This window comes from Neoarius graeffei, chromosome 3 (genome assembly GCF_027579695.1).
Source record: "Neoarius graeffei isolate fNeoGra1 chromosome 3, fNeoGra1.pri, whole genome shotgun sequence".
NCBI lineage: Eukaryota > Metazoa > Chordata > Actinopteri > Siluriformes > Ariidae > Neoarius > Neoarius graeffei.
Genome location: NC_083571.1, coordinates 23,932,630 through 24,054,525, shown reverse-complemented (window position 1 = coordinate 24,054,525; position 121,896 = coordinate 23,932,630). Strand labels below are relative to the sequence as shown.

The window sequence follows — 121,896 nt, the reverse complement described above, 5'->3', positions numbered from 1 at the left end:
ACTGATCATGTGGTGGTGTTTGTAGTAGGAGAATAGAGTCCATACAAAGTGGTGAACCGTTGCAGAGAATTCTGGCAAGTTGAGTTTGTGCTGAGAATTGACTGTCTAACCTGGCCATCCCATTATTAAAGGTCATAAGCAACGGTTTTAATTTTATGCACATTTGAAACTTTATATGTTAAAAAACCCTCTGGAATTTTCTTCTGGTCCCAAGAAATATTGTTAATAAGTGATAATTAAAATAAGTTAGCGCGGATCGCAGCAAATCTCTGTTCGGCTATTTTCGTGACCACTCGGCACGTAACATCATTTAAGCCAAACAAACCGCTTGAGTTGAGTCAACTTCCGTTTATTTGCATTGCCGTTCAGCTTGAGTGCAGACGTGCATTCAGGAATTTCCAAAGAAAAACCATGCCTTATTGTTGTGCAGTGAACTGTAACAACAGGACCGGTTCAGGAAGAAGTTTTTACCTATTACCAAGAGAGGAGAAGAGGCAGAGAGAGTGGATTGGCTTTTTCCGGAAGAGGAGGAGAGGCAGAGCAAGAGGATTGGCTTTTTCCGACAAAGGAGACGAGGCGGAGTGAGAGGGTTGGCTTTTTCCGAAAGAGGAGAAGAGGCAGAGCAAGAGGGTTGGATTTTTCCGAAAAAGTAGAAGAGGCAGAGCGAGTGGGTTGGCTTTTTCCGAAAAAGGAGAAGAGGGGGAGCGAGTGGGTTGGCTTTTTCCTAAAGAGGAGACAAGGCGGAGAGAGTGGATTGTGCGCGTGAAACAAAATCAAGCAGTCAAAGAAGAAATGGAGCAGCAACACTCAAGCAAAAAGGAGAAGATTGGAGGTAAACATTTTTACTTTTGCTTGCAATTGACAAGAAGAAGAAGAAGAAGAAGAGGAAGAAACCTTTATTTGTCACATGCACACTTCAATCACAGTGAAATTCATCATCTGCATTTAACCCATCTGAAGCAGTGAACACACGCACACACACCCAGAGCAGTGGGCAGCCACACTAGAGCGTCTGGGGAGCAGTCAGGGGTTAAGTACCTCGCTCAAGGGCACCTCAGCCCAAGGCCGCCCCACGTTAACCTAACTGCATGTCTTTGGACAAGTCAAGAATCCTGAGGGATCCTGTACAATCATTGTGGAAATGAGACAAAGGGATATTTCCTCGCTTAGAGTAGGCTATAAATAGTATAATGCCGCGGATGGCAGGCTAATGTGGCCTACCGGCGCACTGTCAAGTAATCATTACCTATATCCACTAGGGAGGGCAGTTTAATTATTCTTCAAAAGGGCTCTTATTTAGTATTACGACAAAAGTAGGAATTTATCATAACTACCAGGATAAATCGTTTGGGCGCGAGTCTTGTTGAGGTCCAGGGTCACCGCGATCAGAGTCGGCCGAGTCGCTGTCCGATTCCGAGGCTGCATGGTCAAACCAGTGAGCCACATTCACCGACTGCTTTGCAATGGCCATAGGTTCATATATATATGGTTTCACCTCTTGATATTCAATTTGGAGAGTTCTTACTTCAAAATCGCTATTGCTTTCAGACATTTTACACAACCTCTCATGACCAAAGTCCATACACGTGTGCTTGGTTCGCAAGTAAACACAGAACTGCTCCCAGTCTGTTTGGCTTAAATGATGTCACGACAACTGTCCCTTGGCGGTGAAAGTGGGCATAATTGAGATGTAAACAAACCTTCGGAAATTATATTGGTATATATATATATTCGGAAATTATAATGGTATATTTTAACCATTTTATTCAATTTTAGGGTGCAAATTAGACACTAAGAAGACTGAATTTGCTTTTTGGGTCATTCTTCTAGACAATAAAGTTGATATTCTATGTTTCACCTCCAACCATTGCCAAGACCTTTAAAGGTCTGGCTACATCCCTGTTCACAAGGTAATGTCACTGGGCGGCACGGTGGTGTAGTGGTTAGCACGGTCACCTCACAGCAACCGATTCTGGGTTCGAACCCAGCGGCCGGCGAGGGCCTTTCTGTGTGGAGTTTGCATGTTCTCCCCGTGTCTGCGTGAGTTTCCTCCGGGTGCTCCGGTTTCCCCCACAGTCCAAAGACATGTAATTAGGTTGACGTGGGGCGGCCTTGGGCTGAGGTGCCCTTGAGCAAGGTACCTGACCCCTGATTCCTCCCCGGGCGCTCTGGTGTGGCTCCCCACTGCTCTGAGTGTGTGTGTGTGTGTGTTCACTGCTTCAGATGGGTTAAATGCAGAGGATGAATTTCACTGTTTGAAGTGTGCATGTGGCGAATAAAGGTTTCTTTTTCTCTTTTTTTTCCATGACAGTAACTACTATGCACAATTGTATCATTTTATAAAGGGAATAAAGAACATGAACTGAAATAAACTACCTATTATACTCATCATCAGTGCGAATGTCGGTTAACATTACCTTACACTTATAGCTGTGTATTACTATTCTTGTTGTTGTTGTTTATTTGTTTGTTTATGAGCGGCATGATGGTGCAGTGGTTAGCACTGTCACTTCACAGCAAGAAGGTTCTAGGTTTGAACCTTGTGGAGTTGGTTCTCCCCATGGTTGTGTTTTGGTTTCCTCCACAGTCCAAAGACATGCAGATTAGGTCAACTGACTACTCTAAATTGCCCATAGGTGTGAATGTGAGTGTGAATGGTGCCTGTCTCTGTGTTAGCTCCATGATAGACTGGCAATCTGTCCAGGCTGTGCCCTACCTCTCATCCGAAGTTGGCTGGGATTGGCTCCAGCTTCCCCCATGACCCTGGTGGACTGGAGGATGGATTGTTTGTTTATATACTTTTAAAATATTAGACTTTTTTGTTTTTTGGCTATTTTTTTGTCTTTGTACCTTTTCGAATTTAATACTGTTTCCATCTGTTGGAGCATTATTGCTTTTGTCCACTAGAGAGCATGCCAATGCAAGCAAGCCAGCAAGCAAACTACAGAAATCCATCCATCCACAAAAGAGAACTACATTTCCTGCCTTACTGTACATCTGTCTGTGGTGAGAGAAATGACGATAAAGCCTATCTATCTATCTATCTATCTATCTATCTATCTATCTATCTATCTATCTATCTATCTATAACTGACAAGATCTGATAAATTGATACTTGATACACATAATGTAGTCAGTTAAATAAAATGCAACACATTATCTTTGTACCCTGTTTGAGAATTACACATCTGTCTACCAACTTCTTAAACTTCAGGCTATGTGACATGCTTATAAAGTTCTTCAGTGTCCTTACTTCACTGTGGTGAAATAATCTTCCCCATCCATTCAGAACATCTTGTGTCTCCATTCCTTCCACAGTATACTCAAGAACTTTCTTTTCATACAGTATCAGTATAAGGCTTCTTTGTGTACTTCAGCTCCAGTGTTTATTATTTTTTATGCACTTAGGTTTTGAATTCTCCAGCACTCCAGCTAGTGCTTTCAGTAAATTTAACCTTCACCTGCTTGCTTGCACATTCCCTCTGAATAAGAGTAAAGGATGTAAAAGAACAGGAACAGTAGTTGATTGCAAAAGTGAGCATATCTTAATTTAAAGTCATAATAATGTAATAATAGTAATCATAAAATAAATGTATTTTAACCCACAAGTGTTAGGTTTCACAGCAGCACGGTGGTGTAGTGGTTAGCACTGTTGCCTCACAGCAAGAAGGTCCTGGGTTTGAGCCCAGCGGCTGGTAAGGGCCTTTCTGTGTGGAGTTTGCATGTTCTCCCCGTGTACGCGTGGGTTTCCTCCGGGTGCTCCGGTTTCCCCCACAGTCCAAAGACATGCAGGTTAGGTTAATTGGTGGCTATAAATTGACCGGAGGTGTGAATGTGAATGGTTGTTTGTCTCTGTGTCAGCCCTGTGATAACCTGGCGACTTGTCCAGGGTGTACCCCGCCTCTTGCCCATAGTCAGCTGGGATAGGCTCCAGCTTGCCTGTGACCCTGTAGAACAGGATAAGTGGCTACAGATAATGGATGGATGTTAGGTTTCACAGATTGACAAACAGCATTTCTTAAGATCGGGAATAGGGGTGTGGAGCTTGAATTATATACATTATATGCAGAATTAATTAATAATTTCCTGCTCATGTTGATTTAAATCATCATAGTAGAGTATAGCTCTATTTCTATGCTCCAGTGATAATCACCTGGATACCTTTGTGTGTGTGTGTGTGTGTGTGTGTGTGTGTACATGGATCTCAACCATCCAACCTTCCAAGTCATGAAGTTTCGTACAATGATACCATGATATTTGCAATAAATACTAGTCACATTTCCCTTTATTCTTCTTGCCTCATGGACATATCAGTTCACATGTACACCATGTGGAGACATCCACATAGCAGTTGGTGACTATGGTTAGAGCTACAGGTGACTAGTCCTCGGAAACTAGCAATAGCCTCTTCTCACCTCATGCGGAGTGCATTTTTTTTTCTACACAACAGGCTTTTGCTTGTGATATGCTACAGGACCACTAGCCATCTCATGAATACTTGGATTAGAGACTTTCTAGTGGTAAGTCCATGGTAGGCCCAAGTGACTAGTGAGCTTGTGGCTACATACCTGGTTTGTCCTCGCCATACCATGCACTGTTTTCAGTTTAGTTGCATAACAATAATAAGAATAATAAGTTTAATATAATTCCAGGGTTACTTTCTAGGCAGGTTAATGACCTGGCAGACTTGGCTCAAATGAAGAGGTGAAACTATACAACTCAGAGGCTCATGACCTTCAACAAAGCCTTCCTTATAGCCCAATGACTGGTTATTCTGTCCTTGTCTCATTTGAGGAGCATAAGGATACTACATCTGCAGCCAGAGCTAGGAGTTTCTTCCAGTCTGACAATGGCCCAGAAATGACCATGAACAGCAAGGTCCAAATATGGGCCTGGGTTTGCCTCTGCTAGCTGAGAATGCACTTCATCTAGATGTGCTCTGCCCAGGTATTGATGACATTCTTGGAAGCACTTATGATATTGCATTATGTGCAGCATGCACTGGCAAGACTCTACATTAGCCATTTTACAGACATCACTAGAATCTACAGAAGTTACCCCCTCCTTGTGCCAAGTATAGTTAGCACAATTGATTTTGCCCGACATGTGTCAATCAATCCAGTGTAATCTGCCCTGACTTCCTGACTTTGATGTAGATTTAAGGTGGCTGAGCTGAGCGAGATAGCCAATATCAAATTATTGTCTCTGAAAACTGTTTCTTTGTTAGTGATTACTTCAGCAAAAAGAGTAGGAAAACTCCATACTCTGGTAAAAAGCTTGTCTTACATGTGTTGGTTAGTTTGTGCCTGAACCCTGATTTCTTGAAGATCATATGGCTTAGTTTTCTCAAACAATTGATTAAGCTTTCAACATTCTATAATGGTGAGCCTACAGAGTGTTTGTTGTTGATCTTCTGATCCTCAGAACAACTGTTCATCTGTCACAAAGGAAAAGTTCAGGCACTCCCTTGTCTACCGCCCACTGGATGGAAGACATGATCATGCCACAAGAAGCACCTCCCTCCATATGGGGATGACTTAGAGGCATGCTGCTCTGGGAAGCCTACTCTGCTGCTACCTTGGTGTCACTGGGCACTTTATCCAGGTTTTACAAGGGTAATATCACCCAACTCTGGACCTTGACTGACTTATCTTTGTGCCCCTTGTATTAACATTCTCACTGGTAGAGAGGAAGAGTGAGATAGTAGTGTTGTAGTCAAGACCACTGTAACACTTTCCTGTGGAGGCTGAATAACAGGCAGGTGGGATCAGGTTAATTTTTTGGGCTTTATTTAAAACCACAAATCAAAACAAAACATGCTTTTCAGCTGACTTAAATAAATTATTGTGTATCAATGCACTGTCGTGACTTCAGCCCGGGGAAGATGAAGACTCTCTGCTCCTCTCCCCCTTTAATCTGCTCCCTCTTACTGCACACAAACACACAGACACAGCACATTAATTCACAACATGTGCTTCCACTTTGCCACTCACCTTCCCCAGCTTCGCTCTTTATTCACAAACCAGCCCTTGACCAAGCCAGATACCCCCACTGCCCGACTCAGGCTGGGAAGTCGTCCGGCCTGTAGCTGACTCCCCTCCCTGCTGGGAGAAGTAGTTTGCTACCACCATCTGTGCCCCTGGCCTGTGGACCACCTTGAACTTAAAAAGCTGCAGAGCCAGATACCAACAGGTGATCCAGGCATTGGCATCCTTCATGTGATGGAGCCACTGGAGCGGGGCGTGATCCAAGCAGGGGGTGAAAGGGCGTCCCAGCAGGTAATAACAGAGAGTGAGGACCGCCCATTTGATGGCCAAGCATTCCTTCTTGATGGTGCTGTACTTCATCTCCTGCATGGAGAGCTTACGGCTGATGTGCAGCACGGGGCACTCCTCTCCCTCCAACATTTGGGACAAAATGGCCCCCAGCCCTCTGTCCAATGCATCAGTGTGCAACACAAAAGGGAGAGAGAAGTTAGGGGAGTATAAAAGTGCCCCCCCCCAACAGTGCAGCTTTTACCTGGTTAAAGGCCTGTTGGCACGGCTCCGTCCACTGGACTGGATCTGGTGCTCCCTTTTTAGTGAGGTCAGTCAACGGGCTGGTGTCGTCCAAAAAATTAGGCATGAACCGACTATAATAGCCAGTCAACCCCAGGAACTGCCTCAACCCCTTTTTGGTCTTAGGTCTTAGGCAGGCTGCAAGTCTTATCAATTTGGGGACACACCTGCCCATGGCCTAAGTGGAAGCCCAGATACCGTACTTCCACCCGCCCAATTACACACTTCTTTGGGTTTGCTGTGAGCCCCATGTGCCTCAGCAACCTCAGGACTGCCCTGAGATGTTGTAGATGCCGCTTCCAATCATTACTATAAATTATTATATCATCTAAGTAGGCCACCGCATACGCATTGTGGGGACGGAGAATTCGATCCATGAAATGCTGAAGCATTGCTGGGGCCCCAAACAGCCTGAAAGGTAGGGTGACAAATTGGTGTAAACTGAACAGAGTGGAAAAGGCCATTTTTTCACACGATAATGGAATCAAGAGGATCTGCCAATATCCCTTTGTTAAATCCAGTGTCGAGTAAAAGCAAGCCACGCCTAACTGATTGAGTGGTTCATCAATGTGAGGATTCGGATATGCATAAAATTTAGGGGGTGTCGTGGCTCAGGTGGATAAGGCGCCATACCATAAATCTGGGGACCCGGGTTCGATTCCGGCCCAAGGTCATTTCCTGATCCCTCCCTGTCTCTCTCTCCCGCTCATTTCCTGTCTCTACACTGTCCTATCCAATAAAGGTGAAAAAAGCCCCAAAAAATATCTTTAAAAAAAAAATTTAGACATCGCATTGATTTTTCTATAGTCTACACAGAACCAGACCGACCTATCGGTCTTGGAAACCAAGACCACCAGGCTGCTCCAGTCGCTGTGACTCCTCAATTACCCCCATCTTCAGCATGGCCTGGAGTTTGTCCCAAACTACATTTTTCTTATGTTCAGGGAGCCGATACAGGTGACTGGGGGAGTCTCAATGTGGTGTTCTATGAGGTCAATGTGGCCAGGGAAGGGCGAGAACACCGCAGAATTCCTCCTGCAACCTAATGACCTGTGCTCTCTGGGACAGTGAGAGGTGGTCTCCACAGGGGACCGGGGTGAATTGGGCTGCACTTTTTAGACTTACCTTTGGTCCCAGCTCTGCCTTCTCTGGAAGTACTGTCACCAGAGCCAGAGGAACCTCCTCTCTCCATGATTTCAGGAGATTGAGTTGGTAAATTTGATGTGTTGCCTCTATCTGGACATTTGATCTCATGGTTGACCTCCCCAATTTGTTGTGTGACCTCAAAGGGCCCTTGCCACTTGGCGAGTAATTTTGAACTTGAAGTGGGCAGTAATTGAGAACTTTATCTTCCGTTGCAAATTCCCTTAGCCGTGTCCCTCTGTTGTACAGGCGAGATTGACGTTCTTGGGCCTGTAGCAAATTCTTCTGGGTTATGTGACTCAGTGCGTGGAGTTTTGCTCTCAGGTCAAGAATGTATTGAATTTCATTTTTGCTTTGAGAAGGCCCCTCCTCCCAATTTTTTCTAATGATGTCTAAGGCACCACAGGGCTTATGCCCATATAACAATTAAAATGGGGAAAACCCAGTGGAGGCTTGTGGGACCTCACACACTGCAAACAACAGAGAGTCTAGCCACCTGTCCCAGTTTTTAGCATCCCCATGAATGAACTTATGAATCATATTTTTAAGTCTCATCTCATCTCATTATCTGTAGCCGCTTTATCCTGTTCTACAGGGTCACAGGCAAACTGGAGCCTATCCCAGCTGACTATGGGCAAAAGGCGGGGTACACCCTGGACAAGTCGCCAGGTCATCACAGGGCTGATACATAGACACAGACAACCATTCACACTCATATTCACACCTACGGTCAATTTAGAGTCACCAGTTAACCTAACCTGCATGTCTTTGGACTGTGGGGGAAACCGGAGCACCCGGAGGAAACCCACGCGGACATGGGGAGAACATGCAAACTCCACACAGAAAGGCCCTCGCCAGCCACGGGGCTCGAACCCGGACCTTCTTGCTGTGAGGCGACAGCGCTAACCACTACACCACCGTGCCGCCCCCATATTTTTAAGTGTTTGGTTAAATCGTTCGACCAGCCCATCTGTTTGCAGATAATAAACACTTGGATAAACACTAGTATGAATCAATTTAATCCCCAATAATTCATGCAATTTGCGCAGTGTGCATGACATAAAAGTAGTGCCTTGATCAGTCAGGATTTCCTTCAGAATCCCAACTAGGGAGATAACGTGAAAGGGTGCCTTCACAACACTGCGTGCTGAGATATTGCAGAGAGGTGCTGCTTCTGGATATCGTGTTGCATAATCCACTATAACTGACACGAAGCGATACCCGTGTGCAGATCGATCTAATGGCCCAATGAGATCCATGCCAAATTTTTGGAAGGGGATCTCAATTAATGGTAGTGGGCACAATGATGCTTTTGGTGTGGCCACTGGGTTCACCTGCTGACATTCACGACCTGCCGTACACCACCTGTGGACATCGGCACAAATCCCTGGCCAATAGAAACAGGTCATGAGATGATTTAGTGTTTTATCCTGCCCCAAATGCCCAGCCATAGGATTATGATGAGCCGTATGGAATAAAAGTTCCCTACCGCGCTTCAGGACCAGCAACTTTGTCATCTTTTCTTTTGTTTGAGTGTCCTGCGTCACTCGATATAGCCTATCCTTAATGATACAAAAGTACAGGAAGGCGCAACATTAGGCTGGAGGATTTGGCCATCAATTACTTTTGGTCAAAAGCGTGTCTCAGAGGCTGGTCATACACCTGCTCCAATGGGAAATCCCCTAAGGGATTCTCCATAGAGAGAGGAGGGCTCTCCTCACTCTTTATGTCATCATGACATGGAGTTGATGCGGACGGCCCTGGGACCGCCTCCCCAGCTAATGTCGCATCAGGATTCCCCCGTGACGTGTTACTGCAAGACCCATGCATTACTATGTGTTTAATTAAGGTTTTAAACCCTGGCCAATCTGTTCCCAAGATCAGTGGATTAGTGAGGCTCAGAGTAACTGCTGCCTCTACACTATGCTTTTCTCCCTGGAAATGAATGGTAATGGGCTTTAGCGGATATGTAGGTATATCACCATGCACACACTTAACCTCCAGCTCAATCAGGGGTGGCTTCTGGCGCATTGGGGATCCAGACCACTGCCCCCACCTCCATGATCTGGCACTGGTCCTGGAAGTGCCCAGGCTCCCCGCAGCAGCAGCACACTGTCCCAGGCCTCACCTCTGCACTGCTGGGGTGAGGAACACTCACCTGCAGAGAAGACACAGAAGCAGAGAAGACACAGAGGGGGAAGGGGAACCACAGCCTTGGGGACCTGGCTGTGGGGGAATCGGGCCCCCATTTCTGCAGTACAGGGAGGGGATGGGAGGGAGGGGAGGAACAAGGGGGGCACAGAATGAGAGAGAGAGAAGAAGAAGAAGAAGCTGGATGTCTGCCTGCCACTGGAACCGCTGCCAGATGGTCCTCTGCCAGCTCAATGGCCCAATCCAGTAATGCGAGGCAGTGACACTGGACCCATTCCACTGTCCCCCTTGGCAGCCAAGTGATTAAATTGCTTCAGCGCCACCACATCAATGCCTCCCTCGACATCGCAGTCCTCTGCCCTCAATCACCGCTGGCAGGCATCCCACAGCTGCTGGCCATAGGTGAAGGGCCGGCTAACATCCTCCAGTGTCAGTGCATGGAAGTGCTGCTGATGTTGTTCTGGGGAGTGTACGACTTGCTGGAGGATTGTGCACCTCAGGTCTGCATACACCAGCTGGTTCTCTACGGGCAGTCGCTGAGCCTCAAGGTGCACTTCACTGGTCAGGAGTGGTAACAGGCGGGCCACCCCCACCCCTGGGCCACCCACTCGCTGCTGGCCACCCCCATGCCTCTGCAGTTCACTTGAAGAGCTCCATGAAAGCCTCCGGGTCATCATGCGGCCCAATTTTTGTTAGGGTGATGTGGGGGAATCCCACGGACTCCAGGGCTGGTGCACCTGCTGGAGTGATGAGGTGCAGAAGCGCCTGGTGGTCTTCTTGCTGGGCCTGCAGTAGAACCTCTAAGTGCCACTCCTGCTCTGTCCTCATTGCGACCAATGCCTGGTGCTGGTTCTGTTGGATGGCAGTGAGGGCATGGACCAGCTCTTTAAATAGGGAGGATTCCATGGTGATGATTCTTTTTCAGCATCCCAGGTTTCAGCACCAGCGTAACACTTCCCTGATTACTGTGGATGTTGAATAACAAGCAGCCAGGATCAGGTTCACTTTTTGGATTTTATTTAAAACCACAACTTAAAACAAAACACACTTTTCAGCTGACTTAAATAAATGACTGTGTATCAATGCACCATTGTGACTTCAGCCCTGAGAAGATGAAGACTCTCTGCTCATCTCTCCCTTTTACCTGCTCCCTTTCACTGCACTCAAACACAGACACAGCACATTAATTCACAACAGGTGCTTCTACTTTGCCACTCACCTTCCCCAGCTTCGCTCTCCATTCACAAACTGGCCCTTGACTGCACCCCACCACCACAACCCCCTAAACCAGTGATGCGAGGCAGTCATGACCAAGAGCAAAGCGTATCGAGACCAAGACTTTGATGGGTTGAGATCAATTCAAGACCAAGACTAAGGCAGGGCAAAACTGAGTCAAGACCAGGACCAGACCAGTGTGTGTGAAGGAGGGTGGGGAGGGGTGACAGCCATTAACAGGATGAACATTTTCAAATTATCAGTGAGTCATGTTACTGGTCACATTTGACCAAGAAATTTTACATCCAATCACAGTTATGATGTTAACAATTAATCAGACAATGCACAGGCAATTTAATGTAATCCCCAAAGTTGTAGTCTTGACTGGTCTTGAAATAAAATCCCAAGTCCTCTATGTCTGAGACTGAGACAAGACCAAGTAAAAGTGAGGTCGATTCTGAGATGAGACCGAGACCTTCAAAAAGTAGTCTTGAGACCAAGACCAGTCTCAAGTACAACCCCGATTCCAAAAAAGTTGGGACAAAGTACAAATTGTAAATAAAAATGGAATGCAATAATTTACAAATCTCAAAAACTGATATTGTGTTCACAATAGAACATAGACAACATATCAAATGTCGAAAGTGAGATTTTGAAATTTCATGCCAAATATTGGCTCATTTGAAATTTCATGACAGCAACACATCTCAAAAAAGTTGGGACAGGGGCAATAAGAGGCTGGAAAAGTTAAAGGTACAGCAAAGGAACAGCTGGAGGACCAAATTGCAACTCATTAGGTCAACTGGCAATAGGTCATTAACATGACTGGGCATAAAAAGAGCATCTTGGAGTGGCAGCGGCTCTCAGAAGTAAAGATGGGAAGAGGATCACCAATCCCCCTAATTCTGCACCGACAAATAGTGGAGCAATATCAGAAAGGAGTTCGACAGTGTAAAACTGCAAAGAGTTTGAACATATCATCATCTACAGTGCATAATATCATCAAAAGATTCAGAGAATCTGGAAGAATCTCTGTGCGTAAGGGTCAAGGCCGGAAAACCATACTGGGTGCCCGTGATCTTCGGGCCCTTAGACGGCACTGCATCACATACAGGCATGCTTCTGTATTGGAAATCACAAAATGGGCTCAGGAATATTTCCAGAGAACATTATCTGTGAACACAATTCACCGTGCCATCCGCCGTTGCCAGCTAAAACTCTGTAGTTCAAAGAAGAAGCCGTATCTAAACATGATCCAGAAGTGCAGACGTCTTCTCTGGGCCAAGGCTCATTTAAAATGGACTGTGGCAAAGTGGAAAACTGTTCTGTGGTCAGACGAATCAAAATTTGAAGTTCTTTATGGAAATCAGGGACGCCGTGTCATTCGGACTAAAGAGGAGAAGGATGACCCAAGTTGTTATCAGCGCTCAGTTCAGAAGCCTGCATCTCTGATGGTATGGGGTTGCATTAGTGCGTGTGGCATGGGCAGCTTACACATCTGGAAAGACACCATCAATGCTGAAAGGTATATCCAGGTTCTAGAGCAACATATGCTCCCATCCAAACGACGTCTCTTTCAGGGAAGACCTTGCATTTTCCAACATGACAATGCCGAACCACATACTGCATCAATTACAGCATCATGGCTGCGTAGAAGAAGGGTCCAGGTACTGAACTGGCCAGCCTGCAGTCCAGATCTTTCACCCATAGAAAACATTTGGCACATCATAAAATGGAAGATATGACAAAAAAGACCTAAGACAGTTGACCAACTAGAATCCTACATTAGACAAGAATGGGTTAACATTCCTATCCCTAAACTTGAGCAACTTGTCTCCTCAGTCCCTAGACGTTTACAGACTGTTGTAAAGAGAAAAGGGGATGTCTCACAGTGGTAAACATGGCCTTGTCCCAACTTTTTTGAGATGTGTTGTTGTCATGAAACTTAAAATCACCCAATTTTTCTCTTTAAATGATACATTTTCTCACTTTAAACATTTGATATGTCATCTATGTTCTATTCTGAATAAAATATGGAATTTTGAAACTTCCACATCATTGCATTCCGTTTTTATTTACAATTTGTACTTTGTCCCAACTTTTTTGGAATTTGGGTTGTACTACAACACTATGAAATAGAACAGTCTTCCTTTACCTTTACATTTATTCATTTGGAAGATTTTAATCAACCAAAAACGCAAAACATTGTAGGTTGAGTGATGGAAATCACTTGAAGAACTTGGAGTAAACATTCATAACCTGAAAGACAAGATATTTACACTGGAGTTCTCTCCAGGTTGGCACTGGTTCTGAATTATGAGAAACCTTGCCGGTTATTTGGGGAACTACAGTAACATGTAATACCCTATGTCACAATTTGTTTTTGTTCCTGGCTAGTAAGTATTACTTCCTAATTGCTAATACTGGAAAAATATAGAAAATGGCTATTATTCCTGATAAACTTTGCTTTTGAGACCAGGACCTTGAGAAAACAGGTGAATTTGCATCTCTTCATTCATGTAAAATCAGAAAAAAACAGGTGAATTTCAAAAGATGTTTTTTGGTTGGTTGGTTGGTTGGTTGGTTGTTTTGTTTGTTTGTTTTTTACCTCAAAGAGGATTACAACAGTGTCAAGATATTGCTGGACACCTTGAAGTATGATAGAAATAGCTGTGAGGTCATCAGAGACTTTAAAAATGGTGGCCTTCCTGATGGATCTCCAAGTTTTTGTCTTTTGGGGCAGCAGGAACACCAAGGCACACTACCAAAGGCAGGACTGGCCACAGCAGACTTATTGGGCCTTATGAAACAATTTGTCACAGCTCTAGATAAGGAGTCAGCAGCTTTCAAGTACCTCCAAAAGTTCTTTCTTTGTCAGACCACGGATAAAGAAGATCTTGGAGTGCAAGGAAATCCCCAAGATGCTCACTTGGAAGTGGCTTGGAACAGCTTTTTTTTTTCCCCAGTAGTTCAGGGCTTCACACAGCTGTAGTTCTGCAGGATGTATCTCAAGGTTCATTTTCTTGATGCTTATCTTGATAAATTCAAGAAAAACATACTCAGAGGAGCAAGGTGAGCACTTCCTCCAGGATAAATACTGGACTTTGAACTCCTCAAACAAGAACAATATAACAAGAACATGATGGGAGAGTACATTTGGGGGCTGTGTCATGAAAATGATTTATAATATAATAGTAAATCTTGAAAACTCCTCACTTCTAAATGTTTTGTAGTCATTTTTGTATTAGTTTAATACAAATACATGTTAATAATAATAATAATAATAATAATAATAATACATTTTATTTATAGGCATCTTTCAGGACACTCAAGGTCACTGTACAAAGTCAATAATAAAAGCAATCAATAAAATGAAAAACATAACAATCAAAATAGTGCAAAACATAATAAAACAGAAATAAAGTGCAACGGTGGGGTCATTCCAGTCCCAGATTAAAGGGAATATGCTTGTCGGAAAAGGTGGGTTTTGAGGCAAGATTTGAAGGAGATGATGGAATCTGAGTGTTGTATGTCCTGTGGCAGGGAGTTCCAGAGGTGGGGGGCCAAGCGGCTGAAGGTTCTTAACCCCATGGTGGACAAGTGAGCAGGTGGAAGGGTGAGTTGGATGGAGGAGGAGGACCTGAGAGCACGGCTGGGTATGTTAGTGTGGAGGAGCTCAGTAAGGTACTGGGGGGCGAGGGTGTTGATGGCCTTAATGGTAAAAAGTAGGATTGTATAGATGATGCGAAATTTGATAGGAAGCCAATGGAGTTGCTGCAGGACAGGTGTGATATGACTGAAGGAGGGGGTTCTGGAAATAATTCTGGCGGCAGAGTTTTGAACCAGTTGCAGTTTATGGATGGACTTGTCAGGTAAACCAAAAAGAAGGGAGTTACAATAGTCAAGACTGGATGTAATCAGGGTGTGAACCAGGATAGCGGTACTGTTGGGTGTGAGGGACTTATGCAGGCATGAGATATAACGTAGATGGAAGTAAGCTGACCGAGTGACATTATTTATGTGGAATGGAATGATAGAGTACTATCAAGGATGACACCCAGACTCTTAACCTGGAGGGAGGGGGAAACTGAGGAGTTGTCAAAGGAAATGGAGAAACTGTTCATTTTTGAAAGGGTGGATTTAATACCAATGAGAAGGTCCTCAGTTTTATCACTGTTAAGTTTAAGGAAGTTATGGGAGAACCAGGATCTGAGTTCCTGTAGGCAATCTGAGAGGGAGGTGGGTGGGAGAGAGGAGGTGGGTTTGGTGGACAGGTAGAGCTGGGTGTCATCCACATAGCAATGGAACTAGATGTTAAATTTACAGAAAATACTGCCAAGAGGGAGGAGATAGATAATGAATAAAAAAGGTCCAAGCACAGAACCTTGGGGTACACCAGAAGACAGGAGGAATGGTTGGGATGTGAATGTTTTCAGTTGGACCAACTGAGTGTGGCCAGAGAGATATGATTTAAACCAGTCCAGGGGTGTGTCAGATAGTCCAATAGCGTCTAATCTGTCAATGAGGATGGTGTGGGAGATTGTGTCAAAGGCCACACTCAACTCGAGGAGGAGGATGAGACTGGTAAGGAGTCCAGTGTCAGCAGCCATGAGGAGGTCGTTAGTAATTTTGACAAGAGCTGTTTTTGACAAGAGCTGTCGGAGGAATTTTAGCCCATTTCTCCGTACAGAACAACTTCAACTCTGGGATGTTGGTGGGTTTCCTCACATGAACTGCTCACTTCAGGTCCTTCCACAACATTTCAATTGGATTAAGGTCAGGACTTTGATTTGGCCATTTGAAAACATTAACTTTATTCTTCTTTAACCATTCTTTGGTAGAACGACTTGTGTGCTTAGGGTCGTTGTCTTGCTGCATGACCCACCTTCTCTTGAGATTCAGTTCCTGGACAGATGTCCTGACATTTTCCTTTAGAATTCACTGGTCTAATTCAGAATTCATTGTTCCATCAATGATGGCAAGCTGTCCTGGCCCAGATGCAGCAAAACAGGCCCAAACCATGATACTACCACCACCATGTTTCACAGATGGGATAAGGTTCTTATGCTGGAATGCAGTGTTTTCCTTTCTCCAAACACAACACCTCATTTAAACCAAAAAGTTCTATTTTGGTCTCATCTAGCCACAAAACATTTTTCCAATAGTCAGCTTGTCCACGTAATCTTTGGCAAACTGCAGACGAGCAGCAATGTTCTTTTTGGAGAGCAGTGGCTTTCTCCTTGCAACCCTGCTATGCACACCATTGTTGTTCAGTGTTCTCCTGATGGTGGACTCATGAACATTAACATTAGCCAATGTGAGAGAGGCCTTTAGTTGCTTAGAAGTTACCCTGGGGTCCTTTGTGACCTCGCCAACTATTACACGCCTTGCTCTTGGAGTGATCTTTGTTGGTTGACCACTCCTGGGGAGGGTAACAATGGTCTTGAATTTCCTCCATTTGTACACAATCTGTCTGACTGTGGATTGGTGGAGTCCAAACTCTTTAGAGATGGTTTTGTAACCTTTTCCAGCCTGATGAGCATCAACAATGCTTGTTCTGAGGTCCTCAGAAATCTCCTTTGTTTGTGCCATGATACACTTCCACAAACGTGTTGTGAAGATCAGACTTTGATAGATCCCTGTTCTTTAAATAAAACAGGGTGCCCACTCACACCTGATTGTCATCCCATTGATTGAAAACACCTGACTCTAATTTCACCTTCAAATTAACTGCTAATCCTAGAGGTTCACATACTTTTGCCACTCCCAGATATGTAATATTGGATCATTTTCCTCAATAAATAAATGACCAAGTATAATTTTTTTTGACTCATTTGTTTAACTGGGTTCTCTTTATCTACTTTTAGGACTTGTGTGAAAATCTGTTGATGTTTTAGGCCATATTTATGCAGAAATATAGAAAATTCTAAAGGGTTCACAAACTTTCAAGCACCACTGTATTCTAACTCACTGGATGGCCTTTCCAAGAAAAAGTACCAAGCCTACAAAATAATGGAGGCTTATAATTTTTACGTCTCTGGCTGGGTGAGCACTTTGCAACTGAAAACACACTAACATATTTAGTTATAAAAGAGCACTCACTGGGTGAGGAGGCTGCAGTATTTGAGGTAGTGGGTTGACATGAATCTTGTTCAAATGACTCTGTGATCATTTGGGAAGATTCTTCAATAATTTTGCATTTCTTTCTGCACTCTGTAAGCCAAGCATTTTGAGCTACCGCTTTAGTACCAGCTTTGATTTTGTTGTGGCCCATATTTTGTGTTGGAGCCCAGTCTGGAGATGTAAAATTGTAGAGACCAACTGGTTTCCCTAATGGAAAGAAAAAGCAAAATAAAAACAGCATCATCAAAAATGATATACAGCTCTTTTTAAAATGAAATGATTTTCGAAGCCTTTGATTGTTGGATCACACACTCGATGATCATGGCTTTGTCACGTTTGACAGTGGCGAGTTTCTGCACAACCAGGCTATTAAAGCTAGACCCCCTTTTGATTTCATAAAATCAGTAAAATTTAGTTCCCTCTGAAATTTGGTCATTGTGATATATGTTTATTTCTGTAATATCTCACAACAAACAAACAGGCCATTCTGTGGCTGGAAAATTGTTTAATTTGAAGGGATCCCCTAGCAAATAATGTGCATGAAATTGCTTGCTTCAGGCAGTCAAGCAGACAGAGGGAGTCCAGTGTGTGCATGCGCAGGTTTACCTTCTTCTTTTCTTCTTCTTCTTCTTTTGGGTCTTATGGCAGCTGGCATCCAAAGTGTTGCATTACTGCCATCTACAGGTTTACCTTGACTGTGCACTGACAGTTACATCATTCTGTCGCTAAACGAACAGTTGATCACACTGAGGTGCTCGCTGACCGCCGATATTTATTAGTTTGGTCCTATGTTTCCTTCGCAACATAATGTCTTTTCTTCTCACTTTCCATTATTGTAGTCAGTCTTTCACGTTTCATTCGCACACTCATGTCCTCCATTTTTCTCTCCTGTCTCAAATTTGTAGCCCACAATGCCTTGTGCAAATGGGGAAAGCCCACCACATGATGCATGACGTAGTATCTTGAATTGGGTCATGATGAAGCAAGAAAAAATAGTGGAGAACTTAGGGCCATGTGGACCTAAATTCAGTAATTGTTCTATTAAAAAAAACAACTAATAAAATTGTAAGTCTGTGATTCGAATTCAGTAGCCTTCGGTCTACTAAACAAAAATAATTGGGTGTCAGGGAAAATTCTTTTTATGACCTAAACTTGCAAAATCTGAAAGGCGCTCTACATTTAAATGATCCAATATTTCTTAAATATTGCGATCTTTCATTAATAACTAGTTTGTAGCACTTACCATTGATAAAATGTTCACTGTAGACTTGTGTGGTTTTTGCCTTCTCATTGCTTAGATCAGCCCGGTTTATGTTGGACAGCCACTGACATCTACGATCCGTGGGCAGCTATCTTGTTTTTCCTCCTTGATTATTTATAATTGCTGGAATTCTAAAGAACTTGTAAGTCCCCTTGTCTCAAACAGAGTTGTGCCCGCATCCAATTACAGCACAAAGAGTAGGCATAGTGAAGAAACAAAAGGAATTCTTGAGCATAACAACCTCTCAAGCCTATCTTCTATAGTAAATGTGCGCCACATGAGTTTGTGTATATCCTCCATCATGGCCGACTTCCGGTTCAAAGCCTCATGCATAATTAGCTATGACGTCATGTGCAAACGAAGAATTGTTGTATGTAGAAAATCTCAGGAGATCATCAGTTTCTGAAATACTCACAGCCTGTCTGACCCTAACATCCATGCCACAGCTAAAGTTGCAGAGAACACACTTCTCCCATTCTGACGTTTGAACATTACTCTTGACCTCTACAGTCACTGGCCACTTTAATAGGAACTTGTTCTTGGTTCTAAGATTCCTGTTCTTGGCTGCAGGAGTGGAACCCAATGTCGTCTTCTGCTGTTGCATACTGAGATGCTTTTCTGCTCACCATAGTTATAAAGAGTGATTATATGAGTTACTATATCCTTCCTGGCAGCTTGAACCAATCTGGCCATTTTCCTCTGACCTCTCTTATCAACAAGGCATTTGTTTCCACCCACAGAACTGTCGCTCAGTCCGTGTTTTTTGTTTTTCTCACTATTCTGTGTAAACTCTAGAGACTGTTGTGTGTGAAAACCCCAGGAGATCAGCAGTTTCTGAAATACTCAAACCAGTCCATCTGGTGCAAACCAACACCCATACCATAGTGAAAGTCACACTGAAGAAGAAGAAGAAGCCTTTATTTGTCACATGCACACTCAAGCACAGTGAAATTTGTCCTCTGCATTTAACCCATTTAAAGCAGTGAACACACACATGCACACACAAGTGAGCAGTGAGCACACACACATACCCAGAGCAGTAGGCAGCTATGCTACAGTGCCCGGGGAGCAGTTGGGGGTTAGGTGCTTTGCTCAAGGGCACTTCAGCCCAAGGCCTCCCCATGTTAACCTAACCACAATTTTTCCTATTCTGATGTTTGAAGTGAACCTTAACTGAAGCTCTTGATTTGTATCTGCATGATTTGATGCATTGTGCTGCTGTCAAGGGATTGGCTGATTAGATACCTGCATAAAAGCAGGTGGCTGGGTGTTCCTAATAAAGTGACCAGTGAGTATGTATGGATGATTTTATGTTCCACATAATTGGCTGATTGGATAATTGCATGGAGGAGATGTTTCAAATAAAGTGGTCAGTGAATGTATAACTGTATACTGTGATGACAGTTATAATATTGTAAAAATAATTTTCCACACAGTTTTCTTCAGTGTTTTATTGTAATTTATCACTGATTTAAAGAATATTAAATAAGCAACTAAGGCCTTAGCCTGTTATCATATAACCAAACACAATTTATTGATGCAAATAGTTGAAAAGCATACAGAAAATACACACTTAATAGTAAATACAGATACAGTACCTGCAGGTATTTTACATTATGCGTTAAACAATTAAGTAATAAAGGAGGAAAAAAAATCTGCGGTTGCAGATTGTGCAGCAGTAAAAAACATCACAACACTCACAAAGTAGACAGTTTAAAGTCAAATTTTGGAAAGCCAAAACAAACATTACAGAACAGCTGAATCATTACAGAAAAGCTTAAAAATTCTGGTATGAAAGTAGTTAATAGCGCAGCTTATTTATAAAGCTTTCTTATGAAATGGGAATGCATGGTTCATGATTATCGTTTTCTTACATTGGTTCTTGTTTGTGATGATGGAGACTGAGAAAAATGCCATTAAAGCCATTGTAATAGTTTTACAAACTGGATGACATCATTTGTCATATAGGTCATAGCTCTCTCTCTCTGTCTCTCTCTCACTCACACACACACACTCGTAAACAAACAAATTCCTTCTCTCCATCCCCAGATGAGCATGCTCTCACATCCCTCACTCCATCCTTTCCTGTAGCGCTCCCGTTACTCCGTCCGCTGCATCACCACGGTGGTGGGCTCGCCGTCCCGGTTGCTGTTGCCGAGTGCCTGCGAGTTGGTGTAGTCATGGCGACCGTCGTCCCGGAGACCGCCAGCAGGGTCGTACTGCTCGTTCTCCAGCCTGGTGATCAGACGCTCGTCCACATCTCCCAACTCGGCTCCCATCAGAGAGGGCTCCCCCACCACCATCACATCCTACACAGAGACAAGCAGACAGACAGACAGAGAGAGAAAGAAAAAGAGAAAGAACATTTGTTGAACATCCTGTCAGAGGGAAACTGAAATGATTTTCTATACTGTACTTACATAAAGTATGTGGGCACAGGAGCAGTCATTACATAGTCTCAGTGTGCGGTGTGCATGAATATATTTCTGCATTCTCAGACTGGGATGTGTGTAAAATACCATATTATATGATTAGGCTTTAGGAAAGATACTTTTCATGGAATTGAATTTAATAGAATTTGGAGAGAGACAGAGAGAAAAAAGGGAGGGGGAGGGAGAGAGAGAGAGAGAGAGAGAGAGATGTATAGTGAGGGGGAGGGAAGCACAGAAAAGAGATATCCAGAAACAAAGAAGGAGGCAGAGAAAAATGGAGAAAAGAGTGACTAAGAGAAAGTTTGCTAAACATCCTAACAATGAAACATTCTTAAGCAGTGAAAAAATAAACCGTGTCATCCCAACTCTGACCTTGAATCACATATTTAAGAAGTCTATTACTCAATTCTTGCAGAATTAAGCAGTCATATCCAGCTCTCACTGATTTCGGTCATCAGTGTCAAGATGTAGGTATTTTAACCAAATCCTTTGGGTATAAGAAACTGCAATGTAAGTATGCAGCAAATACTGTAATACCTGTAATGCACCAAGGAACAGATCAGATATTCCACGAATTCAGTTTTGTCCTACACATATTTATTTACGTATGCCACTGATTAATGTGCTCTTGCCAAATACCATTAGGCGACTATTATAGTACCAGTCATTATACAGTGTCTGTGTGCACCAGAGCTGGCAAATGACTTTCAAAAATTGCATTTTAATATTATTATAATATAATATATTCGATTATTATAATTTGATAAACATACTTTTGCTGTAGCTACTGTGTTTGAGTCATGTATTGTATCGACCATGGAAGGTGGGCACTGTTGCCATTTTTGAGCAAAGAAACTGAGGAAATGTTATTTATTTTTATTTAATAATGAGCCTTCCTTCTCCGACACACAGTCATGTATAACATATAGAATGACTTCCATATATTATACCCCGTTTTCAATTTTTTACTTTATATTTTACCCTATTTCATTCTAGCGCCTTTTGAAAATATGTGGATAGAATTTTAACTTTTTGAGAAATCAGAAATATTTCATTGGAAAGCAAATGTGTTATTTAAAAACCTAGGATCAAATAACACAAACATCATGTGTTTACTCAGACCACTAATCCTAAACCGAGGATTTTAGGCAACTAAACTAACCTATTCAATCCTCACCATTGAAATGTAGAGTTTTAAAAATATATTTTTGCTTATCCATAAATATTATGACCATTTTAATTGTATTTGAAAAGTGAAATTTTTTACTTTACTAACACCAAGCCCCATAAGGAAGCTCAGAATCTTCAACTACTGAAACAACCTTTAAAAAAATGCCTTTGTGTGAATATATGTCCGTGTCTCTCGGTGTTCTTTATGTAGAAATGTATTTCCATATGCGTGTATTAGAAGAGATGTAAAATGCCATTTCGAATTATTTTATTTGATAAATGGACAAATGCAGAGGAATACAAAATAATGTAATAACGTAGCTCGGTATGGTCATTCCAATAATGCTGCTCTCAATTGAATTAGAGAGAGAGAGGGAGAGAGAGAGGGGCGATAAAGGAGGGGGTGGATGAGAGAGACAGGGGGAGGGAGGTACAGAGAGACAGGGAGAGACGAAAAGAGAGACAGGTAGAGGCAGGGGATGGGTGGGAGACAGGGAAATAAAAAAAGAGAGGAAGCGAAATCAAGATTAGAAACACAGTATTGAATACGACTGCAAGCAAAACTTGTACCATTTCCAATTGAAACACAAGTCACATGCCAGACAAATGGATTAGCAATGTAGATCTAAAGTTTGAATGTGAAGGATGAGAATGAACAAATAAACAGGTTCATGCATAGACTGTTTCTCTCTCTCTCACACACACACACACACACACACACATTCTTGTCTACAGATGCTATCTCTTTGCTCCTTAATTATCCCATTCAGACAAAGCATACCTCCAACATGTTTGCCAATTAAGCTTTTTCGCATTGCTAATTAGATCGTTAAGGCAGCACATGCTGTGCGATAGCCATCTGCACATGTCACTCACCTACCTAAGCTCCGCCTCCAGCCACCCGCCACCCCTCGATTCACTGGCGACGCGTTTGGGCTGGGGACCAGAGACGGACAGCACTAATTATCATCAAATCAATTATGACTAAATGCTATCAATTACAAATACATCAATTAAACGGGTTAAATACAGCAAGAACAATTACAACTTTTGTAAATATCAATCTTTCAGAATCAAATCAATAGTTCACTTGCATCATTATTAATAGGTAAAAACTTCACAATAATTGTTATCAGTTAGGCTAAACTATCTATCTAGAAAACAGTTTATCCTCATTTCTTAAAACACATTCACACAGACACACAAACACACACAGATTATTCAGTCTTGATTGCTAGCATGTTGTTATGAGTAGTTTGCATCACTGTATCACTATGTGTGCATGTTTTGTACATGTGTATGGACATACTGTACCTGCGTGGGCAGACTGAAGCTGTTGGCTGGGCTGCGTTTCTTGCTGTTTCCTGCGCTGCTATTGGATGCGCTGCCAGCCGAGTTTCGCCTTCTTCTTCTCTTCGCTGTTGGTTTGGCTGCTTCCGCTGTCAATCAATGAAGGGAAAGGTGTAAGGCATAAATATACAACACCAAAATACAGTATACACTTATCACTGCACAAGAACAATGTATGAAAACAGGACCTGCCTATATCTTCACACTGTCAAAATAACTGTGACAGTGAAAGAATTACATTATGCTTTGAGAAACTGCTAGAATACACCAATATTTTGAACCTCCTCTCTATGTACTGCATCTGGAGCATGTGTGGTTACCACTGACAAGAATTTTCATTTCCCTGTTTTGAGAAAATAATGGCCAACCTGTAATGAAAGTCTAAATGTAGTTGGGATGGCAGTTATATAAATTTACGAGAAACAGCTTTATCAATAAAAGGGCATTGATAAAGTTGTAAAAACTCACCTTTCAGAAATGGGACTATTGTTTTAGAGGGAGCAATCTGTGCTTATAAGGTAGCAGTGGAGTTGTGTGGATCTGATTGCGTATGGATGCCACAAAAAAATGTCTAAGGCAATGTTGAAGGAGAACACGGATACAGGGAGAACATGTGAAATTCCACACAGGCAGGAAGCCAAACCCAAGGCCGAACTGCAGACCCTGCACCCATAAGTTAGTGTCCTACCCCCTGCGTCACTGTGTTGCTCCAAGTGTAATGGCTGTTGTTTTAAATTCTTGTTATCTAGTTCCATGTTTTAAACATTTATTGTCACCATTTAATGACTGCCCTTTATGCATTTCATTCTGCATGTGTTACAGAAGTCAACAGTTTTTCAAATGTATTCACAGCACAAGTGGAATTCTCAACATTTCTTCAAAATCTTTACTTGTATCAGTTTACAGCATCAGTGTTATATTTTACTACTATACTGCACTGCTATATGGAAGGAGGAATGTGATCAATGAATGGAAGGTTTGTATGGATGAATTTATGGATGGAAAAATGGGCAAATTGGTTGGATGGATGGCTGATTGGCAGCTGGATATGGAGTATAGATGAGTGACTGGATGGTGGGACAGATGGATGAAATCCATGGCTCAATGGATGGATGTATTGATGGGAGGATAGATGGATGGATGGATGGATGGATGGAAAGAAAGATGGATAAATTGGTTGGTTGGAATCTATGGGTGGATGGATGGATGGATGGAAAAATGGACAAATTGGTTGGGTGGAATCGATGGATGGATGGATGATTGTTTGGCAGATGTATATGGAGTATACAGTGCCTTGCAAAAGTATTCATCCCCCTTGGTGTTTGTCCTGCTTTGTTGCATTACAAGCTGTAATTAAAATGGATTTTTGGAGGGTTAGCATCATTTGATTTACACAACATGCCTACCACTTTAAAGGTACAAATTGTTTTTATATTGTGACACAAGCAATAATTAAGATGAAAAAACAGAAATCTGGAATGTGCATAGGTATTCACCCCCTTTCGTATGAAACCTCTAAATAAGAGCTGGTCCAAACAATTCACTTCATAAGTCATATAATTATCTGACTAAGATCCACCTATGTGCAATCAAAGTGTCACATGATCTGTCACATGATGTCTGTATAAATCAGCTTGTTCTGGAAGGACCCTGACTCTGCAACACTACTAAGCAAGCAACATGAAAACCAAGGAGCACTCCAAAGAGGTCAGAGACAAAGTTGTAGAGAAGTATAGATCACGGGTGGATGATAAAAAAATATCTCAAACTTTGAATATCCCAGGGAGCACCATTAAATCCATTATAGCAAAATGGAAAGAATATGGCACCACAACAAACCTGACAACAGAAGGCCACTCACCAAAACTCACAGACTGGGCAAGGAGGGCATTAATCAGAGATGCAACAAAGACACCAAAGATAACACTGAAGGAGCTGCAAAGATCCACAGCGGAGAGGGGAGTATCTGTCCATAGGACCACTTTAAGCCATACACTCCACAGAGTGGGGCTTTATGGAAGAGTGGCCAGAAAACAGCCATTGCTTAAAGACAAAAATAAGAAAACATGTCTGAGGTTGCCCAACAGCATGTGGCAAACTCCTCAAACACATGGAAGAAGATTCTCTGGTCAGATGAGACTAAAATTGAACTTTTTGGCCATCATGGGAAACGCCATGTATGGTGCAAACCCAACACTTCCTATCACCCTGAGAACCCCATTCCTGCAGTGAAGCATGGTGGCGGCAGCATCATGCTTTTTCATATGCACAGACAGGAAAGCTGGTCAGGACTGAAGGAAAGATGGATGGCACTAAATACAGGGTAATTCTAGAGGAAAACCTGTTTGAGTCAGCCAGAGGTTTGAGACTGGGACAAAGGTTCACATTCCAGCAGGCCAATGACCCTAAACATTCTGCTAAAGCTATACTGGAGTGGTTTAAAGGGAAGCATTTAAATGCCTTGGAATGGCCTAGTCAAAGCCCAGACCTCAATCCAATTGAGAATCTGTGGCATAACTTGAAGATTGCTGAATGCTAACGCAACCCATCTAACTTGAAGGAGTTGGAGCAGTTTTGCCTTGAGGAATGGGCAAAAATCCCAGTGGCTAGATGTGCTCAGCTAATAGAGACATACCCCAAAATATTTGCAGCTGTAATTGCAGCAAAAGGTGGTTCTACAAAGTATTGACTTTGGGGAGTGAACACCTATGCACATTCCAGATTTCTGTTTTTTCATCTTAATTATTGTTTGTGTCACAATAAAAAACAATTTGCACCTTTAAAGTTGTAGGCGGGGCGGCACGGTGGTGTAGTGGTTAGCGCTGTCGCCTCACAGCAAGAAGGTCCGGGTTCGAGCCCCGTGGCCGGCGAGGGCCTTTCTGTGCGGAGTTTGCATGTTCTCCCCGTGTCCGCGTGGGTTTCCTCCGGGTGCTCCGGTTTCCCCCACAGTCCAAAGACATGCAGGTTAGGTTAACTGGTGACTCTAAATTGACCGTAGGTGTGAATGTGAGTGTGAATGGTTGTCTGTGTCTATGTGTCAGCCCTGTGATGACCTGGCGACTTGTCCAGGGTGTACCCCGCCTTTCGCCCGTAGTCAGCTGGGATAGGCTCCAGCTTGCCTGCGACCCTGTAGAACAGGATAAAGCGGCTAGAGATAATGAGATGAGATGAGAAGTTGTAGGCATGTTGTGTAAATCAAATAGTGCTAACCCCCCAAAAATCCATTTTAATTCCAGCTTGTAATCTGACAAAACAGGACAAACACCAAGGGAGATGAATGCTTTTGCAAGACACTGTAGATGAATGACTGGATGGTTGGACAGAAGGATGGAATCCATGGGTCGATGGATGAATGTATTGATTGGATGGATGGATGGATGGATGGATGGATGGACAAATTGGTTGGATGGAATCTATGGATGGACGGATGATTGATTGATTGATTGGCAGATGGATATGGGGTATAGATGAGTGACTGGATGGTTGGACAGAAGGATGGAATCCATGGGTCGATGGATAGATGTATTGATTGGAAGGTAAATGGATGGATGGATAGATGGATGGATAGAAAGATGGATGAATTGATTGGATGGATGGATGGATGGATGGATGGATGGATGGATGACTGATTGAAGGGTGGATGGATGGATGATTGATTGGCAGATGGATATGGGGTACAGATGAGTGACTGGATGGTTGGATAGAAGAATGGAATCCATGGGTCGATGGATGGATGTATTAATTGGAAGGTAAATGGTTGGATGGAATCTATGGATGGATGGATGACTGGCAGATGGATATGGAGAACAGATGAGTGACTGGATGGTTGGACAGAAGGATGGAATCCATGGGTCGATGGATGGATATATTGATTGGAGGGTAGATGGATGGATGGAAAGATGTATAAATTGGTTGGATGGAATCTATGGATGGATGGTTGGGCAGATGAATGGAATTCATGAGTCGATGGATGGATATATTGATTGGATGGTGGATGGATGGATGAGTACTTACATTTTTTGGAACTTGACTGAAAAATTTCTGTTTTAAAGTTGGGTGAAGGTCCGACTAAAATAAAAAGAATTTTTATTCAGTTACAAACTATTAACTATTATCTTTCTCACAAACACAAGATAACATATATTACAAAAAGCAAAGATTTCAGTCCTAATAACACCAGAGACACATGCAAAACTGTCTCACACACACATACACGCAGACAGAAAGATAACATGCTGAGTTTTATTTTCTTTTTCTTGCCTATTATTGAGAAGAAAGTGGGAGAGTGTTTAAAAAGCAGTAAAATAGTACAGAAATAATGATCCCACGGTCACAAGGCTCATTAATTAGGCAGGACGTGTTATTGCAGAATTTCACAATACCCCTGACAATCTGTACTCTGGACTTTGAAGTGTTAATCATGATTGGGAAACATGTTTACAGTGAATGAAACCATAAATTTCATGATCTTATTTACCTCTATAAGAACAAAGTAAAAGGAATAAAGGCTTGTGGGGGAAAAGAGTAAAAAAAAAACAATGGATCTTTTTGTTATTATTCTCTACAGATAGATGGGCGGGGCACGAAAATAGTTTGGGCAAAAATGAGGTTGTGGTGTGTGTGTGTGTGTGTACCTGGTGGTGTTGTCATCCTTTGCCACTGATGAAAGAGGCAGGTCTTCAGGCAGTCTCTGGGACTCAAACCGTATGTTTTGTGCCTTGACATCAGCTCCTGCATTGGCTCAAGAATCATACACAGCTACACACACACACACACACACACACACACACACACACACACACACACAAAGTAATGTATTATAGCACTGTACATTTTTTGTATGCATTCATGTGTATACATGTGTGTGCAGCTGTGTATGATTCTTGTGTGCACATGCATTTGCAATGCATGAGAGGTCTTGTGTATGTGTGTGTGTGTGCACATGGTGTGTCTATGTGTGTGTCTTACTCTGAGGTAGTTCAGCGTGAGATTGGTTAGTCCCACTCTGCTGATGTTTTTGGACAGTTGCTCCAGAGCTCCAGGGTCTTGTGCCTTGGCAGGAAAACACACACACACACACACACACACACACACACACACACACACACACACACACACACACACGTTCCTTGTATTCTGTTTGCTATTCTCTCGCCACTCTGGCCCGATACGTCTCTAATTCATTAATAGAGATGTTGCTATGGCAACAGCCCAACAGCGCCACTAGAAGGTTTCACCTCAATTGATAAAAATAACACAGAGGAATTTTGTCATTCCGCAGCCTCCTGAATCAATGCTATCAACATCAATATACTATAAGATTTTGGTTTCTTGGAAACTTGCACAAAAAACCCCCAGCCTATTTGTGGTCCATGTTTAATGAAAGAATTATCCATTTATTCATGTCATTTTCTTAATTCCTGTTCTGAGTGTTTGGATCTTGTTTTTAGTCAAATATGTCAACTATTTTTGCTAAGATTCTACACAGTGTTGGTGCACAAAAATAGCAGCTGAGTTTAAATACTTTGGAATGCTCAAACACATCCAACAGCCAATCAACGAAATCAATAACATTCCATAACAAAAACACATTTGATGGAATCAGCGTAGCACATTACCAGGAAGAAAACAACACAATCAAAGTCATCTAAAGTATGCAAACTTTGAAATAACTTATATAATTCATAATAACTTGTGTTTTTATGAAAAAAAAAGAATTTAATTTGTAATGTAAGAAACAGTGGAAGTGAGATATACCTCGCTGAAGCATGATTATTAATCTCCAGGTACTGAGTTGTTCTACTTTATCCAGTTTCCTTTATATTTATCAATCCTTCCTGCCCAATCAGAAAACATTATTTTGTGCTACTTTATCCATGGCAACTTGTATGGCAACTTGTTGGGTTGAAAATGAAAATGAACGCTCTCTCACTTCAAAACACGTCACGTCATGAAGCACGTGCATTATGCAGTGTTGTAGTGTATAATGTCATGTTTCTTAACATATGCAACACACTGCAACCCTGTTATAATGAGCTCTTTTGTATATAACAAACTAAGTTTGTGTCCACTGCCTTTAGTGACAATGAGTCAGAGTCGTAAAAAAGAAAAAAAAACAATCACTGTGTCACGTCCAGTGTGGAGCACCATTAGGACTGATTACATTACTTTGCACCTGTTCCGGATTAGAGCACAATCACAGCACGTGCTTATAAGGACCCTCTAAACACACAGCCTTGGCAGAGTATATGTGCTGTACCTAGTGTGTCACATTACCAAGCCTTCTATCTGTGTATTGCCTTTCTGGTTTTAACTTTGTTTTGTCTATTTGGACTCTGCCTTTCGTCTTTGCCTCTCCCATTCTGTTTATGCCTTGCATGACCACTGTCCGCTTCATGACCCTGCCTTTGTCTTACATTTCTGAACTGTTTGCCTGCCTGTTTGTAAATAAACATTCTTCCTGCAATTACATCCATCATTCACCTGCTTACATGACACACTGAACCATGTGTTCCTCTTTCCACCAGAGACAAACAGTAAGTAATCAAGTCTGCAGTCAAGTTAACAAAACATGTTAACAGCATAAAACAAAGGCTTAACGAGCCTTGCTTTGGTGTCGATTACTAACAATTACTGAGAATGGTGATCAAAGGATCGATAAAAGGGCAAAATGACTAGTGATACTGCTAAACTTAACACCTAGATAAAGTGTACTGGTGGTGTTTTTATCCCCCCCCCCCAGCCCTGCAGTGTGAAATAAATGACATCATCGGTGAGTTGCAGCATATGAATGAACTGAATGGTGAAGATTTAGAAAACATTGCGAGTCAGTGATGGACACTGACACCGATACACCGGTAACCTCTGTCATTTCCATAACAGACAAAGAAATCATTACCTCTGTTCGTGATCCTTTAACTCAGTCAGTGGACTGTGATAGTGACTCTGAAGGAGAAATTCGTGATAAGGAGAATGTGTCTAAAATTTCACATATAACATGAGTGTTTGGTGTAACGACTGGGTCCATTTCAGTATTACGAACTTTTTGGTATAATGTACTATTTGGATGTCCCCCAAGGAGTTTGTTATAGCGGGATTGTAGTGTATAAATTTTTAATAAATGTTGTGTGTCAGGTCATCAAGTCTCTATCCTGCTTTTGGTCGGAGTTCACTTCTTTGAGCTTGATTCACTGATTCCACGCAATGAAATCTTTGAGTCAGCTCTAAAGCTTTGGACAGACACCAAATATGAGTTGCCTCATGAGCGCACATGGGAAACAAAATGAATTTAGCATCAATGTGTTTGTTTTGCGAGACACGCAATGGATATTTATTTTGCCTTTGAATTCATTTGGCCAGAAATGAACAATTCAGGATTTGAAATCCAGATGAGGCACACTGTATAGTTTTTGTAGGCACTAAACTTTCTGATGTCAGTAATGTCTTGCAGTTAGTAGCAGGTTTGTAGTGCTCGAGTCCAGGACTCGGACTCGAGTCCAAGTCATTGTCCTAATTTTAAGGACTCGTGACTTGGACTTGAGCGCTGATGACTCGGACTCGTGCATTAACTGCATTAGGACTCGTAAACTGGAGATGCGAACTTGGATTTTTTTCTTTATTTTTTTATAACATGCCATAATAGTTTGGCATAATATATTTATATCTACATTAATTTTTGTACTAATTTCATGCAAGAGTGTCACACCTGCACGCCTTGGCGCGTGCATCAGATAGACTCTCGGGTGCGTTCTGGACAGCGCACGCACCAAGCAGACTCTCTCTCACATGCGCGCTGTAAATGACTCGCACCTGCACAGAATTAAGGCACAATCAGCATGCTGATATAAAAACTGTGAAAACACACTTACTTTGTGAAGTATTGAGTTGCGTTGCTGACACATTACCAAGCCTTATTTCCTTGTTTAGTTTCCTGATACCTGATTTCCTGTTTCTCGTCTTTGATTCTGCCAAGTCTACGATAGCCTGTTTATGTCTCACTCAACCTGTTGCCTGTTTCACTGTTTTATGATTTTGCCTACCATTCAGGATTGTTTACCTGTCTTCACTTGTATTAATAAACACATCTTCTGCACTTACATCCCTCTCCCAACCATCTTTGACAGAATACTTTGCACTCCCTGACAAAGAGAAGCACATTCACCTGTTCATACGTCATGTTCAGGAACAAACTAATGTTAATGGCGCTAAAACAGCCACCGTCAAACGGTGCAGTTGGAGTCTTGTTCTCAGACTCGACTCGGATCAATAGTGCACTCGACTCGGACTCGACTTGAAAATTTTTTTTAATGACTTGGACTTCACTCGGACTTGAACACTGGGGACTTGAGACTAGACTCGGATTCGAGGTTTAGTGACTCGACTACAACACTGGTTAGTAGCTTGTTATTTAGTTTAGTTAATAGGTCTCTACAGTGGTATGCAAAAGTTTGGGCACCCCTGATAAAAATTGCTGTTACTGTGAACAGTTAAGCAAGTTGAAGATGAAATGATCTCCAAAAGGCATAAAGTTAAAAATGGCTCATTCCCTTTATATTTTAAGCAAAAACAATTTTTTTATTTTCATCTTTTACATTTTCAAAATGACAAAAAAAAGGAAAAGGGCCCGAAGCAAAAGTTTGGGCACCCTGCATGGTTAGTGCCTAGTAACACCCCCTTTGGCAAGTATCACAGCTTGTAAACACTTTTTGTAGCCAGCTAATAATCTTTCAGTTCTTACCTGGGGGATTTTCAAAACCTTCAGCTTGTGCCTCTTGAGGTATTCCATTGTAGATTTTGAGGTGTGTTTTGGATCATCGTCTTATTGTAGGACCCATCCTCTTTTTAACTTCAACTTTTTTACAGATCGTGTAATGTTTGCTTCCAGAATTTGCTGGTATTTATTCGAATCCATGCTTCCCTCGACCAATGAAATGTGCCCTGTGCCACTGGCTGCAACACAACCCCAAAGCATGATCGATCCACACCCATGCTTCAGAGTTGGAGAGGTGTTCTTTTCCTGGAATTTGGCACCCTTTTTTCTCCAAACATACCTTTGCACACTGTGGCCAAAAAGTTCTATTTTGATTTCATCAGTCCACAGGACTTGTTTCCAAAATGCATCAGGCTTATTTAGATGTTCATTTGCAAACTTCAGACGCTGAATTTTGTGGCTAGGATGCAGGAAAGGTTTTCTTCTGATGACTCTCCCATGAAGGTCATATTTGTTCAGGTGTCGCTGCATAGTAGAACAGTGCACCACCACTCCAGGGTCTGCTAAATCTTTCTGAAGGTCTTTTGCAGTCAAACAGGGGTTTTTATTTGCCTTTTTAGCAAGCCAACAAGCAGTTCTTTCAGAAAGTTTTCTTCATCTTCCAGACCTCACCTTGAGCTCCACTGTTTCTGTTAACTGCCATTTCTTAATAACATTACAATCTGAGGAAACCGCTACCTGAAAACACTTTGCTACATTCTTGTAGCCTTCTCCTGCTTTGTGAGCATCAATTATTTTATTATTCGGAATGCGAGGGAGTTGCTTAGAGGAGCCCATGGCTGTTGAGTTTAGGAACAAGTTTGAGGAGTCAGTGAATATATACAGCTTTGAAATCTGCATCATCTGACCTTTCCTAATGAAGAATTTGAACAAGCCACAGCTCAATAAGCTAATTAAGGTCTGGAACCTTGGTAAAAGTTACCTGAGAACTCAAATGTATTGGGGTGTCCAAACTTTTGCATGGTGTTCCTTTTCTTTTTTCACTCTCCAATTGTACAAAACAAAAATAATACACAAATCTTGCAGAAAATGCTGAAAAGAAATGTGTCGTCTTTACCTTTATGCCTTTTGGTGATCAGTTCATCTTCTGCTCACTTAACTATTCATAGTAACAGACATTTTCAGTAAGGGTGCCCAAACCTTTGCATGCCACTGTAGTAGTATTAGTTGATTGCCATGCTGAAAAGAAACATTTTAAAGTAATATTTTGGTCTTAAATAGATTTTTAAAATAAAAATGAATTGATTGAAAAAAATATTGATAGATTTATTGACTATCAAAATCAGCCATGTTGATTACATATTTGGGCAGTTTTTTGCTAGACCAGCTAGTAGGCTGGCCACAAAGAAACATTTCCACTGACTAATTGACAACATGATTTCCACATGCATGAGAGTCACTCAGAATATCCATACAGCAGATCAAACGTCCCAACCCTGGTTTTGGAGGAGCCCCTGTACTGCACACAGTTCAAGTCAAAACAAGTTAATTTATTTGTATAGTGCTTTTAATAACAGATGTTGTCATAAAACAGTTTTACAGATTTTTAAATATATGAACTAATGAACTAATATATTTATCCCTAAAAAGGTCAGTTTAGTGTTTTCCCCAGCTCTTACACATCTGATTCAACAAACCAGCTAATTATTAGCCCTTCCTGAGTTGTAGTGGGTGTGTTAGAGCGGGCAAAACAGTACAACGGAGGTACTCCAAGCCCACAGTTCAGAACCTGTGCATGAGATGGTAATGTACACATAAATCATGGACCAGCAAGCCAGGAAAAAAGAGCTTCTAGGACCTCTTCTAGTGACTGGGAACCTACTTCAGTCCAAAATGAAACACCATAAAAATGAAAACGCAAGAGCAATATAGTAAAAAAATAAATACGAATAATTACTGTACACATAATGTAAAATTCTGTCAGCCAGTCAGTTATTTCTGTTACGAAAATATCAATTCAAAAACTGTGTGTCAGGGTGCAGGCACTTATGGATGCAAGCAGAGGGGAGAGCGGGTGCGTCGCAAACTAGTAACCAAATCCAATACAGCAATCTGAAGACATAGTCGGGGACGGGCAAGGGTCGGTCGATTTGCAAATAGAATGTCAAAGGGCAGGCGAGTAAAGAAGTCAGAAATAAACGTAAACAAAGTCAAAAGCACTAGAAGTCAGGCAGAAAGTCAGAAGGCTCAGTATGATCAGGCACAGGGACACAGAACAATACTTCGCGGTGAGCGTTTGTGAATGCTGGGCTTATATAAGGAATTAATTACAGGGAAATGGAAAACAGGTGTACTTCTTAGAATTCCGGAGATGAGGGGTGCTGTGGTGCTTGGGAGTTGTAGTCCAGAGTGGTCATGTTTGGATGCTGCTCCGAACTCAGGTTTTCAGTGCTATTACTGACAGTGTGTAACTGACTTTTAAAACGTCCCTTTGCTGCAACGTAACACTTGTTTTATAAGAGAATCAAAGCTTATTAGAGTGGATTCGCGAAAGCACACCTGCTGATAATTCACTTTAACCCAGCCTCCTTATACAATAACAGTACTGGCTGCGTGGTTACTACAGTACTTCTTCCAATGATCACGACAAATTAATCAAAAAAAGCCCTATTACTCATAGCAAAAGACTTGTGTGAAAAAATAACATCTCATATAATATAAACATTCGCTGAGTTGTTTGCATAAAGCAAATCTGATTAGTATGATTCCTATGGGGCGGCACGGTGGTGTAGTGGTTAGCGCTGTCGCCTCACAGCAAGAAGGTCCGGGTTCGAGCCCCGTGGCCGACAAGGGCCTTTCTGTGCAGAGTTTGCATGTTCTCCCTGTGTCCGCGTGGGTTTCCTCCGGGTGCTCCGGTTTCCCCCACAGTCCAAAGACATGCAGGTTAGGTTAACTGGTGACTCTAAATTGACCGTAGGTGTGAGTGTGAATGGTTGTCTGTGTCTATGTGTCAGCCCTGTGATGACCTGGCGACTTGTCCAGGGTGTACCCCGCCTTTCGCCCGTAGTCAGCTGGGATAGACTCCAGCTTGCCTGCGACCCTGTAGAATAGGATAAAGCGGCTAGAGATAATGAGATGAGATGAGATGATTCATATGAACTAAGAATATAAGAAAACTCATGAATAGTATTTGATATACACCGATCAGCCATAAAATTAAAAACATTGACAGGTGAAGTAAATTACATTGATGATCTCATTACAATGGCACTTGTCAAGGGGTGGAATATATTAGGTAGTAAAAGAACAGTCAGTTCTTGAAGTTGATGTGTTGGAAGCAGGAAAAAGTGTAAGGATCTGAGCGACTTTGACAAGAGCCAAATTGTGATGGCTAGATGAGTGGGTCTGAGCATCTCCAAAATGGTACATCTTTTGGGGTGTTCCTGGTATGCAGTGGTTAGTACTGTCGCGCAAACTGCTGAAAAGTTAATGCTGACCCCTTTCTGTTTTAGCCAGCATTAACTTTTTCAGCAGTTTGTGCGACAGTAGCTCTTCTGTGGGATTGGACCATATGGGCTAACCTTGGTGCCCCATGTGAATCAATGAGCCTTTGACACCCATGACCCTGTCACCGGTTCACCGGTTGGTCCTTCCTTGGACCACTTTTGGTAGGTACTAACCACTGCATACCAGGAACACCCCACAAGACATGCCATTTTGGAGATGCTCAGACCTAGTCATCTAGTCATCACATTTTGGCCCTTGTCAAAGTCACTCAGATCCTTACGCTTGCCCATTTTAGCTGCTTCCAGCACATCAACTTCAAAAACTGACTGTTTTCTTGCTGCCTAATATATCCCACCCCTTGACAGGTGCCACTGTAATGAGATTATCAATGTTATTCACCTCACCTGTCAGTGTTTCTAATTTTATGGCTGACTGGTGTATATGAACAACTCAGATGGGGCTCATGTGAACATTTGACTTACATGACCAAAGTATACCACTGTGAATGGCATTAAAACTGTGATTGAGCTGAACAATTGACAATTTGACTCAAAGCGTCAAAGAATATCTGATTCGTGAACCAAGAATCAAACAGTGACTGACTCCACAAATAAAAAAGTGTCTGATTCACTGGCATCAAGAACATTGGATTCATGTGAACCATGTTAGACAGTCGTGTTCCTTGATTTGACTCACATGAACAGCCAACATGCTCCGAGGAATGAGCTCATTGTAGTGTGAGATAGTGAAGTGCCATGTCTTGATTCTCATGAGGTCATCGAAGGTAAACACCAAAATCAAACGTCCTTCTGTACAAACCTGGGGAACAAATGCAGACCAAGTCAAATGGTAAGCCTGAACAAATGGTTCAATTAATTGATAAAGTTCCATAATGCACATGTGCAGTGAAATAGATGACATTGGCTTTATCTGTTACGCTGGAAATGGATTTATTAGTAGTTTGCAGGAGCTTTTATATGAGAAATGTGTTCAGGAAAAGCCACTTTGTTTAAGAAAATGTTCAAATCCTATGTTTGTAAGTTTGTAAGTAAATTCAATAATAATAATAATAATAATAATAATAATAATAATTTACTTTACAGTTAGTCACTAATGTAATTTATAATGCAATTTTGCATACATAAATATACATGCTATGCATGTAAATGTAAGTAATCATGTAGAAAGTTGCAAGACATTTGGCAAGCATTTAGATTTGGTTGCTTCATGCAAAAAGACCTGGAAAAATCATGGCTTTAAAGGGGCTCTATAGCCTTTACTATATGAGAACTGGAAATGACTAACTAATATAGATCCATATGTTTGGTTTGGGGTGGCACGGTGGTGCAGTAGTTAGCGCTGTTGCCTCACAGCAAGAAGTTTGTGGGTTTGAACCCTGTGGCCAACTGGGGCCTTTCTGCGTGTTATTTGGATTGTGCCAATGTGGGTTTCCTCTGGGTGCTCTGGTTTCACCCCTCTGGTTTCCTGTCATGACCAAGACAAGAGTGCTCTGAGAGCATAATACCACCCCCCGACAACTAGGCCATAACTCTGGTAAAATGCGACTGAATTGAACGAAATTGCAATATGTGTATTACGACGTATAACAAAGAATCCTACCAAGTTTCGTGAAATTCCTCCAAAAACTGTGAGAGGAGTTGATTTCAGAAGGTGAGTACCCTTCCCGGGATAGACGGACAGACAGAAGGATGGACGGATATCGCCACAACATAATCCCCCTTCAGGCCTTTTTGGCCAGTGGGGGATAAAAACTTTTTGCCAAATTACATGAAATTCCTCCAAAAATTATGAGGGAAGTTGATTTCAGAAAGCAAGCACACCTTGATGAAACTGCCAAAGTACAAGTTTGTTAATAATCAAGGCCATAACTCTGGTAAAATTTGCCAAAATTAAACAAAATTTCAATATGCATATAACTGTCATATAACAAAGCCTTTTGCCAAGTTTGGTGAAATTCCTCCACAAATTGTGAGAGGAGTTGATTTCAGAAGAATGTACACCCCGTGAAATTGTCAAAGTACAAGTTTTTTAATCAAGGGTCAAAACTCTGGTAAATTTTTCACAAAAAAAATTAAATCACAATGTGTGTATTACCGTCATGTAACAAGGCCTTTTGCCAAGCTTCGAGAAATTCGTCCAAAAATTGTGAGAGGAGTTGATGTCAGAAGGCAAGCACACCTTCATGAAATTGTGAAAGTACAAGGTTGCAATTTAAGGGCCAAAACTCTGGTAAAATGTGACTGAATTGAAAAAAATAACAATATGTGTACTACTGACATATAACAATGCCTTTTGCCAAGTTTGGTGAAATTCCTCCACAAATTGTGAGAGGAGCCCATTTCAGAAGGAAAACACTCTCATGAAATTGTCAAATTATAATTTTGTTAATCAAGGGCTGTAACTCTGGTAAAATGTGACCAAATTTAATGAAATTACAATATGTGTATTACCGACATATAACAAAGAATCCTGCCAAGTTTCATGAAATTCCTCCAAAAATTGTGAGAGGAGTTGATTTCAGAAGGTGAGCACCCTTCCTGGGACAGACGGACAGAAATTGCCATGATATAATCCCCCTTCGGGCCTTTCGGCCAGCGGGGGATAAAAAAAAGTGTATCAAGATCAAGGCAAGACCAAGACTTTAAGGGGTTGAGATCAAGTCAAGACCAAGGCAGGGCGAGACCGAGTCAAGACCAGGACCAGACCAGTGGGGGAGGGGTGAAAGTCGTTAACAGTAACGCAAATTTCAAATTAGTAATGAGGCGCATTTGAAGCAGGAAATTTTACATCCAATCACAGTAACAATGTTAAATAAATCAGACAGTGCACAGGCAATTTAGTGAAATTGCCACAGTTGTGGTCTTGAAATAAAATCCCGAGTCCTCTATGTTTGAGACCGAAACAAGACCAAGTAAAAATGCAGTTGATTCTGTGACGAGAATGAGACCCTCAAAAAGTGGTCTTGAGACCGACCTTGAGACCAAGACTGGTCTCAACCACCAGAACACTACCTCCCACAGTTCAAAGACATAGAGATTAGATCACCTGGCTACTCTAAATTGTCAAGACGTGTGAATGTGTGATAAATTGGCAACCTGTCCAGGGTGAACCCCGCCTCTTGCCCAAAGTCAGCTGAGACTGGCTCCAGCTCACTCTCAAGCCACAATGGATAAGCACCATAGAGAATGAATGAATTAATTTTATCTATATATAATTTGAATTATACATACATTTAATTCAAATGAATGAAAGAAAGCAATCAAAAAATCCATAAATGAAGACAAATAAAGTAGTCCTTTAAGAAAGTAATGACCTTATAAAAGAAGGAAGCGTTAGTGTGTGTCTATGGTAGCTGATGCACTGTAGTGGCTGAGCTGCATTATGGAAAGGTTTAGCTCATGCCACACTGCTTCAATGCACTGTAAGCTTTGCCTTTTATGGAGTTTTGTGGGCGTCACTCACTCAATGTATATTAGCTGTGCTATGAACATGCTTGGTAATTCACAGGATGTTTACTGTATCATCATACATGCATGAATACGAAGAAAACGAGCTTCTCCAAAATTTTTGTACATCTAGTGGGATTTTTTTTGTTCAGTTTGCCCTACGAAAACAACATTTACACACAACCTGATAAAAGATTGATAAAGTACACCCAGTAAGGGTTTCATCGACTCTGTATGAAACTCAGGATTTGATTATGAAAATCTCACAATTTAGATCTGGATTCATTAATCAGTGTGTGCATCATATTCTTATTAGTTGCAGTCAAAAGGGAAAAAAAGATAAGGTAAGAAAAAAACATGAATGCGACAGAGAATGATGGAGCGTGTGCTCAGGCACTGAGAAAGAGAGAAGAATGATGGACAAAGAATGAAAAAGGAACAGGAATATGTGTTGTGAGTGGTATGTACTTTAAAATAGAAGTGGAAAAAAATGGAAGTATAAATATCTTAGAAAATGTAAAATATACATATAATTTGTGCAGTAGCTCTGTCCCCCAGTTTATCTGTACTTTTTAATGGCTAAATTATATTTAATGGAAAATTATGACTAATTAACTAAGTGAAATGTGCAAGATGTCTGACTGATTTAAATCATCGATGCTGTTTTCTGTTCAGACAGCCAGCACTTCAAATCCAGGGAAAATGATTTACTTATTAAACTGGCAATTTCAGAGGAGAAATTTCTCTATTTGGAACTCTGAACCCCAACATTCTGTTGCCGGAGGAACGGTGGGTAACCGAGAGGTTGGCATGGCAACAGGCGGGATGTAATCCCAGCAGACGCACTCTAATCAATGCCTACACACACACACACACACACACAAAGTATTTTTGCTAGTTAGCTCAAATCTAAGGTTTTTTTGCAAATCAATATCTAATTCACCGATAGCAATTTACTAAAAAACAAAGTTGGATATATCACTGCCATGCAGAACTTTACACTAGCATGTCGCGACATATGAATATTATAAATTTGCATATCATAAAAAAGGAAATCAAGTGAATTTGAATGCGTGCTTTCATGTGATGCAACAACTGTGCACTTAAAAACTTTATTTCTTCTTTAATAGATTTTTTTCCTGTAAAACCCGTTATAAGACTATCAACTAGAGTGATATTATTAAAAATGTTTGTGTATTAATAATATATCAAAAAATTAACAGCCTTTGGAATCAAACCACCCATTTTCTATACCATTAATCCATCACAGGGAAGATGGAGCCAATCCAAGCTGACATCGGGCGAGAGGCAGGGTACATCCTGGACAGGTCACAGGGCTAACACAGACAGACTAGAGAGACAGACAGCCATTTGCACTCACGTTCACATTCACATGCACAGTAAAATTTAGAGAAGCCAGTTGACCTAATCCACATACAGTGGTGCTTGAAAGTTTGTGAACCCTTTAGAATTTTCTATATTTCTGCATAAATATGACCTAAAATATCATCAGATTTTCACACAGAGAACCCAGTCAAACAAATGAGACAAAAATATTATACTTGGTTATTTATTTTTTTAGGAAAATGATCCAATATTACATATCTGGGAGTGGCAAAAGTATGTGAACCTCTAGGATTAGCAGTTCATTTGAAGGTGAAATTAGAGTCAGGTGTTTTCAATCAATGGGATGACAATCAGGTGTGAGTGGGCACCCTGTTTTATTTAAAGAACAGGGATCCATCAAAGTCTGATCTTCACAATACATGTTTGTGGAAGTGTATCATGGCACGAACAAAGGAGATTTCTGAGGACCTCAGAAAAAAGTGCTGTTTATGCTCATCAGGCTGGAAAAGGTAACAAAACCATCTCTAAAGAGTTTGGACTCCACCAATCCACAGTCAGACAGATTGTGTACAAATGGAGGAAATTCAAGACCATTGTTACCCTTCCCAGGAGTGGTCGACCAACAAAGATCACTCCAAGAGCAAGGCGTGTAATAGTTGGCGAGGTCACAAAGGATGCCAGGGTAACTTCTAAGCAACTGAAGGCCTCTCTCACATTGGTTAATGTTAATGTTCATGAGTCCACCGTCAGGAGAACACTGAACAACAATGGTGTGCATGGCAGGGTTGCAAGGAGAAAGCCACTGCTCTCCAAAAAAAACATTGCTGCTCGTCTGCAGTTTGCTAAAGATCACATGGACAAGCCAGAAGGCTATTGGAAAAATGTTTTGTGGATGGATGAGACCAAATAGAACTTTTTGGTTTAAATGAGAAGCGTTATGTTTGGAGAAAGGAAAACACTGCATTCCAGCATAAGACCCTTATCCCATCTGTGAAACATGGTGGTGGTAGTATCATGGTTTGAGCCTGTTTTGCTGCATCTGGGCCAGGACGGCTTGCCATCATTGATGGAACAATGAATTCTGAATTATACCAGCTAATTCTAAAGGAAAATGTCAGGACATCTGTCCATGAACTGAATCTCAAGAGAAGGTGGGTCATGCAGCAAGACAACAACCCTAAGCACCCAAGTCATTCTACCAAAGGATGGTTAAAGAAGAATAAAGTTAATGTTTTGGAATGGCCAAGTCAAAGTCCTGACCTTAATCCAATCGAAATGTTGTGGAAGGACCTGAAGCGAGCAGTTCATGTGAGGAAACCCACCAACATCCCAGAGTTGAAGTTGTTCTGTACAGAGGAATGGGCTAAAATTCCTCCAAGCCGGTGTGCAGGACTGATCAACAGTTACCGGAAACGTTTAGTTGCAGTTATTGCTGCACAAGGGGGTCACACCAGATACTGAAAGCAAAGGTTCACATACTTTTGCCACTCACAGATATGTAATATTGGATCATTTTCCTCAACAAATAAATGACCAAGTATAATATTTTAGTCTCATTTGTTTAACTGGGTTCTCTTTATCTACTTTTAGGACTTGTGTGAAACTCTGATGATGTTTTAGGTCATATTTATGCAGAAATATAGAAAATTCTAAAGGGTTCACAAACTTTCAAGCAGCACTGTATCTTTGAACTATACGAGGAAACCCATGCAAGCACGAGGAGAACGTGCAAACTCCACACAGAAAGGCACCAGATGACCAGCAGGTTCGAACCCAGAACCAGTGCACCACCATGTCACCCCAAAGCAAACATCTGGATCTATACAGTATTAGTCATTTCCAGTTCTCATATTGAGCAAAGGCTATACAGAGCTCCTTTAAATCCATGATTTCTCCAGCTCGTTTTCCAAGAAGCAACCAAACCTGAGTGCTTGCCAAGTATCTTGCAGTTTTCTACATGATTACTTTATAACTGATTAGTATCTGAACTGTAGAGTTGTGCATGATTTTACAATTAGGGTCCCATTTCTCATTTCCAACTGTAAAAAATTAACCGTTTTTAAAAAATACAAGTCTAAACCTATCTCAGATCTATTTGCTGAAGGTTTCTTTGTTGACAGTGGCTGCATTTTGCTCTTAAATGAGCAACAGGGATGAAAGTAACAGGGTTGAGGGGTTGTTTTTTTTTAGCATAGAATTAGCAAATAGACAAAATACAGTTAAGTAGCATGTATGCGACTGGTATGAGGATTCACTTAACATTTGAAACAGGTATATCTCACAGACTTTCAAGGTGACCAGTAGAATGAGGGAACTTAATTATCTTATTCCCATGATGTCAGGAAATTTGCATAATGCAACTTCCTGTCAAACATGTAACTTGTGGAACATTCCAAATATTTCATATGGTTGAAAATGTTCAGGTAATAGGACTGAGTGAACATCAATGCACTTATAAGGATATGTCAAGCATGGATTCACACATTAAAGGAACAGTCCACCGTATTTCCATAATGAAATATGCTCTTATCTGAATTGAGACGAGCTGCTCCGTACCTATCCGAGCTTTGCGCGACCTCCCAGTCAGTCAGACACAGTCAGACGCGCTGTCACTCCTGTTAGCAATGTAGCTAGGCTCAGTATGGCCAATGGTATTTTTTGGGGCTGTAGTTAGATGCGACCAAACTCTTCCACGTTTTTCCTGTTTACATAGGTTTATATGACCAGTGATATGAAACAAGTTCAGTTACACAAATTGAAACATAGCGATTTTCTATGCTATGGAAAGTCCGCACTATAATGACAGGCGTACTAACACCTTCTGCGCGCTTCGGCAGCGCATTGATACGGAGCTCAGATATCAATGAGCTGTCGAAGCGCGCAGAAGGTGTTAGTACGCCTGTCATTATAGTGCGGACTTTCCATAGCATAGAAAATCGCTACGTTTCAATTTGTGTAACTGAACTTGTTTCATATCACTGGTCATATAAACCTATGTAAACAGGAAAAACGCGGAAGAGTTTGGTCGCATCTAACTACAGCCCCAAAAAATACCGTTGGCCATACTGAGCCTAGCTACATTGCTAACAGGAGTGACAGTGCGTCTGACTGCATCTGACTGACTGGGAGGTCGCGCAAAGCTCGGACAGGTACGGAGCAGCTCGTCTCAATTCAGATAAGAGCATATTTCATTATGGAAATACGGTGGACTGTTCCTTTAATGCAAGCATAATGATATATGTATATTTAAAGTATTTTAACCCTTAGATGCATAAGTGGGGCACAAACGTACCCCAGTGGTAGTTTTGTTGCAAAATCTTTGTCATTTTACATTTATATTGTCTAACCTTCCATGTATTCCTCAAATAGGGTGTTTTTGATATGGTCTCATTTGGATTTGTATGTATAGTTTTTTTTCTTTTAAGTTATTTTATATTTTGTATCAATACCCAACTTTTCCATAAGTGGGGTCAAAACGTACCCCAAGCATTTTATATGGAGTTTCGGTTGATATCCCTAGGAACTTTTTATTTTTGTCACCTCTGGTTGTCAGGAATACATTTGTTGCCGATCAACACATCTACTGCTTACATTCTCACCACCCTGAAGAGCATTTTTACTCAGCAACACACATGTAAGTATTATCATCAGTTTTATTCGCCATACTAATTCACTGTCCTAAAATGTTAACTTATTTTCAACATCAATGAATCTTGTGTGATTGTGTTGTTACTGCATACTTATGTTGTTCTATACTTATTTTTATTACACTAGCTTACTGTGCTAACAGTAAAGTACGGCTTCCAAACTGCAACCTCAATGATGAGAAAACCTTGAAGAAAAAGGGAAGAGGGACATTTGATGTCAGAGTGGAGGAGAACCACAACATTTGTGCTGTGACATGGTACGACACCCATCAGGTGACACTTGTGTCATCCTTTACTGGCCCAGAACCAGTGGAAAAGGTTAAACGTTGGGACAAAACTGCCAAAACATTTGTGGAAGTTCAGAGGCCTAACATCGTGGCGACCTACAACAAAAACATGGGGGTAGTGGATTTGCTGGACTCATTTGCGGCCAAGTACAAGTTTCCTCTCAAGTCCCATCATTGGTACATCTACATCTTCTGGCACACAATTATTCTAGCTGTGATCAACACTTGGCTCCTGTACAAACGGGACTGCAAGGCCTGGGCTATTCCAAAGAAAGAGATCCTGATCAGGAGACGGTTTCAGGCCCAGTTGGCATCCTCCCTTATCCTGACTGGCACATCTGTCCCAGTGCCAAAGCGAGGGCGGCCATCCTCAAGCCCTATGAGTTCTCCAGCTGCTAGGCCCTCTAAGAGGAGAAATGCACACCCACCAAGTGATGTCTGCAAAGACATGACTGGGCATTTCCCCCATCAAAGCTGACGGGGGAAGGTGCAGACAGTGTGCTAAAGGCTACACTAACACTGTTTGTATGAAGTGTGATGTCCGCCTTTGTTTTTCAGAACAAAGAAACTGCTTTTTGGACTACCATAGGTAAAGAAGGGAGATGTAAAAATGCATCTTAAGTTTGTTTTCAGATTTGTACATACAGCATTCATCCAGTGTTTTTAAAGAGTGGAAATTACTTTTTTTGAATAAATTACTTGTCATAAAACAATATAACATGTCTGACTATTATTGTTGTTGTTTGTTGTGAAGATACAATCACTTCTGTGACCCTTTATCAGCAGGAAAGTGAAGACAAACACACCCAGATCATTTACAGTGTGTGAATGATGCCAGTGAAATTCTGCTACCTACCCTTGAGAGCCAACGTTGTAATTTTACAACATTTCCCCAAAAAGTTGCTAAAATGTCAAAATTAAAAAAGAAACACAATTTTTGCATCAGAGCCTTCCTAGAACAACATATATTAGGTTGAGAAATTTTTTTTACACTTTTTTTCTATATTTGGGTGTTAAGGGGATAAGTAAACATGTAAATAAAGTGCATGAGAACATCATACAACATCATACTGTTGTCATTGTGTCATTACTGTTTCTCTCATCATTCTCTCCACTGGAGAATATGTTATCCTCTGAGATACCGCTATACGGATGAGCACACACACACACACAAATTCAACTGTACATGTACAGACATACAAAAACAAACAACAAACAAATTCACACAAGACAAACACAAACAAACATACAAAGTGGTGAATGAACATGTCAAATATCAAAATATGGCATTAACAAGCAACTCTGAACAACATAAAATCAGTTTCCACTCAAAAATGCCCTAATTCCAATTGGGGTCATTTTTGACCCCACTCATGGAAGAGTGTAGGTCTGGTCGTTCATGCATCTAAGGGTTAATATAAAGTATATATAGTATTTGAAGGTAAAGTGTAGTTCTAGTGGGCAGGGTCAGGCAAAATCCTGGGCTCTAGATAGATTTTTATTCATATTTTAAGCTAATTATCTGAAACATGTCCACATGTTGTTGTGAAAGACACTTTATTTGAAGTAAAATCTGTTTTACCTTTACTGTGGATGGAAAGGCAATAAAAATGCCTTGACTCGAGGAGAAAGTGAGTGGATGCTTACAGTATATTGTATATACAGTAAATTGTTAATAGCTTTAAAATTAGCCCCAAGTACACTATACGCATGGTATAGCTGAAATCTGAGTACTCCAAGCACACTGGCTTTATTAGCACTCAAGTATCTTCACGTCTTCATACATGTGTAACGCTAAATAGCTCTAATAGCTCTGAAGTATTACCAATATCAACATGTTTGGCTAATGATTGTTTGATAGTTTTCTAGGAGTTATTTTATAATTGATAATTATACAGTTCTACATAAATAGCTATTGAAAATATTTCAAGTTTGATGCATTCCTTATTATGTATATAAATTAAGACAAAATTTCTACAGTGCAGTAACCTACTTTTTCAAGAACACTGTTTTCTCAATAGAAATAGATTGAATGGGACAAAAAGGAGCTAAAGTTGCTTGAAATGCTCAACAGTGTGAAATAATAAACAACAGGGAACGCAATAAAATTGTAGACAGCAGCTATTTAGGGATGGACTTGAAGATAACATGTTATGGTTACCAGGAAAAGGGAACTAACTCTCTTAAATAAAGTGCCTGCTAGGTTCTGTGAGCTATAATGTAGCTTTATTACCTCCACCAACTTTGTCAGAGGAGGTTATGTTTTCACCTCCATTTGTTTGTTTACCTGTTCCCAACATAACTCAAAAAGTAGTGAATGGATTTGGATGAAATTTGGAGGAAAGGTGGGCCATGGGCAAAGAAACAAAGCATTAGATTTTGAAACAAATCTGGATATGTAAGTGGATCCAGGATTTTTTGCTTTTCCCAATGTAACTCAAAAAATAATGAACGGATTTGGATGAAATTTGGTGGAAAGGAGGTGAACAATGGGCCAAGGAACAACTGATTAGATTTTGAAGCAAATCTGGATATGTATGTGGATCCAGGATCCAGGTATATTTGCGGATCCAGGATTTTTTTTTTGTCTTTTCCCAATGTAACTCAAAAAGTAATGAACGGATTTGGATGAAATTTGGTGGAAAGGAGGTGAACAATGGGCCAAGGAACAATTGATTAGATTTTGAAGCAAATCTGGATATGTATGTGGATCCAGGATTTTTTTTTTTTTGTCTTTTCCCAATGTAACTCATAAAGTAGTGAACGGATTTGAATGAAATTTGGTGTACAGCTTTAGTATTATCCTAGGTTCAAGAGATTTGATTTTAATGTTGATAATATGTTACTTGGCAGAGGTATGCACTCTACTGTGTGCCCTTCTAGTTAATAAATGTAGCTTGTCTTCCCAAATACTTACTGTACGATCATAGCTTATTTTTTACAAGAAACTTGGACTATATTAGCTAAGCTGCAGCATGACTCTTTCCTTTTTAATCTTGGTAAAGCCTAAAGTTTGCAGTAACTAAATAAATTGTAGCTACTGCAGTACTTGTCCTATATAGTTACCTATAAATTTAAACTATGATTATAGTTGTTGTATGTTTTTTTAATCAGATAAAGATATGAACTAACATAGTTTCAGACTTCAGCATGCATGAAATCGTATGAAAGTATACAAAGTAAAGATTAGTGTTAGCGTTATATTGTCTTGCTGAACAAAAACCGAACAAAAACAGCCACGTCATCTTTGTTATGTTCACATTCGTACAAATGTTTTATGAAATAGAGTTGAATTTAACAACCAAAAGTATTCAGAACACTACGATAAAAGCAAGGAATCAAACACAATCAAGACAATGGGGCATGCTGTTATAGGAAAATAATCAATGACTGATAAAAGCACGTCACTCATTATTATTATTAATATTATTATTATCATTATTATTATTGTTGTTGTTATTGTTGTTTATTCCTCTAATACCATAGCAGTTTTTCAACAATTCCAATTTTCAATTTATTTACATTTTTTATTAATGAAAAACATATTTTAACCATTTATAGTTACATGTAATATTACAGAATATCCACAAAGCAAGCTTGTTCCGGGTATTACTTGTGCTATTACGTTACAATATGTAAGTGCAACATCCTCTATCCTAAAGACTTGGCTTAAAACATACTGACTGTTCAAAGTCCTGACATCCCAGACTCCATCTCAATAGCTTCACATATCAATGATTATATGTTTTTCTTTGTTAAGTACCGTAACAACACAATTGTTTTTCCATCAATTTCATCATTTGCCAACCTTATCATATGACAGCTCCCCACTGGAAAGGTTGAAGGTGAACACGTGTTTCCTCTGAGATGTGTGAAATCAGCCAGCTGCATCTTTTCAAACTGCTGCTCATATCAAGCTGCATAACACTGTCGTGCAACACACTCAGACAAAAGTGCTATTTGCCCTCTTCCACATACTGTATATGAGCTACACATGCCCATGATTGATTTTACTCTCTAGATTGTGGCACTGTCAGAAATAGAACTAAAAAAAAATAGAGCGGCAGCTACAATTATCGACACCTTAACAATCTTTTGGCCATTGCAAAAGTAGAAAATACTTTCAATACATACATTGTGCATGAATAATTACTCAAACTTCCACTGGAAAAAAATGAGTTGATTCCCGATTACTTAGCATATCAGATCACATGACACTGTTCCACAATTATTGACACCTTTGGCTACAGTTATCGGCACCGTTCCACAATTATCGACATCCAGATCATTATTTATTAAAAAAAATAATCGGTACATGGCATTAAGTTAACAAAACATAGTTTTTATTTAAAATTTGTTTTACATAGACTTATATTTAGTACAAAATATCTTTTATATAAATATATTGATGTCGGTGCTTACGTAAATGAGGAAGTAATTCTAATGTTTGTAAACAAATGAACTGATAATGTTTAACCTGTGTCAGAAAATCTTTTTGCTCCACTTTCCAAGTATTTTCATAGATCACATTTTGTTAATCATTTGTTGTTATTTGTATTAATTTCCAGTTTTGTCGTTTACCAATAAATGTCAACAGGGAATTGACATTGTAACCACATGAAAATCCAGGTCAAAGGTCTCATGTCATTCCTTGAACCAAAATATAAAATGTCGATTGATATTGTAATACATGATAGATATTTACAACAAATTGCAAAAAAATATTTTCTGAATGGAATCGAAAAATCTCAATAATTCAAGCATGTAATTTTTTTATATGCTAGGAATTTAATTCTGGTCTAATTCTATTTACTGCAATAGGATTCAAAATACTCTATAAACATTCCATTCTGTTATGAATCAGAATTTTTTTTTAATAAATCACAGCCCTTTTATTTTTTTAAAGTGCTTTATCTACTTCAACAATGTTACACAAAGATCGATACGTAACAGTTATAAATGTCACTTAATTCCACAGGGTGTCGATAATAGTGGACACCGGTGAAAGTGATCACTATTATCGACACCTCACGTGACTTCTCAAACGCACGTTTAGATACAAAATGGCGACTGTCAAATGAAAGAGTAAGAAACAAAGTAGGTTTCAACAAGGAGATCATGAAATATCGGTGAATTTGATAAGTAAAAACATGTCCATGATCTTTCCACCATGCTTACCTGCGATGATAACATCCGGGTTTTCCTCAAATTGCTGATTGTGCTAAAAAAATTCCATCTCAAGTAACGAGCTGTATCATCAGACGACAAAATCAAAGGGCGAGGCGGGTCTTCCGGTTGATTAATTAACCAGTAATAACTGTTGTAACTGAAACTCAGCTTTGTAGAATTGTTTTTTATTGGTAAATCTGAAAAGGTGTTGATAATTATGGACTGCTGATAATTGTAGCTCTATATCTCAAAAAAGATGAGGCTTTTTTTTCTATTGTGAATCTTGAAAGCCCTGCAACACACTTTTTATTTAATCATTATTTAAATGAACCTTAGATCATTTGGAGTGTTTGCTATTCAAGTCCCCATGAATGAATTTTATTTATTTATTTATTATCAGAACAATAATGTCATAGATGTAGTGCACATTTGTATATCCCTGTGATATTTTTGAATTATGGCCAAGACTGCTGTCAAAGCTTCCATTATCGAAAATGATTTCCGACCAATCATAATTTGAATTTATTCACACTGGGCTATAAAGTGAAAACAATACCCAGTTTTAAAAATCTGTTTCCCTTCGTGAATAATAATATATCTGTTGCCCTGCAGCTGCAGTGTTACGTGTCATTTCATGTCATCCTCTGAGAAGATGTAAAGATCTCAGCTGATATTGTAAATATACTAAAGACCATGATAGTACGTTGTACAATTCTCATGTCACGAATTTATCACATCAGTTCACTTGTGTGTTTGTACCTGTCCCTAGTTATACTGAATGAATTACATTAGGTAAGGTATTATACATCTTAGTAATGTGATGTTCTGTGATTAAGCAACATTAATTAGACTTTTACAATGACATGAATTGACACATGTATATTTTAAGAAATAAAGATGGAAAGGAATAGAGAGAATGAAGGGAGAGTCTCTGTGTGTGTGTGTGTGTGTGTGTGTGTGTGTGTGTGTGTGTGTGTGTGTGTGTGTGTGTGTGTGTGTGTGTGAGAGAGAGAGAAAGAGAGAGAGAGAGCGCAAGAGGTGGGAAGGGGGGAGAGGGAAAAGGGGAGCTATATTTTCCTTTTTTGTTTTGTGCAGCTCAGCCCTGAATTCACAATGAGGAGGAACACATTACTGCTCACACTGTGCAGTGTGTGTGCATGTGTGTGTGCGTGCGTGTGAAGATGAGAGAGTGAGGGGTTTGTGTGCGAGCAAAAGAATATGTGAATATGTAAGTGAAAGAGGCAAAGAATATGTGAAAATGTATATTGTCATGTACCTACAGCTACTGAGTTGATAGTTTGTTGGTAGTATAGGTGCTGTGCGTGCGTGCATGTGTGTGTGTGTGTGTGTGTGTGTGTACCTTTGTGAACGTGGGCTTGCCATGTTGTGTTATCATGGTGCACTGGTGGCAGTCTACAGTGATGGTTGAGCTGTTGAATGACTCTTTTGTGTGCTTGAGCTCGAAAAACAGCTCGTACACTCCTCCTTCGTATAGCGTGCTGAAGAAACGGGGGATCAGCGCCCGTCCGATCGCTAGGAGGAAGACGGAGAACGAGGGAGGAGGATAACGAAAGAAGGAAGAGTGTGGGATTAGGATTTGGGATGCAACTTGACACATTATCTATAATCATAACTCAGTAGAATAGTACAGATGTGAAGGAATGGAATGGAATAGAATAGAACAAAAAGTGCCAAAAAGTTGATAAAAATTCATTTTAAAAAATCTTAATATATTTTAATATATAAATATATGTTTATTTGTTCAGCTTCAGCTACACTGGTAGTCTTGTTAGAAATGAGAAATAAACAGGCTACTGAATAGAGCTGGAGGTTTAAGTCCAACAGACTGCACACACACACACACACACACACACACACACACACACACACACACACATACACACACTACTTAGAGCTCTGCGGTTGTCAGTCATGCCGGGAGATGCATGTGAAGTCTGAAGCAGCATGTTTATTTAATCACCTCGTACCTGCCAATCAAGTCTTGCCCTGTACATTCGGAATGAGGATGGTAAAAGCGAAATGAAGTCCCCCCGCATACACACACACACACACACACACACACACACACGCGCATGCACCCCCCACCCCCACCCCTCCATCTATCTCTCTTCTATCTCTCTCTCTCTTTCCTCTCTCTTTTCTCTGTTTCTCGCTTCTCCCTTCGCGCTCTCTCCCGCCGGAATTTGTGAATGACACCGTGCCTGAGGGATTGTGATGATGATGACAGTGTTGGTAAACATCTCTGTTGTTTGCAACACGACGCCTTTTAAATCATCCGATTTGGAATCACAGTGCAGATTAAGCAACATCTGCAATTCACATTATGCTACTTTTGAGACAGAGATTTTTGTTTTATGTGCAGGGCGCTGCGTTACATCTACCTCGATCAGGACTTGCATTCTCATACAGCATCCATATCAACCAGTTCCTGTTTAATTTGATCAGGAATACTCACTATATGTCTTTGGTCCATCCTCGAGACAGAACGAGAGTGTTAATGTTGCATCGTCCTCAAAGAACTCGGTGCAAAACGCATCCCACCATAGTATATCACAATCCTGTGAAAACACACACACACACATACACACACACAAAGGCTGATGACTACATGACCATGATATTACCATATGTGTTTCCTTACATATTGAAGTTATATCCTATGTATCACCATCACCACTGTAGCTGTGTGCATCAGCAATGACTTATATCTACTGGCACATAAGCTGGATTTATCAACATTCTGGCTTTATATTGGTTTATAAATGGGTTTAACCATAAACCAGCATGGTGATATACTGTGATAAGAAAAAACATAATACTGTTAATTGTAATGACAATTATATCATGAAAAAGGAAGTAGAAAATTTCAGTTTTAAAAGGAACATGAGAACCAACCATTTTAATACATGCAGTGCCTATAATACAGCAGCACTATACGGTGACAGGACATGCACTACAATACAGTAATATATAGAGGATATTACATGGTGGTACGAAGATATGAAATTTATCATCGAGTGGTGAATATATTTCACGACTGATCTTCGCACCACCGTGTAATATTCTTTTTATGATACAGACACATCCAGAAACATGAAAAAAATATGCAAGTTAATCAAAAGAATTTTAATTTTGAACCGGTTCACCATTTTGACAACGCACATCCAGTCAGTGGGAAAACACTGGGAGTGACATCATTGGAGTGAAATATCAGGAGTTATTATACATACAGGACACTTTTTCCATGGAATAAAAATGTATTCTATTCCCTTCTAGTGGGTTTATTGATAGCCTGCAATATTGTTAGCATATTGCTTATCCTAAGTGTATTACGCCACTCTATCCAATGGAGAATGAGCGTGCAATATTGTTACAATATTGCACATTGTCAAAACAACATGACATCGCATGTTGGAGATGTAAAACTTCCGCGCTAGCAAGTGACTGTGACAATTTGTAAATAAACATGGCTGCCAGGTTTGCTTTGTTAAAAACGGAAGATTTTGAGAGAATTTTGGCTGCCAGGTCGCGCCATTGTTGATTTTAAATGTAGCTAAGTAATTACACAGGGAAAATAATAATAATAATAATAATATTCAGCTTGACTGTGCTAGCGTTGGCCTTCACTAACACTACACCAGCTAGAAGGTAACTTGATTCCCACGCTAATAGCACCGAGTCATGGCTAAGCTTGCAAATGCCTTCACTAACACTAGTGATGAATGCTACACTAGCTGGAAGGTGACTGCACTGCCACGCTAACAGCACTGAGTCGCGGGTAAGCTCAGCTCCTTGTCTTTGATTTGGTCAGTATCATCCTAGCTGAATGGAATATATCTGATATACCACTCAACGCCAGCCAATATTATTTAAATATGTCACTCGGAGCCGTGATGTATCTCGTATGAAAAATGTGAGTTTTTCAACACGAGAAGATAAACTTCATCCCTTCAAGCCAATGTGTGATTTTCTTTTTATTATATAGGCACATTCACAAACAAAAAGTAGCCAAATTTATCAAAACAATTCATCGATTTCCTCATGAGTAAAGATATTGGAAAATATGTTGCTCAATGTCCCGGCTGTAGCTCGTATGAAAAATACAAGTGGTATATTTCCCAGTAAAACACTTGTGTCTATAGATATGAGTGTTTTACTGGGAAATACACCACTCATATTTTTCATACAAGCTACAGCCAGGACAAGGAGAACCAAAACTATGACATAATACTCTATATGTCACTTGTGAGGAAGCTGATGAATGTTTTGATAAATTTGGCTACTTTTTGTTTGTGAATGTGTCTATATAATAAAAAGAAAATCAAATGTTGGCCTGAAGGTATGAAGTTTATGTTCTGGTGTTAAAAAACTTGCATTTTTCATACAAAATACATCATAAATCTGAGTGACATATTTAAATAATATTGACTGGCTTTAATTCATGGTCTATCAGATATATTCAATTCAGCTAGAATGACACTGAAAGAGTCGAAGACAAGTTCAATATCATGCTAGCTGAATGGAATATATCTGATATACCATGAAAAAAGCTATTATTATTATTATTATTATGCACACACACTCTCTTTTCCAGTTTTTCAATGTCCATTGCTATGTTTTTCTCTTGTAAATATGCATGAAGAATATCTAATGAAGTTTTGGTAGACTTTCAGGTGTTCAACACATCTTTCTCTTTCCCAGCGAACAAAGAAATGGTTCTGTGCATGCGCAGCAGAAAACTCTCTCATTGAATATTTGCATCAGCTCCAATGTGTGATGTCATGTTGTCTTGACAACATGCAATATCATAAACCACATTCAACATTCATTCTCCATTGGGTAGAGTGACATAATACACTGTAAAACCCGATAAGGTCACTGAGCTCAAAAATTTTATTGAAACCGATTACGTAAAAATTTTTGAGGTAAGTAACTTAAATTTTTTAAGGTAAGATTTCTTAAAAATTACACTATAGTTACACTTAATTGTAATTTTTAAGAAATCTTACCTTAAAAAATTTAAGTTACTTACCTCAAAAATTTTTACGTAATTGGTTTCAATAAAATTTTTGAGCTCAGTGACCTTATCGGGTTTTGCAGTGCAGTGTTTTCCCGCTGACTGGACACACATTGTCAAAATGGCAAATCGGCTCAAAAGTAAAATACTTTTGATTAACTTTTGTTTTTTTTTTGTGGATTTGTGCATGTAATATAAAGAATATTACACTGTGGCACGAAGATATGAAGTTTATCTTCTTGTGTTGAAAAATATTTCATTTGTTCGCTTCATTCACTCATGAATATGTTCACCACTCGAAGACAAACTTCATATCTTTGCGCCATCGTGTAACATCCTCTGTGTGTGTGTGTGTGTGTGTGTGTGTGTGTGTGTGTGTGTGTGTGTGTATATAAACTGTCATGTTTTGTTTTCCTGGTATCATACCACACACATTTGAATAGTGACGTAAAAGTTATATGGTTATGTTATAGTTATACAGACCTATATACCTGCATATATTATATGAGCAGAAGAAGAAATCACACACACACACACACACACACACACACACACACACACACACACACACACACACACACCTTCTCTCTCTCTCTCTCTCTCTCTCTCTCTCTCTCCATCACACAAAAGTCAAAAATTGGTCAATTAGTGTGAAATTACCAGCGACTGTTCTAAATGAACAGTTTTCAACTAATCACTAAAATGATAATAATACACTTGTAATGTTCCATCCATTTCAACACACACATAAGGTTAAACTAACCCTGTTCATTCTTACAGTGTTGAATGAACACTTACAGGTGTGAATTTATTTTTCCAACATTGAATTAATTCCTGCATTAAATATTAGTCTTAAATGAATACAGTACTTACAGCCTGGAATGAACTATTACAGCACTGACCTGTTATCTGTTGTGGTGATAAATTAAGCCCTGTGGTGTGGTGCTGAATAAACTCTTACAGCACTGAAGGAATGTGTAGAAAAATGTTACATTAGCTCTTGGGGTCAGATGAATGTGTACAGCCCTGAATGAATTATTATTATAATAGAGTATTATTGAATTATTTCCTGCACTGCTCTATGAATGAACACAGTATGGTATTAAAACTATGCAGCATGATAGACAGTTTTCTATTACCTATTACAGTGTTGATGTAACCACAGCAGTGCTGAATTAACACCCATGATTGTTGTTGACATTCTGAACAAACACCTACAGTGCTAAATAAACACATAAAGCAACATACAGTGTTGAATTAATACTGTATACAATAACATATGATTTTTTTCACACAGTCTCAAATTACCACCTACAGCTTCCACTGACACCTTTGGTCCTGAAACCTGAAAGTGTTGAATAGCTACCTACATTATAGAATAAACATACACCGTGCCCTCCAGAACACGGGCGATTGCTCTAAGACAACGAGGGAGGCTCAGCCTCCTCTAAAAATGACGAACATCGTGTAGGATGAATTGCGCAAGGCTTATGTTATAGCCGACCTTATAACATTGCTATTTCAGATCCAGAATCATAGAAATATATGTGCTCAACCCAACTACAGTGCGAAATCATTCCGTTATAACTTTCCCCAGTTCGCCTAATGTGTACGTGAGTTTTTCCCCCTCGTGACAGCGCGATGCAGCCCAGCCTCAGTGGACTTCAATGGCATTCAGGAGCTATGTGCTTTTCAATCTCAAAATGCAAGACGGTTATTGGACAAATACTGCGAAAACGCCCGCCCACCGGACTCCCAGCCTCACAGTGGGAGGGACATGGCAGTTTCCGCGAGGAGACTTGTGATTGGTGAAAACAGCCGGATATTTTCTTTGATTGACAGCTCGTTTCAAATATAGACAGGCAGCGGTGAATTTCAGTTCGGTCCCATGCGGATTCGCAAGTGCTGTGGTGTATTGTAAGAGATCAGCTTACATTTCGATTTCATTCATTACATACGATTTCTACCAGCTTTTTTAGTTTGTATATATTTTCATTGTAAATAAAGTGTAAATATAGTGTTGTCAAGTTTGCTATCTTAGTTCCAGAAATTTCATTTATTTGAGTGACTGAACTTGAACTTGAGGGGGCTAGTCAGCTAGCAAGAAAGCTGCACACGGATGCCAAGCATTGTGATTTAATTTTGGCGAAGCCATTTGCCAGTCTTCCTTTCGAGGAAAAAATTAAAATTAAAGAGCAGGGTAGACCAACGCCTCAAATTGACTTGGTGAAAAAGGTAGGGAATAATACTCGTTCCTTTCAGCTCTCCTGGTACGAGAAAGTGAATTGGCTAACAGCAAGTGACCCACATCAACAACAGTAAATAGGCTACTTTAGTAATATGTCATGGATGGACCAAAAATATAGAATCTATTTAAAATGTTTATGCTGAGTATATTATATTGGAATATATATTTTTCTGGATATGAATTAAACACAGCTACAATTTGGAAAACATTTTTAAACAAAAACATAGCCGAGAACATTTCACACTACAGACCTGGATTAAAAGTGAATGGTTATCAAAATTGTCAATAAAACATTTCTCAGTCAAAATAAGTAAAATATAGGGAAAGTGTCATGGAATGAAATGTGTGGCACCCAGCTCTATGTTTGGCTCCCCGCTTGTGCCTATTCCAGAACACTCTGCTGTTACTGCTGAGGTTCCTGACAAAGAGCTGCTTTCAATAATGATCAATTTTTAAACAACATGCCACATGCCACAATTTTAAAATATAAAATGTTAAAATATACCCCCCCAACACCACCATCATGTATATTGGACAGTAGGCTAATGGGCCAAAAGAACCTGTTATTTCAGTTTGTGACCCTGCCAACAATCAGCCAGATCAGAGGCAAGAGTATGGGCAAAATTGATGTGTTTTTTCTTTTAAAATCTGGAAATATCGTAACCGACCAGCCTCCCCTGTTTGCAAGACTACCAGCTGCCACTGCTCCAGAAGTATTGACACCCTTCCTAAAAATGAGCACAATAATTCAAAATTTTCCAGTTTCAATGCAATAATTCTCATCAGCACTACTTTTTAGAACAACAATAATAACAATATTTATTTTGTCTCCAAAATACAGTACTGGGCAAAAGTCTTAAGCACCTTTTTTTCATAGAAACTTTGTTATAGAGTTCTATTTTATGACTTCTATATTATCAAGTCAGTACAAAAACATTTTAGAGTTCCAAACGTTTGTTTTCCAGCCCAAAATTAAATATTACGGAAAAAAGTTTGTATTTGAGCAGTACATTCCATAACACAGCACTTTTCAGATTAAAAAAGAAAACATAATGAAGGCTACTGGGTTTTGGTGCAAAATGAAGAAGCGAGTGTGACAAAGTGTTCAGAAGAACTGTGGCTGGTTCTGTAAGATGCTCATGAGCACTGTACCTGAGACTACTAATTTTTTTTAAAGCAAAGGATCATCTCACACCAAATATTGACTTTGTTTAATTTATTATGGCTTACTGCTTACTGTTTATAGTTTTTTATGTTGAAACATTTCATTTCATTATTTTTAAAGCCATTTTTACTTTATAGCATTTCTTTACATGTGCTGAAGACTTTTGCATAGTACTGTATATGTGCCAAAATGATTGGACTACAGTTTTGGTTTCGAAATCAAGTGCTCAACGCTAAACAAGATGCTTGGAAGTGCTGCAAAAGAGAAGCTCTTTCTGAAAGCAGCACGTGACCTTCACCAAGCATCATTACATCTGCATTTGCTGTTGTGTCCTGGGATTAGATGAAACCAAAATCCAAATTTGTGTTCGTGCACTCCATCAGCACGTTTAATGACAGATCGGGACTTAGTAGACAGAAAAGCACTTGATAGCCGCTGTACAATATGAATCATTGATGCTTCTTGTCACTGGGCTCTTGTGAAGATTGAGGGCATCATGAATTCCTGTGAGGATATTTTACTCCAAAACTCTGATCCAATATCATACTTCCATATTAACACTGAAAGGAATGATTAAAGAAACACAAAATACTGGAATTTTTTTTTTTTTTTTTTGCCATGACCCTACTGAAAATCTGTATGCTGAACTGAAACCGTAAATCCACACACACAAACCTTGGAATATTTTTACAACTTTTTTTGCAAACATCATAAAGCGCAAATTGTAAACATTTTCAAACCAGTATTCTGCAGAAAACAAAAATCCACTATATTGTGCTTAAAAACATGTTTAACTACACACACACACACACACACACACATATAAAACTATAGAAGGTCTGTTTGGGTTTGAGCACAAAATACGACTTAGTGCATGTTACTATTTTTCTTTAATAATCTTTTTTCATTTTCATAATTTACTGGCTGCCAATAATTCTGTACAGATTTGAATTAAGGTCTGTGGTATTTAAATGAAACATAGTGTGGAATCAGTTTGCTCATGTTAAAAAAAACCCTGCATTGTTCAACTTACTACGGTTCTGAATGTCTTAAATTTATTTCTGATTTACTGCAGCGATAATAATAATAAGTGTTAACTAAACACTCTGTAGCCTCATGATGAAGCAAAACACAGATTGCTGAATTCAATCTCACAGCAGCGAACAATCACAGTGTAGAGTTATCTATTATTGTGCTGAATTAACCCCTGCACTGATAAATGATTGGCAATCATGGTGAATTAGCACCTGTGGTGCTGAAATCAAATAACAAGTACTGAGCAAACACCAACAGTGCTCGGTTAACGTACGCTGTTTTACGACGAGTGCTGTTCATCTGAAACCTACATTACTGAAATCGTGTTAAATTATGCACACAGAGTTGACATGATACATTGGTGACCCTTTCAGACCTCTGGAGCTGAAAAAGATTTTCATAAACCTAAAATAAGCAGCGTTGAAGCCATGCACAGATAGTGTTCGATGAATAGAGTACTCTCCTAAGGAGTACTTCCAATCTTGAATGTACTGTATTATTACAGTATTCAGGGGTATTCCTGCAGTGCAGCATTAACACGTTTGCTAAATGGTCAAACAACATGTTTTAATTCTTACAGTTTTAATGTCGAGAAAAACTTCATTAATAATAATAATAATAATAATAATAATAATAATAATAATAATAATAATAAACTACTGGAATGTTAATAATGTTCAGATTCACTCGTGGTGTTGAATGAATACTGTATTTATCCGACTGTAGCCTATTTAATTACTTCCTGCACTACTGTGTTAATTATGATGCTCATGTGTTTAAAAAAAAAATGATGATTGTTGAATGAACCCCAACAGCTTGTGTTGAATAACCTGCAGCATTGTACATAATAATACATACAGTATTGATGCACAGGCGGCACGGTGGTGTAGTGGTTAGCGCTGTCGCCTCACAGCAAGAGGGTCCGGGTTCGAGCCCCGTGGCCGGCGAGGGCCTTTCTGTGCGGAGTTTGCATGTTCTCCCCGTGTCCGCGTGGGTTTCCTCCGGGTGCTCCGGTTTTCCCCACAAAGACATGCAGGTTAGGTTAACTGGTGACTCTAAATTGACTGTAGGTGTGAATGTGAGTGTGAATGGTTGTCTGTGTCTATGTGTCAGCCCTGTGATGACCTGGCGACTTGTCCAGGGTGTACCCTGGCTTTCGCCCGTAGTCAGCTGGGATAGGCTCCAGCTTGCCTGCGACCCTGTAGAACAGGATAAAGCGGCTACAGGTAATGAGATGAGATGAGATGAGTATTGATGCACAATTAGCACAGTGTTGAATGAACTTTCAGTGTTGGCTCTAACTGTTACTGTGTCTAATTAACTCATGCAGTGCTGAATTAAGTCTTGCTGGGCGCATGTAGTCAGGTATTCATTCATTAAATCAGACACAGTGGTGCATAGAGTTTATTACAGCAGCATTTTCATTGCTTGAATTCAAATGGTGTTGGATGAGAGGAGCACTGTGTTCATGATGATGCTCATAATATGACATGGCATGAACTTTTACAATTACACAGCCATGCAGTGTTGAATGAATGAATGAATGAATGAATGAATTGGTGGATGAACCCACACCTGTGGTGCTGATTGATGCCTCATAGTGTTTAATGGAATAGTAGATGAGTGTTGCATTGATGCAGTCAGTTCAAACAGCCCGGTGTCCGGTGCTCTGCGTGCTCACCTCGCTCCGGCTCTGGAGCCGCTTGTTGAGCTCGTGGATGCGGTACTGCGGCTGCGCGGCGCTGGGCGCGTGCCTCCGGTAGAACGGGCCGAACGGCGAGGAGTAAAAAGGGTCGCGCGGCGCGCCGCTCATCGTCCCGGGTGCCGAGTCCGCGCGCGGGCCGCCGCCTCCATACACGCCGCACGTGGGATCGCGGCGCTCGTAAACACACACACACACACACACACATATACCACACACACACACACACAGCAACGAGAGCGCGGGCATCCAATCACCGGAGCCGCCGTAAGAGAGGGAGGGACAGAGGAGAAGAAGAGGAGGAGAAGGGGGGGACAGGGCACACTTTTTAATTTCTCTTTACTGAATATTAAAAATGGCAAAGTTGCCGAATAGCACAAGTTTTAATAAGAGGACGAGTGCGCGCCGGCGTGCGCGCGTTCCCGCAGCCGTGCGTCTGATCACATGCGCCTTGAATAATCAGAGCTGTTCAAGCAACGCAAGAGTTAACAAGAAGCCACATTATAAATCCAAATTACAATTATTACGGACCCGAACCGAATCACATCACAGGAAAAGATGGAAGTGTGTGTGTGTGTGTGTGTGGTGGTGGTGGTGGAGGAGTGTGCGTCACTGTTTTCTCTCCTGTATTTTTCCATTTCTCATTCTTTGGAGTTTCTCTCTCTCTCTCTCTCTCTCTCTCTCTCTCTCTCACACACACACACACACACACACACACACTTGTGGGGTATTGCATATTGACGTGTGTATTAATGCACAGAATATTTCACATGTGACCTTAACCTCCATATATATATATAAGCAGAATTTCATCAGAGGAACCAGTTAAGTGTCCCCACAAGGTCAAAACGGTTATATATTCCAATCACATGTGGAGACGCGCATGCACACACACAAATATTTTAGATATTTTTCAAGAAACACACACACACACACACACACACACACACAGAGAGAAAGAGAGAGAGAGACTCCATCTGGATTATATTACTCTTGTTCAGGGGGGAACCAGGGCCCCAAGAGTTCTCTTTTTTCTTCCTTCTTTCTGTTTTTTCCCTTCCTTCTGTCTTTCTCTTCTCCCCATTGCTAAGAACAAGGAACTCCCTCTTGTTAGAAAACAACCCTGGAAGTCAGTCACACACCCACACACTCCTTCTCCCTCTGGTTTATTTAGTTTGCTTAATTAACAGCTTATTATAAAGAAATGTTATTATAAAGTAACAGTGGGGAAGGAATTTTATCTTCCACTCTTCCACATATCAGGCAGGCTTTGTGCTATAGTTTTGGTGGGTTTTCCCAGCTTCAAATTAGTATTATGTGCTTATAAAACACACACACACACACACACACACACACACACACACACACACACACACCTCCCCCTCTAGGTCAGTTAATAAGAGTGGTTGCTGGGCTCTTGTGAGTGAGTGGAGTGTCTCAGGGGGGAAAAGGGAGAAGGGGGGGTGAGCAGAGTGGAATTTTACCCATTCTATCCTTGTATGAATGGAGAGAGAGGAAAAAAGGAGAGAGAAAACGAGGGATTGGAGATGCAGAGAGTCAGAGAGGTCTTTTTTTGTATTTGTCAACATTGGTCCCATGTCCAAGCTGGTGTGATCAAAGGTGGCCACATGGTGTCACTCTCTCTGATGGTACCTAGCTTGGGAAAGTTTAATTGGCTTGGTTCGTGTCTCAGATCAGTTGTATGATTTCATCTTGTAAATGGCAGAAGCTCTGTGCCAAAAAGCAATTAATATAAATCTGAAGGCTGCAATGTAGATCCATTTCACCAACATCACATCTAATTGAATTACCAAGAAGCACAGTTTTAATGGGCGACTGTGCATAGTTAAAACTTAAGGAATGTAGCTCACTGTTTGGAATAAACCACACACACACACACACACACACACGTATTACTATCCTACCCTTGTGATGCTATGACTACACCAATATCTTAACATCAGTAACTAAAAGGAAACCTTTCTTCCCCTTTATGGTTTTCTTTTTTCTTTTATTATTATTATTATTATTATTATTATTATTATTATTATTATTAAAGCTTCAGATTTTGTAAAATAGCAGTGTCCATCCCAGCAAAATATCATTATATATCAATATCTTTGTGGGGACATTTGGTTCCCACCAAGATATAAAAACGCATACACACACACACACACACACACACACACACACACACACACACACACACACATGGGATTCAGAGGGGGGAGATAGAGAAAAAAGGAGGGAGAGGGAGAGAGGGGCTTAGCGCTACATGGATTTTATTGTTGAATTTGTGCTTTGATTAAATATTAACACAATTTCACATTCGCTAAAAATACTGTATAGACCATGTAGAAAAAATAACTTCACTATCACATATACTTCACGTATACACACCTACACACATACATCTACGCCCATAATAATAATAATAATAATAATAAGTACTGATGAGCTATTTTGCCTAGTAATAAAAAATAGGGCTTAGTTTTCTCAAAGATTAAACAAATTCTGCTACAATTTGATGCTTTAAATGTTTATTACATGGAAATGTGCTCTTGTTCTAACTGCTAAGAACATTTTTGGACTGTCTGCTGCTTTAGAGGTATGTACAATGTGGTATTACAATATATTTTTTTGTAGTTATAATGCTTATCCACGGGTGGCACGGTGGTGTAGTGGTTAGCGCTGTCGCCTCATAGCAAGAAGGTTCTGGGTTCGAGCCCCGTGGCCGGCGAGGGCCTTTCTGTGTGGAGTTTGCATGTTCTCCCCGTGTCCGTGTGGGTTTCCTCCGGGTGCTCCGGTTTCCCCCACAGTCCAAAGACATGCAGGTTAGGTTAACTGGTGACTCTAAATTGACCGTAGGTGTGAATGTGAGTGTGAATGGCTGTCTATGTGTCAGCTCTGTGATGACCTGGTGACTTGTCCAGGGTGTACCCCGCCTTTCGCCCATAGTCAGCTGGGATAGGCTCCAGTTTGCCTGTGACTAAAACATATCTGTTTTAGTCAAGCCTTTTGTTAATTTTATTAGGTAAAGGATGGGATCTGGAGGGTCCTCAGGTATCGAGTGTTTTAGTAAACTGGGATGTATGGATGTTGTCAGCCCCCCCACTCACTCGCTCACTCGGGTTTGTTGACAGTGTAGTGTCCGGCTGCTTTATGTGCCTTCATGTCTGTGCTACCTTCTGGCTCTCCTCTTTTAGCTATGCTGTCATATTTAGTCTTGCCTGAGTCCTTGCTTGCACTCAGTGCAAAATGTATCCTGTTTTTACTCATTAGGTGACACTGGGAATACCAAACAACCTGTGTCCACCCCCCCACACACACACACTCTGTCTGTCTCTCTGAGTTACATGTTGATCCTGAGACCGAGATGCTGACCTCTTCTGTTCCTCGGCCCTGTCTGATCCATCCTGATGCCCTACATTTGGCTGGAGTCTTATCACATCTCTCCTGTAGAGGATGGCCCCATATGGACAGTCAAAAGTTGCACTTGGAAGACGCTCTGGACCCTTACAGTAATTCATTTATGTCTGAAGACTACAATCAACTTGCTAACTTTAGGACTGCCTTTGTCATGAATAGTTTTGCACTCAAGTTTCCATCAATGAACAGTTGATAACTTCAACAAAACAGACTTCATGTTAAACTATAATGATTTTCCTGGTTAGACAGTTGTACTTTGTGACTATATAAGACACAGTTATAGAAGCAAGTTATTTATAATCATGCTATCTGTTATCACCCAAATGAGGATGGGTTCCCTTTTGAGTCTGGTTCATCTTGAGGTTTCTTCCTTATGTCATCTGAGGGAGTTTTTCCTTGCCATCATCACCACAGGCTTGTTCATTGGGGATAAATTAGGGATAAAATTAATTCATGTTTAAAGTCTTTAATTTTCTGTAAAGCTGCTTTGCGACAGTGTATATTGTTAAAAGTGCTATACAAATAAACTCGACTTGACATCCCAAAGATTCTCAATGGGGTTAAGGTCAGGACTCTGTGGTGGTTAATGCATGTGTGAAAATTATTCCTCATGCTTCCGGAAGCCCTAATTTTATTCTCATGCCATCAGGGAAGAAAAAATCCATTGATGTGAATCTGGTCATTCACTACATTTAGGTCATCAGCTGACTTCATTTTATTGCCCCATAATGTTGTTGAGCCTCGACCTGACCAACTGAATCAACCCCAGATCATAACACTGCCTCCAGAGGCTTGTACAGCGGCCACTATGCATGATAGGTTCATCACTTCATGCACTTCCCTTCTTACCCTGACACACCCATCACTCTGGAATAGGGTCAGTCTGGACTCATCAGACCACATGACCTTTTTCCATTGCTCCAGAGTCCAATCTTTATGCTCCCTAGCAAACTGAAGCCTTTTCTCCTGATTAGCCTCACTAACAAGTGGTTTTCTTATGGACACACAGCTGTTAAGTCCCAATCCTGTGAGTTCTCATCACATTGTGAGTGTGGAAATGCTCTTAATTTCATTATTAAACATAGCCGTGAGTTCTGTTGTTGATTTTTTTTAACAATTCGACTTCACCAAGCATTTAAGTAATTTCTGATCATAGTCAGTCAAGATCTTTTTCCAACTACATTTTTTCCACAAAGTTGATAATTCACCACTATCCTTCCAGGTTTTAATAGTACTTTGGACAGTTCTTAACCCATAAGGTTACAGTCATTTCATTAATCTCCTTAGTTGTTGTTTTTGCTTGTTCCAGGCCAATAATTTGACCTTCTGAAACACAGTAACATATTTTCCATGAGCACAGGATACGTCTTCCAATATGTTTGTTTAAGAAATGAGAAGTTACTCATTGCATCAGTTAGGGTTCAAAGAATTGTTGCCCGCTGAAACACACTAATCACTGTACTAATTATCCAATCAAAGACTCTTATGTATTTGCTTATTTAAATCCATATGGCGACTTTTTTTTTTTTGGTCAGACAGTGTATATGTTTAGGCACAGATGAGTTCATAGACAAGCAGATGACATATGAGATGATCAGAAGGCTGGCAATGCAAAGCACTGGTGATTCAGAGCAGAGAAAAGCATCAAAAGCTGAGTATTCCCCCTAATGCACAGCCCCAGTAACCTGCGAAGGCCGAGACACTTGATAATGATAACACTGGGGAACACAATTTTTGTTGAGTTAGGTTTGACAGCTGTTTTTAACTAATTTTTGGGTGTGGAATCCAAAATTGATCTCAGTTTTTCTCTATCACGTCAAGTTTTTAAACTATAGGATCCCTGTTTTCTTAAAAAATATGAAAAATACTGTACTTAACAGATATGTGCTTGTTTTATGAAAATTTACAAATATTGACATACAATGAAATATGAAAGAAACAGGCACGACTGCAATGTTTAACACTATTATGTTTTTACAAAGGATATGGCTACTGTAATTATAATTGTGTGCAAGAAGAAGAATTCTTCTTATTCATCACATGCACACTTCAAGCACAGTGAAATTCATCCTCTGCATTTAACCCACCTGAAGCAGTGAACACACGCACACACTCAGAGCGGTGGGCAGCCACACCAGAGCCCGGGGAGCAGTCAGGGGTCAGGTACCTTGCTCAAGGGCATCTCAGCCCAAGGTCACCCCATGTTAACCTTACTGCATGTCTTTGGATTGTGGGGGAAACCGGAGCACCCGCAGGAAACCCACGCAGACATGGGGAGAACATGCAAACTCCACACAGAAAGGCCCTCGCTGGCCGCTGGGTTCGAACCCGGAACCTTCTTGCTGTGAGGCGACCGTGCTAACCACTACACCACCGTGCTGCCCATGCAAGTAGTTAAGGTAAAAATGTAAGTTTATAGCTCTTTCTGGAGTGTTCAACTTGAGGACTATCACATTTGATGCTCCAACAATAGTCAGCCATCATATGTACATCCCATCTACCCTGATAATGTTCTTCCATAACCTTCAAATAGTCTTACTACAGCTAATCAGTGGAATTTTGCTTATCTGGAGGGTAAGCTGTGGAGAAAAAACTTGACGTGCTAGAAAAAAACTGACTGCAATTTTGGAATCAGCATGCCAATTTTAGTTTTAATCAGCATAAAAACCTAACTCAACAGAATTTTTTTTGTCAAATTGTTCCCCAGTGTAATCTGACTGATTCAGATGAGGCTGCAAACCAACACTGCTGCTTGTGCCATACCTTTCCCAGTCCATAAAATACTCAATGCATACATCCCAATTCTCCAAAAATTCAAAAGGTTTCAGCAAAGAAACTTCTGACATCCAGCAGGATGGCAGGGCAACATTCAAGGGTCCAGGGTTGGGATACAGGATTTTTTTTTTTTTTGTATGGGGCTGCTTCTATGCACATATAAGTTCATTCATTCATTTTCAGTAACTGTTTTATCCTGGGTAGGGTCACAGTGGTTGTAGGCAGCATGGTGGTGCAGGTGGTAATGTTGCCACCTCCTGACCTCAGGTTATTGTCTCTGTGGTGTTTTACATGCCCTCTCATGTTCACGTGGGTGTCCTGCAGTTTCCTCCAACCTCCCAAAAAAATATGGTGGTAGGTGAGTTGTCTACTCTAAACTGCCCCTAGGTGTGAACAAGTGTTTTGATTCTTTGCAGTGGACTGGCATAGGTTTTTGTGTCTACCCTTGTATAAGCCAATTAAAAATTAAAAACATGCTCTCACACAACATTTCTGGGATCAGTTCTGTATTCGGGGGCGGCACGGTGGTGTAGTGGTTAGCGCTGTCGCCTCACAGCAAGAAGGTCCTGGGTTCGAGCCCCGGGGCCAGCGAGGGCCTTTCTGTGTGGAGTTTGCATGTTCTCCCCGTGTCCGCGTGGGTTTCCTCCGGGTGCTCCGGTTTCCCCCACAGTCCAAAGACATGCAGGTTAGGTTAACTGGTGACTCTAAATTGACCGTAGGTGTGAATGTGAGTGTGAATGGTTGTCTGTGTCTATGTGTCAGCCCTGTGATGACCTGGCGACTTGTCCAGGGTGTACCCCGCCTTTCGCCCGTAGTCAGCTGGGATAGGCTCCAGCTTGCCTGCGACCCTGTAGAAGGATAAAGCGGCTAGAGATAATGAGATGAGATGATGAGTTCTGTATTCGCTACTACCACTGAACAGTGGTAGTAGTGAATACAGAACTGATCCCAGAAATGTTGTGTGAGAGCACGTTTTTAATTCATAAATACAGTATTGTAATATCAACATACAGCAGCAGTGACCAAAATAACCAAGACAACCAAGCTCAGATAGTCTCACATTGACACCACAAGGCTGAACAAAGACAGAGTGGTAATGAGAGTATTTTAAAGAGGCCTTGTTTAGCTAGGAATCAAGCTGTAGGTGTTAATAATGAGGTGAAGTGGAGTCCTCAGTGCCAGCTGCTAAGAGAAAGGTCAAAATAGGCCCTGTTCACACCTGGCTTTACCATGTATCCTGGGTGATCAGATCATAAGTCTACAGCTGAGATGCATACCCCTTCACACCTGGCATTATGAATGAGTTTCCAGTGATCATATTCCATACATCATTTCCACTGGAGTAAAGTTGTCATGTCCATTTATTATGTCAGTCTAACTGCTGCATGTATTTTCAGGCAGAAATGTCCTGCAAATTATACCTCATGCACCTTTACAGGCTGTTTCACAAGATTTAATCACATGGTTTGCTAAAAAAAAATGTATAAATCTATGAGAGATGAAATGATGAATGTAGTTAAGAAGAAAAACAGCTGCTTTCATATCTGCTGTTATAGTATTATCTTTATCGAATGATGCAGTTGATCAGGCAGTCTTTTGCTGCTGTCTGGACACATTGAGATGCATTGGCGTCCAAGACACATCACAGTTTACACCTGTGCGTCTCCAAGGTGTCCAGTGAACCACTTGTGTTCAGATTTCATTACTTCATTACTATGTCACTTCTGCTAAAATGTCAAAGGGCCTCGGCGCACAGTTATGTCCAAAATGTTAAACCTGCAACATACCTTCATTGTTTTCTTGTACAGCAACCACATACATCAGTATTCCTCTCCATTATTTCGGGCATTGGCATGTCGTCACAAAAACAACCACCACATCCTACATTAATGAGGTATTTTCCTGTTTCATCCTTGTCTGGGACACATCAGGATGCATTAGCATTTACATTACATTACAAAACATACATGGTCAAATGCATCCAAGATCACCTTGGAAAGTGGTGGTTGTTTACACTTGTATTTAGTGGTGGTTGTTTACACTTGGTGGTTGTTTACACTTATATTTAGCATTGTCCACTTGTGATCTGATCACCCAAGACAGATTTTAAAACCAAGTGTAAACAGGGTTGAAGATAACAGATTGCCAGCAACAATTGTTAAATGTTAGTCTGAACAATACAACTATCCAGGGATTTTGAAAGTTGACGCCACTAGGCATTATGTCTGTGTAACTACTGTATGTCACTGTTTTTTATCCAATGTACTAATTTACAAACAAAACCAAACAATAATCAGTAAAGCACCATTTTGCCTGTGTTCCTCTAGGGCTTTCTGTAGCACCCTCAGCACCACCCCTTCCACATCTCCACCACCAGCCAAGAATAAGAGATGTGAAAGGTTGATAAGATACAGAAATAGAGTAGGAGTATGGACACATGCTGGGAAAATTGAGTCTACTCAACATGTTAGTTCTCAAAAAATATTTTGCAGAAAACCTTTTTTAACCTCTGTAGTTCAACAGGACACAAGTGCATTGTAATACTGACAGGAGAGATGAGGATTGTTTGGACAGCTACTGTGAGGATGTATTAAACACAATACAAGGGTTAATGTACACACTGCAGGCAAAAGTGGCCAAATAGTTTCCCTGATTTGTGCCCCTGATCTATTCCCTGCCAATGTCAACATCAAATTTCACATTTTCAATTCTGATATGAGTAACCTACTTATACAGGGTCCTCCACAATTATTGGCACCCCTTGTAAAGATTAGTGAAAAGGGTTTGAAAAAAAATCCACATTTTGGTGAAGTTGCTTCATCTCACACTGAAAAAATGAGAAAAATCCAACCTTTAATGGAAATAAATTTATTCAGAGAAAAACAATTCCCTCATCAATAAATAATTATTTTCAACAAAAACATGTGCACTATTATTGGCGTGCCTGGAAATTATAGTGAACACTTATAACTGAAGCATGTTTTCCATTTAAATTGCATATTTGAGTTGACTGGAGTGTGTAGGAACTTTCAAGCTGTAATCCATGAGTTTCTGATTAACTGGGGTACAAATAGAAGAAGAAGAAGAAGAAGAAGAAGAAGAGGAAGAGGAAAAGAAGAAGAAGAAGAAGAAGCCTTTATTTGTCACATGCACACTCAAGCACAGTGAAATTCATCCTTTGCATTTTACCCATCTGAAACAGTGAACACAAGCATGCATGCACACACACACAAGTGAGCAATGAGAACACACACATACCCAGAGCAGTGGACAGCCATACTACAGCGCCCAGGGAGCAGTTGGGGGTTAGGTGCCTTGCTCAAGGGCACTTCAGCCCAAGGCCGCCCCATGTTAACCTAACCTAATATGAGGTGACACAGAGGCCAAATTCCCTTAGTCATCCATCAATATGGGAAAGATAAGAGAACACACAACCCAAATGAGAGATAAGTGTGTTGACCTTCATAAGTCAGGGAATGGTTATAAAACAAAAAAAGCTACTCACCTGAAAATGTCCATTTCTACTGTTAGGGCAATAATAAAAAAAAAAAGTGGATACTGTAGCAGTTCTTATGTATGGGCGGAGCACAGAAGACGGCAGGACAGAGCTCAGGTTGACAATCTGCTTTATTTGCACTTTTCAGTCGCAAACACTCTCTCACACACACGCACACACATCAGCCGTCTGGTTCGGGAGAGCTCCCCTGCTCTCTGCTCTCCCTCCTTATATAGGGCGCGGTCACTGGGAAGACACACAAACAGGTTAATTGCTCTCAGGTGTAGTGATTCTGCCACTTACCTTCCCTGACTCCCCCCTCCTGTCACAGACCAGCGCTTGACCACGCCCCCACTGCCACATACCCCCACCGCCCAACTCAGGCCGGGCGGCTGTCTGGCCTGCAGCCGACTCCCCCCCCCCCCCCCCCCCTTGATGGGAGAGGACGTCCGCCACGACCATCTGCGCCCCCGGCCTGTGGACCACCTTGAAATTAAAGGGTTGGAGTGCCAGATACCAACGGGTGATCCGTGTGTTGGCATCCTTCATGCGGTGGAGCCACTGGAGGGGCGCGTGGTCCGAACAGAGGGTGAAAGGGCGCCCCAGCAGGTAGTACCGGAGGGCGAGGACTGCCCACTTGATAGCCAGACACTCTTTCTCTATGGTGCTGTAGCGCCCCTCACGCACCGACAGCTTCCTGCTGATGTACAGGATGGGGCGGTCCTCCCCCTCCACCTCCTGGGACAAAACCGCCCCCAGCCCTCTGTCCGACGCATCGGTCTGCAACATAAAGGGGAGAGAAAAGTCAGGGGAGTGTAAAAGTGGCCCCCCACACAGTGCAGCCTTTACCTCAGAAAAAGCCCGCTGGCATTGCTCCATCCACTGGACCGGATCTGGTGCCCCCTTTTTAGTGAGATCAGTCAGCGGGCTGGTGACGTCCGAATAATTAGGTATAAACCTACGGTAATAGCCAGCCAGCCCCAGGAACTGTCTCACCCCCTTTTTGGTCTTGGGCCTCGGGCAGGCCACAATTGCTGCCGTCTTATTAATTTGGGGACGCACCTGCCCGTTGCCCAAGTGGAAGCCCAGATACCGTACTTCCACCCACCCAATCGCACACTTCTTTGGGTTGGCTGTGAGCCCTGCTCGCCTCAGCGACCTAAGGACGGCCCTCAGATGTTCGAGGTGCCGCTGCCAGTCATTACTATAGATGATGATGTCATCTAGATAAGCGGCCGCATAAGTGGCGTGAGGGCGGAGGACTCTGTCCACCAGCCACTGAAACGTAGCGGGCACCCCAAACAGCCCAAATGGAAGGGTGACGAATTGGTGTAAACCAAACGGTGTGGAAAAGGCCGTTTTTTCTCGGGATAGTGGAGTCAAGGGGATCTGCCAATATCCCTTCGTCAAATCCAGCGTCGAATAAAAGCGAGCAGTGCCGAGTCGATAGAGCAGCTCATCAATATGAGGCATTGGGTACGCATTGAATTTAGACACTGCGTTGACTTTTCTGTAGTCCACACAGAACCGGACCGACCCATCAGCCTTGGGTACCAAGACCACCGGGCTGCTCCAGTCACTGTGGGACTCCTCGACGATGGCCATTTTGAGCATGGTCTCAAGTTCTTCCCGAACCACCTTTTTTTTGTGTTCGGGTAGTCTGTAAGGGCGGCTACGCACTACTACCCCCAGGGCGTCTCTATGTGGTGCTCTATGAGGTTAGTGCGACTGGGCAGAGGCAAGAACACATCCGAAAACTCGGTCTGCAACTGGGCGACCTCCGTGAGCTGGGTCAGGGAGAGGTGGTCTCCACAGGGGACCAGAGGGGTACGTGATGTCAGTGCCCCTTTTTGAGCCTCCGGCCCCAGCTCCGCCTTCTCCGGAACCACCGACACCAACACCACAGGGACCTCTTCCTTCCAGAGTTTAAGGAGATTGAGGTGGTAAATTTGTAGCGCCCCACCCCTGTCCATTCGCCTCACCTCGTAGTCGACGTCCCCGACTCGCCGTGTGACCTCAAAGGGACCTTGCCACTTGGTGATCAATTTGGAGCTCGAAGTGGGCAACAGTATGAGTACTTTATCTCCCTGGGTGAACTCCCTAAGGCGCGTACCCTTGTTGTACAGGCAGGCTTGCCGTTCCTGGGCCTGCCGCAAATTCTCCTGGGTTAGGTGGGTGAGCGTGTGGAGTTTTGCGCGCAGGTCCATAATGTATTGAATTTCGTTCTTGCTTTGTGAAGGTCCCTCCTCCCAATTTTCCCGCAGCACGTCTAGAATGCCGCGCGGCTTACGCCCATATAATAATTTGAACGGGGAGAACCCCGTGGAGGCCTGGGGGACCTCTCGCACTGAGAACAACAAGGGCTCGAGCCACTTATCCCAATTACATGCATCCTCACTTACGAATTTTTTAATGATATTTTTGAGGGTGCGATTGAACCGTTCTACTAAACTGTCCGTTTGTGGGTGATACACACTGGTGCGGATCGGCTTAATCCCCAATAACCTATACAGTTCGTGCAGTGTCCGTGACATAAATGTAGTGCCTTGATCAGTCAGAATCTCTTTCGGGATTCCGACTCGGGAGATGACGCGGAAGAGCGCCTCCGCAATACTGTGTGCTGAGATATTGCGCAGAGGCACTGCTTCTAGGTATTGCGTTGCATAGTCTACCAGAACTAATATAAAGCGGTACCATCGTGCTGACCGATCTAATGGCCCGACGAGATCCATCCCAATTCTCTCAAACGGGGTCTCGATCAGTGGAAGAGGGCGCAAAGGCACTTTTGGAATGGCCGCTGGATTTACTAACTGGCATTCGCGGCATGCCGTACACCACCTACGAACATCGCCGCGAATCCCCGGCCAATAGAATCGGGCCATTATTTGGGCTAGTGTCTTGTCCTGCCCTAGGTGTCCAGCCATGGGATTAAAGTGAGCCGCCTGGAATACCAATTCCCAGTGGCTCTTTGGAATTAAAAGCTGCGTGATTTGCTCTTTCGTCTGAGTGTCCTGCATCACTCGGTATAATCTATCCTTCATAATAGAGAAATAGGGGAAGGATGGGGTGGCGTTCGGCGGGAGCGTTTGACCATCGATTACTCTCACTTGGTCAAATGCATGTCGCAGAGTCTCATCTCATGACTGTTCTAACAGGAAATCCGCGAGGGAGAATGGGGCGAGGACAGGACACAGAAGGAGGGGGAGAAAGAGAGAGAGAAGAGGAGAGAAGAGAAGAGGCTGTCTGCTGTCCTGCCACCGGAACAGCCGCCAAATGGTCCTCCGCCAGCTCGATGGCCTGATCCAGCGATGCCGGGCGGTGGCACTGGACCCACTCCGCAGTTCCTGTGGGCAAGCACGCGATGAACTGCTCCAGCACCACCTGATTGACGATCTCCTCGGCATCGTGGTTGTTGGCCCTCAGCCACCACCAGCAGGCGTCCCGGAGTTGCTGGCCAAACGCGAATGGGCGGCCGACTTCCTCCAAGCGCAGAGCGCAGAAGCGCTGGCGCTGTTGTTCGGGGGTGCGCCCCACACACTGGAGGATGGCCCGGTGAAGGTCCGCATAGGCCAGCCGGCGGGGAGCTGTAGCGCGGCCAACTGTGCCTCCCCCGTTAGCAAGGGGAGGAGGCGCACCGTGCGCTGATCCATCGGCCACCCCAAGGTCTCTGCGACTTGCTCAAAGAGCATGATGAAAGCCTCGGGGTCATCCTGCAGGCCCATCTTTGTCAGGGTGAGGGGGGACGGGCCTGCGCTGGAAGCGTCGATTGTCCCCGCCGACGCGAGGAGGTGCCGGAACACCTGTCGGTCCTCTTGCTGGGCCAACACCAGGGCCTCAAAGCGCTGCTCCTGCTCCTTACGGAGCGTGACGAGCGCCTGGTGCTGGCGTTGCTGGGCCGTGGCAAGGGCGTGGACCAGGTTGGCAAACGGGGAAGACTCCATGGGGCGGTTCGGCGTTCTGTACTCCCGGTCCCGGGTTTCGGCACCACTGTAGCAGTTCTTATGTATGGGCGGAGCACAGAAGACGGCAGGACAGAGCTCAGGTTGACAATCTGCTTTATTTGCACTTTTCAGTTGCAAACACTCTCTCACACACACGCACACACATCAGCCGTCTGGTTCGGGAGAGCTCCCCTGCTCTCTGCTCTCCCTCCTTATATAGGGCGCGGCCACTGGGAAGACACACAAACAGGTTAATTGCTCTCAGGTGTAGTGATTCTGCCACTTACCTTCCCTGACTCTGCCCTCCTGTCACAGACCGGCGCTTGACCATGCCCCCACTACCACAGACACCAACTGGAACTGTTACACACTTACCTGGAAGAGAACCCAAGTTTATTTTGCCCACACATACAGTGAGGAGGAGGGTAAGAGAGGCAAAACAAACAAACAAACAAACAAACAAACAAACAAACAAACAAACAAACAAACCAAGGATCACTGTTGGTGAATTACAAGAAAAAGTAAAATCCTGTGGTTTCCAAGTCTCCAGAACCACCATCAGACTCCACCTCCATACCAACAGGTTATTTGGAAGGTGCCAGAAAAAAGTCTTTTCTGTCAGTTAACCACAAGCGTAAATGCCTGAAGTTTGTGAAACGCTACTACAACTTTGACTGGAACCATGTTCTATGGTCTGATGTAACAAAAATTGAGTTTTTTGGCAATAAACTCAAGGTGGCTTTGGTGTAAAAAGAAGGATGGCTTTAATGAAAAGAACCCGATCCCAACTGTAAATTATGGTGAAAGTTCTGTAATGTTCTGGGGCTGTTGTTTCTCCAAAGGCTCTGGAAACCTTGTTAGGGTACATGGTAACATTTTAAATCAGAATTTGGCTGCCTCTGCCAGGAAACTAAAACTGGATCATCACTGGTTCTTCCAGCAAGACAATGATCTGAAGCATTATGTCCAAATCAACACAAAAATAGTTAGATGAGCACAGAATCAAGCTTCTGCCATGGCCATATCAGACCCCTGACCTGAATCCCAGTGAAAACCTGTAGGGTGAGCTGAAGAGGAGCATGCATAAAAGAGGGTCGAGGACCCTGGATGATCTGGAGAGATTGTGTAAAGAGGAAGGGTCTCAGATGCCCTGATCTGTATCTCCAACCTTATAACATGTGATAGGAGAGACTCAGTGCTATTTTTCTGGTAAAGGGAAGTTGTACAAAGTATTAAATGCAGAGGTGTCAATAATAGTGGCACATGTGTTTTGGTTACACAGTTATTTCTTGATGAGGGATTTGTTTTTCTCTGAATAAATTAAATTCAATTAAAGGTTGGAGTTTTCTCATTTTTTCAGTGTGAGATGAAGCTACTTCACCAAAAGGTGGGTTTTTTAAATTCCTTTTTACTAATCTTTACAAGGGGTGTCAGTAATTGTGGAGGGCACTGTATGAGACAGTGCAACCTCAGGTAATGTTTTATTTCTGGGTGATTTATGTGTGTTGACTGGAGTCATTGACTGTTACCTTGGAAACAAACTCAGAGTGAGTGTGAAAGTTTCATACAGCAAGCTCTATTTCGTGAGTTGTATGAAAAGCAAGTTAACACAACTTTAATGCAACTTGAGTTAAAGGGACAATCAATAATGAAAGTGGAATGCAACAGGCAAATAACCAACTTTCTTTAATGTTGTGAGGCTCACAGTGCCCAAAGCTAACAGAAATTATGTGCAATGAGACACAATCAGTGTCACCTAGTTCAAGGCCCTTATCAAGAAAATGCATTTTAATCAACATTTTTTTAAAACCTCCTCCTAGAACTGCCACCTTATTGTGGTGGAGGGGTTTGTGTGCTTGAATGATCCTAGGAGCTAAGTTGTCGGGGGCATTATGCCCCTCTCAGGGTTTCCCAAGGCAGACAGGTCCTAGGTGACAGGCCAGACCAAGAGCAGTTCACCAAAAACCCCAATGGAGAAAAAAGCAAGGACCGTGACGTCGCCCGGTATGATGCAGCCGGGGCCCCACCCTGGAGCCAGGCCCGGGGTTGGGGCTCATATGCGAGTGCTTGGTGGCCGGGCCTTTGCCCATGGGGCCTGGCCGGGCTCAGCCCGAAGAGGTGACGTGGGCCTGACCTCCTGTGGGTTCACCACCCACAGAGGTAGCAGTAGGGGGTTGGTGCAGTGTGGATTGGGTGGCAGTCGAAGGCAGGGGCCTCGATGACCTGATCCCCGGACACAGCGGCTGGCTGTTGGGACATGGAATGTCACTTCGCTGGGGGGGAAAGAGCCTGAGCTTGTGCGGGAGGTTGAGAGGTACCGGCTAGAGATAGTCGGGCTCACCTCCACACACAGCTTGGGCTCTGGAACCCAGCTCCTCAAGAGGGGCTGGACTTTCCACTTCTCTGGAGTCGCCCGTGGTGAGCGGTGGCGGGCTGGTGTGGGCTTGCTTATAGCTCCCCAGCTCAGCCGCCATGTGTTGGAGTTTACCCCAGTGAACGAGAGGGTCGCCTCTCTGCGCCTTCGGATTGGGGAGAGGGCTCTTGCTGTTGTTTGTGCCTACGGGCCAAATAGCAGTATAGAGTATCCGGCCTTCTTGGAGTCCCTGGGAGAGGTACTGAGGGGTGCTCAGACTGGGGACTCCATTGTGCTACTGGGGGACTTCAATGTTCACGTGGGCGACGACAGTGACACCTGGAGGGGCGTGGTTGGGAGGAACGGCCTCCCCGATCTGAACCCGTGTGGTGTTTTGTTATTGGACTTCTGTGCTAGTCACGGTTTGTCCATAACGAACACCATGTTCGAGCATGGGGTGTCCATAAGTGCACGTGGCACCAGGACACCTTAGGTCGGAGGTCAATGATTGACTTTGTAGTCGTTTCATCTGATCTCCGGCCCTATGTCTTGGACACTCGGGTGAAGAGAGGGGCTGAGCTGTCAACTGATCACCACCTGGTGGTGAGTTGGATACGCTGGCGGAGGAGGAAGCTGGACAGACCTGGCAGGCCCAAACGTATGGTGAGGGTCTGCTGGGAACGTCTGGCCGAGCACTCTGTTGGGGAGGTCTTTAACTCCCACCTCCGGGAGAGCTTTTCCCAGCTTCCGAGGGAGGCGGGGGACATTGAGTCTGAGTGGACCATGTTCTCTACCTCTATTGTGGACGCAGCTGTTCGGAGCTGTGGCCGCAAGGTCTCCGGTGCCTGTCGTGGCGGCAATCCCCGAACCCGGTGGTGGACACCGGAAGTAAGGGATGCCGTCAAGCTGAAGAAGGAGTCCTATTGGGCCTTGTTGACCTCCGGGACTCCTGAGGCAGCTGACGGGTATCGGCAGGCCAGGCGTACTGCAGCTCGGGCAGTTGCGGAGGCAAAAACTGCCACCCTCGGTGCCTTGCCACCGAGGGTGGATGAGATCCGCCCTGAGTATCTCAAGTCTCTGGATGTTGTGGGGCTGTCTTGGTTGACATGCCTCTGCAACATCGCGTGGCGGTCAGGGACAGTGCCTCTGGAGTGGCAGACTGGGGTGGTGGTCCCTCTTTTTAAGAAAGGGGACCGGAGAGTGTGCTCCAATTATAGGGGAATCACACTTCTCAGCCTCCCAGGGAAGGTTTACTCCAGGGTACTGGAGAGGAGAATTTGACCAATAGTCGAACCTCGGATCCAGGAGGAACAATGTGGTTTTCGTCCTGGTCGTGGAACACTGGACCAGCTCTATACCCTTCATAGGGTGCTCGAGGGTTCATGGGAGTTTGCCCAACCAGTCCACATGTGCTTTGTGGATCTGGAGAAGGCATTCGACCGTGTCCCCCATGGTATTCTGTGGGGGGTGCTTCGGGAGTATGGGGTTCGGGGCTCTTTGCTAAGGGCTGTCCGGTCCCTGTACGAACGGAGCAGGAGTCTGGTTCGCATTGCCAGCAGTAAGTCAGACCTGTTCCCAGTGCATGTTGGACTCTGGCAGGGCTGCCCTTTGTCACCGGTTCTGTTCATAATTTTTATGGACAGAATTTCTAGGCGCAGCCAGGGGCCGGAAGGAATCCTGTTTGGGAACCACAGAATTTCATCTCTGCTTTTTGTGGATGATGTTGTCCTGTTGGCTTCTTCAAACCAGGACCTTCAGCATGCACTGGGGCAGTTTGCAGTCGAGTGTGAAACGGCTGGGATGAGAATCAGCACCTCCAAGTCCGAGGCCATGGTTCTCGACCGGAAAAGGGTGGCTTGCCCTCTCCAGGTTGGTGGAGAAGTCCTGCCTCAAGTGGAGGACTTTAAGTATCTCGGGATCTTGTTCACGAGTGAGGGAAGGATGGAGCGTGAGATCGACAGGCGGATCGGTGCAGCCTCCGCAGTGATGCGGTCGCTTTACCGGTCCATCGTGGTGAAGAAGGAGCTGAGCCAAAAGGTGAAACTCTCAATTTACCGGTCGATCTACGTTCCGACTCTCACCTATGGTCATGAGCTTTGGGTAATGACCGAAAGAACAAGATCGCGGATACAAGCGGCCGAAATGAGTTTCCTTCGCAGGGTGGCTGGGCGCTCCCTTAGAGATAGGGTGAGAAGCACAGTCACTCGGGAGGAGCTTGGAGTAGAGCCGCTGCTCCTCCACATCGAGAGGAATCAGCTGAGGTGGCTCGGGCATCTTTTTCAGATGCCTCCTGGACGCCTCCCTGGGGAGGTGTTCCAGGCATGTCCCCCCGGAAAGAGGCCCCGGGGAAGACCCAGGACACGCTGGAGGGACTATGTCTCTCGGCTGGCCTGGGAACGCCTCGGTGTTCTTCCCGAGGAGCTGGCCGAGGTGTCTGGGGAAAGGGAAGTTTGGGCTTCCATGCTTAGACTGCTGCCTCCGCGACCCGGTCCCGGATAAGCGGAAGAAGACGAGACAAGACGAGATTTTTTTAAAACTGTAAATAAGGAGCCCTGTTTGTCAGTTTACGTCATGAAACCTGTTTTTCCACTAAACTCACAACCTACAACCCTACGTCTGCACTCCAGTTTGCATTGTGGAGATGATTAGTTTATTGTGTTTAAAATCATTAAAACTGACTCTTGATGGTTTGAATATTGTCAGATATTTATAGTGTTTTATGAGAAAGGGATTACATGTTTTGGCTCCAGGACCATATGTGATTGTTGGGTAAAGAACAAGGCTCACCTGGCTTGGAAAAGAGTGAGGCACTGGGTTCACTTGATGTACTCCATGCTTGAACTTGAACTTGGTCAAGTCTTCATCTGCTTTATGGCAGGTCTGCCTGCTCACTACAGATCAGGTCATATTTGACGGTAGAGAAGAGCTGTCTCCATCAAACTTTTCTCTTTTCCTCACACTACTCTTCCTAGAGTGGCCTTTTTTTTTGTAACGCCTGTGTAAAGCGTCCTTGGGTTTGTGAAAGGTGCTATATAAATTATTATTATTATTATTATTATTATCTTTCCCTGTCCTCTGTGTAACACCTAGCCAGCGTCAAGTTGCATCCCTCTCTCAAAAATAGTACCACATCTGATTGTGGAGTTTGCATCAGATTTGTGTGCAGGTGACTGACACCCCAACAGCTATGGGCAGGCACCCAGTCAAGTAGGTATCTAAGTGGTCTGCTTTTCTGCATCCATAAGACGTGTCCAAAGTAGCAGAATCGACTGAAACTTATTAAGGTGCCAATTTTACAAAAGCCTGTCCTTCTCCTTATTTCCTTGTTTGAGATGTGATGGTAAAACTGTACCTTTAAGATTCACCATAAGCAGACATGATGGAAGCTTTCAAGTCATCTTAGCTGTTTTTGTTTCAGAGCCCATGTGGGACAACTGTTTAGGATTAGTGTGACCACACTGCTTTCAAAGAACTTGACTTTTGATACCACAGTTTCTCCAGATATTATTTAGAGCATTAAATGCACTGGAAGTGTGGCTAGTTGTCACATTGATTTCTTTGTCCAAGGAACCATCGCTAGAGATAGTGGAATCGAGATATCTGAGGTGATTCACTTGTTCTAAAGTCTCACCATTTACTGCAACATCCAGCACCTCATCTTGTTGATAAGGATCTTGAATGTGGAACTTCCCAATGAGCATGGTCTTGGTCTTTCAGGCACTAGTCTTTAGACCGGCTTCGTTACCAAAGTGAGAGGCGTTGGTGGTAGCTTCTACTCTATGCTACCATGGTAAAAGCTACTGCATGCTGCAGGGGTTGAAAGCAGTGAATGTGTAGCAAGCACCCACAAGCCAGTGTTTCCACTCCTGCAGTTCCTGTTTATTGTTCTAAAGATTATAATTATGATCACATACAGTGTCTTGCAAAAGTATTCATTCCCCTTAGTGTTGGTCCTGTTTTGTCGCATTACAAGCTGGAATTAAAATGGATTTTTGGGTGGTTAGCACCATTTGATTTACACAACATGCCTACCACTTTAAAGCTGAAAATAGTTTTTTTTTTTATTGTGACACAAACAATAATTAAGATGAAAAAACAGAAATCCAGAGTGTGCATAGGTATTCACCTCCTTTCATATGAAACCCCTAAATAAGAGCTGGTCCAACCAATTCACTTCATAAGTCACATAATTAGTTGATTAAGAGCCACCTGTGTGCAATCAAAGTGTCACATGATCTGTCACATGATGTCTGTATAAATCAACCTGTTCTGGAAGGACCCTGACTCTGCAACACTATTAAGCAAGCAACATGACAACCAAGGTGCACTCCAACAGGTCAGAAGAAAAAGTTGTGGAGAAGTATAGATCAGGGTTGGTTTTTAAAAAAATATCCCAAACTTTGAATATCCCAGGGAGCACCATTAAATCCATTATAGCAAAATGGAAAGAATATGTCACCACAACAAACCTGACGAGAAGGCCGCCCACCAAAACTCACAGACTGGGCAATGAGAGCATGAAGCAGATATGCAACAAAGACACCAAAGATAACACTGAAGGAGCTACAAAGATCCACAGCAGAGATGGGAGTATCAGCAGAGATGGGACCACTTTAAACTGTACACTCCACAGAGTGGGGTTTTATTTGAGAGCGGACAGAAAAAAGCCATTGCTTAAAGAAAAAAAAAAGTTTGGAGTTTGCCCAACAGCATATGGCAGACTCCCCAAACACATGGAAGAAGGTTCTCTGGTCAGATGAGATTAAAATTGAACTTTTTGGCCTTCGTGGGAAACACCATGTGTGGTGCAAACCCAACACTTCCCATTATCCTGAGAACAGCATTCCTACAGTGAAGCATGGTGGTGGCAGCATTATGCTGTAGGGGATGTTTTTCATCTGCACAGACAGGAAAGCTGGTCAGAAATGAAAGAAAGGTGGATGGCACTAAATACAGGGCAATTCTGGAGGGAAACTTGTTTGAGTTGGCCAGAGGTCTGAGACTGGGACAAAGGTTCACATTTCAGAAGGACAATAACCTTAAATATACTGCTAAACCTATACTGGAGTGATTTAAAGGGAAACATTTAAATGTCTTGGAATGGCCTAGTCAAAACCCAGATCTCAATCCAATTGAGAATCTGGCATAACTTGAAGATTGCTGTACACCAATGCAACCCATCTAACTTGAAGGAGTTGGAGCAGTTTTGCCTTGAGGAATGGGCAAAAATTCCAGTGGCTAGATGTGCGAAGCTAATAGAGACATACCGTAAGAGACTTGCAGATGTAATTGCAGCAAAAGGTGGCTCTACAAAGTATTGACATTGGGGGTGGGTGAATACGTATCCACACTCCAGATTTCTGTTTTTTCATCTTAATTATTGTTTGTGTCACAAATAAAAAATAATAATTTGCAACTTTAAAATGGTAGGCATGTTGTGTAAATCAAATGGTACTAACCCCCCAAAAATCCATTTTAATTCCAGTTTGTAATGTGAAAAAACAGGATAAACACCAAGGAGGATGAATACTTTTGCAAGACACTGTACGTTCAAATTCTTCAGGGGTTCAGGAGGGCCCTCACAGTGAACACAGGAGGTCTGTCCACTCTGAAATTGTGAGTCTGTGTTTCAATGGTTTGGAAACTCTTCATCTTTTTTGGCTGCTACCATTAGGGGTCACCAAAGCAGATCATCATGATTCACATATTAAAACCCCAGTGGCTGGGTATGTTTACCCAATCTGCATGTGGGAGGAAACCCATGCAGATATGGGGAGAACATGCAAACTCCACACAAAAAGGCCCCTGTTGACCATGGGGTTCAAACTCAGAATCTTCTTGCTGTGAGGCAACAGTGCTAACCACTGCACCACCATGCTGCTTCCACAGACTGGGAACAAGGGGCATAAAAATACAGATAGGAGATATGGAATGGTTAAGATGATATTCCTAGAAGAAAACAGTAAATTGTATGTCACCCTGCTGATGCACTTCTGGATTTTTAGTCAGGATTGAGTTTCTTGAATGGGAGGCAGAGGATAATGTCTTAACATTACAACCATTCCCTCTTTTGTCTCATACTTCAGATTATATCCACTTATATTACCAGCCAGCCACTACAGCCAGTCTTCTCCCTTCCAGGGTCAGCTAACTGGCATGGAGTTCCTCACTACTAACCATAGTAATAGTTCTCCAAGCTGATACTAGATTCTTGAAGAAAAAGGCAAGTGGACAGAATTTGATTGGTCCAGATTCCCACCAACAAGGTGTCCAGATATACCACAAATGTCATTGTGGGGACTGAATGATATAGAACAAGTGCTGTAAATTTTCTCTTGAAGGAAGTAAATACCTTTTTTGAAGATGGGCACAATGGCAACTTGCATGAAGCACATATGAGGAACACAGTAAGGTGTATGGCATGCATATGGAAGATTCCATTCAATTCAGTTTTATTTGTATCACACTATTAACAATGGATGTTGTCACAAAACAGCTTTACGAACAATATATAAAGTTTGGAATATAAATTTTACATCCATGAATTTATAAATTTATCCCTAATGAGTAGGGTGGCACGGTGGTATAGTGGTTAGCACTGTTGTCTCACAGCAAGAAGGTTCTGAGTTTGAGCCCAGTGGCTGATGGGGGTCTTTCTGTGTGGAGTTTGCATGTTCTTCCTGTGTCTGCATGGGTTTCCTCCGGGTGCTCCAGTTTCCCCCACAGTCCAAAGACCTGCAGGTTAGGTTAATTGGTGTCTCTAAATTGACCATATGTGTGAATGGTTGTTTGTCTCTATGTGTTAGCACTGCGATGACCTGGTGACTTGTCCAGGGAGTACCCCGCCTCTCACCCATAGTCAGCTGGGATAGGCTCCAGCTTGCCTGCGACCCTGCACAGGATAAGCAGTGATGGATGGATCTCTAATGAGCAAACCAAAGGTGACAGTGGCAAGAAAAAACTCCATAAGATGACATGAGGAAGAAATCTTGAGAGAAACCAGACTCAAAAGGGAACCCATCCTTATCTGGATAACATCAGGTAGTGTGATAAATAACTCACTTGTATAACTGTGTACTGTATAGTCAAATAGTACAAGCATGTAACCAGGAAATTCATTATAGTTTTAACATGAAGTCTATTTAGATCAAGTTATCAACTATTAACCAATGGAGACTTGAGCGCAAGATGCATACATGTCAACCCCTATGGATTTCCAGTATTCCCTACGGATTTTGGCATTTTAAAAATGGTACGGTCGTAGTGGTATTCAACTACGGATTTTTCTACATTTTCACCTTAAAATTATTTTGATTTATTACCCTCAAAAAAATTGTCATGAAATACGAAAATGCATGGGAGCCGCCATTTTCTACATTTAGAATTACTCAACCGGTACTTCCACTAGTACCAACAAGCCATTCCGAATGTCTGAGCATGCACAATTGTGATTTTCCTGCACACCGAGCGGGAAATAACAGCACATGTAGCATAACAATAGACAGGTCAAGAGGTCAAGATGTCGGCACCACCGAAGAAAAAACTCAAAACATCTAAAACTGGAGGTCGCTTTCTTCCCAAATGGACAGAAACATTCAATGGAATAATTATCGCTTCCAAAATGGGTGCTGAGTATGCACAATGCTGATTGTGAGAGGGTGTTCTCCCAGGTGAGGAAGATCCACACTGACTGCAGAAAGAACATGAATGCAGATACTCTAACTGCACTCCTGCAGACCAAGATGAACAGTGACTTATGCTGCAAATTAGAGATAACCCATGAACATGTAAAGTTGGGTAGAAGTGCAACATGTTCATACAATCAGGAACATTGCTAAACAATGTGCCAAGTGAACCCCAAATTATTGGATTATGTGAGAAGAGACACTAAATTTTGTTGAACTGATATACAACCCCGATTCCAAAAAAGTTGGGACAAAGTACAAATTGTAAATAAAAACGGAATGCAATGATGTGGAAGTTTCAAAATTCCATATTTTATTCAGAATAGAACATAGATGACATATCAAATGTTTAAACTGAGAAAATGTATAATTTAAAGAGAAAAATTAGATGATTTTAAATTTCATGACAACAACACATCTCAAAAAAGTTGGGACAAGGCCATGTTTACCACTGTGAGACATCCCCTTTTCTCTTTCTAACAGTCTGTAAATGTCTGGGGACTGAGGAGACAAGTTGCTCAAGTTTAGGGATAGGAATGTTAACCCATTCTTGTCTAATGTAGGATTCTAGTTGCTCAACTGTCTTAGGTCTTTTTTGTCGTATCTTCCGTTTTATGATGCGCCAAATGTTTTCTATGGGTGAAAGATCTGGACTGCAGGCTGGCCAGTTCAGTACCCGGACCCTTCTTCTATGCAGCCATGATGCTGTAATTGATGCAGTATGTGGTTTGGCATTGTCATGTTGGAAAATGCAAGGTCTTCCCTGAAAGAGACGTCATCTGGATGGGAGCATATGTTGCTCTAGAACCTGGATATACCTTTCAGCATTGATGGTGTCTTTCCAGATGTGTAAGCTGCCCATGCCACACGCACTAATGCAACCCCATACCATCAGAGATGCAGGCTTCTGAACTGAGCGCTGATAACAACTTGGGTCGTCCTTCTCCTCTTTAGTCCGAATGACACGGCATCCCTGATTTCCATAAAGAACTTCAAATTTTGATTCGTCTGACCACAGAACAGTTTTCCACTTTGCCACAGTCCATTTTAAATGAGCCTTGGCCCAGAGAAGACGTCTGTGCTTCTGGATCATGTTTAGATACGGCTTCTTCTTTGAACTATAGAGTTTTAGCTGGCAACGGCGGATGGCACGATGAATTGTGTTTACAGATAATGTTCTCTGGAAATATTCCTGAGCCCATTTTGTGATTTCCAATACAGAAGCACGCCTGTATGTGATGCAGTGCCGTCTAAGGGCCCGAAGATCACGGGCACCCAGTATGGTTTTCCGGCCTTGACCCTTACGCACAGAGATTCTTCCAGATTCTCTGAATCTTTTGATGATATTATGCACCGTAGATGATGATATGTTCAAACTCTTTGCAATTTTACACTGTCGAACTCCTTTCTGATATTGCTCCACTATTTGTCGGCGCAGAATTAGGGGGATTGGTGATCCTCTTCCCATCTTCATTTCTCAGAGCCGCTGCCACTCCAAGATGCTCATTTTATACCCAGTCATGTTAATGACCTATTGCCAATTGACCTAATGAGTTGCAATTTGGTCCTCCAGCTGTTCCTTTTTTGCACCTTTAACTTTTCCAGCCTCTTATTTCCCGTCCCAACTTTTTTGAGATGTGTTGCTGTCATGAAATTTCAAATGAGCCAATATTTGGCATGAAATTTCAAAATGTCTCACTTTCGACATTTGATATGTTGTCTATGTTCTATTGTGAATACAATATCAGTTTTTGAGAATTGTAAATTATTGCATTCTGTTTTTATTTACAATTTGTACTTTGTCCCAACTTTTTTGGAATCGGGGTTGTAGACTGTTGTTTAATTGAGGGTTAACAGTACATATGGATGTACAGAAATAAACCAGTGCATATCTTAGTTAAGATCTGATACATTTTTATTATGCATGAAATATTACTATGGATTTGGTATGGAAATTATGGATTTCTTTACCAGGGAGTACAGGTGAGAGCCGTGAGGGGTTGACATGTATGAAGATGTGGAAGGACCTCCTATAGAAGTTGGCAAAACAAAAACCAGAACAGCTGAAGCTCTCAGACATTCTTGGGATGATTCCAGTCCTGCCATTTGTGCTCCTCTATGCATACTCCTCCAGAGAAAAGGCTTTAATTTCAGAAAGACACAGTACATCTATTTAACCCAACCTAACCACAAGGATGTGTATATAACACTTAAATAATCCCTTGTGCTCATGCACAGACATGGCAAGATATTCCAACGAGGTAACATAGTAATGAACCTGCAAGTACACTGGACTACATGAACACTGTATTGAGCTATCTGCTTAGCAGCTTGTGAATACTGTTGGATCTACAGAATCCCTGGCTCCCTGTTTGGGGACGTTTGCTTGCTACCAAAGAAGCCCTGGGCTGGAGGTTGCTAGATTTCAGAAACATCCAGAAAGGCCAAAGAGAATGGCTGCATTATGCATTTAGGACACCACACTCTGGTCCTGCCTTCCAATGCTTAAAGCTGGTTTATACTTCTGCCTTGAAGCATGTTTGCACATCTGTGTTGCGTCACAGAGAGGCTGTTTATGGGCAAGTGTGGCATGCAAAGACGCACACATGAACTGATGTGCACACCCACCCCCAAAATCTGAACAGCATGTCATCTCGATCTACAGTGCTATGAGTCAACCAGTCTTCAGACAAATTCTGACACATGAAGTCAAAAAGCAAGTGAATATACTTAGAGGTTCCCCTGTCTTAGGTGTGTTTTAGGTGAGGTTACCTCACTACTCATCTGTATGATTCACTGAACAGAATTAAAAGGATGTCATTCTATGGCTATTAGAGGAGTATATTTACTCCTTAATTCAAAACCATCCTCTGACAAATTGCATCCAGCCTCTCACAGTCCTGCATACCAATAACATACTCATAGACAGTAAAGATTTCTTTTTGTTAATCTGGGGTGCTGCCAAAAACAGAGAGCGTGGGCACAAAATGAATGCTTAAATATATTGTCTCTCCTGTATGTGATGCAATCAGCTGTATATTGGAGAAACCAAGAGAAGACTGGTTGATTATTTTGTCAAGCACATTCATGCCTTCAGAATAAAAGATTTCTCCTTTCCTCTGACAAGACACTTCAACAGTGATGGACATAACATTAATGACTTCATAGCTTGTATTGCTAGTTGTTGTTATGGAAGAAATTAAGTGAAGAAACATCAGGGAACTTTAGAACACCATGGAATGAATGTCATGTTTTCCCATTCACCTTTAGAAGCTCTTTGCTTGCCAGTTTGAAATGTACTATTTCTATACAAACTTTGTTGATTTTTGCATGCACACACACTGATCAGCCATAACATTAAAAGCAGGTGAAATGAATAAGAATGAATAACATTGACTGTCTCTTTACAATGGCACCTGTCAAAGGGTGGGATATACTAGACAGCAAGTGAATAGTCATTTGTCGAAATTGATGTGTTGGAAGCAGGAAAAATGGGCAAGCATAAGGATCTGAGTGATTTTGACAAGGGCCAAATTGTGATTACTAGATGACTGGATCTGAGCATCTCCAAAACAGCAGGGGCCTCATTTATAAAACTTTGCGCAGGATTTACGCCAGAAGATGGCGTGCGCATGAAACTCAGAATGTGCGTGCGCACAGAAATATTCTGATTTATAAAACCGTGCACACGCACGTTTCACGCCAATATCCCTTTATAAATCACAATCCACTCTAAATTTGCGGCACATGTGCATACCTCAAGACACACCCACAATTGCCTATAAATATTCAGCGAAACGCCCTTAATGAATATAGATATCTGTGGACAACATGCCCAAAACAGAAGGAAAGACAAAGAAATGCAACTTCACTGTGAAGTTGAAGTGCTAGTAGATGAAGTGGAGCAGCGTCGAGCTGTTTTGTTTGGAGGCCATAGTATGGGAGTTACAAATGCGAAAAAACATGTGAATGGCAGCATGTGGCCGATGCAGTCAATTCTGTAGCTTCACAAGGCCGTACTATGGCAGAGGTAAAAAAAAAAAAAAATGGTACGACATTAAGGTGAACACCAAGAAGAGGATTGCGGCACACCGCCAAAGCGTCCGTGCAACGGGCGGGGGGAAGGGGGAGCTGGAGCTCACCCCACTGGATCAAAAACTGGCTGGCATTATAGGGGAAACCCTCCTGAGTGGAGTTGTGCGTGAGGAGGAGGGTGACACCGATGCTGGGCCATATGAACCAGCCGAGGACTGGGGTATGTAATTTTTTTTTGGTTGTGTATCAAGGAACCACCTCACATTGCACGTGTGCCCTCTTGTTTGAAATGGGTGTGAAATTAATTGAAATGAGTCTTCATCCAGAAAAAGTATTTTATTAACAAAAAAATTCCCTCGCAGTTGCTGGGTGTGCCAGTGAGGCCAGCAGTGTGTCGGATGCGGCAGCGGAGGTCCCAAGGACGTCCACAGCCTCCGATGCATGTGCATCCATGCCAAAACCAGCCACCAGCGCACGTGTCCTAACAGATGCAGTGCTGCAGGTAAAGCGGGAACATGTGGATGCCGTCCGCGAGGTCGCCCAGGAGTTAAAAGAAATAAAAAATGAGTTGTCTGCATTAAATGCCAGCATTAAAGAATTTCTTAAAAAGTAATCATTTGTTTCCATACCTAATTATTTACAAGCGGCGCATCATCTCCTCGTGCTGGCGCACGGCTCCTGCGTTTGGGTGGAATGCCTGGGGATAGGAATCAGGGTCGAGATCAAGGTTGACCTCTTCAGCTTGCAAAGGCACGTTTTGTAGCTGTGCCACATTGTGCAGCACAGCACAGGCCCTAACAATCCTACAGACCTTTTCGGGTCTGTAACATAGCACTCCCCCCGTGGCATCCAGACGACGCCATCTGCCCTTCAGGAGTCTGATGGTGCGATCCACAACAGCGCGTGCCTGGTTGTGGCGCAGGTTGTAAGTGGTCTCCTCATGCGTTTGGGGGTTCATAAATGGCATGAGCAGCCACCGTTTCAGCAGATACCCACTGTCACCTACAACATAATTGAATGAGTAAAGGGTTGAATATTTAGAAATGGTCTAAGAATGGTTACAAATACTTTCAGGATTTACGCATTAATCACCCGCACCCAGAAGCCAACCATCGCGCACAGCTCCAGCATCCAGTCTCCGCCCAACGCTGCTATGTCTCAATATAAATGAATCATGGGTTGAACCAGGCCACCGGGCGACAACATTTGTGAGGACCATGTCCGCGTCACATATAACTTGGACATTGAGGGAATGAAAATGCTTCCTGTTAACAAAGGCAAATTCATTTTCACTCGGTGCCCTTATAGCAATATGAGTGCAGTCAATAGCACCGATCACATTTGGGAAATCGGACTTTGCTGCAAATTGCGCTTTTTTATTTGCCTGTTCACCCACCGTGTAAGGAAACTTGATGTAGTTTGGTGATAAACCAATTACACCTCCTAACACTTCTGGCAAAATGCGGCTGAAGGTTGGCTGTGATATCCCGGACCTGTCAGCCAGTTCTCGCTGAAAAGTGCCAGTGGCCAGAAAGCCGATGCAAGTCAACACTTGCAGCGAGACTGGGATGGCATGATTCCGGTGGGTACCTCTTTCCAACGCTGGGCCCAACTCAGCTATCAGGTGTAAAAGGACAGCTCGTGGCAATCTGAATCGGCTCATGAGCCACTCATCGTCATTGGCCAACAAATCTTGTTGGTCTCTGAAGACTCGCTCTCTCCTAATTCTTCCATTTGCCACATCCTCCAGCAATGCCAAATACGCCATAGTGCATCATAAGACCTACCACGGCAAATCCCTCTTATATACTATTTACAGAGTAGGCAACCTAACAAGCAACATGTGTGATAGCCTAATGATCAATATTGAAAAATGACACAACATGCATGAAAGCCATAAGTGGATAATTAACAAAACTTAGCCTACTGCTTATGTTGCAAAAACATACAATGTATAGCCAATCAATTTGTCTTTATTGCCTTAAATAAGATGTTATTTTTGACAAGTGCACAAAATTAAGGATTATAAATGTTAAGTCAGTCATGTCTTTGATGCGCGATGTTATGTTTGTGTTAAACTTCGATTACTGAACCAATTTTGGGTCGTTCTCCCCGTTTCCTCCTGAGGTCGCATTTTCCGCGTTTCCCTTTTTTGTGTGCGTACGCATGGGTCAGAGCTTGCGTGGAGGTGCGCACATTTTACCGTCAAGTTCACTTTTTATAAATACCGAAGCTTGGGTAGAATGTGGCGTACGCATTCTTTTGTGCGTACGCATCATTTATAAATGAGGCCCCAGGTCTTGTGGTGTGTTCCTGGTATGCAGCAGTTAATACCTACTAAAATTGGTCCAAAGAACGACAATGGGTGAACCAATGACAGGGTCACGGGCACCCAAGGGTCACTGATGCACATGGGGAGTGAAGGCTAGCCCATCTTATTTGAGCCCACAGAAGAGCCCACAGAAGAGTTCAAACTGCTGAAAAAGTTAATGTTAGCTATGATGGAAAGGTATCAGAACACACAGTGCACTGCAGCTTGCTGTGCTGGGTATGGGTCTGTGTAGGTACAGACTGGTTAGAGTGCCCATGCTGACCCCTGTCTACCAACAAAAGCTCCTACAATGGGCATGTGAGCATCATAATTTGTGAATTTGCAAAAAAAAAATCCAAGGACCACTCTGGGTGAATGACAATGAAAAGTAAAAGCTTGGGGTTTCCAAGTCTCCAAAACCACCATCATACTCAACCTCCACACCAACAGATTATTTGGAAGGTAAGCCAGTAAAAAGCCATTTCTGTCAGGTAACCACAAACGTAAGCACCTGGAGTTTGCGAAACACTACTACAACTTTGACTGGAACTGTGTTCTCTGGTCTGATGGAACAAAAAATAAGCTTTTTGGCAATAAACACTTAAGGTGGGTTTGGTGTAAAAACCCTTTTTCTTTTTGTTAACCTGGGGTGCTGTCAAAAACAGAGAGCATGGGCACAAAATGAATGCTTAAGGACTTGAGATGGTTCTAATGAAAAGAACCCAATCTATCCATCCATCCTTCCATCCATCTTCTGCCGCTTATTCAGGTCCAGGTCATGGGGGTAGCAGCCTAAGCAGAGCAGCCCAGATTTCCCTCTCCCCAGCCACCTCCACCAGCTGTTCCGGGGGAATATAGATGCATTCCCAGGCCAGCCGAGAGATGTAATCTCTTCAGCATGTCCTGGGTCTGTCCCGGGGTCTCCTCCCGATGGGGCATGCCCAGAGAACCTCCCCTGGGAGGCGTCCAGGGGGCATCCTAACAAGGTGCCTGAACCACCTCAACTGACTCCTTTCAATGTGGAGGAGCAGCGGTTCTACTCTGAGTCTCTCCAGAATGACCAAGCTTTTCACCCTGTCTCTAAGGGAGAGCCCAGCCACCCTGCAGAGAAAACTCATTTCAACTGTTTGTATCTGCAATCTCATCCTTTTGATCACTACCTACAGCTCATGACCATAGGTGAGAGTGGAAACGTAGATGGACCAGTAAATTGACAGCTTTGCCTTTTGGCTCAGTTCTCTCTTTACCACAACAGACCAGTTTAGCGTCTGCATCACTGTTGATGCTGCCCCGATCCATCTGTCCAACTCCCATTCCCCCCTACCCTCACTCATGAACAAGACCCTGAGATACTTAAACTCCTCCACTTGAGGTAGCAACTCCCCCCTGACCTGAAGTAGGCACTCCACCCATTTCTGGCTGAGTGCCACGGCCTCAGACTTGGAGGTGCTGATCCTCATCCCAGCAACTTCACATTCGGCTGCAAACTGTCCCAGCGCATGATGTAGGTCACAGATTGATGAGGCCAAGAGGACCACATTATCTGCAAAAAGCAGAGACGCAATCCTGATGCCACCAAACTGGACACCCCTTGACTGTGCCTAGAAATTCTGTCCATAAATGTTATAAACAGAACCGGTGACAAAGGGCAGCCCTGGCGGAGTCCCACATGCAACAAGTCTGACTTATTGCCGGCAATGCAAACCAAACTCCTGCTCTGGTCATACAGGGTCCGAATGGCCCGCAGCAGTGGGCCCCAAACCCCATACTCCTGAAGTACCCCCTACAGGGCACCATGAGGGACACAGTCGTAAGCCTTCTCCAGGTCCACAAAACACATGTTGACTGGATGGGCAAACTCCCATGCACCCCCAGTGCCCTTGCAAGGTTAAAGAGCTGGTCCAGTGTTCCACAATCAGGATGAAAACCGCATTGTTCCTCCTGAATCTGAGGTTTGACTATTGACTGGACTCTCCTCTCCAGCACCTGAGCATAGGCTTTCCTGGGGAGGCTGAGTGTGATCCCCCTATAGTTGGAACACACTCTCCGGTCCCCCTTTTTAAAAAGGGGGACCACCATCCCAGTCTGCCAATCCAGAGGCACTGTCCCTGACCTCCATGCAATGTTGAAGAGGCATGTCAGCCAAGACAGCCCAACAACATCCAGTGCCTTCAGGAACTCAGGACGAATCTCATCCACCCCTGGAGCCTGGCCACCGAGGAGCTTTTTAACCACCTTGGCAACCTCAGCCCCTGTGATGGGTGAGTCCTCCCAAGCACACTCAGATTCTGCCTCCTCCTTGGATGACATGAAAGTGGGATTGAGGAGATCCTCGAAATATTCCTTTCACCGCCGGACGATGTCCCCAGTTGAGATCAACAGCACTCCATCCCCACTGTAAACAGTCTGGACAGAGTGCTGCTTCCCCTTCCTGAGCCGCCGGATGGCTTGCCAGAATCTCTTCGAGGCTGACCAAAGGTCGCTTTCCATGGCCTTACAGAACTTATCCCACACCCGAGTTTTGGCTTCAGCGACTACCAGAGCCGCATTCTGCTTGGCACATCGGTATCTGTTAACTGCCTCTGAAGACCCACAGGCTAACCAAGCCCAATAGGACTCCTTCTTCAGCTTGATGGCTCCCCTCACCACAGGTGTCCACCACCGGGTTAGGGGGTTACCGCCACGACAGGCACCAACAACCTTGCAGCCACAGCTATAGACAGCCGCCTCAGCAATGGAGGTACAGAACATGGTCCACTCCAACTCAATGTCCCCATCCTCCCCTGGTATGCAGTTGAAGCTCTGCTGGAGGTGGCAGTTGAAGATCCGACAGATGGGAGCCTCTGTCAGATGTTCCCAGCATACCCTCACTACACGTTTGGGCCTACCAGGTCTGTCCAGCCTCCTCCCCCACCATCTGATCCAGCTCACCACCAGGTAGTGATCAGTTGACAGCTCTGCTTCTCTCTTCACCTGAGTGTCAAAGACATACGGTCAAAGATCAGATGAAACGACTACAAAGTCAATCATCAATCTACGGCCAAGGGTGTCCTCGTGCCATGTGCACTTATGGACACCCTTATGCTCGAACATGGTGTTTGTTATGGCCAAACCGTGCATGGCACAGAAGTTCAACAACAGAACACCACTCGGGTTCAGATCGGGCAGACCGTTCCTCCCAATCACACCCCTCCAGATCTCACCGTCACTGCCTACATGAGCTTTGAAGTCCCCCAGTAAAACAATGGAGTCCCCTCATGGTGCACTGTCTAGTACCCCACTCAAGGACTCGAAGAACGCTGGGTACTCTGAACTACCATTTGGCGCATAAGCGTAAATGACAGAGACCATTCCCTGACTGGAAGGCACAGGGAAATGACCCTCTTGTTTACTGGGGAGAACTCCGATGTTAGCATGCCAAACTGGGGGGCTACCAATAGCCCCACCCCTGCCCAGTGCCACTCACCCTTGGCAACTCCAGCATGGAAGAGAGTCCAACCCCTCTCCAGGAAATTGGTTCCAAAGCCCAAGCTATGCATTGAGGTGAGCCCAACTATATCTAGTCGGTACTGCTCAAGCTCACACACAAGTTCAGGCTCCTTCCCCACCAAAGAGGTGACAATCCATGTCCCAAAAGCCAGTTTTGTCAGTCAGGGATCAGTATGCCAGGGTCTCTGCCTTTGGCTGCCACACGATCCACAATGCACCAGACCCTTACAGCACTTCCTGCAGGTCGTGGGTCCACAAGAGAGTGGTTCTGTGTTGCTCATTTGGGCTGGGCCTGGCCGGGCCCCATGGATATAGGCCCTGCCACCAGGTGCTTGCCGACGGGCCCCTCCCCCAGGCCTAGCACCAGGGTGGGGCCCCGGTATCCCTGGTCTGGGCAAGGGCACTCGGATCCTTGCTTTTTCTCTCATAAGGGTCAGAACCCAATTCTAACTGTACAATATGGTGGAAGTTCTGTGATGTTTTGAGGCTATTTTTCCTCCAAAGGCCCTGGAAAGCTTTTTAAGGTACATGGCATCATGGACTCCATGAAATACCAGGACATTTTAAATCAGAATCTGGCTGCCTCTGCCAGGAAACTAAAACTGGGTCGTCACTGGATTTTCCAGCAGGACAATGATCTGAAGCATATTTCCAAATCAACACAAAAATGGTTCACTGAGCACAGAATCAAGCTTCTGCCATGGCCATCTCAGACCCCTGAGCCGAACCCCATTGAAAACCTGTGGGGTGAGCTGAAGAGGAGAGAGCACAAGAGAGGGCCAAGGACCATGGATGATCTGGAGAGATTGTATAAAGAGGAATGGTCTCAGATTCTCTGCTCTGTATCTCCAACCTTATAAAATGCTATAGGAGAGACTCAGTGTTGTTTCACTGACAAAGGGAGGGCGAACAAAGTATTAAATGCAGAGGTGCCAATAATGGTGGAGGGGACTGTACGTACAGTATGTAAGTATATATGTATGTACACACACACACACACACACACAATTCTTTAATGAATCTACTAATATATATATATATATATATATATATATATATATATATATATATATACACACACACACACACACACACACACACACACACACACACGTGTGTGTTCCTTATTTTGAGAGTGGTGAGAATCATACAGTACAAAATAAAACTAGCTTATCATGGGACTTGTTAATTATTCCATATAGCTTATATATTTTCAGAACTTTGACATATGCAGAAGTGAAATAAGCTGAGTCTAACCTAGCATACTGTAGGTATACAGTAAAAAGAGAGAGAGAAGTAAATGTAGCAGCGAAGCCCTGCTGTATGCTTCCACCATCCACCTTTTTTTAGATGTGATGTTGCCATGGCAACTTCAACTCCATGGCCTCGTTCTTTCAGCTCTGAAATTATGGGCTGCCCTGCCTGATAATACTGATAGGAAAACAGCGAGAGAGAGAGAGAGAGAGAGAGAGAGAGAGAGAGAGATTTCAGTTCCAATAATGATATTTTTATGCTATTTCAATTTACTAGTTTGCTTTTCTTTAATTAATCTCATTATGTGTAAAAAAAATATTTAATCAATGTATAATAGCAAATAATAATTTGTAAAGTAATAATATAGACAGTACTGCATCCCGTCTATTTTGATATCCATCTTTTTAATATACTTGAGATTAGCAACACAACATATTGGCATATTGCCACAAAAACATGAAAGAAAACACAAATCTATTTTGCTTCGGAGAGGGTTTTCATACTATAATGTTTTCATTAAGAGTTGGAATTATCACAATTTATAACACGCTAACTGATTTTTGTTGTCTCTTACTGTAATGCAGATTTTGAAAAAATCCATCTTCCCCATGCTTCCTGTAAAACCCATAAACACATAGCACCATCCCCCATGTCACCTAAAGAAACATGCAAAAAATGGAAAAAAATCTTGAAAGTCAGTAATTAATCATTTCAGGCAGAAAACAGGCCTTTTGCAAAACACATGCATCTCTACAGTATTTAAAATAATAATTAAAAAAACCCTGCAGCTTTAATACTGCACAAGAGCTGCAGTATTAAAACTACAGTAGTCCTGCAGTTATACTGCATCCAGTGTTGTTCACTTGTGTTTCAGTAATACAGCAGTTCTACTGTATATTTTTACTAGACAAAATTTGCAGTCGTATTACAGTGATGTTGCAGGGCTGCACAGTGGTGCAGTGGTTAATGCTGTCCCTCACAGCAAGAAGGTTCCAGATTTGAACCTCACGGCCAACAGGGGCCTTTCTGTGTGGAGTTTGCATGTTCTTCCCGTGTCTGTGTGGGTTTCCTCTGGGTACTCCAGTTTGTGTGGGGGCACAGTCCAAAGACATGCAGATTCGGTAAAATACCCAGCTACTGGGGTTGCACAAGCCAGTGCCTACTTAGTGCCAGTCCCAAGCCCGGGTAGATTGGGGATGGGTGTGTCAGGAAGGGCATCCGGTGTAAAACCTATGCCAAATCAAATATATGGAACAGATCCCTAATGGGAGTGGCTGAATGAAGAAGACTACAGTGACATTGCAGTTGTACTGCCTCTATTTTACTCTACTGATACTGCAGTTATTCTGCATCAATTCCACTGCACCTGTAGCATAGTACAAAACACTACAATAGTATTGCAACTGTATTGAGACCACTTTACTGCACTTGAACTGTAATAATATTCACATGTACTATAGTAGTATTGTGTCCATTTTATTTTATTTATATTCTATTTATATAGTATCTTTCTAACACCCAAGGTTGCTTTACAAGCAACACAAAATAGCAAAAAAAGAAGTAAAAAGAGTAATAGAGTAAAAAATGCTGGTAAAGAATAGTAATATTGTGAGAAGAGAAAAGCTTTCAGAAACAATACAAGTACAGTCACAGAGATATTGGGGTATGGCAATCCACAGATTGGGTGCCATGGCACTAAAGGACATGCCACTCCATGCTTTGGGGAACAGTAAGCAGTCTGCCGCCAAAGGATCAGAGGTTTCAAGATGGAATAGATGGATGGAGAAGCTGAGTAAGATAGACAGGAGCAAGATAGTTGTTCAGCATTCATATTACTATACTTACAGTATTCTACAGTTATATTGCATCTAGTTTACAAAAATTTTAGTAGTACTGTGTCACTGTTACTGTATATTCCTCCAGTAATAATGCAGTTATACTGTATCCATTTTTATTGCAGGACAAAATGTGTACATATGTATACACTTACTTCAAGAGCATGTCCCACAATCCATGTCAGATGTTGCACATAATAAACTATATTACAACCCCGATTCCAAAAAAGTTGGGACAAAGTACAAATTGTAAATAAAAACAGAATGCAATAATTTACAAATCTCAAAAACTGATATTGTATTCACAATAGAACATAGACAACATATCAAATGTCAAAAGTGAGACATTTTGAAATTTCATGCCAAGTATTGGTTCATTTGAAATTTCATGACAGCAACACATCTCAAAAAAGTTGGGACAGGGGCAATAAAAGGCTGGAAAAGTTAAAGGTACAAAAAAAGGAACAGCTGGAGGACCAAATTGCAACTCGTTAGGTCATTTGGCAATAGGTCATTAACATGACTGGGTATAAAAAGAGCATCTTGGAGTGGCAGCGGCTCTCAGAAGTAAAGATGGGAAGAGGATCACCAATCCCCCTAATTCTGCACCGACAAATAGTGGAGCAATATCAGAAAGGAGTTCGACAGTGTAAAATTGCAAAGAGTTTGAACATATCATCTACAGTGCATAATATCATCAAAAGATTCAGAGAATCTGGAAGAATCTCTGTGCGTAAGGGTCAAGGCCGGAAAACCATACTGGGTGCCCGTGATCTTCGGGCCCTTAGACAGCACTGCATCACATACAGGCATGCTTCTGTATTGGAAATCACAAAATGGGCTCAGGAATATTTCCAGAGAACATTATCTGTGAACACAATTCACCATGCCATCTGCCATTGCCAGCTAAAACTCTATGGTTCAAATAAGAAGCCATATTGAAACATGATCCAGAAGCACAGATGTCTTCTCTGGGCCAAGGCTCATTTAAAATGGACTGTGGCAAAGTGGAAAACTGTTCTGTGGTCAGACGAATCAAAATTTGAAGTTCTTTATGGAAATCAGGGATGCCGTGTCATTCGGACTAAAGAGGAGAAGGACGACCCAAGTTGTTATCAGCGCTCAGTTCAGAAGCCTGCATCTCTGATGGTGTGGGGTTGCATTAGTGCGTGTGGCATGGGCAGCTTACACATCTGGAAAGACACCATCAATGCTGAAAGGTATATCCAGGTTCTAGAGCAACATATGCTCCCATCCAGACGACGTCTCTTTCAGGGAAGACCTTGCATTTTCCAACATGACAATGCCAAACCACATACTGCATCAATTACAGCATCATGGCTGCGTAGAAGAAGGGTCCGGGTACTGAACTGGCCAGCCTGCAGTCCAGATCTTTCACCCATAGAAAACATTTGGCGCATCATAAAACGGAAGATACGACAAAAAAGACCTAAGACAGTTGAGCAACTAGAATCCTACATTAGACAAGAATGGGTTAACATTCCTATCCCTAAACTTGAGCAACTTGTCTCCTCAGTCCCCAGACGTTTACAGACTGTTGTAAAGAGAAAAGGGGATGTCTCACAGTGGTAAACATGGCCTTGTCCCAACTTTTTTGAGATGTGTTGTTGTCATGAAATTTAAAATCACCTAATTTTTCTCTTTAAATGATACATTTTCTCAGTTTAAACATTTGATATGTCATCTATGTTCTATTCTGAATAAAATATGGAATTTTGAAACTTCCACATCATTGCATTCCGTTTTTATTTACAATTTGTACTTTGTCCCAGCTTTTTTGGAATCGGGGTTGTATATGGACATGAGTGTTTTACTGGGAAATACATCACTCATATTTTTCATGAGAGCTACATCCGGGACATGGAGAACCAAAACCGTGACACGTTTCTTTATATGTCACTCATGAGGAAATCAATGAATTGTTTTGATAAATTTGGGTACGTTTTGTTTGTGAATGTCTCTATATAATAAAAAGAAAATCACATATTGGCTTGAAGGTATGAAGTTTATCTTCTCGTGTTGAAAAACTCTCATATTTCCTGAGTGACATATTTCCTGATATTTCACTATGATGACATCACTCCCAGTGGTTTCCCGCTGACTAGACGTGCATTGTCATAATGGTGAACCGGTGCAAAATTAAAATTTTTTGATTAACTTGTGTTTTTTTTTTGTGTGTGTGTGTGTTTGTGTGTGTGTATGTATGTATCCATATAATATAAAGAACATTACACAGTGGCACGAAGATATGAAGTTTATTTTATCGTATTGAAAATATTTTCACACGTTGAATAAGTTCATGACTCAAAGATAAACTTCATATCTTCACGCAAACGTGTAATATCCTCCATATATACACAACTTTTATTGTAAACCAGGAGTCTTCAATCATATCCACAAAGATCCTGTGTAGCAGCAGGCTTTCATAGCCAAATAGTAGGCACACTTGATAGTTGATTGGAGATGAAGAGGAACTGATTAAATAACTGGAATCAGGCATGGCTCCTGCATCCACAACTGCCCTGTGCAGATAAGATTGAAGACCTCTATTCATAGATTTCTATCTACCTTCACAGACCTTGTAATGTTATGTTTTTTTGATCAATGGCTTGAGCATAGTGAGAACTATGATGTGTTCAAAATCATAGGCCTGCTTTAGGAAACTGAAGACCCAGACAGCGTTAAGATTTGATTCAAATGTGTAAAGAAGAAAAACCTTGAAGAATGCTCTAATGTTTAGGCAGTGGCTCTCTTCTTATGACAACATGAGCATACTGATCAATTGGTGCTAGAATGCTCTAATCATAAGTGCACCAGTGGCCTACTACCCACAAAGCCTGAACTCAATCAATGACCACATTCTATCAATGTTAAAATAGTAGTCAGCAGAGTCAAAGAAAGATGAAAGAGCTAATGGAATGATTAAGCACAAGCTTCTGAATCCAGAACAGATAGATCATTTTGCAAAAGAAATTAACCATCCTAAAGAGATGGGCATTGGTCCCTTTTTACTTTGATGTCAATAAAATCAGATTATATTCCCTACATTCTTTAGAGGTCATATTTAAATATTGATGTCAGATGAGATTAGCAATATGGTTTTGTATTAAAATAGGAGTATAGTGAAACTCCATTCTCTTAACGCAGTTCAAGACAATAATGCAGGGCTGCCTATTGTGCGTAGTAAAAGGCTGAGGTCTGCTATGTGCTGGAAAAACAGTGGATGAACGTTATCAGAAAAGAGTGAGGCAGTGGGTAAGTACACTCGGATATTTATTCTACAAGGGAGAGAATACTGTATGCACACATGTACTGTATGATGCTTAGCTGATGGATGGTTCTGCTTCCAGAATGCCTTTCCTAACATTGTGGTCCATTGTCAGTAACAATTTTATTAGAACAGCCTCATTAGGAAAAAATGTCCTTTTGATTAGCTGAGCACACCTGATTTAATCAAGAGCATGTTAACATGTTAATCACACTAACTTCAATCAGGTGTGTTTGGTTTGGAGCAAGGACAGATAGAGCTGCAGGACATGGGGGCTCCAGGAGGAGGATTGATCTCATCAGGAAGACAGAACTTTTGGATATTTTTCATAACTGTTTCAACATAGCAGTATTGAAAACACAGCTTGTTGTAAGTGTTGTAACATCAATTTCTCTGGTGTTTATTAGGTGTTCTTTTGCAAGAACAGATGATAAAACCATAACAGTGGATATAAAAAGTCTACACACCCCTGTTATAATAGCAGGTTGTTGTTTTTTGTGATGAAACAAAAATAAATCATGGCAGATCTTTTCCACCTTTAGTATGATAGAGCAACCAACAAAACTCAAGTAAAAAAAAAGAACCATTTTCAAAAAAAAAAAAGAAACCGTGTGCACACCCTTTAATTCATATTTTGTTAATGCTTCTTTTGCTTGTGTATGTTGTCAGACTGAGTTTACAGCTGCAATATGTGTCTAATGCAAGTGTATCAGTGTATCCAAGTTTCTGTCCAAATAACAGAGAAGTGTCTGAAGGATTGAAGACCTCTTTGAACTTGTGGGTCTCCTGTGTCCTGCAGAAGGAACTAATGAATAACTTCGAATGGGATATTCATGGATCTTTCTACCAGAAGGAGAGACACAGGGTAAAGGAGCCCACTCTAGGCAAATGAGTCTCTCTGAGTCAGTTCCTGGACAGCCCTATGTTTCCATCACCTGTAGACATCACTGCCCTTCAAACTACAATGACTGCCACACATGTTCTTGGTCTGTTATATGGCTCTGCATTCAGATGTTGCTGAGGAGGGATTTTGTAGTAAAATTAGAAACTGTGGCAGTAACTTGTCTTGAATTCAAATTATTAAAATGATTAGAAATGTGGATCATCTAAACCAGTGTTTCTCAATCCTCCTCCTGGAGCCCCCATGTCCTGCAGATCTATCTATCAATCTATCTCCATATCTATCGATATCTTGCTCCAAACCAAACACACCTGATTGAAGTTAGTGTGATTAACATGTTAACATGCTCTTGATTAAATCAGGTGTGCTCAGCTAATCAAATGTGCCACTGATTAGTTCAGTCAGGTAGGTAGAGCAAAGATGGAAAGATGGGAAACATGCAGGAGCAAGATTGAGAACCAGTGATCTAAACTATGCTTAACTACAGCATTTCTCAGCGCATGTTTGGTATGATTCTAATCCATGTTTCATGGTGAACAATGTGGTGACATCATCACTATCATAAGTTTAGGAAATAACTTTTACAGTATGCAGTTTTATATGTTGCAATGCTCAACTATCCTTCCACACATTTACATCTTGAGACGATCTGGCCTCCACAGGAAAAATTTTGGCCTTTGTTTCCCACAGACCCATTGTCAGGAACCTGATGATGATGGCAACCATCAGTCTAAAAGACCATGGTATGTGCCCGGTCTCAGTTTGAGTTCAAGTTAAGCTCAAGTTCAAGTTTGGTTTGCACTGGAACAGTGCCTGGTGTGACTAAACAGGCCTACACGGGAGTGACAGTCCCTGCTGCAGCCATCACATTTGAAGGCAGAATCAGCATGGGGTGTCAATCTCTGTCTGAACTTTGCCAAGCATGCTTGTCCTCTGCAGCCTGTCTCAGCTTGGCTTCACCTGCTAGAAGACCTCTCCCCAGTTCCTGCATCCATCGGCCACAGTTGATTGCTATCTCTTCCCATCCATTGACATTCATATTGAGCACTTTCATGTCCTGCTTACAGACATCTTTGAAATGAAAGTGGGTGCCCTTTTGCTCTCTTCCTGACAGCCAACTCCCCATACAACAAGTCCTTGGGGATCCTCCCAACCTGCACGCAGCAGACATGGCTAAGCCAGTGGAGGTAGCACTGCTGGAACAGAGTGAAGGCACTAGAGATGTTGGCATAGGCAAGGACTTCATTGTTAGTGACTCTGTTGGTCCATATGATCCCTCGGCTGTGTTGGAGGCATTGCAGATGGAAATTGTTCAGTCTCCTTTCCTGTCTGGAGTAGAGAGTCCAGGAATCACTGCTGTACAGCAGCATGGTGAGGACGCAGACTCTGTAGACTTCTACTTTAGTGTGGGTCTTCAACCATCTGGCCACCACAGGAAAAAATTTGGCCTTTGTTTCCCACAGACCCATTGTCAGGAACCTAATTAAAAGATGTATCCTAGATCCTGTGTCCTTCTCATCATACAACACATTGTGTCTTTCCCATTTGCTGCTCTGATCAGTATACATTTCAATGACTCTTAGAGGTATATAAAAGGTATGCACTACACAATGTAAAAGAAACATTTTCCATCATGCCTCCGAGAGGTGCGGTTTACCATCATACATTTCGAAGTAATTTTATAACAAGCCTCCACAGATGCTTTGACCATCATGCATCTTATGCCCATGATTCTGTAAGTGATCTTCATTTCTCTTTTGGTGCATATTGTGTGTTTGTATTTAGTGTAATAAATCCACTTTATCTCTATTTACTCAGTAGTTCTTCTGCAAGAAAGTATAATAATTTGTATGGTTATCAGAAACAGCTACAGTTGTTAATATACTATAGTACATTTAGACTAAAGTAGTTAAAATTGCCACATAAAATTCACTGGCTCTGGATACAACAGCATTTGTCCTTATCAAAGCTGTAAATGTTAACCACAGTCAGTAAGCTTATTGTTGACATTAAAACTACAATCTCTATTTAAGGTTTTAATATGTAAGATGTGGGTGGCACGGTGGTGTAGTGGTTAGCGCTGTCACCTCACAGCAAGAAGGTCCAGGTTCGAGCCCTGTGGCCGGCAAGGGCCTTTCTGTGCGGACTTTGCATGTTCTCCCTGTGTCCACGTGGGCTTCCTCCGGGTGCTCCGGTTTCCCCCACAGTCCAAAGACATGCAGGTTAGGTTAACTGGTGACTCTAAATTGACCGTAGGTGTGAATGGTTGTCTGTGTCTATGTGTCAGCCCTTTGATGACCTGGCGACTTGTCCAGGGTGTACCCCGCCTTTCGCCCGTAGTCAGCTGGGATAGGCTCCAGCTTGCCTGCGACCCTGTAGAACAGGATAAAGTGGCTAGAGATAATGAGATGAGATGAATATGTAAGACACATTTTAAGAGTGACCGCTAAGGCCTAAAATTGCATGTTGAGAGAAACCTCTGAGCTAATGTCATAATTGTTTAATGAATGGGCTATATACACTCCCTGGCCACTTTATTAGGAACACCCACACACCTACTGTTTTATGCAGTTCTCTAATCGGCCAATCCCTTGACAGCAACACAATCCATAAAATCATGCAGATACAAATTAAGAGCTTAAGTTAATCTTCACTTCAAACATCAGAATGGGAAAAATTGTGATCTCAAAGTGTGACTTTCACTGTGGCATGGGTGTTGGTGCCAGATGGTCTGGTTTGAGTATTTCAAAAACTGCTGATCTCCTGGGGTTTTCACACACAACAGTCTCTAGAATTTACACAGAATGGGGCAAAAAACAAAAAACATTGAGTGAGCGACAGTTCTGTGGGTGGAAACGCCTTGTTGAAAAGAGAGGTCAGAGGAAAATGGACAGTTTGGTTTGAGCTGCCAGGAAGGATATAATAACTCCTATAATCACTCTTTACAACTGTGGTGAGCAGAAAAGCATCTCAGCATGAAGCAGCAGAAGACCACATTGGGTTCCACTCCTGCCAGGAGCATCATTTTATAATGAAAGCTTAGTGTGAAGTTGTTATAAATTAAATGCTATTAGAACACTGACTTAATACACTTTTAGTACAACCCTAATTCCAAAAAAGTTCGGACACTGTGTAAAACGTAAATAAAAACAGAATGCAGTGATTTGCATATCCATCTTGACCTATAGTCAGTTGAATCCCAACTTTTTTATCTCATGTTGAAGGCATCAAATTCAGAATGAGTGTATATTTACAATAAAATTGATCAGTTAGAACATCAAATATCTTGTCTTTGTATTGGATTCATAGAAGATATTACACGGTTGCGTGAACATATGAAGTTTGACTGAGATTCTTCACAGATATGATTCATGAGTGACGGAAGTGAACAAGTGAAAATATTTTCAACATGATAAGATAAACTTCATATCTTCATGCCATCGTGTAATGTTCTTTATATTATATGGACAAATCCACACACAAAAAAAGAAAAAAAACAAGTTAATCAAAAGAATTTTAATTTTGCACTGGTTCGCCCTTTTGACAATGCACATCCAGCCAGTGGGAAAACATCGGGAGTGACATCATCAGAGTGAAATATCAGAAAATATGTCACTCGGATCCGCAATATCTTTCTGATGAAAAATGTGAGTTTTTCAACAGGAGAAGATAAACTTAATATCTTCAAGCCAACATGTGATTTTCTTTTTATTATATAGACACATTCACAAACAAAATGTAACCAAATTTATCAAAACAATTAATCAATTTCCTCACGAGTGACATCGAGATTTACGTTATGGTTTTGGTTCTCCATGTCCTGGATGGAGCTTATATGAAAAATACGAGTGGTGTATTTCCCAGTAAAACACTCGTGTCCATATAATATAATTGAATATAGGTGAAAAAGTATTCATAAATAATTGCATTCTGTTTTTATTTATGTTTTACAGAGCTTTCCAACTTTTTGTAATAGAGTGCTCATCTTAACTTGTTTACATCAAGTGCTGAAAAGAGGCTGTGGCTTTTTTAAGGCCAAAGAGAAGAAATGAAAACTCAAATAATCTATGACAACTTAGATAAATGGTCTTGGGTATGCTGTATGGCTCCAGGCTCACCTGACAATATACATTCTTTAAGTATAACGTGCTGAAAACAAAAGGATTTTCTGCACCTGTGGCATCGAATATGCATCCAGGTCTGTCATTGCATTGAGCCTCCAGTAATCCACACAGAAACAAGTACTGCCATCCTTCTTAGGTCAAAGAAATACAGGTACAGCTCAAGGGGAAGTAGACAGTCTGACAATGTCTTTTGAAGCATGTTATCCATGGCCTCCTTTATCACTTGCTTCTCTAAAGAGTTGTGATATGGCCTCTGCTGTAATGGATGGTCACCCCTTGTAATGATGCCAACCATTATAGGGAGTGGGTAAGTATGCTCTTGTGGCTGCAGGTGGCATTCTTAAAATTCAGAGTTTTGACGAATAGAGTAAGTCCATAGCTACAAAAAAAATGCTAGGTCATGCTTGCTCGTAATGCAGAAACACTCATGAATGTTGGCTAAGTCTTTACAACTTAAGGTTTACAATTAGCAAAGATGAAGGTCTGTCTACTGCTGGAATCCCACTCCTATTCATTTTCCTTAATCAACTCCCACAAGGTTTCTTGTACCAATGAATATGTGACACCAATGTCTACCATGGAAGAGTCCTTCTACTGTCCTCAGATGACAAGTGGAAGACTTCATGTCCTGGGAAGAAGTTGTCTGGAGCATGCTGGAAAAGCCATGTTTCTGGCATGACCCTTTCTTGGAGCCTACAAAATTGAATTAGGAGTAGGCAGTCTCTGAGAGTTGTTCAATGCACAAATAGCTAGGAATTATTCACATTTTTTTTTCAAAGATTTAATCATGTCTCAGAGTCTGATTTTTCACCAGTGCTACCACATTAAGGATAGTCTAACTTAATTTCTGGTTTTAGATGTTTAGCCAGTCAGGTTCTCAAGGTTACAGCTAGTTGAGGTATTTTGGCAGAACAAGCCATCGGGTGCATTGTTGGTAATAGAATCGAGGCCACTGGAGTGAGTTTGAATACAATATTTTTCCTGCTGTCTTTTTAATTTATTTAAAGCTATATGGCCTTTCGATTTCATAAAATTGGTGAAATTTAGTTCCCTCTGAAATTTGGTCATTGTGATATACAGTACAGTATGTTTATTTCTGCAATATCTCAAAAAATAAAAAAACAGGCCATTCTGTGGCTGGGAAGTTATTTAATTTGGGGGATTCCCTAGCAAATAATGTGCATGAAATTGCTTGCTTCACGCAGTCAAGCAGACAAAGGAAGTCCGGTGTGTGCATGTACAGGTTTACCTGCTTCTTCTTCTTCTCCTTCTTCTTTTGGGTTTTACGTCAGCTGGCATCCAGTGTTGCATTACTGCCATCTACAGGTTTACCTTGACCGTGCACTGACTGCTGCATCATTCTGTTGCTAAACGAACAGCTGATCACACCGAGGTGCTTGCTGACCACTGATATTTATTAGTTTGGTCCTGTGTTTCCATTCCTTCGCAACATAATGGCTTTTCTTTTCGCTTTCCATTACTGTAGTCAGTCTTTCATGTTTCATTCACGTCTTCCAATTTCCTCTCCTGTTTCGAATTTGTATCCCACAATGCCTTGCACAAACAGGGAAAGCCCACCACGTGATGCATGACATAGTATCTTGAATTGGGTCATGGTGAAGCAGGAAAAAATAGTGGAGAATTTAGGGCCATGTGGCTCTAAATTTATTAATTGTTCTATTAAAAAAAACAAATAAAATTGGAAGTCTGTGATTTGAATTCATTAGCTTTCAGTCCACTAAACAAAAATAATTAGGTGTCAGGGAAAATTCTTTTTATGATCTAAACTTGAAAAATCTGAAAGGCAGTCGACCTTTAATTCCAAGTTAGCTGCTCCTCCAGGGCCCTCTTTTCGTTGTTGTTTTTTGCCACACTCCCTCTTCCATGGATTTCAGCCAACCTCCCAGCTCAGAAGCACTTACCATGCAGCTTGTTTTCTAGGTTATTGAGTCTCTCTTCTTGCTGTGCCAGATTTGGTTGATTGTTATCTTCATGTGGTCAGGGTGGTAGTGGAGGTAATGGCCACTATGGAAGTTGTGCTTGCTTACCTATAGAGCTCTCAGTCTCTGTGTATATGAACCAGAGTCAATGTGAATAACAAATGGGTTATAAATGACCTGGTAATTAAATCCATTTGGGAAGTTCCTACCACTGCACCAGGAGCTAAGCTGCTATGCTATAAATGAGCAACACATACCTAAAGCACCAAACAAGCAAGGATTATTACATAATGTAGGAGTCCCAGTATGGGCCATCACTTTGTAACCTGTCCCCTAGGGTACATCCAAAAATACATTACATTATATTAGAAAGGGTACCTGCTGAAATGGTGCATTCAATATTCCTGAATCTGTTGAGTAATGTGTTATAACTAGAAAAGATTAATGATGTCCAAGAGCAGACAATGAGTTTTATTGCAGATTCAGTTAAAGATGGAAATTTTCACACAATGCAGTTTTTTTTAACCAATTTAAGGTGGTGTTTGATCATTTGTCTGATTCAAGGATGCAATTGTGTAAGATCCAGGAAGGCAATGGCACTGCTTTGATGGCACAGTGGTGTAGTGGCTAGCACTGTCGCCTCACAGCAAGAAGGTTCTGGGTTCAAGCCCAGCGGCCGACGGGAGCCTTTCTGTGTGGAGTTTGCACGTTCTCCCTGTGTCTATGTGGGTTTCCTCTGGGTGCTCCATTTTCCCCCACAGTCCAAAGACATGGTTAACATGGGGCGGCCTTGTGCTGAAGTGCCCTTGAGCAAGGCACCTAACCCCGAACTGCTCCCTGGGCACTGTAGCATAGCTGCCCACTGCTCTGGTTGTGTGTGTGCTCATAAGCCACAGCGTAGGTGGCATGGGGGTGGATGATCTTGTCCATGACCAGCTGGAATGTAGCAGGAGCCCCAAATAACCCAAAAGGGAGTGTAACAAATTGATGTAAGCCAAACAGTGTGGAAAAGGCCATTTTCTCTTAGGATAGAGGAGTCAGGGGGATCTGCCAATATCCCTTCATCAAATCCAGTGTCAAATAAAATCAAGCAGCGCCTAATGGATCGAGCAACTCATCAATGTGTGGCATTGGGTATGCATCAATTTTAGACACCACATTGGCTTTTCTGTAATCCACACAGAACCAGACTAACCTGTTAGCCTTGGGAACCAGGACCACCGGGCTGCTCCAGTCACTGTGGGACTCCTCAATTATGCTCATTTCAAGCATAGCCTCGAGTTTGTCCTGAACCACCTTTTTTTTGTGTTCGGGTAAGCAGTAGGGGTGACTACGCACCACTACCCCTGGGGGCGTTTCAGTGTAGTGTTCTATGAGGTGGGTGTGACGGGGAAGGGGTGAGAACACCTCGGAAAATTCCTCTTGCAACCTGGCAACCTCTGTGAGTTGGGCCGGTGAGAGGTGGTCTCCACAGGGGACCGGAACAGTTTCAGTAATTTTTTTTACCTCTGGCCCCAGTTCCCCCTTTTCCATGACTACCAATGCCAATGACACAGGGACCCCCTTGTTCCAATGTTTTATCAGGTTGAGGTGTTATATTTGCAGTGGCCCTCCCCTATCCATTCACCTCACCTCATAGTCAACAATAGTCAATTTACTAATTAGCATTTGTAGTATGCCGCACACCACCAACGGACATCTCCGCGAATTCCTGGTCAATAGAACTGGGCCATTATTCGTGCTAGTGTTTTGTCTTGTCCTAAGTGTGCAGCCATTGGATTAAAGTGAGCCGCATAGAATACGAGTTCCCTACGGCTCTTTGGGATTAACAACTGGATTAACTGCTTGCTGGTTGGAGTGTCCTGCATCACTTGGTACAGCCTATCCTTAATAATAGCGAAAAACAAGAAGGAGAGTGTTGCATTTGGCTGGAGAGTTTGACCATTGGTTACTGTCACTTGGTCAAACGCATGATGCAGAGCCTCGTTTCATGACTACTCTAACAGGAACTCCTCAAGGGAATCCCTGAGAGAGGGAGGAAGAGCGAGCTGGAAGATCCTGGTGTGGCATTGGCTGGAGAAGCTGTCCCAGAGCCGTCTGCATCAACACCGTGTCAGAGTGAGGAGCACTCCGCTCCTCCTCCCTCTCTCGGGGATTCTCTTGGGGATTTCCCGTTAGAGCAGTCACGAGACGAGACTCTGCAGCATGCATTTGACCAAGTGAGAGTAATCGATGGTCAAACTCTTCAGCCAAGCGCGGCGCCAACTTTCCCCTATTTTACCATTATTAAAGATAGATTGTACCGAGTGACGCAGGACACTCAAACCAAGGAACAAGTAACCCAGTTGTTAATCCCAAAGAGCCGTAGGGAACTCGTATTCCATGCAGCTCACTTTAATCCCATGGCTGGACACTTGGGGCAAGATAAAACACTAGCCCAAATAATGGCCCGGTTCTATTGGCCTGGGATTCACGGGGATGTCCGTCGGTGGTGTGTGGCGTGCTGTGAATGCCAATTAGTAAATCCCGCGGCCACTCCAAAAGCGCCGTTGCGCCCTCTTCCTCTAATTGAGACCCCGTTTGAGCGAATTGGGATGGATCTCGTCGGGCCATTAGATCGGTCAGCACGGGGATATTGCTTTATTTTAGTTCTGGTGGACTATGCAACGCGATATCCGGAGGCAGTGCCTATCCGCAATATCTCAGCATGCAGTATCGCGGAAGCGCTCTTCTGTGTTATCTCCCGGGTCGGGATTCCGAAAGAAATCCTGACAGACCAAGGCACCTCGTTTATGTCACGCACACTGCGCAAGCTGTATGGGTTACTGGGGATTAAATCCATCCGCACCAGAGTATATCACCCACAAATGGATGGATTAGTAGAGCGATTCAACCAGACACTCAAAAACATAATCCGGAAATTCGTTAGTGAAGATTCGCGTAATTGGGATAAGTGGCTCGAACCCCTGCTGTTCGCAGTACAAGAGGTCCCGCAAGCCTCCACAGGGTTTTCTCCCTTCGAATTATTATATGGGCATAAGCCGCGTGGCATTCTGGATGTGCTGCGGGAAAATTGGGAGGAGGGACCTTCACCGAGTAAAAATGAAATCCAGTATGTTCTTGACCTGCGCGCAAAACTCCACACCCTCACGCAATTAACACAGGAGAATTTATGGCAGGCACAAGAACGTCAAAGCCGGCTGTACGACAGGGGCACGCGCCTTAGAGAATTCATGCCGGGAGAAAAAGTACTCGTATTATTGCCCACGTCGAGTTCTAAATTAGTTGCCAAGTGGCAAGAGCCCTTCGAGGTCACACGGCGAGTCGGGGACGTCGACTGTGAGGTAAAGCAAATGGATAGGGGTGGGGCACTGCAAGTATACCACCTCAACCTTTTAAAAAGCTGGAATGAGGGGGTCCCCATGGCGTTGGCGTCGGTCGTCCCAGAGAAGGCGGAGCTGGGGCCGGAGGTAAAAAAGATAACATCGCAGACCACTCCGGTCCCTTGTGGAGACCACCTCTCACCAACCCAACTCACAGAGGTAGCCAGGTTGCAGAAGGAATTTTCCGACGTGTTCTCGCCCCTTCCGGGTCGTACCCACCTCATAGAACACCACATTGAAACGCCCCCGGGGGTAGTAGTCCGTAGCCGCCCTTACTGCTTGCCCGAACACAAGAAAAAGGTGGTTCAGGATGAACTCAAGGCCACACTCGAAATGGGCATAATCGCGGAGTCCCACAGTGACTGGAGCAGCCCAGTGGTGCTGGTTCCCAAGACTGATGGGTCAGTCCAGTTCTGTGTGGACTATAGAAAGGTCAACGCAGTGTCTAAATTTGACGCATACCCAATGCCTCGCATTGATGAGTTGCTTGATTGGTTAGGCGCTGCTTGCTTTTATTCGACACTGGATCTAACCAAGGGATATTGGCAGATCCCCTTGGCTCCTCTATTCCGAGAGAAAACAGCCTTTTTCACACCGTTTGGTTTACACCAATTCATCATGCTGCCCTTTGGGTTATTTGGGGTGCCCGCTACGTTCCAGAGGCTTATGGACAGGGTCCTCCGCCCTCATGCTGCCTATACGGCCGCCTATCTAGACGACATAATAATCTACATTCATGATTGGCCACGGCACTTGGAACACCTGAGGGCTGTTCTAAAGTCGCTAAGGCGAGCGGGCCTCACAGCTAACCTGAAAAAGTGTGCGATTGGGCGGGTGGAAGTACGGTTTCTAGGGTTCCACTTGGGTCATGGGCAGGTGCGTCCCCAAATTAACAAGACTGCAGCGATTGTGGCCTGCCCGAGGCCCAAGACCAAAAAGGAGGTGAGGCGGTTCTTGGGGCTGGCTGGCTATTATTGTAGGTTTATACCTAACTATTTGGACGTCACCAGCCCGCTAACCGACCTCACTAAAAAGGGGGCTCCAGATCCGGTCCAGTGGATGGAGCAATGCCAACAGGCCTTCTCGGAGGTAAAAGCTGCACTGTGTGGGGGCCCACTTTTACACTCCCCTGACTTCTCTCTCCCCTTTATTTTGCAGACTGATGCATCGGACAGGGGGCTGGGGGCCGTTTTGTCCCAGGAGGTGGAGGGTGAGGAGTGCCCGGTGCTGTACATCAGCCGGAAGCTGTCAATGCGCGAGAGCAAGTACAGCACAATTGAAAAGGAGTATCTCGTCATCAAGTGGGTGGTCCTCGCCCTCCGATACTACCTGCTGGGGTGCCCTTTCACTCTCTGTTCGGACCACGCGCCCCTCCAGTGGCTCCACCACATGAAGGATGCCAATGCGCGGATCACCCGTTGGTATCTCGCGCTCCAGCCATTTAAGTTCGAGGTGATCCACAGGCCGGGGGCGCAGATGGTGGTGGCGGACTTCCTGTCCCATCGGGAGGGGAGTCAGCTTCAGGCTGGACGGCTCCCCGGCCTGAGTTGGGCGGTGGGGGTATGTGGCAGCGGGGGCGTGGCCAAGCAGCAGTCTGTGAATGGAGGGTGGGGTCGGGGAAGGTAAGTGGCTAGGTCATTACACCTGATGTCAATTTGTGTGTGTGTGTGTGTGTGTGTGTGTGTGTGTGTGTGTGTGTGTGTGTGTGTTTGTCGCAGGGATGGAGTATAAAGGGAGGGGGAGAGGAGAGAAGAGGCTCTCCCCGACCACAACACTTGTGTGAGTGAGTGAGTGAGTGAGTGAGAGAGAGAGAGAGAAAGAAAGAAAGAAAGAAAGAAAGAAAGAAAGAAAGAAAGAAAGAAAGAAAGAAAGAAAGCTGAAAAGCCGAATAAAGTGCATGTGTGTAAACACAAACTCTCGCCTGCCGTGCTTCTGTGCTCCACCCACACCGGGGTTTACTATAGTAACCAATTCCTCATCACAGTCACCAAGAATCAACCCATCATTCTGGGGTTTCCATGGATGCAACAGCACAACCCACAGATATCATGTCTGGACAGAGAAATATTGCACTTGTCCACATCCTGCATTTCATATTGTTTGTGCATTTCCAAACTTACTGTTGCTTTCACCTCCATAGAGAGCCCTGAAATCACTGACACTATCACCATTCCGGAGAGTTATCGGGACCTCATTGAGGTGTTCAGCAAGGGTAAAGAAAGTGGGATCCCTCTGCACAGACCCTACAAATGCACCATCAAACTCCTTCCTGCCACCATGCCTCTTCGTAGTCACATTTACCCACTATCACTCTCTGAACAAAATGTTATGGAACATTCAAGAAGCTCTACAACAAGGTTACATCTGTCCTTCCTTCCTTGTTGCCTGCTTCTGCAGGTTTCTTCTTTGTGGAGAAGAAAGGAGGGGGTCTCAGACAATGCATTGATTATAGAAGGCTCAATTCAGATAATCGTAAAGTATCCCTGTCCTTTGTCCTTAGTTCTCTCAGTGCTTGAACAACTCTGATCTGCCAAGCTTTATTTATGCAGCATTTATAATCTGGACTGCATCTAACAGCATGATGAGCGGAAGACTGCTTTTAGCACCACTTCTGGCCACTATGAGTACTACATTATGCCATATGGGCTATCCTGCTCTCCTAATATTTTCAAACGTTTGATTAATGATGATGTAGTACATCCCTGGGTGGGTGGAATACTGAAGCACAGACAGGCAAAGAATGATGTCAAACACAGACTTTATTTTTGACTCTTTTAACTTTTCAGCTTCACTGACTTCAGCTTATTTGCTCACACACACACACACACACACACACACACACACACACACGCTTTGGTTGGGAGAGACCTCACCTCTTTGCTCTCCCCCTCCTTTTCTCCACTCCATCATCACTGAAGCACACACACACACACACATTAACTGACAATAGCTGTGATCATTTTGTCACTCACCTTCCCTGGCCCTGCCCTCAATTCACAAACCGATGCTTGACCACTCCCCCACTACCACATAACCCCATCGCCCGACTCAGATCATGAGGCCAGCCGGCAGGCAGCGGACTCCATCCCCTGATGGGACAGGAACTCCGCCACCACCATCTGCATCCCTGGCCTATGGACCACCTTGAATTTGAAAGACTGGAGGAATAGATACCAATGGATGAGCCGCACATTGGCATCTTTCATGTGGTGGAGCCACTGGAGCAGGGCGTGATCCCAGCAAAGGGTGAAAGGGCACCCCAGCAGGTAGTATTGGAAGGTGAGGACCACCCACTTGATGGCCAGGCATGCTTTCTCAATGGCACTGTACTTACTTTCTCACATCGAGAGCTTGCGGCTGATGTACAGCATTGGACGTTCCTCGCCCTCCACCTCCTGGGACAGAACAGCCTCCAGCCCTCTGTCTGATGCATCTGTCTGTAAAATAAAAGGGAGAGAGAAGTCAGGGGAGTGTGAAAGTGGCCCTCCCAAACAGTGCAGCTTTTACCTTGGTGAAGGTCTGTTGGCACTGCTCCATCCACTGGACCAGATCTGGTGCTCCCTTTTTAGTGAGATCAGTCAGCCAGCTGGTGACATCCAAACAGTTAGGTATGAATCTGCAATAGTAGCCAGCCAGCCCCAGGAACTGCCTCACCCACTTTTTGGTCTTGGGCCTTGGGCAGGCCACAATCGCTGCAGTCTTGTCAATTTGGGGATGCACCTGCCTGTGACCCAAGTGGAAACCCAGATACCATACTTCCACCCACCCAATCACACATATTTTCAGGTTAGCTGTGAGGTGAGGCCTGCATGCCTCAGTGACTCCAAGACAGCCCTAAGGTGTTCTAGGTTTCACGACCAATCATTGCTGTATATAATAATGTTGCAGAGGTAAGCTGCAGCGTAGGCATAGGTGCCATGGGGGCAGAGGATTTTGTCCACAAGCCACTGGAACATAGCAGGAGTGACAAATAACCCAAAAGGAAGAGTGATGACTTGGTGTAAGCCAAACAGTGTGAAAAAGGCCATTTTCTCTCTGGATAGAGGAGTCAGGGGGATCTGCCAAGATCTCTCTGTCAAATCCAGTGTCGAGTAAAAGTGAGCAGTATCTAATCAATCGAGCAACTCATCAATGCGAGACATTGGGTACACCTCATTAACTTTTCTATAGTCCACACAGAACTGCACTGACCCTTCAGTCTTGGGGACCAGAACCACTGGGCTGCTCCAATCACTGTGGGACTCTTTGATTATTCCCATTTTGGGCATGGCCTTGAGTTCATCCTGAACCACCGCTTTCTTGTGTTCAGGCAAGTGGTAAGGGCAGCTACACACCACCACCCCTGGGGACATCTCAATGTGGTGTTCTATGAGGTGAGTGTGGCTGGGCAGGGGCGAGAATACGTCAGAAAACGCCTCTTGCAACCTGGCAACCTCCGTGAGTTGGGCCGGTGAGAGGTGGTCTCCACAAGGGACTGGAGTGGCTTGAGTGGTTACTTTCATTTTTACCTCTGGTCCCAGCTCCACCCTCTCTGGAACTACTGACACCAATGCAATGGGGACCCCCTCGTTCCAATGTTTTAATAGGTTGAGGTGGTATATTTGTAGCGCCCCGCCCCTATCCATTTGCCTCACCTCATAGTTGACATCCCCAATTTGCCGTGTAACTTCAAAGGGCCCTTGCCACTTGGCAATTAATTTTGAGCTGAAATTGGGCAATAATACAAGCACTTTATCTCCCGGTGTGAACTCTCTAAGGCGAGCACCCCTGTTGTAAAGCCAAGCTTGGCATTCTTGTGCCAGACATAAATTCTCCTGGGTTAAGTAATTGAGTGTGTAAATTGAGTTCAATTTATATAGCATCTTTCTCACACCCAAGGTCGCTTTACAGTTAGGGAAAGGGGGTAAAAAAAAAAAAAGAATCCACCAAAAGAGGGTCAGGATGTAATTCCAATGGCATAGCTACCCACAGTCCCACCAAATAGTGTATGAAGATAAATCTCATACTGCCTGCACAGCTGCCGCAATACTGCAGGGCAACATCATTCGGAACAGCGTGCCATGGATACACAAAGTGAGCACAGAAGCACCACCACACAGAGCGCTGGCATGTCCCAAACCACCTGTACAGCCAGCGTGATGCCACTGGACAACATCGCTGAGAACACCACACCAAGCACAGAAGCCCTGCCACACAGAGCGCTGGACAACCCTGATGTTAAAAAGAACAACAAGCTTGCTGCAGTCCAAAGCAAGGAGCATAGGCATCACCCACAGTGGACCAAGGCCTGAAGGGAACCAACACCCAAAACTGGATCTGGAGCTATGCCACAATCAGCAGACAAAACATTCAAACAAAAAAACAAACCAACTACACAAACACAAAAAGAAAACAAAGGGAGAAAAAAAAGAAAAATAAAAAGCTCTGGTGAGAAGCGACAGCCTTCATGTGCACAGCGTACTCTCAACCGGAAATGGAAATGACTCAACCCCCAGCTTTGTGTGTAGGTCAAGAATGTACTGAATTTCGTTTTTATCCCCCAGCATATAATCTATCACTCTGTCCACCTATCTGTCCATCTGTCCGTCCATCTGTCCATTCATGGAAACTACAATGGAAACATTTTAGTTTCCAGAGCATAACTCAAAAACTATTAGGAATTTTTGGGATTTCTGTGATTTTTAATTTTTCCATATTTTGATGGCAACCAATTCAACTTTGGAAAATTTGGAGTGGGGTTTCATGTGGGGGCCAGGGGGATATGTCATCTCCTGATGACTCTTGTTACTATTAGAAGGTCGCGCATCCCAATTTTTCCACAGCACATCCAAAATGCTGCAAGACTTACGGCCATGTAATAATTCGAATGGGGAGAATCCCGTGGAGGCTTGTGGGACCTCACATATTGCAAATAACAGGGGTTCAAGCCATTTATCCCAATTACGTTCATCCTCACTTACAAACTTCCGAATTAAGTTTTTAAGTGTTTGGTTGAATCATTCTATCAAGCCATCTGTTTGTGGGTGATATATACTGGTGTGGATGGGTTTTAATCCCCAATAACTCGTAAAGCTCGCAAAGTGTGCATGACATGAATGTAGTGCTTTGGTCAGTCAGGATTTCTTTAGAAATCCCAACTTGGGAGATAATTTTAAACAGTACTTCTGCCATGTTACATGTAGAAATGTTATGCAGCGGGAATGCTTCCAGATATCGTCTTGCATAGTCCACTAGGACTAAAATAAAACAATATCCTTGTGACAACCGATCTAATGGCCCGACAAGATCCATGCCAATTCTTTCAAAGGGGATCTCGATTGGAGGGAGAGGGCAGAATGGCGCTTTTGGAGTGGCTGCTGGATTCATCAGCTGACATTCGCGGCATGTCGCACACCACTGACGGACATCCCCATGAATCCCTGGCCAATAGATGCAGGCCAATATTCGGGCTAGTGTCTTATCTCGACCCAAGTGTCCAGCCATAGGGTTAAAGTGAGCCGCATGCAGGGGCAGACCCAGGAAAATGGGAAGGGGGGGCGTCAACCCAGTAAGGCCGGGGGTCTGGGGTTCTGCAGTTTTTAAATGCACAGAGATGCATTTTGAACTGTCAGAGACATGTTGTAGATGAAATCTCTTTAAAAAAAATTACCATATCAAAAATATATTTTGAAAGTAGGAACTTTCAAAACCATTTTATTAGTTACTGAAAATGATATTGCCAGATTTGCAGGTATATGCGTAGAACATAATTACTAGAGTTGAGCTGGATACTCGGCTGAAACGAGTATCCGGTACGGATAAAGGACTTTTGCTGAGTATTATACGAGCAATACAAGTCAATATCTGTGCTCAGACTGAATGAAAATCCTCACACAGCGTCACAGCGCCCCTCCCCTACACACACCGCTCTGCTCACTCACACAGAGAACAGCTCTCTGTCTCTTTCCGTTAACGTTTCGGGTTTCTTCAGCTTCAAGTTTGTTTTTATTTCAGTTTGTACTTACTTATAACCAGTAGAGTTCTGGTAAACATGGGTTCGTTCAGACGTGGTGCTTGGTAAAAAGCAACTCGCGTTGCGTCTCTGCCTGTCAGAGATTTTTTTTCTTTTTTTAACCATCAGTTAAAAACAGTTTTTTTGACTTCACACATTGAGTGTCTGACACTTTCTTGCTGTAATTCATGTAAAAATAAAGGTAGTAGTGGTATAAGTATTACAAATTAAGCTACACACTCTCTCTCTCTCTCTCTCTCTCTCTCTGCCAGTCATCAGAGGGTTTTTTTTTAAACCGTCAGTTGGCTCTAACCAGTTTTATTTTACTTCACGCACTGAGTGTCTGACACTTTCTAGGTAGTAGTGGTATAAATAATATTACAAATTAAGCTACACACACACACACACACACACACACACACACACCTGGTATGGAAATAAAAAAAATAAAAAAGAACCAAAAAAAAAAATCACACTGATCATAAAAAAAATTTAAAGTTAAAAAAAGAAAGTTATGTTGAGTATGAAAACTCTTGTTCATTACATTTCATTTCATAATTGCAACCCCATGCGTTGTATTCATTGTTGCAAAACTTGTTCTGTAAATAGTTCATTTGCTATAATGATCAAAACCATTGATCTGAAGCTCAATGCTGATGCTGTCCTGTAAATAGTTTTCTAATCAGCAATAAATATAACAATTTCTGATCAACCCATATTAATTGCATACTTAAAATAACATACTGGTTAAAGCCCCACCTGTTTCAAGACAACCAGACCCACTTCCGGGTTAGGCCCCACCCACTCCGAGTACGGATATGGATACAGATAATTCATATGGTTAACGGATACAGCTGTACTTGCTCATCCCTAATAATTACAACTGATATATGGTAATATTTATGAAAGTTGCATTGTCATATAACACATTACCACATGATACACTATGGTGTAGTACAATGACCACAAAACACCTTATATCAATAAATTTTAGCAACTGCAATCTGAGCTCCTGCTCAGGACATTCAGTGTATACATATAAGACAGTGAATATACCCAGGTAAACTGAGATAATGTAAGTGACCACTTAAGAAAGAGCTTAATACTGAGATAACTATAAACAAAGACCGCAAGAGTTGCATGTCTTTCTCTGACCACAGGCCTGGGTAGTTTACCACATTTTGAACGGCCTACAATTCTAAGACCCAAGAACAGCAAGATAATATATAGTGATGTGGAGGAAATATGATAAACGTTGATAAATATCCATCCATCCATTATCTATAGCTGCTTATCCTGTTCTACGAGGGTCACAGGCAAGCTGGAGCCTATCCCAGCTATGGGCGGGAGGCTGGGTACACCCTGGACAAGTCACCAGGTTATCGCAGGGGTTGATAAATATAAATTCAGGAAAAAATACTTACATTTTCTTGATGATGGAAGCAGATTTTCTTCAGGGCCATTGCAAAAATTAACATCTCTCACAGACCTATCCAGCCACTGTCATAAAAAATAAAGTGAGACTCAATCCCAAAATGGCACATGTACCATGTACATACACAGGGTATAGTAAGTACAGGAATACCCAATTAATGAATACGAGCAGTAGCCAGACAGCCGACACGTGAGTGTATGCAGAAACCCTGCTACAGCATCTTATCATTTTGGCTTGTGAACAAGCATGTTAAGTATACCATAAACATAAAAGGATGGTGCATACCCTTTACATGTCGTCTACAGTGCAGTCCGGGAATACAGTATGTTATTATGTAGATGCACAAAGTTCCCGTGCCCTGTTAAAATCCAACAGGACTTGCCCAGCTTGCTTTTCACTGCATTTGTGTCACAAGTGAAAAAACCTAAGCTAGGACCTACTATTAAATATAAATTTATATCATAAAATCTTCAGCTCAAGCCCATATAACAATTTATTTTGTTTATTTTTTAAAAACTTTATTAATTAAAAAAATGACAGGCATATCTTGGTATCTGCAATACAATTAAGTTCCATTATCAATACAATCATGTACTAAAACTTGGTTGGTTTTTTTTGGACAGGGAGGCGTGTGCTGGATGCCCCCCACCAAAAAAAAAAATCCACACCTGGCATGGAATACAAGTTCCCTACAGCTCTTTGGGATTAACAATTGGGTTATTTGTTCACAGGTTTGAGTGTCCTGTGTCACTCAATATAACCTACCTTTAACAATTGCAAAGTACATGAAGGAAAGTGTTGCATTTGGCTGGAGAGTTTGACCATCAATTACTCTCACTTGGTCAAAGGCATGATGTAGAGTCTCGTCTCGCATTTGCTGTAATGTGAAATACTTGAGGGAATCCCCAAGAGAGAGGAGGGGCGGAATCCCCCCGTGACTTGTTGCCGCAGGACCCGCCCACTACTACATGCTCCATTAAACCTTTAAACCCTGGCCAATCAGTCCCCAGAATCAGTGGGTGGGTGAGGTGTGGGTTAATCACCGCCTCTCCACTATGCTTTTTGCCCTGAAATAGAATGTTGACAGACGCTAGTGGATATTCGTGAACATCCCCATGTCCACACAAAACTTTCACCACTTGTGCGCTCACCAATTTATGAAAGTTGCATTGTCATATAACGCATTACCACATGACACTACAGTGTAGTACAATGACCACAAAACACTTTATATCAATAAATTATTACTATTTTAGCAACTGCGATCTGAGCTCCTGCTCAGGACATTCAATGTACATATAAGACAGTGAATATACTAATATACCCAGGTAAACTGAGATAATGCAAGTGGCCACTTATATTGGTTACCTTGAATCAGGCTTTGGTGGATTGAGGTCTGATTACAGTCAGAATCCACCAACATGTGATATGTACCCCCTTGAATACTCACTGGTATGTGATACGCTCCGGCCTGATTGAAGGCAGTCTCTGGTACTTCAGGGATCTGGACCACAGCTCCCACCTCCATTGCAGAGCACTGGCCCTGGAGATTCCTGGGTTCCCCACAGTGCCAGAATACCGGTCCAGGCATCACCTCTGCACCAGCGTTTTGGGAATCACTCACCTGAGGGGGAGAAGACACAGACACAGAAGGGAAAGAAGAGAGGGGGACACCACAGGTGCAGTTAGCTGGCTGCGGGATGGCTGGCTCCTGTTTCTGTGATGAGGGAATGGGGCGATGACGGGTGAAGGAGAGAGGGGGAAAGGGAGAAGAAGAGAGAGAGAGAAGAGGCAGGATGTCCACTTGCAACTGGAACTGCCTCCAAATGGTCCTCCACCAACTCGATCACTCGATCCAGCAATGCTGGGCGGTGGCACTGGACCCACTCCACTGTCCCTTCTGGCAGCCGTGTGATGAACTGTTCCAGCACCACCCCGTTGATGATCCCCTCGGTGTCGTGGTCTTCCACCTTCAACCACCGCTGGCAGGTGTCCCAGAGCTGTTGGCTGAAAGCGAACAGCTAGTCAAATTCCTCCAGTGTCAGTGTGTGGAAATGCTGATGGTGTTGTTCTAGGGAGTGCCTGACACGCTGCAGGATGGCTCGCTTCAAGTTGGCATAGTTGAGCCGACTGTCGGTGGGGACCTGCTGCATGGCAAACTGGGCTTCTCTGGACAGTAGTAGCAGTAGACAAGCTGTGCATTGCTCAACCAGCCACCCACATGCCTTGCTTCTTGCTCAAACAGTGCGATGAAGGCTTCCGGGTTGTCGTGCGGCCCCATATTTGCATGTGTGATGTGGGGAGGGCCCGCAGTGGTGGCAGCTGAGGACCCCACTGATGCTAGCAGGTGCCAGAATGCCTGGCGATCTTCCTGCTGGGCCAACAGCAAGGCTTCAAAGCACTATTCTTGTTCCTTTCGGAGGGCAATCAGCACTTGGTGCTGGCTCTGTTGGGTGGCAGCGAGGGCATGGATGAGGTCCTTGAGTGGGGAGAGCTCCCTTCAGTA

At 42.6% G+C, this 121,896-nt stretch overlaps 1 protein-coding gene across 3 annotated transcripts; it reads right to left on the bottom strand.

Annotated features, from left to right (window-relative positions):
* Window positions 1–20,134: 20,134 nt before the first annotated feature.
* ldb2b (LIM domain binding 2b) lies at window positions 20,135–60,948 on the bottom strand. 3 transcript variants are annotated; one of them, XM_060915838.1, is made up of 10 exons: window positions 60,704–60,948; window positions 52,013–52,115; window positions 50,897–51,069; window positions 36,316–36,438; window positions 28,371–28,454; window positions 28,037–28,160; window positions 27,417–27,470; window positions 23,367–23,491; window positions 22,929–22,988; window positions 20,671–20,759 (listed from the first exon to the last, which is right to left on the bottom strand). In XM_060915838.1, the coding sequence occupies exons 1-9, from the start codon at window positions 60,833–60,835 to the stop codon at window positions 22,929–22,931; spliced, it is 978 nt and encodes a 325-aa protein (XP_060771821.1). In that variant the 5' UTR covers window positions 60,836–60,948; the 3' UTR covers window positions 20,671–20,759. The 3 variants fall into 3 exon arrangements, with proteins under 3 accessions (XP_060771819.1, XP_060771821.1, XP_060771820.1); XM_060915837.1 differs by having other exon boundaries at window positions 20,697–20,759; window positions 22,933–22,988; XM_060915836.1 differs by lacking the exon at window positions 22,929–22,988 and having other exon boundaries at window positions 20,135–20,759.
* Between the last annotated feature and the right edge of the window lie 60,948 nt (window positions 60,949–121,896).

What these genes read in the sequence shown, in the direction of transcription:
- ldb2b (XM_060915836.1), bottom strand. Translation starts at nt 60,835, where the DNA reads ATGAGCGGCGCGCCGCGCGACCCTTTTTACTCCTCGCCGTTCGGCCCG. An exon ending in TCACGCTGAACTACCTCAGA is followed by an intron (nt 28,161 to 28,370) that starts GTAAGACACACA and finishes GTGTGTGTGTAG; the next exon opens with CTGTGTATGATTCTTGAGCC. An exon ending in GCTTCAGTCTGCCCACGCAG is followed by an intron (nt 20,760 to 23,366) that starts GTACAGTATGTC and finishes GTCTCTGTGTAG; the next exon opens with GATGTGATGGTGGTGGGGGA.